General features: G+C 37.5%; 2 long non-coding RNA genes across 2 annotated transcripts; one reads left to right on the plus strand and one right to left on the minus strand.

The window, feature by feature from the left end:
• Positions 1-25,276: 25,276 nt before the first annotated feature.
• On the minus strand, positions 25,277-115,359 carry LOC135314405 (uncharacterized). Its single transcript, XR_010373910.1, has 18 exons — positions 114,908-115,359; positions 110,474-110,598; positions 96,835-98,618; positions 95,108-95,210; positions 93,539-93,627; positions 69,059-69,210; positions 68,486-68,658; positions 56,059-56,169; positions 48,113-48,195; positions 47,104-47,207; positions 37,102-37,178; positions 36,785-36,866; positions 35,520-35,660; positions 33,209-33,303; positions 30,996-31,147; positions 29,369-29,473; positions 27,518-28,491; positions 25,277-26,229 (listed from the first exon to the last, which is right to left on the minus strand). It is a non-coding gene; the product is annotated as an uncharacterized LOC135314405 (long non-coding RNA).
• Positions 115,360-132,342: 16,983 nt separating this feature from the next.
• Positions 132,343-140,042, plus strand: LOC135314406 (uncharacterized). The gene is made up of 3 exons (XR_010373911.1): positions 132,343-132,410; positions 135,470-135,571; positions 137,973-140,042. It is a non-coding gene; the product is annotated as an uncharacterized LOC135314406 (long non-coding RNA).
• Positions 140,043-144,179: the final 4,137 nt, after the last annotated feature.

Raw genomic sequence — 144,179 nt, forward strand, 5'->3', positions numbered from 1 at the left:
GTTGTAAACACATGGGGTTTGCGACACCAGGAGGGGGTGGGTGGAGAAGGGACCTACAGATAGATACATATACCTACAAGCGCTTCCACCAGCACGTGGAACTCAAGTTTAAAACCCCATCTCCAGTTTAACACAGTACAGCAAGGGCTGGTTCAAGGAAAGTTAAGCTCTGAGGCACCCCCTAGAGCAACACTTTGGTTTTACCATTTAACAGCCTGAGGAATCAAAATATGACAAAAAATACCGACTTACTTACACACATACTGCCTAAAGTTTTGAACACACAATTAGTTTTAGATGGGCAGATTTTTCTAATTATAAACACTTGTGTGTGTTTATGAATCTTAGCAGCTTTCTGTAACATGCTGAGTCCAATGACAGCATTTGCCACCTGCATTGCAATTCTCAGAAATTTAATTATAATACTGTGCACATAACCCTGAAGTTTCAGCATCAGTTACTCTCCTATCACATTAATATTATTTATTGTACCTGCTTAACCTTTGTATTTTCTAATAGGTTTTCAAAGTGGTTTTACTTATACTGCTTTGTATACTACAGAGCAGTATGAAATTTAGACAGAAATTTACATAATTCTCCAAGGTGTAAACTTATCTTCCATTCAAAGCCATTAAATATCATCTATCTGTATATCACCGTCTTTCTTCAAAGACTCAATCACATCTATATGCAATTCTTTTTTCAGGAAGCAGAATTTCATATAGTACATTAGAAGTAATTTGTTTCCATCCATTAAAACGTTCATTTACATTTTTAATACCACAGATTTTCCAGAAATGAATGCATTTTAAATATAACATATTTTAGATTAGTATTGTTTAAAAAGAAACACAGGTTGGTTGGGAGACTATTTATACACAACTGTTGTATACGACCAGTCATTTTTTAAATGATCTCAAAATTGTTCTGACGTCTGGTCTGTGTTGCCAGAGTCACAGTGCCACTGCCCCGGAGAGGGCAGGTAGGACACGAAGGTGGACAAGATGCAGGTTGTAGGAGGAGGTGCAATAGCTGTGGATCCGTTATCTCCATAGCAGACGTAGAGCAAAGCCTGCTTCTCGGGCTGCTGCTTTTCCACCAACTTCCCCTTCCCATACTTGCATAGTACGTGTCTTGACCTTTATGTCTGACGTGGAAGCTCATAGCGCTGAGCAGTTTTGTCACAGCTCTGGATCAAAGCACAGGAAATTTGTCTTCTGCTTAAACACAAACTGTGTGATGAAAGGTAGTCCCAGGCAAAATGTTCACCTGAAAAACTGCTGCTGATTCTCTACTGCCATCATAAAAACCCTCAAGTATCAGTCAACAAAAAAAAGTAAGATTTATTTTTTTTCTGGTTCTTTTTAATAAAAGCAGCCGCTATTAAGAACTAGAGAAAAAAGTGTTTATACCTGCTGATTAAAAAATATTCAATTTCACAGGATTGATTTTCCTTGGAAAGCAAAAAGTTTTAGTACTAAATTAAAAAACAGCCACTGTACAAAACAGAATGAGATTATTATTGACATTACCATTTAAGGTAGTTTGGTTAGGGGCAACATAGCTGAACTATCCTGCTGACACTGCTTTTTGCTGTGGGGCCACCAAGGCAAACTCCTGGGTGATCCATACACCGTGAAAGACCTCCAGCCCCCTCCACCTGTTGTTTTGGAAGGCTTATTCCATCAGGTTCAATTTGTTCTGCGTTCACAACCTCAGCAGGAGAGCGGAGGTATTTGTGCAAGAGGTCTTCACCCAGGTCCTATGGTGATGTTGACTTACAAAGGCACTGGACATTCTTCTAGGGTCTAATTTGAAAGTCCACAATGCCTCCCAAAGCCACGTGCCTACAAAGTTCACATCTGCTGCTCCTTCTTTAACATATCTGCTTCAAAAACAATTGCTTTCCAACTGAGTTTCTCAACTACTTTTGGACAGAATTTGAGAAAATTCAAGTAGTACATAAAAAGCACAAAAATTAAATATATCTCATGATTGCCTAGACACTTTATAGTGACTAAATTCAAAACCATAAGCTCTGGTGCATAGAATATAAAGACTTCCATTGACATTTTTATTTATTTGTGCGGTTACTTTTTTCAGAATTTAGCTAAAGCAACATATACTGAATACCCCATACAAAGATCTAGGGTATGGTGCAATGGTATATATCTGGGCACTGACTTTAGGTCTTCTAAAATAACTATGCCTATAGGAATTTCATTAGGTTACAAATAATTTCTGACAAAAAAAAAGAGAAAAAAGAAAAAGATCAAGATCCACAGCTATGAAACTCATTTCACTCTTCAAGCAAGTGGACAGCATTTCCGAAGAGATGCTCATATCCTTTCTTTGACTCAAGAAGCTGCACATTGAAAAAGCTCAATGGCTGGTTGTGGCTAAAAACTGGGGGAGGGGGAGGAAGCAGGAATGAATTTAAGCAGAAAAGAGAAAGACATAAGCAACCAAGATATGCTCCAACCTGCAGCACTTCTGCCTGTCATATCCTCAGACAAAAACAAGCAAAGCTCTTGATATTTCTTGTATTGAGGTGACACCAAAAATAGCTCATGTAAACCTCATATCACACACAGGAGGAAACCAAAGCAGCACATCAAATCTGAGGCTCCTAGAGATATAAAGACATTTCATCCTGTAAAGCAGCCACTGTATCTCCTTTGGCCTGGCACTCACTGGCTTTGAGACAGTTGGAACAAGATTTTGTTTCTGTCAAAGCAATTGCAGAAGGGGTCACCAGTGCTCAAAGGGGTGATGAGACAAAGCTGCTTGAATATGCTGACACTCGTGCAGGAAGGAATGAGACTTGCACATTTGGGACTCAACCCCAGCACAGTCAAAGTCTACATCCCCAGCAGGGTCCACCACATGTGCCACCAATTCAAGGCTAGAATCTGACCCGGCTGACTGCCCCGTGGGAATAAGCATCTGCAAAACTCTGCATATGGTTACGAACGTCTCGCAGCCTCCTCCAAACCATAACGCTTTGCAGTATTTTTTAGATGTTTTTCATGCATGTGAGCAAGAACTACAGTGCTCCAGAAACGGCTGAACTCATGCATTTGCCCTTAATGCCATTTTGACAGGAGAGGGCCAGTGAACACAACATATGCTGACAAAGGAATTGCTAATGATGAGCAGAAAAAGAAATGACATTTAGCTCTGCAAGATTCTTCACTTTAAAACTGCTTCTGACAATACTGGCACATATTTCATATCTTTAACATTCAACCTTGTTTGCCATTATAAAGCAAATATTTGTCAAGTCCCTGTACTCTCTGAAGCTTTCCTGGGCTTACAGCAGAAATTTCTCTGCTGCCTTAGATACTGATGTGTCCGAGGCAGACTGCAGGAATTCAGAGCAGAAAATGGGAGGTCAGCCCTAGGTGGAAAAAGATCTGAAGAGTTTGCAGTGAAGCTGAGTCAAAGGACCAGCTCAAGTCACCAGGTCCATTGCTGTCACATGGTGTGATCAAAGGGAAGGATGTGGAGGTTTCAAGGTGCTTCGCAGGGTGGTTCAGAGCCAGTCCCTTTGGGAGGTCAATTAAAAAAATGACAGAAGCAACAGACTATTCGCTAATTTCTGCTTAGGCATTTCTATCTGGCCACTGATCTGCAAATATCATGATGTATCTTCCCCTAACACCTCTCTGTAGTTCTCCAAAAGCTCAATTCCTCAATAAATCACCTCGTATAACATCACCATAAATGACTCCCATGTTACCAGATGGTCAGTTACTATTCTAAAATATCAAACAACAATTATTTTAATGTATGCCTGTGGCTGAGATTTTCAGGAATGAAACAGAGCAGGACTTTAAAGCTGAATCAAAAATCTGGAAGCTTTCGTCCCACTCATTTTGTTTTCAAAAATATCCAATTGATTTTCAAACACATGTTTTATTGACTTCCAGCGTGCTCCTAAATTACCTTGGCACTTTCTGCCCTGGGCATTGAAATGGCTTAAGACACCTTTGAAGACTCACAGCTGTAACACTGAATACATGTTGGTTCTATTTACATAAAAGTGCTTTGCCATTTTCAGAGCTTCCTCACTTGTTTCCTTACAGTGAGGGCACAGGAGGGGAGCCGGAATATACCAACAAATTTAAGAAACAGGCAAATGAATAAGGAGAGAAAAGATGTAGAAAAATGAAGATTTGTAAGTATCTGGGTGTCAAAGAGTTTTAATGTAGATTTAAGCTACCTTGAAAGCAAAACCATTTATGTCTATAATTACACAAAGGAGAATCTGAAGCTGACTTTCTAGAATAAGATGGTTCTGATTGTTTGCCAATTTTGCCTGTTTTATTCCAATTAGCCATAACTTTGTAATTTGACTTTTTTCTTCACACTAGTCATTCTGAGACAATGTCAGCTTTGAGTCCATAAGCATTTTGAGAATTAATTAAAATGTCATGAAATAGTTCTTTCATTAGCATATATATGGTCATAAAAATAATTATAATTACTTCTTAGACGTGGAGGAGAGTTAAGTTTGATTGATGGAATTAATGAAAACATGGACAGTTCCAACATACTAAATAGCAGAAACTTGGAGTATTAGCTATCTACTATGCAAAGTTATAATTACAGTAAGAGCTAAAAAGATTAGTATTCAAAAAGAATAATGTACCTTAGAGCCTAAAATACCCGTTGCAAATTATGAATGTATTTTCAACTGTTTATATCATTCTCAGAAGAAAAATATCATTTTGATTAACTTCCAAAGTCTGCTAGATTAATAGGTATTTGCAGTCTTACAGAGAGTACAATCAATCCCTCTAATCTTGTTATCAGATGCTAAACAGCTGGGTGACCTGATTTAAGTGTTATGATTTTAAGGAAGTAATAATGTATAATAGTTTCCAAATGCCTGCTAAGAATTTGCAAGCTGTATAACACACCAAAAGATATGCAAATAAATGACATTAAAAGAAACATTATAATTAGCATTGGAATGCATATAAACTGTTTGTGCAGCCATAAGCGACCTAATCTTATTTCAGTTGTGCTGCTTTTCATTTATTCTCACTTTTAAAGACCTGCAACACAGTAATGATATTCTTAGAAGCCCAGGTGAGCCCACTCTGCAAATGGGTAAATTGTTAAGCTGAATAAAAACTTTTCATTCAGTAGTTGAGACTCTCTGAAGCAAACTGACTACAGTTTGCAAGAACGATAAAAGGAGATTAACGTGCAAGGGGTACATTCGCCATATCTATTGTTCTTCTCCAGACACTCATTTAATACAGAAAACAACCTGAGAACAGGGCTGGGTGGCATTAAACGCCCTCTGGGAGGGCCAGGCTGTGAGCAGCCCCCACGCCACGTGGAAGTGGTCAAAGCAAAATGCGGCTCATGCTTGAGCAATCACCTGGTGCTATTTGCAGATGCCTTTGGCCTGGCTGCTCTCCTGTCGCTTGCTGCTCAGGCCCTGGAAGGCATTTTCTGCTTTTCTACAGGATTCTTCAATCTGCTGCTCCTACCTAAGGGTCTGTAACTCAAATCCAGACCAAGGTGCTAACTGCTTGCTCTGTTATTTGATGGCCACACAAGTGAACGGACCAAGCAAAGCTCTGGTTCTTCTGCATTCCAAGGATTACAATGGGCAGCCCCGCTACAGCTCATCTTTATTTTAATCGCTGATTTTTAAAAATAAAGGCAGGACGTGAACCCTTGCTGGTGACAGCATAGCAGAAGACCAACAGAAAGCTTGGGCCAAACCCAGGAGAAGAATCAATCCAGTCCAAAGCCTAAAGTCAGGCAGCTTTATGTCCTGATGAACATTTAAAAAGTTCCTGATGCCTTTTAAAAGATAGGATCATTAAAGACACAGGCAGGAGCCTCAGATGAAGTAAAGAAAGGAAGAAGAAAGGGGAGCAAGAGGAGGAATCTTTTTTAAAGCATAAAATTAACAAAGGCAAAACTGTATTCTACCAAGTAGGAATTTTGAATTACTGACTGTGAATTTTTTGTTTCTAGCTTTGCTTGTAAGGAAAAGCCATACTATCCCCTGCCCTCCCTCTGCTTTCCATCACGGCTGATTGCAGACAGAGGCTGACTGGATTTGCCCCAGGGGCTTGTTTAGCCTCCTTGGAGTTATTCTGTAAAAAGATCAAGGCATAATAACTTATCATGCAGAAATGATCCTTTTTAAAAATTTCATTCCTTTGTCCTTCGCACAGAGCACTACAATGAGACGGCGCTAGCTGAAAAGCATGTCCATGCTACTACCTAGGACAGAGTGCATGAAATTTTGCTCTATGTCTTGAGTCTGTCCCTGCTGGGAATGCTTTGTCTCACATTAGCAGGACAAGGAGGATTCAGCTCTGCTACAGGCTGTCCTCTGCACCTACTGATGCTTGTCTGAATTTGCCCCTGCTCGCAGCAGGTGGGTCTGAGCTTCCTAAAGTGTGCTATTAAAAAAAATTACCTCTATCCCTACCCTAACAGGCAGAGCCTCTCTGTTACCTAGAACACACGTTATGTTTCATGGCAATCTGTCCACAAGTTAAAAAAATGGCGTGCAGGTTCTGCACGTTATCCCAGCTGCAACCAAGCAGAGGCTGACAAGAAGCACAGAAGAGATGCTTTAACTGGTATTAGCCATTCTACCCATGTTTATGTACCACGTTATTGTATGTTATTTCCAGATGGCAGGTTGCTGATTTTTTTTTTAAAAAGCAACTGCCAAGTTTGTGAAGAATTATTTTGCAGAAGCATTAACTGCATTTAAAGGTCTTGCCTTTTTTTATAAGACATTTCTAATCTCACATCCCCCCTCTAATCACACAAACAGTTTAGACTAAAAAAAGCACTACATGGTAGGAAGAAGCAGGAGGGAGTGGGCACACACAGCTGTGCATGCTGCTGCCAGGGAGTTTGTTTTCCATTCTCGTATTGATATAGATGCTCTGACAATTGTTGTGCCAGATTCTCACAAATGCCATGTTTTGCAAACTGCCAAATTAAGAAGTGAAGAACTGATTTTTTTAAGCATTATGTTTTAAAGAATTTTTTTTTCTCCCTAAGAGAGCATGTGGTGGAAGGTGACACATCCAAAATGGTCTTACTGATGGCTGGTACCCAGGAAAGGATTACTCTATAAAGCAGAGTACTTGCTACTTGGTGTAGCCACCTGGCATTATTGATCAATAGGTAGAACCTTCACCAAACAGTAGAAATAACTGGTCTCTCATTGCAAGGGGATATAATTTGCCCTTTTCTATTCTGCTTGAAAAGAAACTACTACCATGGCCTGTCATCCACTGCTAGCAATCTGAGTGACCCTCTCCTTGAGCCATGGTCCTCGTATCGGCGGTTTTAGGGATGAAATTTTGTTTTCTCCCTCTCAGACTTGGTGTATAATCCTGTGTATATAAACCACACTTGCTTCAGTAGGGCTGATTTGTCTTCAGCACTGCAACAGAATAAAAGAAGAATAAAATGAACCTGGAACACAGCACTGCTATTTCTAAATTAAGCAGTGGCAAAAAGACAATCATAGGGTCCTAAGACCTACTGTAGGGTTCATTTTGATTTGAGCATTACTTGATTAAATAAGGAGTCTGTAATCTCAGGGAATGTTTAGTCACTAAATAAGTTTTGCAATATTTGCAAGTTACAAAGGATGATCAGAGAAACCCTCATCATACAAAAGATGCCTTTGCTGCACGTTACCGTCCCTAATCCAGACCTTCACATCAGTCTCATGCCTTGCACTAGGGCAGGACCGCTCTTCAGTGTGGGCTGGCTGACAGCTTCTGTTTCCTGCAGGCTGTCCTTCCCTTCACAGGGGGACTCAGAGAGCTTATATTAATTTATTTCTCTTTCTGCATTTATGTGACCAGTGTTTCAAACCTAAGCTTCTACCCTTCAGACAACTGTACTCCCGTTGTGAGTTGAACATAGGTCTTTCATCAATTATTCACTGTTCTGAAGACATAAGAACTATCTCAGGGCAAATTTGTGTTTCTTGCATTCCTCAGAAGTGAATGTCAGAAAACTTGTGCACCTCAGTAGAGCCATGTATGGGAGCCACGTTCACTTTTAGGGGAAGGAAAAAAAAACCTCCAGCATGCTTTCATTGCATATTTGAATGAGGACCTCCAGTTCAACAGTATTCCAGACTGTTGAATTAAAAAATCCACATTTGGCATTTCCTTCTCTTTGGTTTTCCCTCAACACCATCCTGATTGCAATTGCTAAACCAATAAATTAAAAAAGTTGTCATACGATTTTATTTTCAAATTAAATATTCCTGTCATGGGATGAGGTAAATTACTTGAATATGGCACAGAAAATAATGTGTTCATTAAATAACATGCCATGAGTTGCATTTTTCAAAATCTCTCAACCCTCCTACAATAAGTTTTCCTAACATCACCACTGATAAACCTTTCACTATGTCAAAAAAAAGAATTAGGCTAACTTTAAGCTCTTCTGATAATCCTAACCAATGCTGTGATCCCACTGTTTATCTTTGAAAGCATTTGCCATGAAATAAGAACAGTAAGGCTCAGAAAAACTTGAGCAGAACGATGTTAATTTTTTAAAAATTTTTTTTTTTTACTCTCTCTTAGCCTCTCTCTATCCTACAGAAAACAAACCCAACAACAATAAAAACCTAGAAACGGTCCTTATAAGCATAGCTTATCCTATCGAGAAGATTTCTACATGCACCTTTTTACAGAAAATACAATCATTAAAAACTAACACTAACTAAGAAAAAGTAAAAGTCTAAGAAGATTATGAATAATCTTCTTGTTGCCTTTGTTTTTATCAAGAGACTAGTTTTTTTAACGTGTTTTTATTCTTACCCATATTTTTTCTTAGATTTAGTGTAACCTAAGTTATTTTCCAACTAGTTCTTTTAAACGGGACAAAACCTTATATCTCCTGCTGGTTTAGAAATATGCAGGTGCTTGCATCTTCCAGAGCCTTGTGAATATTGAACAACTTTCAAGTCTAACCTACTTTTCCTTTTTTTTTTTCCTAGAAATATTCTATAGTCCCTTATGAATGTTGCAAAAGATTCACAAACTCTAACTGCTACAAAAAAGGCAAAAATTAACATCTCTGAGAATGTCATTGAGATGTGCAGGGATTTTCCCCCCAACACAGTATGCTAGACTTTGATGAGACAGGCTTTAAAAAAGTAATTTTTAAGCCTCTCAAAACCTATAGGAAAAATAATACAAATTATTAATGTCCTGTGAACAGTTACATGTTCTCCCATGGATCAAAACACTTGGAATATCCTGGAAAATACTGCTTTGGACCCCATGAAGATTATACTCTGCATCCCTGAAGTACAATGTTTCCCAAATGTCAGAGTGTAGGAATTCCCTGGATAACCTCCCCCGCCTCTTTTCCCTCATCCCTGAAACAACCAAGCAAATAAGCCCACAAGGAAAACATACCGTACCTCAGTATGTGGAAATCCAGATTGGGTTTGAAACGCACATAGTAGTTTATAGACTCAAAGCCTGTGATGTTACTGCTGCTAGGAGGTAGTAGCTGCTGCTTCTGATGTCCTGAGGATCAGGGCTGTCCTCCGTTCACACCTTCTAATGCAGCTGAATTAAAAAAGCTTGTAATATGTGATTAAAAAATTGCCTGTAATACATTTCAAGTCTCAAAGGAGAGCACAACAAAATTATATCCCTATTATAGAATTTGATTGGGTGAGTTATGGAGCCACAGAAGAGGAAACTGCTCCTACTGAATTCTGGAGAGGTTTAGCATGTGCCTCTCAATTACATCTGGCCAGTCATAAGAATAATCATTTGAATGGAATGGAATAAATCTGCCGGCAAAATCTGGTCATAAAAATCTACTTTGATTATCAAAACACAACGAACATATCTGTCCAAAGATCTAGTGACAACTGAGAGTGAAAAAAACATTCATAGCCTTAGAGTACATGACATATTTAATTAATAGAGTTGCTGTTCACAGAAGATGTACAGAAATCTGCATCATCTTGGCTGCAGTACACAAGGCTATTATATTATCAAAGATTCATTTCTTAAGTGTATTACACACTTTCAACTGAAAGAAGTCTAAATTATTTCATGATACAATCCATGTATGACAGGTAAATTAGTAGTGTTACTACAGAAAATACACGCTTTTTTTGGCTTTAACAAATATAGCATTACCTGCTCATGACCACTCAGAATGTGACAAATCATCAGCTTCACAGCATTTCCATTGAATTAATATTTCCCCTTCAAAGGCACTTTTTCATCTTTCTTTTAGAAGGTAACCAGTAGGTATGGCCCAGCTCCATACTTTACAGAATAAAATTACTCTACAGAACTTTATAACCTTCCTCCAGTGCTTCCCCCAGATGTGCAATGTGCTCCCCGTACATATCAGCAAGGCTTACTCCATACCAGCCTGTAGACCCTCCTCAGCTACATTTTCTACCACAAAATATGGTACTTTCAGCCCTACGGAGAGTGTAACTCTTTAGGAAATCTTGAAGATAGTGTTATTCTCTGCCCTCTGAAGGAATGAGCGTTTCCCTTTGAGGGTGGGCATAAGGCACAAGTTTCCTCTGCCTTGTTGTTCTGCGCAGCTGCGGGACAGAAGGGCTGGAGAGGACCACCCTGCCTGTCCCACCTTTTGCTGGGTACGTGCTGTGAACACTGTACTGGCCAACTTTGCCATGGCTGAGGCAAGAGTGAAAGAAATAGAAGCCTCTTATCATTTAAAGATGTCTCTATTCTGTGATTCTTTCATTATACAAAGACAAACTAAATAGTAGAATAAAAGCTTAGGAATGAAATATCAAGCTTTTTCCTTTCAAAAGTAAAAAATGCTGCTACATATTTTTCTTTATGGGACAGAGCCACAAAACTTGTTTTCCTAGATGAAAATGTAAGTAGATGGGAGAGCTGCAATTTTATGCTGTAGTGGAAGCGCAGGGCTCTTAATCTTGGCACTTTTATAACTATTGAGAACTTAGATCTAAGTAATAAGCCCTTAAACGTTAGCATTTTGCTAACATCTTGAAACAGAGCGTTGACTCATTTGTTTTGGCTATAATACTCAACTGGTGAAGCAAATATTTTTTCCCCCTCCTTCCATATAAAAAGAAAGGATAAAGTTTTAGTTCCTTAACAGCACTTCTTTGTTACTAACTTGCCCAGATACCCAATTGTTCAATAAAGTGTTGATACATACACGGAAAAAAACCCACAAAACTACAGGATATGACACATACAGTCTAAGCTAAAATATAAGTAGCCTTCTTTTATGGGCCACTGCTCTGGGATATATATTTTTACTCAGCATCTTTGATTATGCTGCCACCAGCAGCTTTCAAGACATAAAAAGGCAAATGACAGGTGCTGTCAGTGACTCGAACAAAAGCCGTGGAAATTCACTGAGCATGTAATACGGTAGATTTTAGCAAAGCTAAAAACCCACGGTAGCTTTGACTAACTTGATCTTTCAGAAAGCTATTTGAGGAAAAGAGTCACAAAATAATGAATCGGATGTAGCATTACATAACGAAGAACTCCCCAGGGTCTTGTCTGCTGCCTTATCTCATAAATTGTAATGATTTTCATGTTAGATCAAAGAACAGCATAAAACAAAAGTGAGATGAAAACAACTATTCATTGCCCTCAAGTGTATAGCTTTTGTTTTAAGACACTCATAAGCAGCACCGTGGAAGGTATTTCTTTCTTTACACAAATCATTGCTCTGTAATCTTTCCTGTGACAGCATGAAGAAGTCCATTGTTGAAAGGATACACCTCACAGGATGGTTTTATCTAACGTTCCTCTCAAGTTACAGATAGCCAGGTGGAGCCGATACTCCCTTTTGTGTTTTGGGTGGGAGGATGGGGGTGGGGAAAGGAGAGAAAGGAAGCTTATCTCCATGATAAAAGCAACAGGAAAAAATACACCTTGGGATTTGAAAGAAGAACATGCAGTAGGTAGAGTTCACAGAAGAAAGAAGGGGCAGGAATCTATTAAATTGCACGCGGGCAGCAAGAGCGATGTTTACTTCCATGACTAGGCTGCGTTACAATGGGCACGCTCTTCTCTACTCGCCAGAAAGGGCCTCGGCTTGGGGAGAGCACCGTGGAACAAGGACACATGGAAAAGGGCATCAGGAGAAAGATATGGAAAGTAGAAAAGTAATTACGATGCAACCTCGGGGGACAGGACGGTTGAGCACCACCATCCATGGCTCAGCAGACCCGGAGTATTCTGGCTCCTATTAGGCTCAGGAAATAGGAATTTCTGAAAACTAATTTTTATATAAGGACTGTTACATCATTAACATGCTATCAATTTCTAAGCAAACATATTTTCAGCAGAGATCAATCCTGACAGACTTCAAATACTGGTAAATTGTTAAGGTCAAAAAGAGCAGCAGTACTTAATTTAACAAGTTGCAGTGAGTAGGAATGGAGATCTCAGCCTTGCTCTATGAACTCCAAGCAGTGTAGAAGACAAGACTGAAATAAAATATATTTAAAAGGAATTTTTTGATGTGCAAAAGTCTAGGATGTTTCTTTTCACTAACACCATAATCATGTATTTGTAACAATGTAACAATTTGATTTAATTTCCACACAGAGATACACTGACATGGAGAGGTGATTTTGAGGAATTATCTACTAAAAGAAATCAGAAATTATTTTTCAAATTCCAAGGCAAGTAATTTTTTCCCTTCTCTCTGCATTATGAATGAATTAATTCCCCGAAATTTCTTAGTACAGAAATACTTTATTGCAGTTCAGGGATAAAAATCTCGTGAAACCTGAAATGAAAATGCTTATTATCAGAAATGGAAAAATAATAATTTGTCAAAGTTAGCTTCATCTTCAGTTCATGAATTATTAATGAGCAGATCTCGAGTCCTCTAAATTTGTTACATGGGCTTATGTGATAGTTGCTCCCTCCAATGTGTTTTGCTTGTTGAGCGTCCATGTTCAGCACTCTGCACCTGCATGGGATCTTTGCTGGTCAGCTGTGATTAATCACATAATGGCATTCATGTAATTTCTCTTCCTTGATTGGATGAATGTCACTCTCCAAAATAGGAGAAGTTGTTGATGTTGTCTCAAAGGCTCTGAAACACTCAGAGAACGCTGGAAGATAAGTGGGTTAGGAAGTGATGGAAAATGCTAAAGCTTTTTCTTCTGGCTCACTGAGGTCTCAGAGTCACAGGTCCCACCAGACTAATGTAAAATTTATTGGGGGGTTACAGAATTTGAATTTAATTTTCTTTTTCCCATGGTCGTACAAGTGTATGCACCGAGATACGAAGAATGGAGGCAGATTTTTTCCACTTGTGTTAGTTGCATAGCTAGGGATCTTAGGACCTGCCCCCCTTGCTGTGGTAAATTATGCACTAACTGTTAAAACATATTTTGTTCTGTTCTTATGAGCTTAAAAATTCATTACGGGTTAACTCTTCCGTATTTAGTGAGTTTCACAGCTAGACTGTAAACCATGAAAGTTTCACAAATGCTCAGTTGTAACCAGGCTTTTTGAACCAACTCAGTCTTATCATAAGCATTTCTCACAGGACAGCTTGATCATACAAATACCTGGGGGAAGCCAACCCACAAAGAAAAAAAGTCACATTAAAAATATTTTATTAATTTTTCCTATTAGTCACCACATGTCTCTTCCTATATTCACCTGTTACGGCCCAAAGCTACTACCAGCTTCTATAAGTTATACTGGAAATATTGCTATTCCAAGTAATTAAAGTTAACTTTCTCCAGAATCGAATACTGTAGTCAGAGTGGTCAGCTATGGGCAAGTCTGACAAAACTAAATAAAAGTATATTCAAGTCACCCTCAGGGGTAAGGTATATATATATGAGAGGAAGGAAAAAGAAATAGTATAAGGTGTTTTCCCTGATATAGGCCCAGAAGGATTAGATTTAAAATTTCTTCAAGAACATTTAATTAAAAATAGGTGTCCCAACAATAAGTCTTACCATCAACACTGGTAGTTTCCAGCTTTGATGAATTATTAGACAGCAGATAAATAAGCCACAGAATAAAAAGAGAGAAAAGGAAGTATTTTTATTAAGGATATAAATAACTCCTTAGCCCAATGTGCATTCTCAATAAATTCAAAGAATGAAAGTCATGTTCAGAGTAAAAGGCTATGACTCAATAGTACAGAAACATCTCCAGCAAATTTGTCCTATTTTCTTTTTCTATCCTTTCTATTCTATTCCCTGTGAATTAAGTTGAGTGTACATGTAGCACTTCTATTCCCCATTCAATACTTGCTTACCACTGAGCATCCTGGCAGTTTTCCCACCACTACTAGACAACGAAGCAGATCTAGATGGGTGGTTAATCCAGCCAGGAGCTGTCTCAGCAACAGGAGCAAACCCAGATAGTTAGTGAGATCCTTAATGATATAATCATTGGGTCATACCCTAGGGAAATTCACTTTGGATGATACATTTGCCTTAAACAGCATTTACCCACAAATAAAGTGTGAGATTTGTATTTAGACTTAACAGGCTATGTGAGCTTGTTCAGCCACTCTGCCCCTTTTTCTTGCCAGTCCGAGTTAATACATTTATATAATGATTTAAATGTTGGCACACTATCTTAATGTTTTTAAATATGTTAGTTGCTAAGATTAGTGCCAAAATTAGGCTAAAATTAGTGCTGGATTTAATCTATATAGGTAAAAAAATTTCCTGAAGTTTGCTTCATGCAAACATTTAACTAAAAACACCACAGAAAAAAAATATAAAAAAATGAAAAGTTCATGCCATTAAAAAACTGTTCAGTCTGGCAATATATCTTTCTTCCATTCCTCTTGAGTGAGGACCAGGTTCATGTATTTTCTTCTTTGAACTGCAAATCAGTGACCAATTTCATTAAATGGTAGAAAAAAACTTTTATCGTGCAATCTAGCATCCTCAAAAGGTCTCTGCTTCCCATTATTTAAGGAGAAGTCCTTTGATTACATAATTGAAGAGGTAACTTCTTGTTCAGGTAAAATAATCCAAAGACTAGGACTTCGGGTTGGGAGATGAAAGCAAACTTTATCTGGGCATATTTGATCATAGACATAACTTCCGTGCTAGGCTACATTAAAATACCATTCTAGCATTTTTTTTTCTCCTATAGCTTGTCAGTTGCAGAAAAGGTTATTCATGCCTTGAAACATTTTAAATTCTGGTATGAACTTGAAGGTTATAACAGGTAAATAGAGTAACTGAAAGCAGATTCTAATCTTAAAGATGAAGGTAGACTGACAGTCTTGTAATATAGCAACATTACTTTAATTCTGCCTCTAAAGTGTGGACAGCACAGAGGAGAGATTTACATTAGCTTTTTGCCATGTGGATTCCTCCTTTTTTCCTCCCTGTTTTGGAGCTCACAATTTCACCAGAAAATGAGTGCGTTTGCTGCTTTGTTGCTTGAAAGCTAGGAAAATATTTCAGTTTCTTAGTGAAATCAGCTGAGGAAGCCCAGTAGAGCCTGTTAGCTGCTAGTTGCATTTTGGGCGTCGCCTGGATCTGGAACTTGAAGCTAAACAAGCGGACATAAACTATGAAACAGTGCAAGAAATGTGAACCATAAAGTTGGCTGCTACTTGCAGAAGGGAAAGGCCGTGGCGCAGTGATGAGTTCTCAGTGGAGTCTATTAAGGCAAACGCATGGAGGTTTTGTTTTGTTTTTCTTTTAGTACATATCAGGTTTGGGACTTTATTCAGCAGATTTTCAGACATCTCTAGTGGTATCTCATGCCAGCAAAACCTCATCTGACAGGTCTTACTGAAATCCTCTGTCTTCAGTTCAGAGGATTAGACTTCAAGCAAATCCACGCAATGCATAAATAAATACTCATCTGCTGTGGCTTGACTGTCTTCCTGTTGCTTCCAGGCTAATTTCAAGCCTACTAAATCACCAGGTTTAAAGTTATCTATTAAGCTTGGCTCCAGAAATGAAGACTTGTGCTTGAAAAATCCTAGAGACCACTCCAAGCACCACAGATGGAATTATTTGATGACCATTTTTTTCCAAAGGTAAGTTAAGAAGTGACTAGGAAAGGAAAGGACACTAAGATATGACTATGTCCTTTGATGTTGCACTCCCATTCTTTGACATAGGTGAAAATTCTGGCTGGGAGTATTTTGGTTGGTAGGTTGTTTCCTCACCCACCCCCCACCCCCCACCCTGAGGTGTTTTAATTCCCTGTATTCATTAGCTACAGTCATGATCTCCAGAGGACAGGGAACACAAAATTCATTGTGTTCTAGAGAACCAAAGACAAGTTGGAAGTCAGAGTTATATTAATTTGTATTTGTGGAAAGCATTAATCAAATCTGAAGTTGCTTTTCCTTCCTTCCCCCTGAATTCTTTACAAAACACATGACAAGCCATCAATGTGTCAAAGCTTGGATAATGTGACCCAAATGAGTTTTCAGTTAAAAAAAAAAAAAAGATCAGGCAGTATCATCTATTATAATTATTCTTTCAGAGCTATCAGTGTGTTGATCATATGTCCAACCAGCAGAGAAAATAAGTGTGAAAAATGAGGGGTCAAAGAGAACGTCCAAAAGATACCAATCTTAAAATAAGACGTCACTGTACAGTATCACTGTACCAATAAAATTAACATTTTAAAAAGGCAAAAAATATTTTACCTTTAACTTTGTAAACAAGCTTTTATTATTGTGAAATGACTGCTTTGTCTCAGACCATTTAGAGGTGGCTTCCCCCCCTCTGCCTTTACAGCGGTGATTATTTCTAAGTGCATTTTGGAAAGCGAATGGAATATTAGGTTTTCAGAGCAATCTGAATTGAGGATATCTGATTCAATAGTCTGGAGATTTAGTCTCGTCATGAAGGCTTCTTAATTGTACTCTCCTCAGATAGACCAGAATTAATTCTTGCCATTCTTCCCCTGAAATGTATCTGGGCTGATACACTGATAATAATTTTCTTATCTCAGAGACAGATAGCTAAGGAAAGAGCCTGGAAAAATAAAGGGAAATGTTGAATGTGATTATCATAATGAGAATATTAATTAGCTCCATTTCAGACACCAATTGTTGTCACATGAATCAGCAAGCAACTTTCCAAGTGTTTTTATAAGATTCCTCTGGTTCTCTTGCTGTCATTACAGTCAGGAGGGGCCTTCTCCATAAGGAAAATAAAAGTTGATTTCAGCAGCTGGAAAAAAAAAGTGCATAGTTGGGAAAGACCCATATAATCTATTCCTTTACTCCTCCAAACGTTTCCTATACATGATCACATGGGTCCTTGGCAATTAATATAGTCAGAGAAGCACAAACATAACATTTCTTCTGTTCAATGACCAGAGGGATGTGGTACATAACCAGGCAATGGCTGTGCACAGTCAGTGCCAGAAATCTGGATTTCAGCCCCTTCTGTAGACTTGTATACAAAGAAAAGCACAGGAAGCAACTTATCTCTTTTTGCATTTTCCAAGAGATTTTTCACACCCTCTTTTCTTCTGAAATCTGCCTTCTCTGGATACCCTCAGAACAACTCCTTTTTTATCTTGTTACACCTAGAAAATACCACTAGATCGAGTTGCAGCTGAGGCTGGTGCTCTAAAGAGAAAAATGTTTTTCTCACTGCTGTCATGTCCTTTGTAAACAGGGCTTTGGGGGTAGTATTGGGATCATGGTTTTAAACTACGTAGCGGATTAGGTGTCTCTGAGCCACACTCTCTGCACTACTGTTCCTCAGGTTTCTGCCACCCATTCAGAACGTGTTGTAAATGATTTATATAAAAAAGGTGTCCTTTTGCGTTTTCTTCCCATGTATCTGATCTCCTTGGCTCTCTTATATTAAGTCCCTGGTTTTGGGCAGGAGTTCTCTAGCTTAATATCAGGCTAGAAATTCAACAAGCTGACATTTACTCCCACTCCCAGATGAGTCATAAAATGCACAAGTTTGAATTCAAACCTGCCACGCCTCATGGGACATCTCCCAGCACAACAGGGTCCAATACAGCCTGCAGCCTCTTTTCAAGAGACAGGTTAACCCTGTGCTAATTTAGGTTATATGTTCCAGTAAATTGTCATGGGATGTATCAAGTGCTGGTTAAACTCTGATAAGTTATACCCACTCGTAACTCTGCCCGCTCATTACTCAGCCAAATAATACAGCTGAATTTATCTAAAAAAAATCTCTACTCCTCATAAGGTCAGCTCTAAATTATTGAAAACTTGATGTCAGTTCCTGTGTTTTGTTTCCTTGAAAATTAGTGGTGTGGTAAAGTAACATAGAGGGATCAGCTTAGCTATACAGACTACCGATAACTGCCCCAGAGAAAGCAAGCAGAAGTTTGAAGCCGTCTTTGTCATAGATATGAAAAAAATATGAAATATACAAAAGAGAAGTCTTGAAGACAGAGGCAAAACTGTATTTTCATTCCCTAGTAGCCTTTCAGAGCCATAAGAAGAATCTGTGCCTTCCCTTGTAGCCCTGTCTCTCCACATAAAACTTGCTTTCCTTTAACCATCTGTTATAACCCCTCAGAGCAGAGGATGCTCTAACCGCTACATCCACATGGTACACCAGCCCCCAACAGCCCTCCTCAGCAACATTTTCTTACCCTCATCCCTCAGCTTTACTTCAGGGCAGCTGCTTGATCAGCTCCACAAAAGCCCTTGACTGGTGTCCCACAACCCACTTTTATAGCCTCCCCAGTGAGAAGCACACCTGGTCCCACAGCTGACCCCAGAGAGGATCTACCAGCCGGCTTGCCAAGTGCCAGGGCATCAGTCCTCGTTTACAGTCTCAGCTTTCCCTGCCTCTGAGGCAAAACTCCTGTGTTTTCTCCTAAGTCTTTCTAAATAACAGCAAATTCTGCACTTTTCTGAAAGTTTTAAAAATTTATGTATGAGAACATATATATTTATTAGTTTATGAATAGAATGCATTTGTTTATTACTTTCATGGCTGGGAATGCATATAGAGTTAAAATTAATAGCACGGATATTTCTGGGCTTTCCCATAACTCTCTTCCCAACAGTAGCATTTGCATAGAAGAACAACTACAATTAAAATATGAGTCAAAAGCAAAAGTCCTTGATTCTTAATACCATTATTCTCCTATTTATTCAATTTGTATGTTACAGCAGCACCTGCAAGCTGCATTGCTAGGCAGTATGTAAACACAGACAACATTTAGGAGATCTATAAATCCATAATGACATGCATTTCTTCTCTATAAAGGGGTGTAAAAAATAGATATCCACCTACCTATATGAGCTGTAGATGCTGACGGATGTTACACCTTCACTAATCTCTTCAACAATGGTACAAAGTGCTCTGTGTCTCTGGGAGTGTTTACATGTTGTATTTAGATGTATGGTGTGTTCTCACAGGACTTGACCCATGCATCAAGACAACCAAAAGTCATGTGGCCATACTAGTATTATGCCAAGGCTAATTATTAGCCCGGCTTGTCATTGTGCTAATGGAGTCATGGAGTATTTGCTCAGTTCAGTGTTGGCACAGCCCAGAATATGATCTTTATCTTCCCACAAGCATAAGGTAAAATACAGGATTTCTATGGTTTTAAAGAACAAGGTTTATAAATTAGAATGCTCTGGGTGGGTTTTTTGTTTATTTCTTTTTGCATACTTCTTAAATTAATGTTTGAAAAAGTATTTACCGTGCTTCATCTAATTTAGGTATCGTTTCATACTCATTCTTACACTTAAGTTTCTTGTGACAGTGGATTAATATTTGCTTACTATTATTCGTAATCACCTATGGCACTCCTCATCAGAGTCAAAAATCCATTGTTGTGCTCTTTGTAACAGAAGGAGACAGGGTCTTTAGGTGAATTGTTTCTGAGTGCAGTCACAAGCTGTTACTCTAACAAGCAGCACACAGACAGGTTTCCTCTCGCTTTTCAGCAATTCCTCGTCAGCTGGAATTACATGTCCCACAAACTACTCTATTTAAACAGCCTATTTATAACTGCATGAGAATGGCTGAGAGCTCAGATCTGTAACATAAATTCACTGTTTTGCTTTGTTTCTTCTATTTCTGATTAAGAAAATGGTATCTCTTAAATATAATTGGTGTCACCCATCACACAATTTTACCAATTTATATGGTTTTCAGACATTGTTCATGGTAATGTTTTACATAATTTCTCATAAGCTCTCCCAATTAGGATAATAAAAGCTTTTCCATTTTTATTTTCTATGAGGTTTTTTGTTTCCAGGATTGATATTTACCCTCCCTTTCTCTGTATTTATTCATGGTCTTGTATTTTTTTGTGTCAGGGAATGAGTTGCCTTGTGGACTAAGTCCCTTCGGGTTACCTGTTCCATTGGGATTTAGCCACTACATTTTTTGCCTTACCCTACAGTTCCCAACTTTGCATGGATCTTGTGATCTGTCTGTGGTCATCACGTTTAACGTGCCATGTCCAATGTAAAAGCACGAGAAGAGTCTGCATTTCTGAAGTTAAATTGCACCTTTCTTAGAAACAAATAAGACATGTAAATGTCACTCTATCAGTCTAGCCATAGGGCCTAGACCATCCTCCTTGAGCTTTCTCTAATTATCCTCTTCCCTATTTCCTTTTTATTTATGTTGCCATTATTAAGATTAACATATAAAGAGTGGATTAAATTTCTCAGTGAAAAGCACAATCTTTAAGGGTTATGAGTAGGAATTCAATGCCATCAGAAAAGTTTCAGTAACCATGTGAGGAAAAATGTGCCAGGCAATGCAAGCAACACATTAGGGAGCAGATGAAACCAACATTTCTTTGCAACTCTCCCAAGCCTACCAGCCTGCGATGCCTTTGCAGCGCTATGCAACGTCGTTAACAGGCCCTGTCCAGTCTCTACAGCCATTCAAAAAAAAAAGAGTGGTTGAAATTATATTATTAGGGGCACCTCTTTCTTCTATATTTTCCAAAGAAGTATTGCCAATGTGGCATTTTCTTATTCTCGGCGTTCAATGCCCATTTGTAACCCTGGCTCTGCTCTCTGCAGGAGGCCATTAGATTCCCCAAACCCCCAAGAAGATGAGCAGAAACTGCTACAGAGTCAGTTGGAAGCCTTGCACTGCAGAAAGATGTAGCATGTTGATGTATTTTCAGAGTAAAATAATGTCCGCTATCGTAACGATACCCAATGTACTTAAATCTCTGACAATCATCTGCAAATAATAGGAAAGTCATGCTATTCCATTTTAGTAATATATTAAGTAGCAAAAAAAGAGCACTGGACTTCATCTTTTTATAAAGCAATTTTACTTTCCAGCTTCTGCTGCTGGAAGTTGAACTGAAGGATGGTTCTCCAGTAATTTGTAATAGCTTGAGAGATATGGCTGCCGCTTCGCCTCAGCTGGGAAGGGCCACAGATGAATCAGCAGCAGCTTCCCCAGATGAAAATAGCTGTATGTCTTTTACATTTTTAATGGAGATTAACACTTTGTCACTGCAGTGCGTCACTCTGTAACATGTTGAATAATGCTCTGTGTTGAATAACAGAGCATAATGGTATGATGGGCTGGAAAGATACAATGACAAATCTCTGACATAATGCATGTCCATGTTTGAACTGGTATTTGCCTTTCCAAAATAAAAACAGACACATTCCCACGATGGAGGACATGGGATGGCTTTCCATTTATTTGTTAGTAGATGTATAAATTCAAAGGAGAAAGTTAATTAGACTCCCTGTGTGCAAGGCAGTGGAGTACACTCTGATTGCTAATTATTTTAATATAGGTAAACAGCTATTGACAGTACAAGTAATTTTCCTCCCTCCACAGTTAAGAGGCTGCCAGGTATCGGTATAACAGCTCAGAGCAAACCTGAGGCAATCTAAATTATGGGTTTTAATCAATATGTAAATTGTTATTGTAAAATACATCAATGATATTTTACCCCATCTGGCCCATCATTCCTCAAATTCCACAGGTGTTAGTTCAGGTCTGGATGTTAGTCACTATTCTTCAGCCTGATGGCCTGTGTTTCTGAGTTGACATTAGACTTTTTCAACTACACATTCTCTGCTTATAGTCTCTCTTACTCTGCATAGTTGCTCAAGCCGTCAGAGCTGAAACCAGCAAGATTCAAAACCCCTCCAACCTCTGTAGCTGGAGAATCCCAGCTGTTAATGCTCAGGTTAATCACAGCCCATAACAACTCCTTTTTGCTCCCCTTGCTCAAGTGTTCTTGATTATGGGTATCAGTAGGGGTAGGGAGTGCTTACCTGTATAATTTCTAAGACTGACGGTCAAAAGCATCTAATTGTATTTGTTTTCTTTGGCATTGTCTCCCAGTGGTAGACTGCTAGTTTTGTAGTTCTATGCTTTTGAAGAGTGTTTTAGCTCCTCTACCTCAGCAGACATCTGGCTCTGTATTCATTTTTTTCAAGGTACCTTTTACTATAAGAATAAAAAAGAAATAATAATAAACTCCCAAACTTATTATGTCGTAATTTCCTATACTACAGTCTTTAAGGCATAATCTAAAAGTTTCCAGTTCTCAATGTTCTGTAATTAATACTTTAAATGTAGCAAGAGGTCGTGTCTCATTTGTCCTTGCAATTGTGCCAAAATACTGTACAATATATTCAGTTTTAGTAAGCATGTTTCTTTTGCATTTCAATTATTGTTTTGTACACTTTCCCTTTGGTGAAATTAGATATAACACTGATTTTTCTTTTTTGTGAATGATAACCAAAGTTCTTTTCTATTTTACTTAATTTTAAATGTTCCTTGGGAGTGCTTGCCATTTCTGATATATTCAGAAGTGTAAAACAGAGAAGTCCTCCAATATTGCTCCTTCCAGCTGGCATCAAACCATATATCTCTAAACCATTACCAGAACTGTATGGTTTGGATCAACTTTGGATTAAGAAAGGCTAAAAAATATGGTTTGCTTGTAGTAATCATTTTTCCTCCTGCTAGAGACCTACAGCAATTGGCACAAAGTAATTGGCCATATTTTTCAGATCCAGAGATGTCCAAATTGCTTGTTAAAGTTAGGGATAAATACCAAACCACTTCAGAAGAGGGTAAGAGGCAATGAAATAAACAAAGAATTAGCCTGAGAAGAAATAATGAAGCCCAGAGGACAGAGGAAGATCCTCTCTGTCAGCCTGAAAACTCCTGATTTATTGAGACGGCTGTTCTGGGGCAGCCGACCACTGATGCTAGAGGCAACAGCAGGGAGGCCTCTGGGTGAATTAACCTCTTGGCATCAGCCATTGACCCTGAACACAGCAAAGTGGCTGGTCAAGGAAACTGTATGAGATACCACTTCGGCTGTGGTTGGCACTGGTGAGATTCATGGCAGGACTGCAGGACTTGGCAGGCCTATGAATTCCCCAATTAACCACTGACCTACTTTTAGTAAATTTGGTAAATTGATACATTTATTACCCAAACACTGACTGTCTCAGCCCATTAAACATTATTTGTGCTGGTTTCTGTTTGGGCCTCCTCTCACCTGCAGCACTGTGGTCACCCACCACTTCTGTTAACCACTGCAGAAGGTGGTGGTGACTCCATGCAGGGTTTGCTTAAAGCCATTATGTCTTCCTTGTTCTTCAGCTCTGGCTGCTGGTTGTGTTTGTGGCATATAGCACGTCTTCTGGGCTTTATAGTGAAAAATTATTTGAAACCATAAAAAAAAATCCCCTTGAAATAAGTTTTCAATAATATTAATGTGCCTTGTGGACCCCTGTCCTTCTGCCACCTTAAAACTGCACCTAAATTCATCGTAGACATAGAAGTTAGCTCTTCCTTACCTCTGAAATACCCAGAATGCTTTGGGCAGAAAAAAAATAAGTAAGAATAACATTGTGAAAAGTTGCTGTTCTTTAGCTTAGTTTAGCGAAGCCTGTTCCGTTGGGGTCTGTGGACAGTTATTTTTATGCATTCATTGCTCATTGACCAGGATAATCAAATAGAATATTCCATTTGCTTCCTGCTGCTTAAGTGCCTAATTCAAAGCTAATTGAAGTCAATGGGCAGATATTCATAGACTTTAATGGACCAGCCATAATCTTATGTCTACCCTCGTTGTGTAAGTTATTTTATTTATCCTAATTATTTTCATCTTATTTATTTTACATGCATAATCATCATCTGTAAGTGGAAGTATTTTAAAGTAGTTATTAAAAGGTATTTCAAGACAGATATTTACATAGACCTGTGTCTATGATAATAGCATATATATAGGTTTTAACATGGTATTACTTTGATATCCAGTATAACAGTTATCACTATTAAAACATATTTAAATCACAAGGGTTTTTGTTCCTTCAGCTACATGGGCAGAACTTAAGCTGTTAATGTGATTATACTAACAACCTATACATATTTATGCCCTAATGGCATAACTTTTCAGCTACTGTAATAAAATATACCCTGAACAAGTGCCAAATTACAAGAGACCTTTTATCTCCTGTAAAAAAAAATCCTTTAAAATATCTCAATAGTATTTCCCGGGGTGGGGGTGGGAATGGGGACGGACCCAAAAAAACAACAAAAACCCCCCACAAACCCACAAAAAACAAGCCACATGTCAAAAACTATATAACTGTTTTTCTGTATATTAAAGTGTTTTCATTTAAAAACTGTTCTTCCTCCCACTTGTATCCACAGGTATTAACTTATTTACATGTCTTGGTTCTAAGGCAACCAGCCTGCTAATTTTTCAGCTTTTAATGAATCTTATCAAACTGAGATAAGGATCGAAATCAGTATATTCTGTTAGGATTGCTGTCTCTGAAGTCGGAAGAGTTCTGTAACCATGATGTGAAATAGGATTACCAATGACATGCACTAATAATTCATATTCCTTTCTGTTTTCTCTGCTACAAATGCTTTTGAGCATTTCTGAAGTCCTTATGGTGCTGCAAATTCTAATGTCGCTTCTTGCAAAGGTCTGAATCTTGTGTGAAAAATTACAACCTGCCTTTCTACCTTTCCCAGAGGTTTTTTCTCCCGTGCTAACATTTTGAGGAACATCTATAAGTGCTATGAAAAGTTACTCTTACCAAATTTGTTGTGGTGTTGTTGCCAAGAATTTGATATTGCATGCCTGACACAAAGCAATCAAAAGACAAACGCTAAATCCATACTGGATGAGGCTCAGTGACACAGCTTTCTCCTGTAATGAAGTACAACACAAAAGTAAATTGAGGATTTTGTTAATGTGACAGCTTTGTATAGTAGCTCGTACCCTGATGGAAGCAACGTGACTGTTCCTTGTGACAAGTTGTAATAGGTGGGACAAAACACAACGCTGGTTAATTCTATTTTTGTCACTGACTTTTGTCGGGGTGAAGACAAGCCAGACCCAAGTGTTTGGAAAAATCTTATTTTTTCTTGCCATATAATCAGTTCAGAATCCAAGCATATAATTACAATTCCATATACACAATATTTGGATACTTAATAATGCATTAAGCAAGTTACATTTAGTGTTTTGCTATAATTTAATCTTGCTATGTGTCAATATTTAGCTCCTAATTAATAGCATATTTACTTCTCTTCCATACATTGGTGTGCCAATTATGAGCTTAAACACCCTTCCCCTGTTCAATACGCGCAGTGGAAATTAAATACACTGAACCGAACTTCTCTATGATGTAACTCCATCGAAGAAAATGAATTTACTTCAAGAATATGTTTGATCCACTGCATAATGCTAATACAATCTGAAGGTATTTATGGATTATATTTTTCTTCTATGATTGTTATTGCTTCAACGGGTATTGTACATACCCAAGAAAGAGAGAAGTGCATTAGATGTACTTTAGTCGTAACCTCTAGTTTGCTATATGTGGATTATTTCCAGTTCATCTACCTTTCAGGTTTATTTTGGTAATAAATTTGCAATTAAAGCAAAGCCATCAAGTACTATAAAAAATTAAATTGTGCCCGACACACTGTTTTTTGTTACAGCATTGATTAACTCAGAAGCTTAGCCATTTTTCATCAATCATTTGAGGAAGAATTTTGACAGACATACATTCAAGTAAAATGTCTTCTGTTTCATTTCACTTTTTTCCATTTGGGTCTAATTCTGTGCAGAATAACTCCGTTATCTAGAGTCTGTAAAGAATTTATAAATATTCCATCCTACTTTTTTCTTGAATCAGGATAATAGAGATTCACTCTTACAGACTTCTGCCTTTTTAGTTTTAATGACATGCCTCTGTATTTTCTTCCTATTTGTAGATATGCAATAATACTTTAAGTACATATTTTTAAAGTAGATTTATAAATAATACTTATACAATTTTTATACAGAATCATGTATTATTATACATTATTATACACCCTTAAATATTATTATTATATTACAATATTATATTATTTTCTAGGAGTTTGAAGTTTCTTCAGGCAAACAAATTATACTGGTAGCGCTCCCTTCCACATTATCCCACTGTTATACTGCTATTGGACTATGATAAACCATAATAGAAATTGTTTAAATGAGGTAAGAAAGAGCTAAGAAAAGAGTTGATATATCTACCAGAGGATGTTAAACACAGCATTCTGCCTCTGGGCTCCCCAGCGCTGCTGGCTGCTGCTGCCCACAACACATTTATCACAAAAAGACTCTCACAGTCCGGTGTATGTGCATGGGGCTTTGTGGATGGCTGGGTCTTAACCCTCCTGCTTTGCTCAGGACGTATTTCTTACAGAAGAACTTGCATTTCACAGCAGTACAAGTACAGCTTTAATGGCCAGTCTGCGCCCTCGCTCCTCTCCTTTCTCCCCACACTTTATCAAATGCTCTGTGAGTCAGGGAACACGCAGGGGAAAAAAGTCACACACCCACGCAGCAAAATTACGGAGCAGATCACGACAGAGATCACGACTGCCCTGCAACGGAGCTGGCACCTCAGAAACTGGGACTCGTGTTCCCCAGTGTTTCTGTTTCTGAAATATTTCCGCAGTTTTACTGACTTTTTCACACACAAGGAAAGTAATGACAGAGTCGACCCAGATAAAGTGATTCACAGCGAAGGAAAAAAATACATGTGATCTTCAGCGACTGAAAAGAAATGATGTAGACAACAGCAGCACGCCTTTTAAAAGGCAACATTTATTTCACAGTGTCTGATAAACATAAGCTGTGTTATCAGGATAGAATTCAGCTGGACATAGGTTGAAGAGAATGCAGCTGAATCCGAGTGAAAGATAAGACCAAAGTATTTTGGCATACAATTTTAAAAGGTTAGTACCTCAAATAAAACATAATATAATGACTCCAGTAACTATTTCTGTTAGGACTGAAGAAAGCTTGACCATAGAAGGAGATGTAAAGGAAGATGTATGATTTAAGCATAACCACACTAGTATAAAGTAAATATTGTCACAGCAGAACCTCACTATTGCTTTTCTAAAATAGTCATGGAAATGTTACTGTGAGGATTGAGTTCATTCTGATTAACTTGGAGGCAGTACTGGCTTTGATAAGACAAAAATGGGTATAGAAGTGCTGCTTACCTTAGTTTCCAGAGATTTCAGTTATTTCTGTTAATTTATGTCACGTTTAAAATGTTTTGCATAAGCAGAAGTAAGATACCACCATCTTTTGTTGCCAGAGATTAAGTCTGTCCAGCAAAAGCGTACTGTTCTGTGCATGTCTGCAGTTCCCGGCAGGTTTCTATATTTGCCCTGGTGGCTCCTCCGTGCTCGGTCAATGTTCCCTTCTTTCAAATAGAAAACAACCTTCTTTATTTTGCATAACAGATGTCTGGTTCTGCTCTAGTTAAGAGGGAAATATTTTCTTCTGAAAAAAACATCTTCCTTATCCACAAAGTCCCATATTTGTTTAATAAACTTTTCTCTATGCTGTCTTCCAACTGATCCCTTTGGAGACATGCAGAAAAAGAAGCATTCAATAAAAGCCTATCACCAAAAATTAACACACCTCAAATGCTAAATATCAAGGATCAGGCATGCAGTTAATTGCTGACAGTTAATCCACAATGGAAAACAACTCACCAAAGTTCAGTCTAATCATGAATACATTCACGGAAATTATAATCTACTCATGATGATTCCATGTTGTGAAACAGACTCTGAACTCACCGAGTGAATTATTCATTGTGGATTGTTTGCAAGTGCCACAGTCATATATATTTGCTGGCATGTTACTGGAAGGAATGCAATTGCATTTCCTTGCAAATGCAAATGTAAATGCAAATGCAATTGCAAAAATGAGATCAGAATTAGCTGTCACTGTCATTAAAGTGCAGTTGATCAGAGTCACTTAAAAATAAACTGCTTGTCTACAGGCTAACATCAGAAAATGTTCAGTAAAACGTCGGCCTGTGGCTAAATGTACATCTTCAATGAAAAAGGTTACCTGAATGGTCAGAAATGCAGCTCAAAACTGCAGCTCTTCGCTGACCTATTAATCACAGAGAAATAGTATCAATGGCTTTTAATTTCTCAGACTTCCCCAGAAGGTTTCCCTGTGATCAAAAAGATGTACTATGTTACCTTTTTTTTTCCTCTCAATCTTTGAACAGTCAACAAGATATTGAATTCCTAGAAAACTACCTATCAATATTAAACCAAATGGGAGTTAATATCTCTTTAGGAAACCCAACTACACCTCTAAGGAAACAAGGCTTATTTTCAGACAAATAGACTCTATTCTTGTGCTTTTAAGTTCTGAAAAAGAAATCCTTCTGAACAAAAACTTCTGGAGGGTTGGAGTAGTTGCTAAATATGTGGACAACCTCAGGGAAGAGTATTCAGGGTATTTTGAAGAAAACTCCTTTTCTGGTACTATTTTCTACCAGGTAAGGATTTCTATCAGGTGCAGTGCCACTGTTTTAGGTGGGACATCAAGGAGAGTTTCTGACCACACATCTCATATGTAGTTTATCCAACAAAAATACATGTCACAGTGAAGTAAATACCCTCAATTTATTATTGATATGCAGCATGCCAGTATATATGTCTCCTGGTTTTTAATCTAGAAAGCACTGAGGAGCACTAGAGAGCTCACAAAATATGTAGAGAAGGAACACTCTCTAGTAGGTCCCATTCTCAGTTTTTTCAGGTGGCTCGGCTGGGGTTAATGCACTGTAGAAGCAGCTTTCTGAAAAAAACAGTGTAATGCCCAGCCATTTCCACTAAGGCTTAAATCGTTGCTTTCCTTATTCCCAGAGGAAAACTAAGCTAATGTGACTTGTATGATGGGAGCCATTTTCCTCCCTGATTATTCATAGGCATGACTTGGGATCAAGAGCTAGTCCAAGGTCCAACGCAAAAAAACCCTCAAAAACCTCAAAACTTGCAGTCACCCGCACTGATTGAACTCAAAGTCCTCAAAATACATACCTGTGAAACATCTTTTCGGTATCTGCTCCTGTTCATTCATTTGTAACTTCTGAACAAAAAGCAATCTTATGTATGGTTTTTCCAAACTATTTTTATTTCCACTACCTGCTTCATTAAGAACATATGGCAACATTAGTCCATTTCTGTAGGTTATTTCTTCTAAAACAACAATATTAACTACAAACATATAAAGTATCTTAATAAGTAATTAAATGGTACGTTTCAATATTTACCCCTATAATTTCTGTTTCTATACCTACCTATGACTGAACAGTGAAGCAGACTTGGGGAAAGGGAGTTTAGTCTTGTGCTTAGTTATAAATAAATTACGGTTTCGTGAAAAATGCAGGATTCCTTTTTTAGTCTGCATGACAAGAGTATTTCCAGACCTTTGAGTTCGGGGTCTGGCACACTACTCACTAACTACTTTTTCAATAAGTTTCTTAGCAAAGCCACTAAGGGCCTTTTCTGTCCTACTTACTCACTTTACGTATTTCTTTGCTCATACGGAAGAGTCCTACTCACTGTAATGTGTTGACTTATAAGAATAGTTGTGAGAGTGGACAATGGAGCAGGGTTAGACCGTTAGTGTTTCCCACCAGCCTCTCACAAAGTATACACTTGAGAATGTGACTAATCTTGGTTTTCCTACTCTAGAATTTTTTAAGGTACTTATAACAGCCTTCCCAGGCAATTTGGTTCTTCAGACAGCTTTTGTCTTCTTCCTAGAATTAAAGTGCTCCAAACCCAGTGTGCTGGTTTTGGCTGGGACAGAGTTAATTTGCTTCCCAGCAGCTGGTATGGGGCTCTGTTTTGGATTTGTGCTGGAAACAGTGTTGTTCTCACAGGGATGTTTTAGTTCCTGTTGAGCAGGGCTTGCACAGAGATAAGGCCAAACTGACCCCAGGGTGTCATGCTCAGCACATAGAGCTGGGGGAAGGAGGAGGAAGGGGGGGACGTTCCAAATGATGGTATTTGTCTTCCCAAGTCACCGTTACTGCTATCCTGGGGATGGCTGAACGCCTGCCTGCCCAGGGGAAGGAATGAATGAATTCCCTGTTTTGCTTTGCTTGTGCACACAGCTTTTGCTCTACCTATTAGACTGCCTTTATCTCAACCCATGAGTTTTCTCACTTTTACTCTTCTGATTCTCTCCCCCATCCCACTGAGGGGGGAGTGAGCGAGCAGCTGGGTGGGGCTGAGTTGCTGACAACAGTCCTTTTGGTGCCCAATGTGGGGCCTAAAGGGTTCGAGATAACAACAGGTTTGGTTGGAGTGTGCCAGATCGCATTTATAGCTGTTATTGCTGTTCAGCTATTAATGGTCAGGCTCCTGTGCTTGCCATGGGACTTGCCTGCCTGACTGTATGTTAGAGCCTAGTGATCGTCAGTGGCTGCTTTTTGCTTTCGCTGCTGTAAGGCTGCACTGCTGATCGTCTGACTCTGCTGTGCCTGGGAACGTTTGGTAACACCAACAGCCGTGCACCTGGGCTGGCAGATGGTCAGGGCATCGCTGACCTTGAGTCAAAGGGACTGTGACCTGGCGATGAGTCCACGTGGGAGTGGGACACCCCAGAGCATCTGGGACCATACATATGTCCATGCAGAGCAGGTACATTGCAAAGCACCTGTGGCCGTGGTTACGTCTGTGCCGCAGCAGGTATGCCTCTGGAGGGATGGAGGCCCAAGGATAAATCCATGCTGGAGAAGGTACACCTCGAAGCATCTGTGGCTGTGGGTAAGTCCGTGCTGCAGCAGGTACACCTGGGACAGTTCATTCCTAGAGAGAGAGTTCAGTGTGGTTGAATTCTATTCAGACCAGTCCTCAGAAGGAAAACAGCTGAGGGGAGCGGGATGTGCCTTAAACTGTGTCTATAGGCCATTTGCCCATGTTAATTATCAGGAGATGAAAGGAAATAGATACTTCCATAGGTACAGTGAGGATCATGTCTCAGCCTTCTTTGGCTTCAACATGGTCTATATTAGATTAAAAGACTCCCATGTCTCCCCAGAATATGGGATGGAGCACTGTAACGATAATTCTGGACACAGGAACTGTTCATGTAGAGAGTCCAATACCATAATATGTTTAGTATTATATACTATGTTATATGCATATTATGTTACAATTTTACATCTTAGTAAATATAATACAATAGTGGATATACTGTAAGCTTAATATCTTATAACAAGTATATATTTTATAATATAATTAATTACATATATATATTAAAGAATAAAAGTATATAAAACTCTGGTTATATATGAAACAACAGCCTGCCATACATTCTTCAGTATCTCTGGCAGCCTTTTATCTAAAAGACTCTATATTTAGACAGACTACATTAAGTACATGAAGTATTTTAAGACAGCAGAAGAAAGCAAATCGGAGACCCTGTTAAAATGAAGACAAAAGGGCTTATGGGCCTATCGTGAAGGGAGAATTTTAATTTCAAAGACAAATGTACCATTCCCACTCTGAAAATTTTCCCCAGAATGTTCAAATTTATAGTTCTATGATAATTTTTTCACAACCCTGCCTTGTTGAAGATGATCAGTAAATGAAGAGTAAAGTAACAAAAGAGAAAGATGGTTTTTCTGTGATTAAGCCATTAGCTAGAGACCGAGACAAGCTACAAAATGCGGACCTCCGATGAGAGGTATCACTCTGGAAATACTCAAGAGGCTGAAAAACATTAATTCTGTACTTAATTTTTGCCTGTTTAGTATCGAAGTTTTTCATTTTCTTTTTTTCCTAGAATGTCTGATTCATTCACCTTATTTTCATTTTGAATAGAGTTAAATGTCATGACTGTTTTCATTTTTTAATTAATTTTCCATTCTGCTTAAGAAAGCAATCTAGATACTTAGAAATTTGAATTAATATAGTTTTGTCTCAATGGGTTGCTTAGTAGGTAACTCCACTACCTATCATCTCTCATTCTCCTGGCTAAGCTAATTACTTCATTTGCTTTACATATATGCTGTTTAATGCTTTTTGCCTTTTTTCATTTCTACAAATACAAATCCGATTACTGTCCTCACCATTTTCCAGTCTCTTTTCCAAATATATTTAATTTAAAATACTTAACTAACCTGCATTTATGCAGCTTTATCCATTTAGGCTAATATTGACTGTAGTTTGAACTTAGACAAGTTTTGTCTTTGAAGTAAAGGACTCTTGTTATTAAAAAAGCGCAATTTCAGTGGCAGCTGGAAGACACCAAAAAAGCATAAATGATCTGAACTTATCTATTGTATTTCATTGCTCTTTTAGGTTAACCTTATCCTTGCAGGATAAATAACGAAACAGTGATAAACTGAGTCATAATGTTGTTTAGTGGATAAAATCCACATGTGATTAAATAGTGACATTAAACTCTTAGGCTTATGTCATGACTCATAATTATTAGTAATCTAGTTAAAACAGTTTTTTAGTCAGAGCTAAAGGGTGAAGCCCAGACTTTTTCTACTGCTTCATGCCTTGATGAGTTTCTTCCTAAATGTGATAAAATTTTAAATGACCTAGAATGTTTATTTTACAATGAATGCATTAAGGCAGTCATGTCAGTTATTGACCATTTTCATATGTCAGAACTTGAAATCAAGTTCATTCTTAAAATGTTTGGTGCATAATGATAAAATTGATAAAAGTGATAAATAGTGATAAAACTGCAGATGTTTTCAAGTTGTATTTAAAATGTTGCCTCTTAAAAGCTGGTACTGAATCTACCAGAAACACAGACAAATTGTGCATCTTGCTTCTTAGTCCTCCGAAACATTTACTTCAAACAAGAAGTTTAAGAAAAAGCAAGAATGAGATTCATTATAAATTTTTTACCTTTAATTTATACAGCTTTTATGCACAATCTTTTCTGTGTAGGCATTTATGTAGTTCTGTTACACTTTCTCAAGCCAGTCCTCTCAGAAATTGTACTGAAAAATAATGCAAGAATAAAGAAAGGATCTGGTTGTGTGTTCTGCTATGGGGTAATCTGAAGGGATTCTGAATTTATACAAAATCACTATCGAAAAATAAAAAAGGAACTTTTGCATGAAACAGAGACAATATCACTTTATTTCATCCAACATTGTTGCTATTAATATTATTAAAACTAGTAATGTTAATCAACTTCAAATTTGCATTAGAATACCAGCATTCATTCTACATTTAATGTTATTCCAAATTTTATTATTACAGCTTGGCGTCATTGAAACCTGCAACACACGCACAGTCTTATGAATCTTCTTTCAAGGTTTATCTGTGAATTCAAATGGTGCCTATGTAAACAAGATTATCATGTTTGGGAAGAAAGGAACTGAAAAAAACCCTTGCTTTTGTTGCTTTCAAATACATCTGAACAGCAAACAGAATTGTCTAAATAGGACTTAAGTAAAACTGGATAAGAAAAGGTATTGCATACTTTATAACGTCAACATACAGGGCTGCCTTTACATTCTGGCTTCGGTCTGCTGCCCTGATGGTGCAAAGAGCCCATAGACTTAATTGAGTAATTAAAGGAAAATAACGGGGCGCTGTTTTGCCTGTTCAGGTCACAGGAGCCAAGCAGTACCAGGTAATCCGGCTTATGGCAACGGCACCTCTCAAAATCTGATAGATGGCACCCACACAAAATAGATTTATCTTCTTCATTATGTACTAAAGATGTCTAGGCCACATAATACTGAAAATGCAAACAGAGTTATGTTGTTCAAAGCTGGATTTCTCTTGTAAATAAAGGAAGGGCCAGGTCTATTTCTCCGTTGGACACACACACCATATTTGTGGTGGGGGACAAAGGGAATGGTGCATTAAAACATCTTTTTGTTGTTGAAAAGACATTTCAACACTTCATTTCAAAGTTCTTTGCAGAAGCTACTTTTATTTTAGCCAGGCACTGAATGCTTTGGAAAATCTGGCTAATTTAAGGAAACATGCAGGAGTGCTAGTTCTGTTATAAATCCTTATCGTAATAAAGATCAAATTGACAGTCCCTTCTATCTAGTTTCTCTCTGTTAGAAACTGCAAAGGGTGCTTGAGCTGCTGCTTCTCACGATTAAATTTGTTTTCTGTCATGCAATTACATTTTAAAAATCCTGTTCAGTAAAATCTCTCTAACTCCATTACAATAAATTTAACCCAGTGTCACACCAACACATGATTCATATTTACAAATGCTGCTGCTGTTGCTGACTGCCTGTTGATTAGCTTTCAGCTGCAAAGGGGAATTGGCTTGACTTCTCTTTTTTTCTCCTTCAGAGTTACATCCATCCCTGCATTGTGGAAATAAAACTGCCATAAAGATACAGGAAATAAAGATATTGTGGTAATCTGCTAAGCCTTGCTCATTCCTGTTATCAGACAACAGATTTGCTCTTTAGCCATCATTGATATGTTTGACACCTGTCACAAAAGTGTAGTGGCCTTTTCCCCTTTCCTCTATTAAAATCTCTGTCACGAGCAGGCACTGCTGACACTCAGGCTGTTATCTCGAAGACCCATTGACTTTTTAAAGATCTCTTAGGCTGCTCTTTTTTTCTTACAAGCTGTTCACACTAGAAACATGCTTCTAGCCATGAGGAGAAGATGAAGAACTGTGGGAAATACCCCAAATATACACAACAAACCACCTGACAAAATCTGCTGGTAGGAGTGAAAAACCAAGAATAATATGACAGTGCCTGAGCACCTGCTCTGTGTGGTTAAGTGACAAGGACCACACACACTCCCCGCCATCGTTTTCTTCTTCTGACACTTTTCTTTGGAGAAGCCAGATGCTCAGTTAGAAAAACAAGGTCTTTTATTAATAATCAAGAGAATGTGTGTCTACTGGTCTGAATTTATATCTACTCTTCCCTCATCTGGTTTAGTCTTTCACACTGTCTGTCAGTATGCTGAAGTTCACTAGTTCTTAATTTTTCTTCATTTAAAATGAAATCAGTTAATCAGAGTAAATGCACCCCACATATAAAGACAGCTGGGGAAAAAAAAAACAAATATCAGGCCATTTATGAACCCAAGCGGTTATCTTCAAAAAAACCTAAGTGAGCGAAAGACAATGGGAAGTAATGTATCACCGAGGGTTTGCAGAAGCACAGCTCTGCGGTTGCTGGGCGGGTGTGGTGTGTGTGTATTAGATTACCCAATGCACCTGGGAAAATAGCCACTACAGGTTGCAGAGTGTCCATCAGAGGCAAAGGCAGCCTTGGATTTCCATATCTTCCCTTCTCATCCGCTGCTACTTCTGTATAGATTTTCTGACCATAGGAAATCTTTTGTGGAAAGTGTTACGCTGCGATGGACCCAGACAAAAGTTATCAGCCCCGCAGGAGCAGGCTGGTATTTCTCATTCATATCTTTCCGCCTTCCGTGAGTCACTGTCATAAGATTATTCCTGAAATTTCTACATTTGTAGATTTTCATCCAAAATGAAACTTCAAAATTTAGATTACTGCTTATAAGTAAACTTTATATAATTTTATGACTACATAGGTGCCATAAAGGAAGTAAATAAAAAAAAAATAACAACCCTAATACTTGATCTCAATCATACAACTTTAGATCAGCAAATATTTTTATCCATAATCTGACTGTCCAGATATTCTATTCCTTTATCATAATAAAAAGAAAGGTAGGTCTTTAATTTCTTTAATGAGATAAAGCTTAGCAGGAAAAAGGAATAAAAGGAATAAAGCAACAGATCTGAATTAAAAATGAAAAAAAAAATCCCTTTTCTCTTAAATCAAACCCTACTGGAAGCACGATTTTTCCTTCTACCCTTGTTAAACTAAGATATATCTGGCAAAATGTGATGTTTCATAAAAGAATTTAGGCCTTTGATATTAAATGAAAAACTGAAAGGTGTTCAATTTTGAAGGAGGGAGTTAGAAACCGTTTTCTCTTTTTACTTCTGCATAAGAATCCACCTACCACTGTTTAAAATGTTTTCAGTTATTCTTGCTGTGTCAAAGCTCATGGAACACAGATGGACAGTGGGCTCTGATACTGGAATGCAAACCAGAGGTGGCATAATTAATATCACCACCTTTTTTTTAAAAAAAGTTATTATCTTGCTCTAAGACTTCTGACAACAACCACATATTCAGCTGATGAGACCTGTATGAGGAACAGATCTCACATATGCCTCCTAATGGCAATTCTATATAAACAACATTCATCTAGAGATGGAGGAAAGCCAACGAGCCCAGAAGTCATTGGTGACCGACAACTTCACATATAACTGATAATTTACAGCAGCATGAATTAGCCTCTACAGTGGTCTGTTACAACACGGCAGTCTTTCACTTCTGCAAATACGTTAACCTTCCTTCTTTCCTTATTCAAACCTGTTTTCTCTCTTGGATGGAAATCCAAAGCATGGTACCAGCTACCTGAGTCAGAAAAGCCCAGTCTTACCAGTCTCCTCTTGAGCATTACAGTTCTGCGCCTCTCCACTCTTTACTGTCACATTCACTTGATTTTTTTCCCTCCTTCCCACCTGCCATAAAAGAGGAGATTGAAAGTGCTAAGGGACATTATGTGCAGCACACATCTTCCAGCCCCAAACAACTCGGCAGGGATTTAAGATGATTTGCCTAGTCATCCCCCAACACTCAGGAAGTTGAAAGTCTTTGTTTTATTGAAGCGTACAAAGACTGAGATAAAGGTCAGTAGGTAAAAATTGCACATACATAATAGAAAGAGGTGAAAAAATGAAAGAAAAAATTTCTTACCGGTGCTGCTGAGATCCTTCATCGTGATCAGCACCACTGTTCCCTCTCCTTGCCATGTGTGTCACCCCATGTCAAAACTTGGATGGGAAAAAAACAAGTCTTAAAGAAAGCAGCCAGGTAAAATGTTTGAAAATGTCAAAAAAAGTTCCAAGTCTTAGGACAAGTAGAGCATAGGAAGTTGGTAAGAGTCCTAGGTAGACTGTATGTTGTAAAATATGCAGTTCTTTGCAAATATAATTTTAATAAAAAATCATTAGCAAAACATCAGATATGGAACATAATACTGTAGGTTCCTGCTACTAGGGATGACTATGATGCCAACAGAAACTGTACTTACTGGTCTAGGGTATAACTTGGCTCTTAACAATTTTTTTTTAATTCAAAATTACCAGGTTCTTTTGACACAATGAGTTGTATTTTCAGTGCATATAATTTCTTCTGAATACCCAAGCACACATGTCAGTGTGGGAAGCAATCTCCTACAGAGACTGTGGGTGATATTCTGTCTTCATTTACTCCCAATCATTCCCACCAGTGTTTAAGAGATATAAATAAAAAAATAATATACACTATTTTTCCATTTAGAGGTTGTGTTGTAGTTTTGGGTTTGTTTTTTTTTCCCCCCAATTATTATTATGGCTGCAGTGGTTAGTCATATGTATTGGTGAGCAGAGATAGAGTGCAGGAACACAATAAGATCCACATGTACTTCAGACTACATAATCACCATTTGCAATAACACTTTTATTCACTATCTACACTAAAAATAACTGCATGCCTAAGGCCACAGGCACTGTTGCAAGTTAAGGCGCTTAGCTTTCAGGCAGCCATTCCTACAAAATGCCCATAGGCTTCTCTGCTCTCGACAGATTCTTACTTCCCGGAGCCAGAGATTGGTTTGTACTCCGCTTCCTTGCTGGTTCTTGCCCAGCCTGACAGTGCACCACAAAAAGGATGCTGAGGTCCACTCTGTACGATGGAGGCTCTCCTTCCCACTGCAATGAGCACTCTTTGCCTTTATCATCTGACCAGATTTAAAATGAACTGGGACTTGCCTTTTTCTAGCTCTAACTTTGAGACTTAACCTGGAATCTGGTCAGGAGACAGGACAGTCATCAGCCCTAAGGGGGATCCTCTACATCACTATAAGCTAACTGTGGTCCCTGCATAATTTGCAACCCTTGACGCCTTGAAGGCAGTTTTCCACTTAGCGTTTATAAACACACTCAAAAGAAAATAATTTTTATCTCAGCTGAAATGTGCTTATGTTTCTGAGTGGGTCGGAGGAGAGGGAAAAATCCCCAGAGCAGTTTGAGATCTGCTCCATGACATCCCTTTTCTCCAAAGACGGTGTACAGTTTGCCCTGCTGGGATGCAGAGTGGTCACGCTGTTTGTGTTGTTCAGTGCCACTCACAGAATGAAATTTCCAGTTTTGTATCCTCATACTATCCTGACAGAATAAGAGGTATGTAGATACCATGAAAACAAAGCACTTACTATCTTCTCTCATGGAAGACAATAGCTAAACTCCATTAACTTAAATGCAGCCAAAATTTCACGCTGTATATACATGTATCACTTTTTGTTATAATCAATTTTACAGTATGCTGATCCTACTGGAACACCTTTTCGGGGTGATGATCCTGACCCTTCAATGACTGGACCAGCTGGTGGAAGTGAGGACCAGAACATCTTCACCTTACTCTGTTGGATGCATTTTCTCTCCACGTGCTTCAGTATGCCAAAAAGACTCCCGTCACCCAGCCAAAATCTCTTCTTCATTGCCGGCCTGTCACTTCAGAGCTGTTCCTCTGCAGTCAGCTGAGATATTCCGTCTTTACTTTGGTGGCACCGAGATGGGAATTTTTCCTACTCATTTTGTGAATTTATGTCCTGTGGTCATGCAAACTAAAGAGTGTGTTGTTTCTAGAACCCCATATACTGACTCCCTCAGGAGTCAAGATGGGCTATGGCAACTGTTTCTGCCTGTTACCTGTGTATTACGTCTCTCATAAAGACCTTTCAGAAGAGTAGAACTTAAAGTTTCATTAGTCAATTATTACTTGCAATATTTGAGTAGTTTCTGTGAGAACAGCATTAGGATCCTTCAAGCATCTGGCCTATTGTTTTAAGTGAATTTGATCAACACTACTACTACTAAAATAGATTTTTTTTTTACTAAAGGCAAGATTACTGAAAGCAGTTATTTTTTATCTTCACAAATTATTTACTCTGTAACCTTAAAATATATTTTAATGATGCTGAATCATAAAAGATCATAGACAGGATGTTTGAAGGAAGAAAGACAGTTCATATCTACACATTAAAGTGTATGTTATGACCTATGATGTTAGGAATTTGATCAATGATAAAGATTATACATAAATGTGAAACTTCTGAAGAAAAAAAATGAAGTGGATAAGAGTAATATATACAATATTAATGAAGCTGTTAACTTTAGGTGAAATTCCATCTTTTTTCTTTCCCAGTATGATGATGTATGACGCAAGTTGTACCTAAATCAATAACACCTAATCAAATTACTGTTCTCCTCACAGCCCAACTCTGATTGTTTGTGATGTACAGAAATTTAAGAGGAAAGATATTATACACACAGATATTTGAATTTAAATAATCAAATGGAGGAAGTCTGGTTTTTAAAGACAAAAACCAAAGCACAGATTTCCACAAAACTTCACACAAGAACTTAGTGACACAGTTGAAAACTCTAAGAATTTCCTTGATACCCACATGTAAATTTGAGAGGACATAGTATTTCCTTTTTTGTGCCATGAAACTTGCTGCAAATCTCTACCAGACCAGTGGTCAGTCAGAGCAGAAGAGAAAGGAGAGCTAAAAATAAATTCATACAAAGACACAAACATATGGACATCTTCAGAAAAGCTTTCCATTATGTGGTGGGTTGAGCCTGGCTGGATGCCAGGTGCCCACCAAAGCTGCTCTATCACTCCCCTCCTCAGCTGGGCAGGGGACAGAAAAGGCTTGTGCGTCCAGATAAGGAGGGGGAGAGATCACTCAGCACTTACCAGTGTGGGCAAAACAGACTCAGCCTGGGGAAATCAGCTTAATTCATTACCCTACTCTGATGCAACTGGTAATGAGTATTAAAACCTATCTTAAAACCCCTTCCCCACACCCCTCCCTTCCCCTCAGGCTCAACTTCACTCCTGATTTTCTCCACCTCCTCCCCTCCAGCAGCACAGGGGGATGGGGAATGGGGGCTGGGGTCAGTTCATCACACCTTGTCTCTGCTGCTCCGTCCTTCTCAGGAGAAGGACTCCTCACACTCTTCCCCTGCTCCAGCGTGGGGTCCCTCCCACAGGACACAGTCCTCTATGAACTGCTCCAACATGGGTCCCACGGGCTGCAGTTCTTCACGAACAGCTCCAGTGTCATCCTTTCCCCGGGGTGCCGCCCGCCAGGAACAGGCTGCTCCAGTGCGGGTCCCCCACAGGGCCACAGGTCCTGCCAGCAAACCTGCTCCAGCGTGGGCTCCTCTCTCCACGGGCCCACAGGCCCTGCCAGGAGCCTGCTCTGGTGTGGGCTTCCCACAGGGTCACAGCCTCCTTCGGGCACCCACCTGCTCTGGTGTGGGGTCCTCCAGGGGCTGCAGGTGGGTATCTGCTCCACCACTAACCTCCAGGGGCTGCAGGTGGGTATCTGCTCCACCGCTAACCTCCACGGGCTGCAGGTGGGTGTCTGCTCCACCACTAACCTCCACGGGCTGCAGGTGGGTGTCTGCTCCACCGCTAACCTCCACGGGCTGCAGGTGGGTATCTGCTCCACCACTAACCTCCAGGGGCTGCAGGTGGGTATCTGCTCCGCCACTAACCTCCACAGGCTGCAGGGGCACAGCCTGCCTCACCATGGTCTTCTGCATGGGCTGCAGGGGAATCTCTGCTCCAGCACCTGGAGCACATCCTCCCCTCCTTCTTCACTGGCCTTGATGTCTTCAGGGTTGTTCCTCTCGCATCTTCTCAATCCTCTCTTCCCTGGCTGCAGTTGCATGTTTTTCCCCCCTTCTTATGTTACCCCAGAGGCGCTACCACCATCGCTGCTGGGCTCATCCTTGGCCAGCAGCAGGTCCATCTTGGAGCTGGCTGGCATTGGCTCAGTCAGACACAGGGGAAGCTTCTGGCAGCTTCTCGTGGAAGCCACCCCTGTAGTCCCCACCCACTAGAAAACCTTGCCATGCAAACCCAATACACATAGACAGTTTCCTCAGTTGTATAATTCATAACTGAACTATCTCAAAAACTTTTCACTTGACAAAATGTGAATAGTCTACCTTCTGAACAATGCCTTTGAACTGCAGATATGTCAAATAATCCCAGTGTGTTTTCCACTGGGAAGAAGGAAGCATGGGCTCTGTTCTGCCCCCACTGAACTAGCAGGAGTTTTGCCCTAGACTTCAATGGAAGGAAGATGAAATTTCATGCCTTTAAAGAGGGAAGACTATCAAAATGGACACCACACAATACACAGATGTACTAGAAAGTAATTATGTATTGTAAAGAGCAAAATATAGGCCACTGTTCTTCTGGCATAATTTTCCATTCCGTTTCATATCTCAGCATCTCCCACTCTCTGTTCCTGCATAATGAGTTGATGAAGCTTAAGTTGCCTCCCTCACTTTGTGATCTGCCATTCCTCATAAGATGTATTATGTATACAAATTATTATACTTAAGAAAGCTTTTGTTCTGAAAAAAATATAATCAAAAGAAAGTACTTTTTAAATTAAATAATTAGCTATGTTATTTAATGTACAAGAAAACACAAATCTGCTTTGGTATAACCACTGCCATTTCTTTAATGCCTGAGGCCTTTTATACACATGGGTTTGGAAAAATTTGGCTTTTAAAGCTTGTGAAGTTGTTAAACTTCATTTTTGAAGGGCCCCCCTCAAGTTAACAGGGTTTTTTCAAGCAAAATAATTGATGAATCTACCTCTTTAAGATATGAACTATCAGAAACTTGGCAGACTGAATGGGGCTGAAAGCAGTCATGCAAGAGTAGAAGAATTTCTGTGGGAATTTAATGGACAAACTACGTACCACCTGGGACCTGAGCAGTCAGGTTTTTGGATGGGGGTCTCCCATTCTTTCCTCAGTAGCATAAATCCCCCAAAGACAATGTACATCCCTAAGAGATTAGAATATTACTCTGCACCATGGGTCTGAATTTGAATCACACCTCAACACAGCCCCATCGCAGGTGATTACGTACACCAATGAACTGCATTCTGGAGACAGAAGTGTTGTGCTCCAGTTTAATGGCCTGATGAGCCAAATAGTGGGCCAGACTAGGGCTAATGCTATCCCTACTTTCCCTTATTTTTGGCATTGTCAGGATAGTTTGCAGTTATTAAACTTCTCCAGGAACCTGAAAAGCTTTTGGATAGTTAGACAACTAACTTTTCAGTAGCTAGTAGATTACTGTTTTCTCTAAATCATCTTGAAGTGTTCTGCAATTCAGTGAGAATGACTTGTGGAGATACAAAAATGGAATAGTATTTCCTGTTGGCTTTCAGATATGAAAAGATCTGCATATTTAATGCATTTGAGCAAGGGTATATCAGTTTAATAATGAAGTATGTTTATTGACTTAATGTATTCATCAGTTTCCAAAGAGCTCATACTTTTGGTGACATCAAAGCAAGAATATTAAAAGTTCTTATGAAGTTCTCAGCACTCCAAGAACTCCTTCTCCACATAAGCCGATAAAACTGTCACCTTTCGGGTGTTTTATTCAGTTTCATTTTCAGAGGAGAAGTCAAACATTCAATCCCAAATGCCCTTGTAGAAAAGAATTTACACACCCTGTTGCTTTGTGATGACCGTGTTGTCAAAATAAATGACTACAGCATTGTGAATGTATTTCAAACACAGAATGAATTCGTTGTGTATAGCTAGTGGCACAGCAACATGAAATCTTCATAGGAAATACATGGAAGAAGTGCAAGTGCACATGTAGCTGTTTCCTGGTTTGGCAGAATGTAATTTTAAGTCATCAATTAAATTTCATTGCAGTACCATTTCTTTAAAGTGCAGTTAAATGTGGTTTTCTGTTTAGTATGTGTAAAGCCAAGAGAAGAATAATGTAACATACCTTGTATGTTCTGCTTATGGCTCAGCAGATGTATTCAGGATGTGTTCGCTGGACGGCACCGAGTTGCCACACAGCAGTGGAAGCTTGCTCAATGCACAAGTCCAGTGTTTGCACAGTCGGGAAAACAATGGAAAAAACCTACAGTCAAGTGTTTGTTAGCATTTTCAATAAATTTTCAGAATTAAGTAAAACTGTAGATAAATAACATCTTCTCTAGTAGCTAAGCATACTAACTGCTGCATTTCTACAAGCCATAAATACAATGTATCCCTTTGCTAGAAATGTAAGCCTATGTTTCTGTATTCAGTGTTACCCACAAGTCATTTCTAACAGTAGCTATATGCTTACTTATTGAGCTTTCACTTTCACTTAGATTTCCCTTGACTTTGTGGTGATTTTCAAAGCAGCTGAATTTACTGTCTCTTAAGTGTCTTTTTGCTTGCCTGTTTGACAGTTCAGAATGGCTTCAGTCATCCTTTCTATACCACCATGGGTAACTTTTGCCTTTCTCCCATGATACTTAGATTTTCTTGATTGTAAAACTGGGGCTTGTTGTTACTGTGAACTTCTGAATGCTGCTTCTGGCTCAGACTAGTCACACGAATGGATTTCAATCCCAAGCTGGTGACTGAGTTGTCAGGCAAGCCAACCGAAACAAATCATGTAATTGTTATTCCTTCCAGTTCGGCAGTGGATATGGAAGGTTTTGAACCTCTTTCCCACCCCACATTAGTTGTTGTTGAAATAAATTGGCCCTGCTCATTATTAACAATTTACCATTATCTCTAGACTTGCAAAATTTATTTTGGTTTCTTTTTCATCCTCTTGAAAGACTTCTCATATCTTTAGTTTCTTTCAGTTAATTTACTCTAATATCCTGTCTTCTAGTTCAAACTGAATAACAGTTGACCTCCAGCTTGCGCAAAATTGTACTAATATCACAGTTAAACAAACAAAACCACAGTCTTCCAAGAGTAACCACATAATTAACAGACTCTGCCCCATTGATCACGACCCTCTGAGCTCTGCTGTTGAGCCAGTTCTCTGTCCACCTCACTGTCCACTCATCCAACCCACACTTCCTTAGCTTGCCTGTGAGGATACTATGGGAGACAGTGTCAAATGCCTTACTGAAGTCAAGATAGACAACATCCACTGCTCTCCCTTCATTGACCCAGCCAGTCATGCCATCATAGAAGGCTGTCAGGTTGGTCAGGCATGATCTTCCCTTGCTGAATCCATGTTGACTGTTTCTGATAACCTTGTCCTCTACATGCCTGGAGATGACCTCCAGGATGACCTGCTCCATCACCTTTCCAGGGACGGCGGTGAGGTCATCTGGCCTATAGTTCCCCAAGCCCTCCTTCTTGCCCTTTTTGAAGATTGGAGTGACATTTTCTGTCCTGCAGTCCTCGGGCACCTCTCCTGTCCTCCGCAACCTTTCAAAGATGATGGAGAGTGGCTCAGCAAGAACATTCTCCAGCTCCCTCAGCACTCACGGGTGCATCCCATAGGGGCCCATGCATTTGTGAGGATCCAGTTTGCATAGGTGATCTCTGACCCAATCCTCCTCAACTGATGGAAACTCTTCCTTTCTCCAGATTTGTCCTCTCTTCTCTCGGGGCTGAGATGCCTGAGGGCCAGCCTTAGCAGTAAAGACTGAAGCAAAGAAGGCATTCAGTAACTCTGCCTTCTCTGCATCCTGCATCGCCAGGGCCCCTTCCTTGTTCAGCAGTGGGCCCACTGTATCGCCAGTCTTCCTTTTACTGCTGATGTATTTAAAGAAGCCCTTCTTGTTATCTTTGACATGCATTGCCAGATTTAATTCCAAGCAGGCCTTGGCCTTCCTCGTTGCATCTCTGCGTACCCTGACAGCATTCACATATTCCTCCCAAATGGCCAGTCCCTTTTTCCACATACTGTGAACCTCCCTCTTCCATTTCAGTTTCTCTAGAACGTTACACTCATCAGTTTTTCTCTTGACCAACATAGTCCTTTAAGCAATGACTTCCTGAGGTCATCAAATACTTACGATATTGTTTTAGATTTGTCACCTCTTCTGGACTATAGTTTCTCCATTCACTCTCCAGGATACATTTTCAAGATTGAATATAAGCATTATGAAAATAGGATTTCTTCAAGTTGACTGTTCAGAGTGGATGCACTGAAACTGGTCATAGGAAGCTTAAGGAGTTAAGACTGAAGATTACAACAGGATGCTGTGCAGTAAGAACTACTGTCAAACAAGGTAGAATGGACCTCTCTCCATCCTTGCACATTTTATTCTATGCTACAGGTAAAACTAATTTTAGTTTATAACATAAAAAAAGAAATTAAAAAAAAAATCAGTCTGCAAAATGATATACTGTGCCTCTCCAGAAAATCCTTATTTTTATTATACCAGCTAACATTTTCTATTATTCAGCATCTTCAGGATGCTTATACAGTTCAAGGAATAGTTTTGCCATAGGAACTGACTGATCTTTACTGTCCTCTTCAGGCTTCTTTTTAAATATTCTCTATATTTTAATGCAATCCTTCCTCTGTGTGATCAAAACCATCTGAAACCAAGGAACACCTTTCTATTATAATCACTGGCTAAAACTACTCATAACATCTTTTGGGGTTTGTAATGTATTTCAGTAGGAGACAAATCAATAAATTGCTTTGGGGACACTTCACTGCTTCATTCGTACAACTTCTCACCAGACTTCAGAATATTATCTTTGGCATAGTACAAAGTGTAGCTTACTGAGTTGATAGCATAGGCTTGTTCCCTCAGCTTTTATCAGTTGTCAGAGTTCAGTCAGGAGTGGTAGGTCTAGGACAACAGAGACCTGAGGAAGATCTGGTAAGCAGGCCTTCACTTCAAAAGTACTGGGCTTCTACAACACATGCACAGCCTTGAACTATAAAAAATAGTATTTGCTATCACAGAAAATACGCACCTTGGAAAGTTTTTTACATTTGTTACAAAGATTTCGTTCAGTTTTTCTGGCAAGTGAACTTACCCAAACGTACGCCAGGAAAAAACAAGTGCAATTATTAACAAATTGCTCTTTCTGCAACATAGAAAGCAGATGTAACATATAGAAGGGATGAATCAAACTTTCCAAAGTGAAGCAGCATAGTTATCGCTGAGCTCATCAGAAAACCTTTTCCTAGTTGAAAACAGCCTAGATTTTCATCATATCAGTCCACTTTCACATTAAGATAATGCTACTGAAGATGGTAGTGTCATATCAGTATAAAGCTCAAATAATAATACGGGATTTCGTGTTTCTCAGAAAGGTGGACAACCTCTGCCTGCGACACAGCAAGACACAAACTTGTCAATACTACAAACCCTTAAGTGAGAGGCTTCAACTGGTTGGAACTACAATTACATGCATGACTGGCTGCTAGAAGAGACAGCTGTCCTTGGGTACTTAAGCAAGAATAAAGAAAGCAGTACAGATGTTATCCACTCATGGGGTCATGTCGCTGCTGGCAGAAGCAACAGCAACTTTGCTCAAGTCATTTCTAAGACTTAAATAATTTATATTAAAAAATCATTACCAACACAGTGTAAATTTAGAGTTAAACCTAGGTACTATATAGAATACACATGCAGAGTGTGAGAATGAAGCTAATTAAAGAAAACTAAAATAAGTAGTTGAAGAAAAAACAACCTTAATTTACAAACTCACAAAGAAAAGATCTGAAACTTAAAAGTGTGAAAGGGTTTAGTACAAGGGACAGGGCAGGCAAAAGACTTTGCCGTCTACTTGTTCCGGCAAGTATGTTTAGCAGCCATAGATAGGTGAATTTGAAATAGACACAGACTTTATTTCCTCTTTAGAAGTATTTAAACTAAATAACCACACTCACATATAGAGGGAGCAGTAGGTGACCGATGCCTCCCAGATGAGCTTCCTCATACACACAACAATTCAGCCCCTTCTAATCACCAGCTTCTGTCCTTGGAGGAGTTACTGCAACATGTGGGAAGAACAAGGAAATCCAAACTTCACGAAGCTACAACTTGCTTTAGGTATGTCTTCTTCAGCTCTTGCAAACATACCTCAGATCTTCTTTTGACTTTTAAGAAGCTCTCTGAACAATCTTTTCTCTAAAACTATCCGTTATTAAAAGGTCAAGAAAACAGCAGTCCTAGAGGGAGAGATCAATTAGGAATGTGTGCTGGCTAGGTGATTAAGTTTTAAAAGTTGTTCATGCTAAAAAAATGTCTTTGAGAGAATGTATGCTATAGCACCCACCAAACTGTTTTAATCCTGTAGTGGTTCTATGAACTTTTCAAAACATTCTTGAAGAAAGAAAGAGTTAAACCCTTCGAATTGGAATAAATTAAAAATCTAATGAAGAAATTAAAATGTAAGAAACCCAGGGTTTTTTATCAGGTTCTCATCAATATTTTCTATGTAGGCATTACGATAATACCAGGATATTACTCTTTGGAATGCTCCAGCTTTAATTTCTTCTCATAGGCCCTTAGGAATTCCTACTATCAACTAAGGCATCAGTTTATTAAGAGGTTAAGCATGTGCCTAATTTATTGATCTGTCAACTTAATAGATGCTCAAATTTTTGAGGAATTGAGATCTATGCTATTATCCAAAATAAACAATGCCACAAACAAATCCAAAACAAAGAAATAAAAAGCCCCACCCCAAACCCAAACACAGTCTGGGTTTTTACTTCCCTTCTTGAATAAAGCTGTGTTCATGGGCTGGATTTCAACCTTGTTGAGAAAAGAATTCCCAGTAGTAGCAACAGGCTTTGTATCTAAACCCTAATCCTTGCCTCTAATTATAACACTGGGTAGGAAAAAGACCAGGAGAGTATAGAAATAGAACAGCAAAGGATTCAATACTCTTACCAATCCAAGCTTGATTTTTCCTCCAGTTGCTACAGCACTCCATAATATTTTCTTTTTTCTAAAATCTTTTTGTACTTTCCCAGCTGAGAATACAGACGGAGGAAATCAATGCAAAAGTAGAGTTTCTGCTGATATTTAATAGGGTAAACAATCTATTCTAAACTATTCTTAACAGACAAGTCCTCCGAGATGTGCTTGGCAGATACATCTCAATCCAGATAAAATATATCCCATTATCATCTTTTTATGTGGTAGTCACTTGGCTCCTCAAAGAATCATATCCCTTATCATTTGGAAATTTCTTATTCTGTAGGGAAATGGCTTTCCTCAAAGAAGCAGGTGCCGAAGAGGAACTCTAACAAAAGGCTTAGAGAATTGACTCAAAGGGAATTAATACCTTCAAGACTTGCGTGAAGAGAGCATGTCAGCTTCTCTGACTCAAAACCTGGGGATCTTATGAAAAGATTTAATAAAGTTTCACATTATGTTTTACGATTCTGCTTCTTTATTGGATAGGACAAATATGTTGCTACCACGTTAGGGAGACTAGGACACCCGAGTCAACTGTGTGAATAAGAAACTTTTTGGGTGAGATAGCTGAATTGAAAAATTTTTAAAAAGGAAGAAAACATGTTGGAAGCTGAGCTTAAACTGTGGCTGGGATCAACCAGAAATATTAGCTGAAAGCGTAGGCAAAGCTTGTTTTTCATGGCATATATACTAATACAATAGCAAGCAGATTGATGAAGAATTTGTTCTGTCCGCCAGTATTCTTTCTTGCAGGGTATTTTCTACTCATCTTTACTTTAAGAAGTTGTGACATATTGGTGATAGAAATTATGACTGACGTACTAGTAGATAAAATGGCAGATTGTTGACAGTTCTCAAGACTGAGATTTATCTAGTTCCATGACCTTAGAAGTTTCTAAATCAGCTTTAACTGATGATATGTGTGAGCAACTCACTAGTTGTATGGCTTTCAGAGGAAGCTTATGTCCAAGGTTAAGCACATGTCCATGTGGCTTTTTGAGAACGCTGATGTTTTCCAGAACTGTTTGCTACAGTACTTAAAATTAGGCATCTGCATCAAGTTACCTACTGGCTGTAACTCTTGCAAGTGTGCAAATGCAGTCCTAGTTAATGCAAAATAGATTATAGATGCCTATCTTAGATATCCAATACTGAAGGCTTGTCCTTGGGGAACTCAGACAAGCATAGAGTCATATTAATAGCTTTCTATCATCTTTTGGAGGTGAAAACTTGAAAAGCATTCCCAGGCAAAAAGGACCTGAAGCATTCAAGAAACACTTTAAAACCAAGATTAGGAATGACAGGTTATTCTCACAATCATCTGTCAGCTCTCTAGGGGATATTCTTTCTTTTGCTTTTCATATTCATAAAAGTTAAAGAATTGTAATTTAAGATTGAGAAGGAGCTTTCCATCCTTGGGCTGTGTAAAGCAGAAGTAACTCCAGTGTACTAGCCTCTCATAAAAACAAGTACTGGGATTTTTCAATTTAACTGTAGAACTAAAATTAGGGCGTTGCTCATTATAACCCATATCCAATACAACCTTATCCATCCAAAGCCTTGGTTAGTCTTGGGATGCTACATGTATCAGAAGTTTAACCCAAACTAGAACTCTTGGTACATTATAGATTACCAAAATACTAAACCACATCCTCCTCAATTTATTCAGTGTCTTAACCTCTGTGTCAAAAGAGGTGCATGTCTCTTGCAGAAGTTCATCAAGCTGTGCAAATTATGAAGATTTTCATATTTTAATATTAGATAATTTCAGAAAATGGAACACCTGTTATTTTGTGTGTGCAAAACTTCAGAAACAATTACCTTTCAGGAGTGGACACTGCTTTTGATTGAGGCTGTCAGAATTGCCTGTATAACCCACTTGCTATAATAGATGCAATATTCATACCCTAATTTCCATAAAAATAGATTTTACAGAGTAACTGTTCTGGGATTTATTAGATTTTCCTGCAAAGGATTATAATTATCTCATACATCAACCATAACTAGTGCTTATTATAAATGCCAGTTGCAATCATTTCCTGATTTTGTTGATGTTCTAAGAACATTGGAGTTACACTTCAGTTTACCCGGAAAAAACTAGCTCATATGATTACATACTGTGCATTTACTTCATTGTATTTAAATTAATGTTAAACTTCAAACTTTTTATCATTTTAAGTTTCACTGTCACAAAAAGTATTGCAGATATTAAATGTATTAACACAAAGGAAAGCTCAGGGTTTTTTCACTGCTCACTGTTGTTATTTCAGAGCTGTTTGTGTAGTACAATGTTGAGTTTGGAAAGAAGATAAAGCAGAACTATCTGAATTTTCCCACTAATATTTAGACTGGGAAGAAAATGTGTACACTAATTATTCTAAGAGTTTGGACTAACTCCTTGGGTCCCTTCCAATCTAAATTATCTTATGACCTCTTTAATGTTCAGTCTTTGCAGGATTACACAAAAATTCAGCTCTAAGAGCCTAGTGCCGTAAATATCCTTATGGTTAAAAAAAAAAGTAGATGCTGTTGTGCAGCCCAGTAGTTTGACAAACAGATGAATATTTAAAACTCATAAACAGGAAGAAACAGCTTAGCTCTGTATAAAAATTTAGGTGTTGCTTCCTAGAGCAGTTCTTTAAAATATCCTGACATTTCAAAATATTTTTCTGTTAGAAGAGAATTAAATGACCAACAGGTTTGGAATACTGGGTTTTGTCATGGAGCAACCAGAAATTCTTGTTCTCAGATGTCACACAATCTCCTATGGAGACTGTCTTTTACCTTGTATCACATTAATGATTTATATAAAGACTTTCTATATGCATGTTATAAATGTTTACATGTTCGTTGCCTTACCCATGTTTTTGTTATGTGGCTATAGAGGGTGGTTATATTAGTGGGTTAAGATGAATATACACCATTACTCTCTGATATTATGTGACTATCTATTTGTTCCACATACACAGTTTCTTTCTAAGTATGGAACAGAAGAAAATTAATTCTGATGGAGACAACTGCAGTTCGGGAGGCCTCGAGCAAGTCAGTCGCAGTCAGGTTTCTGTTTGGCACATTGTCTTTCCTTCTACCCGCTGCATCTTCTACTCGCGACACACATAGTGCCATCACATTTTTATATCTAGTGAGACACTTAGCACCTTCTGAAGTATTTGTGTCACTAGATGTTTCCCTTTCAGAGACTGGATTGTTTTTCTTAGTTTCCAAGCATTCTTCATTCACGACACAAATATTCACAATAACTCTAATAACTGGAGTCTTTTTTTGGCTTATATACTGCATTTTTGCTTTTTGAGTGAGGGTTTTGAGTCCAGAATGATTTCATTACATTTTGGAGAGAGTTTCTCTTATCAGTAATACAGAAATTCTACTTCAACTGCTTTAATATATGATGCTCTCTTGTACACTTAGCTCGGTTCCACATGCTTGTGTCTCCTTGCCTGCTGTCCAGCTAGCCTGACAGAATGATGGGGTTTCCTGCAGAGCCTTATCTTGTATACTTTGATCTTAGTTTTGTTTCTGCCTTGGTAGACTCTTTCTATGAAATGAAAGCTTTTTAAAAGTGCTCTCTCTTGGCCCACGATCCCCTTCTAGTGAAACAGTTTCTCATAACTGGAGCTACTGGTCAGACTTTGCAAGTGTGAACACCACCTCAAAACTGAAATTTGAGGCTTGTCACATAGCTGTTCCACTAAAGGTAATGTTGTTTATAGAAAAGATACTAGCTCCCAAATGAGCTGAATGAAGCTTAGCGCCATATATTTATAACTAGTTTTTTCATTATGCATTTTCATTTTGGTCAAGACATTTGTAAATATCCTTTCTATGGGATGAAAAAGTGCTTGAAGGTACTAGAAAAAAAAAAAGCAATACATTCAAGTACCTGGACCAAAACAAAGATGTAAAACAGCATCTCGTATTTGGCCTCTTACCAAGATCTTTGCACAGAAAGTCCATGCTACCTCAATCGCAGACAGCTATTGAGCAGGTAGATAGGAAAAAATAAAGAAGAGAACTCTTCACTGTCACAGTGACTGAGCGCTGGAATAGGCTGCCCAAAGAAAGCCCTGAGCTCTCTGATCTACCACTGAAGTTTGCCCTACTTGAAGGAGCAGGTTGAACTGCGAGACCTCCAGAGGTCCCTTTCAGCTTCTCCCCCCCACCTTGATTATATGTTCTTTTTGAAATACCTCTGACTTCTAATAGATAATCCAAAGAAATCTCAGATTTAGTCACATCATTGTTGATATTCATCTCACTGGATCCTGGGTGACATCAGGTCTTTGGGAGACTCAGTGTTCATCAGTTACACTTTCTTAGGTTCCCCCCCTGAGATACTCACAACTTGGATATTCTTATTAGTCTTATATCATGAGATAAATATGTTTTTCCAGAAATATTCAGGAGGAAACAGTGATGGTAGTCTCTGATAGAAAGACTGTCAAATGCTGAGATTCACAACATTAGCACTTCTATAAGTATAGAGCAGAAGCAAAGAAAGGTGGAGAGGAGAATAGGCCATAACCTAGTTTGTGCTTCAGCAAAGCCATTTATAAATACTACATTTCTATGAGGAAAGAAAGGAGAGTTTTAGAAAGTCTCAGAGGTAATTAGCCAGACAGTTTTTGGCACTTGATTGATTGCTTTTTGAAAAACATTAAAGCCCCCAGAGCTGCAACAAAGTTAAAAGCTTAGGTCTAGACATGAGGTCATCATTCTTCATTATCACCTTATGTGAAGAAATAAAAAAAGCAATGCACTTGTGATTGAAACCAAAGCACTTATTGATATAGCTCTCCACCATAAACCTCCCTTTTCCCTCTATCTGCTATGTAACAAATTATGCTATTTACCAGACGGCTATTACAGGTGTTTTATAACAGGTTCCCTACTCCAGTCTGAAGCCAAGCAAATTGAGCAAATACAGAATGTGAGCTTAATATACACTTGTTCGCAGAAACAGAGCTGATATATTGTTACAAATTGTATGCTTCCTCAGTGTCCAAATAGTCATGGATTATGAGCAAGCTAGATACGAACCTGACATACAATTATTTGTTACCTGTATCTCACAGAAAGAACAATTTCTGCAATGAAACTTTCCAAGGCTACCAAACCCTTGAAGAAAGTATTAGCAATGATTCATTAGATAACCACCAAGTTAGCTCTGCACCTACGGCCCTGACGGATGCTAGTCGCTCTGCTATATGAAAAGCTCCTATTGGGTTTCAGATAGATGAAAAATATCACCTTTCAGTCATTTTTAAGTAATATATTTTGCAAATCTTGCAGGATTGCAAAAATGAATGCAAATACTGTGGTACTAATGACTATTTGGTGAATAACACAAAACTATATCCTATTTGAATTTGAGCCACAAGTTCACCTTGACTTTAATTTTCATAGGTATCTGTGCAAGCTGTTGGATCCCCCCTTTACTGGAGAATTTTTTCTCCCCCCTTTTTTCTTCTAGTCCTTTCTAGCACACTTTGGTAGGTGACTGTTAGAAGCTTTACTAATTTAAATAATCAGGTGCATTATTCATGGTTATTTTAATTTGTTCCTATATGAAGGCTGTGAGATAGTGATTTAATGTATTTAATGTAACAGGTTCAGAAGAGTGTTTGTACATGGGGAGTTTCAAAAAACAAAAATAAACAAAAAAAACCAAAGCAAAAAAACCCCAAACGGCAACTGTCCATTATTCTAGTAAAAATTAAGCTGTGCTTTGCTGTCTGTAAAGAAATATGTGATTCTGTAGTATTTACAGACAAATGAGTGGTATCAGATGAGTTTTCTTTGTTATCAGTGGCAGAAACCTTTGTATTTGCTAACTCATTGCTGGTAATAAACTCCTTTTTATAAAAAAAAAAGTGTGTCCTCTACGCTGACGATACTGTTAAAAGTATCAGAAATTAAATCCTTCTAATGGAAAACTTTCTCATAACAGAGGACTATAATTAAAGCATATCTTGCAGATAGCATTCCTTTCTTGACTAAACCTTGGGTGGAGATGTCTGCCCTTTGCTTTGAAAAGTGTAGAACACACATGTGTTAGATCATGACATTTTAGGTAATTACAGATTATTTGAAACCTGCCATTTTCACAAAGGCTTCAAAGAGAACATTTCTTTCCCAGCTGCATCTCGAGATAGAGTACAGAAGATGAAGCACTCTTTATGAGGAGTTTTAATCCATCTCTAGGTTATTCATTTCAAGTTTCACAGCAACTTATCAATGCTACTCTCCTGCTTTTTTTTTTGTTTGGTGTGGGGTGAAACAAACATATAGGAAGTGATAGGAAGGGAAGTGATTTTTTTGTCATAAAGATAATATTTTCTGTTCACAAGATGTTTTCCAATGAGCTACAGAATTCCTAGACTTATTATTCCAAAAATAGCTAATCATTTTAGCTGGGATAGTCTTTACCCTTGGTGAAGAGTTCACAAATAAAGATGGAAAGACTTTCTACCTTCAGATGCAAAAGTCACCAGACTTATGTCTAGTCAAATCAGACTTTCAGCATGGGTCTCCTTCTTTACTCGAGTATGTAATGCTGACTGGCAGAAAATACATTTTGAAGCTTCTATTTCAGAGTATTGCAATGCAACCTACATTTCTGAGTATCTTGTATAACTCAGAAACATCAGCTCTTTGAATTAATAAGAGGTTTGTGAAGGTGAGGTCGCTGCTAGGACAATCATAACAGCTGTTTGTTGCACCGCAGGTAAGTGAGGTACCTGAGGAGTCAGCCTCTCCTCTGAAGTGTGCAGAGACCCCAGTGGCAGTATTTAAGGACTTAGAGTCAATAAACGTTCATCAGAAATATGTCAGGAATGCTGATCCTACCTTGGACCAAGAGGGAAAACTCACTGACTTCTTGCACTTTATTGGAGCCCTACAAGTTATCATCAATTTAGTAACAGGTTTAAAATCTCGCTTTTGGTTACGTTTTGCTAGAGGTTATTCTTCTCCAACTTTTTTGGTTTATGCACAAAGTTTAATTTAAAAAAAAACACAACAAACTGTTAATAACGACAGCTGGCTTTGAAAATTATACATGAAAACCTACAAGAAAAACCCTTGAACTGTATCCACTATTTGAATTATAAATGAAAGATATAAACTGAACTTGATGGCTGTTCTTCCAAGCAAAAGAAGCATTCCTGAAAGGACTTATGAAAAGTTTTCTGCCGACTCCTATAAGTAAGGCTTTGGAAAACTGGAATATCTCAGAATGTCAGATGTCATAATTTGCCTTGATATGGCATCGTACAATTTGTTTAATGATATTAATATTAAAACAATAGTACTATGAAATATTCGAAGCACATTCCCAATTGTTTTGTATCAGATTATCTCAGTGCCAAACATGTAATTTTACTGTGGCTTTCTTATATAGTCACAGAAGTTATGGATATGCCAATGAGAGTCAGAGGCGAGCTAATGATAAAACATCCTGATGCATCTTCCACTAACACAAAATTCGTCTTTCACACTTTTAAAGCATTCCAGCTTGTAACTCAAAGCCTGTTGTTGAACACAATCTCACAACGCAGCACTAAATCTCTGCAATAAGGTACAGAGGTACAATTTCGGTTATTTTTCCCTGCTCTGAGAAATATATAGTGGTGGATTTGTACATGATTAGACTATTAAGAAAAAAAAATGCAGCATTTTATCCGTCTAGAGAATTCATTCGTTCTCAAGGGTGCTGTCAGTTGTTTGTTCACTGGATCCACCGCTCCCCCAAAATAACTCAGCTCGCCCTCCCACCCCCCCAAAAAGCCAGCAAACCACCACCACAACAAAACCAACAGAAAACCCCAGCAAAACCCCAAAGGCCATACACATCCGGACATAATAAATCTTACTATAGGTTGTTATTAAACACGTACCTGTTACAAGTTTTCCTTTTACAAGGTTCTTGAAATACTCATGAGTGGAAAAGCAGGACTGCAGCTGGTTATTTTCTACACACTTGTCTAAATAAGCATGGCACAATTCATCTGAAAGGCAGATATACAGCATGTTTGATGGAGAAAGGAAGTAGTCAGCTTTTATTACAAGAAAAAAAGAGTACTAGGGACTAAAAGAGAGAAAAATCTATAATTGTACTTTCTGTGAAAAATTTGAATGACTGTTCCACTTTTAAACGTACTTGCTACACCTATCAAAAGAAAATTAAGAATAAAAGTTACCCAAATACTTCGGGACTAGTAATACTTAATTTCACAGTGAAGCCAGACTGATACTAATTCGTATAAATCACAGCGCAGCTTAGCAGAGAAGCTATTTCCAGGGATTGCTAAGGTATATCTCTTTCAAACTTTTGAAAACAGTATTTCACTCCTCACATAAAAGTGACTGGAGAACCTGACTGAAAGTCCACCAGTTCCTTTGGATGGCTAAATGCCATTAATACGCTGTACCATTTGCTTTGGTGAAAGCAAGACGTTATGTGCTGTAGGCAGGAGGCTGATGGGTCTATGGTTCTTCATATTTCACTTCATCACCTATTTTGTGCAAGTGGTAATAGCCATACTCAAAGTGCATGAGATTTGTTTCTTGATAATATACACCATGAACAATTTCACCTGTTCCCTGGATTTTCTTTTCAACGGCTATCGTAATGTACTGTGCTTGCATTTTCCATAATACCACCTTTTTATTTTTTGGGGGCTACCTTTCTTTCAAATGGCTAGCAATATACTGAGCTCAACTCATAGTATAAATAACACTTCTACCTTAATGTTAGCCTGCTTATCAAATCATAGAAGAAATATAGCTACATGGGATTTAGGATGATTATATATAGCAAAAAGTCCAAGTTAAAGATACATGACAACAGTACTTAGGGTTGACTCTTGTGTTTCGTTAAAGCCTGCTTCCAGCAAAACTTTTAAAAGTCTGTCTAAACTGTGGCCCAATGGATGCTCTGCCCAGGTAGATTTTGTCTCTAAATTTTAACAAAAATTGGACAAGATGTGTCTAACACCTCACACATATTTTTAGTGCCAGCCTGGGGCCTACATATGATTTATTACAGGGAAGGGCTTGTAGAAAAGATAGGATTCTTTTTCATGTTCAAGGTCTATTCAGAGACATATGTATATTTTAAATAGCTTTGTATTTACTAATATGCACCTCAGAGCTGAGAAAAATAAGGAACATCAGCTAGTCAAACTGTATCAAGAGGAAAGGCCGGAGAATGATCATTTCTCCCTATGGTTATTTTACAGATTTGTAATACAACTTTCCCTTTTAAAAGAAACCTTCAACTCCCATATCTCTTATTCAGTCACAGGGTTACTCTTACAGATTTCTCCATGGGTCGCATACTGATGATGAGAGAGAAGGGAGCCTCAGAAATCAGAAGCAGTTTGTCCGGTCACCGCTCAGACTGCATCTCACTGCAGCTGGAGCAGGTCATCGTCCTCCCTGGCTCCCAGCCTGGGGCAGGGCCGCAAAGGGACATCAGAAAAATGCAGGTTATACTCACCTCTCCTCTACTGATAGAAGACATGACCTACCAGCCCACTAAAGCTGTTTCTGGGCTACAGTTTGGCTTAAATCCAAATTCTGCTTATCACCAAGATTAGCTGATTGTTCTCACCTGGTGTAATTATGCAAACTTACTCCTCCCCCACCCCCACCTTTCCTTCATTATGCAATTTTATTTTTGAAGTGCTTTCCTACAGGTGACACCTGCTGTGATAGAACCTGAGAAGATAATACATCTTTACAGTTCTGCCTAGTCTGTCGCAGTAATATATGTAAGCAGTTGTTAAAATTGTCCTCTGAAACGTTTCCGAATGTCCGCAGAAATTTGGATATGCAGAAGCACAAGACAGTTCTTCCAAGGTCACAGTAAGAACCTTTAAATGGCCTTCATCATGTCCCAGAGATGTTGATGCAAGACAGTTTAACTTGATGAGAACAGCACCTCATTATCTTATAATGTGATGACTCCTTCAGCAATAATGCCATGTTAGAAGGTGGTATGACAAACCAGAAAGCTGACTACAAGGGGTCTTCCAAGAGACTTGTCATTAGAGACCGTGATAGTGACAGGCAAGTCTTTTAAAATTATAGTGCAATCTGTTGTAAAACATTATCAAGACATAGACATTTACCCAGTATTATCCTATTGCTCCAGGAGGCCTTTACAATCTCACCAGGATTACATTCAGCGCTCCCAAAATGTACCCACAGTGTAAGGCAATGGGGCTGCTAAGCTATTTCGAGCAGTTTTTTCTTTGGTTTTTTGTTTGTTGTCTTTTTTTTCTTTTGCTTAATCATGCCATAAATATTGTGAGTTCAAATTGTGAACGAGCTTGGTTATTCTACTCAAATTCATTTTGATCAGCTCTGAAAGAAGCATAGAAGGTAAAGAACTAACACAAGAAGAAAAAAAGATTAACTCTTCTGGCAAAGTGGTAAAACTGAGATTTGCTGGGGGAGGGAGGCAAAACCCCAAAAGTATAAAAATTGCATTTAATTTGTAATTCAAAGATGAATTAAAAAAAAATATCCCCAAGTCAAAAAAATGTATTGACATTTGGGGAAAAAATGATAATATTTTTGCAGAAGGAAGATACTTGTTTTGAAAAAAGAAAGATATTCTTTCCTGTAACATATATATTGCCTTCACTCAGGTGGTAATACTCTCTATGGAGGTCATAACAACCTACAAAGTAAAGATGTTTACAAAACCTTTAACTACAAGACTTATTCAATTTAATGTTCTTATATTCTTCTCTTAGTTCTTTGACTAATTCAACTAACATTTCAGCTTTCAAGATATTTTCAAGGTACAACTACTACTTTTAAAAGGTAGAGCATTTAATGGTATACCCTGGTTGCTTTGTGTGTACTGGCTATTGAAAAAAAATGAAAGAAATCCCAGCTTTGATCAAGCAAAGTTTCTGTCACTGCTGGTTTAGATATACACACTACTCCATAACAGGACCCTGCCTATTCACAAAACATGCCCATTTTCAATATTTAACAATAAGGCATTGACTTCTTTTTCACTTTCCTTCATTTCACAGTCTTCTATTATTAAGTACTTCACATTATGCCAGGTCTTTCCCAGCATAGTCAGTCAGATTATTTCTTCCACAAAAAAGCGCAAAAGAACCAAGTAAGTGAATCACATGGATAAAACATGTAGAGAACTGTTCTTTGTATGTTAAACAACCTATTCCTAACACGCAAGATTTGAGCTGAAAACGCGTCGAAATCTGACTTGAAATAGTTGTCAGTCAGAAACATCTGAAACAATTAATGCAAATCTTAATTATATTTAACAGTATCATTACCTAAAGAAGCTATTATTCCTAATTGTTTTATGATTTAGCTATTGTACACTGCTTGTGCTTGATTCTGCTAGCACAAAATTTGAGGTGAGATTATAATTGATTGAATTTTAAATGTCAACTAATTTTATGAAGCAAACGTCTCCTGAATATGAACAAATATTAATAAGAAATTCCTTCCAAAAGGGACAGCTTAGAGCATATTATTTATTTTTATTTAAAATCGGGTGTCTAAGAGGAAATGTTTGAGGCATAAACTATTGGGAAGACATTAAGTGAAGGATGAAGATGGAGCCAGTGGGGTGTAATGCTCCATCAGGACCAGCCTGCTGATCCTGACTCAACATCTTTAAAGGGTCAGCATACAAAGGGAGAAACAGCAAGAAGCTGATTTAATGCCTATCAAAACCAGTAGAAATCCTGGAGAAAAAGATAACAAAATACCAGTGGAAAGACTACTGCAGTATAATTTAGAGCTATTCAGGTCTCCTTTAAGCTACCTAGATGGTGGTGGTAGCAATCTGGAGTTCAGTTCAGGCAAAACTATTCTACTTTAGCAGGAGATTTTGCAGTCTGATCTGAACACACCTGCTTGGATATTGCTGTCCTTATCTTGTTCTCACAGCAATGACAGCACCACAGCTGCGCTCTGTTGTCCGCTTCTGGGGGATAAGGCCCCCCATTTCACATTTGGATAGTGTCTAGGGCTTCCAGAGCAGGAACAATTGCTAGCAAATAATTCAAAGGGCCGATGGACTGTGTCTTCAAGGGCAAGTGGATGAACACTGAAATTAGGCATTGGTCAGAAGAATAGCAAAGATTTAAACTTTCTTCCCTCTCCCAGGTGCACATAGTTACAGATGCACACATCTGTTTTAATAATTTATTATATTACTGCTTTTTGGAAGGAAGAATGATGAATTGACTGCTCTGACAAAAAGTGTTGTCTCACTTATGTCCCAAACTAAATCACCAAGAATTAATGTTTATTAAACAAACCTTCTCCCCCCCCCCCCAAAAAATCCACAACAGTACAAGAAAATAATATGACAATATTACAATGTAGCTCTAGTGAAAATCTGTAAAAATTTAGACATCCCCTATCAAAGCCTTTTAGCCTGTAAGAAATACTTCAAAGGAAATTGTAGAGTTATATGCATAATATGAATGTATTTATTTCATGGTAATAAAAGTATGATTCAAATGGAAAACAAATGTGTGAGAGGATTCTAGAAAGTATCTACAAGGTAATTTTAAAAATATTTTGCCTCAAGGTCTAAGAACTAAGGAAGCTAAAATAAAAGCAGGGTATTGTGGACTTTATCACCCTTTTCCTTTTCAAAGGACTATAAAAAATGAATGCTATTCAAGAATATTGAATTTATATCAAATAACTATAATCTATCATGCAACTGAATTGTTGCATATTCCAGTATAATTATAAACCTGAAACCAGAAATATATTGAGATATCTGAATTAACTGGAGTCACTAACTGATCCTATCAGTGTAATGTCTTTTAAAATTATGACTTCTAATTTAAAAAAATGATTGTAGCTTGCCTAGAAGGTCACTTCCACTATGACTGAAAGGTTTAGAACCCTTCACCTTTTACTGATAGAAAGATCTTTTTTCTTAGATACTGTTTTTCCCCCAACTCTTGCACTTTGAGTTTTTGGAATAATATTGATGAGAGAAGAGGCATAGATTAAAAAGCAAAGGGAAAGGAGCAAGTCTCAAAGAACAGGGAAAGGTAAAGGGAAAATGTAAACAGTTTTGACATCAGTTTGATTTTAAACTAAGATATTTTAGAGGATTTGAGATTCCTTTGTCTAAGTGATTAATTGACAGCAAGAATATTTTAAACACATTTGCTAGAGAATACAACAGCAAGTACTCCAGCATTTTACAGAATAGTTTAAGCCAGGGATTGTATGTTACTTGTTAACCTGCGTAACCCATTACTTGGTCTCTGCATCAGTTAACACTTTGTTGATATCCATCAACTATTTATGAGATATTTTAAAAGTCTTTGAGATGAAAATATTAATTATACTAGGAAATAACCTGAGGTGTCATGAAATAATGCAGATTTTACAGAGCGGATCTGTCTGACAGACTGAATCATCTCTGATGGAAACCAAGGAGTTATAGAAAGTCCTAAAATTATCTTCCATTTCCCTAGCTTGAAATCTTCCATGTGTACTAGCAAAGCAGGACAGAATTCATACTAAAAATGAAATATTTCTTTTAGATTCCTGATTAACACAAACTTCCTTTCACTGGACATGACAATGGTGCCGTGAAATTGTGTCAATTGTGGAGGAGGACAGAAAATTTGGGGCAGGGCAGAAAATATCCCCTGTTTGCACTGATATTCAGCTCCTTCTTGGATTTCTGATGATTCTTTTAGTCACATACTTCTTCATCAGCAAGGAGGACAGTTGTTCCATAGCATCTCAAATTTAAGAGTCAATTACTGCCACAACACAGCAATGCAAAAGGCCTTTATCATAGACCTGTCCAGATGCTAAATGAATCTTCCCTCTCAAAATTCTCCCTGGCATCACAGCATCCTTTTAAATCTCTTCTGGCCATCATAGATCACTGGTAAACCACAGTGACTTCCAAGGACCCTGTTAACAGAGAAAGTGTACAGGTACCTCTTGCTTGGACACCTCCAGTTTATCAGCACCATTAATTCATTGTGGTTCTCCCCCAGTGAACACAATAGTCTAGTTATAATCACAGTAAGGCTGTGGGAATGTGCATTATCACTTTTCTTTCCTCATGAGGAATGCACTCCAAAATAGCTGTGGCATTTTCCCCTAATAGCCTCACATTTCACTTATATTTAATTTGTTACCTGCTGTCTCCCTCAGAACCTTTTCTGCATTGCTGCTCTCTGTCCTGCTCTCCTGTATTTTATTTCTGCTTGTTATTATTTTTTTTCTGCCCCTTGAGAGAAATGCTTTGCATTTATCCACTTTCAGCCACAAATCCCTGGACTTAATCCAATGTTCTGAACCCTCCAGATCTTTCTATACACCCTCCCTTTTTCCACCCTTTGCCAGCAATATGCCTCATGTTAGCTTTTCCAGTACAAAACTTGTTTGGTTTTTCTTTAGTTCAGCTTCTGAACCATTAATTTAACCGATCAGAAGGAAGGACAGGTAGACAATGAATGCATGCCCAGTGGCAGGCATCTGACTGAAAATCAGATAAACTTTCTATTGATTCTGCTTTTATTTTTTGTGGAAGTCTCTGCTCTCTGTTTACCAAGAGTAGTGACAAAGAGGACGACAGGTAGGGACCACTCAAGGGTTTCTGACGGCAGCAGAGCCACGAGAAACACAGAGATTTTTCCTGGCCATTTTCATTCTCTAGCAGCCTTATGAAGGGAGGAGAAATTTTAAGAAGTAAAAATAGGTTTAGATGAAAATGTATACAAGTCGGATCCTATCTTCCCTCTTACATAGTTTGAAAATAAGCTATTGCTCCCTCACTGCCCATCTATAGATTACATTAAAATCAGACTTTCAGAAACCACTGTGAAAGAGCTGCTTATACTGATAAGCACGACAGGTGAGAGAAGAAAGAAATTAACACATTCAGATACTCACTTTATTATTCATTGCTCTCCATGATAATCATGTCAACAAGACCCTTCCCATACAGTTATTAACTGTCAGCTTCACTTTCAACTCTGATACAGACAAAAGAACTACAAACAGGGAATAAAGAGTCTATGATGATATTGGGAAAATTTCCAAACAATACGGAAATAAAAAAGAAAACATTTTAAATTTTTTTAGCAGCATCACGGGGACATTTCAGTAGCAGTCATAGTAGAAATTAACCATCTCTGCAGTGCACAAATGTTTCTTTCTTTACCACCTTACTCAATAGTTTCAAATTACGTATTTGTTACTTACTGACTGTGCTGTATTTTCTTTTGAAGTAAGTGGCATTACCTTTCTTTAAATGACATATTTTCTATTTTACAGATGCAGAAAATAAGATTGTGGACAACTTAACCTCTTATAGGAGAGTCGCCTTCTCTCTGGATGAGTCTACTTAGTTTCGTTGTGTTTCAAAATGAAGGTTTTCCCCCCCCAGCGTTTTCCATTTCTGAAGTAAATTTCAGGACATTTTATTTTTATTTTGATCTCTGAATTTTCATTCTGTTTATTCAGGTATTTTAACTACCTTTGGATGGGGCTTTTAGATATAAAACCCTGCATCTGTCTCCATACAGGGTTGGCTCTGCCACAGCATCCTGCATCCATCTATCTTAATCCCCTGGCGGCAGTGGGAGTTTCCATTAATGCAGTACAAAGAAAGTGAAAAATCCCACAGCAGTGAAAGCATTTTCTTTTCATACTGAAGAACTGTACAGATATACGCCATCTGAGGACATGTGTATAGGAGCCAAACAGTGACGGTACACGAGAGGAAGGGCAGTCTTTGCCATGGGAATCTGGGTGAATCACTCAGTTTTTCTGTCAGTCTAAAATAAGCAACAACAAAGCGTTAGTTCCCTACTTACGGAGTTTGTAAAATGCTTTGATATACTGATATGCACTTCTCTACAATTCCCAATAGCTAAGTACATCTCTGCAAAGAATGAATTACGAGAACAGATACTTGCCTGGGTCTTTTTGCGTGGAAAACACTGCCATTTGTTGAAACTTGCAATAAAGGTGATGCTCTTCAATCAAGAATCTGGGCAGAAGCAACAGCCAATTAAATGTGATTATTATTATAATGCTTATTTCAAAGAAATAAGCAACTTCAGTTAAACAAGAAGAACCCACAAGCTCTCAAAGCTTACATTTTGCTATAAATTTAAACAGAAGGTATATAATTTCCCTAAAAATGTTCCTACTGGAGACAGTAAGGCTAACTTAACAAGGAGGAGAAGTAACCCTCCCTGTCTGAGGCTGCAGAGGTTTATATGCCTTCCTCTGCCTGGATTGTTTTCTTCTGAAGATTTTTCCTACAGAGGGAAAAAATAAGAAAGATGTCTCTGCAGATTGATTAATAATGTTGCTAAGCTCATCTGGCCACATTTTATCCTCTGTAAAAGACAGGTGCCCTTTGCAGAGAAGCAGACCATTCTTTTTTTCCTCTTTCTTCTTTTTTTTTTCTCTTTACAAGCTCTACCATCTGGGGGAAGAGAGTACTTTGTCTTAATGGCAGTGATTGTCTGCTATGGAAAGACCTGGGAAGACAGAAAACCGAAGATGGCTGGCAGAGAAAGCCTAGAAAGAAAACTAGAGAAAGAAGTTTTACTAGTTTTAAAGGGCCTGAAAAAGGGTCCCTGCTATGATGGCATTGATATAAAGGCTGCTAAAGAACCATCACCTTCTGCAAGAGAAATAAGTTCTCTTGCTCTGCACAGCTTTGTAAAAGCATCAGTCCTAGGATGCACGTGGTACCACTGTGATTATGAGTACCGAAACAGGGTAAAGCTGGCAACGTTACTGAAGCCTCCTGCAAATCAATGGGCCAGAGGGCTTCGGCTTAGTTTCAGACAGGGCTTAAAAGTGACTTCTCAACCTTAGGGCTCTGAGCTGCTTATTCTGTTTGTATGAATAGCCCGTCCATCTTCAAGCAAATCTGCAACAAAGCCTCTCCTCTAAAGGAAATTAAATATTCACAATACAAGTGTATAAAATGAGTAGCTGGATTGTCTCAAACAGGCTTTTAACAGCCAGAGCCTTATAAATAAAATTGGTTACTTGGAACAGTTAAAACCCATTCTTCCATAGCCCAAGCAGGGCTTTGAACACAAGTGTATTGATTCAAAACCCAACACAAATATATTTCGTACAGAGCAGGTGAAAGCGATTGCGTTAATACTTCTGTGTGAGCCATTAATATGCACCAACACACGCCGTGCAGTGCAGGCTACTGGCACACTGCTACGGGACCACCTTGGCTTTCTGCAGGCACTGAACTTTGGGGTGCTTTTCAGCGGGAACTCATTAAAACGGTTGGAGCTGGCCCTTATTTAGAAGCTGGTTTCCAAGAAGTTCGTTGATGCACATGAGGCCTGTGACTTATTTGAATCTGTCAGGGTCTCAACTGTCATTGACTCTGCTGAAGTTTCTTTTCAGGGAGTCATAGATTTAGCAAGCGGCTCAAGAAAAAGAAAACAGCTTCTGTTTCCTCCCTTCATTCACCCGTGCACATCATGCTGTTTGTTCTGCAATAAATGAAAAGAATATCAAAATACCTCTCATTAATCTCCCACCTTTCAGAAGTGATTAAATGTTTTATAGGCTAGGGTAGTAATTGCTGATAACATGGTCAGGAATCGGGAAACAGGCTTGCATTTAACAGAGTATTCTTTCAAAAAAAATCGGTAACAAAAACAAGCTAAAGAATAATGACAGCTATCAATATTTTCCTTATTATAGGTTATTATCTATTGTCACTACTCAGGTGCAACGACACTTCTTTAGCGTGGGGCTTCTGGAGAGACACGCACCACGACAGGACCAGTGAATGGTAAAAGCATGGCCCGTGGCTAGGAAAGGAAAAATTAATGCTTTGCTCTTGAGGGCTCATCTCAAGATGGCACAAAAATATTACAGTTCCAGGCAACAATGGTGATTCAAAGAACAAAGAGAAGCAATTAAAAAAACTACAATTGCAAGTCAAGGGGAAGTAATAGAACAGAGGCAACAAATATAAACCATCCTTTTCTTGTACATTCAGCAACTTGTTACTCATTCTTTTCAATGCCTTGACAAGATCTACACCTCTGCTTTAGAGGTGAGAGTCTGAAATTGCCATCTAAACTGTTTCCAACCAAACCTGCGTATGCTGTAGGACATGACAGGGGAAATGATGCATTGGCTTTATCTAACACACTGGTATTTATGGTCTGGTCTTTTGTAGAAGAAATTATTTCAGTGACTTTTTAAAAAGAGAGAGCTGTAGGAGTTGGTAATCTTGCTACTGAACAGTATGAAGTGGCTGGCACTGGAGTCATTCCAGAAGAATCAGCATTTTTCCCTCCTTTAGTGAAGATATTTAAAAAAACCAAAACACCTTACAATACAGCCGACAGCTGTCCCAGCTCTGCAGACTTCTCACACTGCAGTACCTATACCAATCCAGGAATATTCAGAATATGTTCTGGGGATATTTTGGCTCTCTTTTTACTTAAGAGAATACGGTACATTAAAAGTTCTGGTACTGAGATGTATTATTATTTGTATTTTACTGTTAGGTCCTATCCAAGATCTATCACATTAAGCACTGTGATACTCAACTAGGGAATATGGCAGAGACAGTCCTTGATTACCTACGGTCTAAACCGCCTACACAAAGTATTGCTGGAGATTCTGCACTCAAATTTCCATTGTCCAACTCCCTTATACCAGTCACGGACTAAACTGCTTTACTGAGCATAAAGCATGGTCTTCTCTAACATTGAATGCAATGTTTCAACAAGATGAGTCTCTTTACCTTACTCACTAATGTCTTTTCTTTCTTCTATAACATGTCAGAGAAAAGTGATGTACAATTACCGTTTTGCGAGGTGAGTATGCAGTGTTTCTCCAAAGAAATGATAAAAAGCACTCCTTCTTTACCTACTTCTGATTATGGCCAGCTTTTGAGAAAGTAATGAAGCCTATCATAAGCAGTAATTTATTCAGAGAGGACTGAAAGTTAAAAATCACAGCTTAGGTCCTTTCTGAAAGTCCATTTCAGTTACACTGGTCTGCCATAAAGACAAGGAGGCAGTCCTCTCTACATGCCCAAGCACTCTGCCCTATCACCGTTTCTTCTTCAGGAGGACTCTGATCTGTACCTGTGACTTCACCTCTCCTACAGAGGTCAACAGAATCCATAGGGTACGGTCTGTGCATGTGAAAAACCTGTGGTTGAAGTACCATTCTATCCATCACTGCTGCAGATTTTATATTTTTGCATTTAAATCCCTGAATGAGAACAGAATATTTGATAGTAGATCATTATAAATGAAATGAAGAGGTTTAGTCCTACTAATTCTTTTTGCTCCACATTACTAACCTATTATAATAGTAGTCAATGATACCGTAACATACTTTGCCTTCAAAATTATACATCACTTTTCACCAGAGATATCACACAGTACTCCTCAGACAAACTTATTCAGGAGAAAAAAATGGGAAATATCTAAGTTTAATTCCATGCTGTGACACAAGCCAATATATTTTGGAAAATGCAATGGCCATGTTGATCCCATGTCCTTTTTACTACTCTAACCTCAGCCCCCAAAACATTACATATAAACATTCCTTAGGACACTCTGCTTTTACTTGATATTTTTGCAACATTTATGGAGATCTGGGTCAGGTTTAATTTTCTTTATTTTGTATAGGATTTCAGGAAGGGAGGGAAGGAAGGGAGTAAGGGGGTAAGGAGGAAGGAAGGGAGTAAGGAGGAAGGGAGGGAGGGAGGAAGGAAGGGAGGGAGGAAGAAAGGGAGGGAGGGAGGAAGGAAGGGAGGGAGGGAGGGAGGGAGGAAGGGAGGGAGGGAGGGAGGGAGGAAGGAGTAGTGTTTTGGTTAAATGAAAATTCATGGTATATCGTAAATTGTATGTGTTGTCCTCCTACAAGAGTAGGAGGTCTTTAGAGGAGTCCTTTCACTTTCTTCAGTCAATATATAATGTTAGTGTTATAATGTACTGCATACACACCTAAGCATTTTTAAGAGGACTGATTTTCTTAAAAGGCAATGTTGATGTCTTATAGACCAGTTCTAGTCCAGCAATTAAATATATGTTGAAGTATAGTAAAAAAAAACAACAAACAAACCAAACACCTGCACCACTCCCCCCCCAAAGAAAAACCAACCCAAAAAAAACCCCAAACCCACAAGTCCTACAGAGTAAAAGTTTTCTCAGTATTTCCCTGGAGGTAATACACAATCTATATGAATCATGTAAAACAAAGAAACATTTTCAGTGTTTGCATAACTTTGATTAGAGGCAAATTCTAACTCACCGTGCATTTCATAGCGCTAAAGCTCTGTAATCTCACAAGTGCAGACAAGTATCCCATGCCCAGCACTGGCAGCTTTCCAACTATTTCTCTTAAAGGTCCTAAACTGTTTTGAAGGATGTGTGTCAGTGTGTTACTGAACAGTTTTAGCATTTACCCAGGAACCCCTATAATCCCTGGGAAGAGGAAGGAGAGGGAAGAAAGCTTGCTTACAGACACATCGACACAGAACGATTTGTCATTGTGTTTTTCATTCCAGCATATTGACATTATACCACAAACCATAAACTTAATAGAATGTATGTGTCAATATTCTGGGTATAAAGTTTAGCACAAGGGAGATTAATATTATTATCATTGAATTAGTAGGTCCACACAAAGATTTAGTATGATAGAAATAATTCAGTCAACAGAATGGATAAGGACAAAGAAGAATAAAATGTTGAGTATTTAGGGCTTTTCATCCCAAGTAAAGCCTTCACGGGCATTTGTGCCTCTGCTGGATATGATCAAAAAAACAAGTTTAGGGTAAAAGGAGAGGAAAAAAAATGTAGGAGATAATATGAAACATCTTACCAAGAGCTACAGGGTGCCATATAGAATCACAGAAGAATTTAGGTAGGAAGGGACCTCTGCAGGTCATCTGATCCACTCCCTCACTCAAAGTAGGGATAACTTTCAAGTTAAATCAGGCTACTTGTCATCCCATCCAGTAACATTTTGAATATCTGCAAAGACAGAGTTAATCAGCCTCTGCAGGCCACTGTTCCACCACCACCACAACACAGATTTAGTTGTTTGTTCATCCCATTGAATTGCTGGGTTAAGAGTGAAGGACAGCATTCAGGGGGCTGTTGCAAACTTGAAACTCTTAGAAGTTAGACATTTTCCAAATTTCTAGTATCAGAGTGAACAGGTTTAGACTAAGAAACCTGGCAACAGACAAATCTTTTATTATTACATTTAGCAGAAAAATAAGTCAAATTCTGGCCTTACATGTTCAAAGCAAAAAAAAATTGTTTGGCCAAGTAGGATTTTCTTTTCCTAAAAACGCTGCTCATTCACCAGCGTTGCATGAGCATTTATTCAGAAACAGGACTATTATACCATGACCAAAGAAAATAATTTTGTATGTTTAAAAGAAAATCCCTTAAATATATATAGAGCTATGTTGAACAAGCAGCAAAATGCTCTTTTATTAAATGGATTCCCTTTTAGTGGCTAAATTCTTAAAGCTTAGATGGTACAAATAACTGATTTTCAATGACAGCATATATCTTTCTTGTGTCTGATTAGCTGTTGCCATTATTTATAGCTTTGTGCATGTGATAGAAACATAGAGAAGACAACATGAATCTTTCTGCCTCTGTTGACAGGCCAACTAATCCATTACTAAGTCTCCTCCATTCTTATTCCACTTACCTGTAAACCAATAGTGTCAGTGCTGAATTATATTTGATATTGAAACTATTGATGAATTGCAAAGGTTAAAATTAAAGTGTGATTTATGTTGTGATCAGCAGCACGGTGTTAGAGCACCAAGTGATCTGTGCAAAATTATAACCATAAATACACTTCAGGCTTCGCTTTAGAACCTCTGCCAAACAGCTCTACACTTCTTTGTTGTTGTTGTTTCATTCTCTGTCTCTCTTTCCCCTCTCTGATACTGTAGCAAAAGAAATGCAAATAATTTGCTGATAAAGATCATAAGCTCCCTGGTTAGATGACTTTCTGAACAAAAGGGTGTTACTCTATTTTACTGGAGACTAATCTGAAATACTACATCAACCATTGGAGAAAACTTTGAGTGGTACAACGCATACTAAGTTTTTCATTTGCCAGAGGCTACAGTTTACAAAATTGGTGGTATAATTCACTGCAGTTCAGTAACACAGCACACCTCTACCAGTGTAAAAAATACTTAGCAAAGGAAAGAATTATTTCCGCAAACTGCGATAGATAAATAGTGTCCCTATCTGTAAGCCTCTGCTTGCTTCATTTAAGTATGTTTTTCAGAGTATATGGTCAACAAATGAATGGCCCATTTTCTATATATATGTTCTCTACTTTGTAAGGAAGGATTTCTAAAGTAACTTTATGTTCCTCAGAAGAATGTTAGAAATCCTGAATATTATCCTACCAATATCCCCCATTTTTGTATCCTCTTGCACTTCAGGTACAGAAATAACAATGCAAGTCCCAAAATACCACTGAAACAGGCTAATCCTGCATATCTGCCCCTTCAGCCTCAAGGAGGAAAGGTTAATAAAATCTCTTGCCTCAGGAGATCTCCCACTCCATGTTTCATAACAAAAGTGAACTTCAAATGCACTCTTTAGCACATATCTGTGCACATATCTGTAGTCAATTCCTCCGTGGCACATTATTAGAGAGCTGCATGGCCTCGGTTTGCGGTCTACAACTGTTGCAAAAAGAGCCAGAAAAAGGCAAACTACCAATTTCTGTGAACAGCAAGTCCAACCTTATTGTCCCTTTCCTTCCCAAACATGTGCTAGTTAAAACTTGAGCAGAGAGCACAGACTAAAATGTTGTGAGGAAACAATGCAGAACTCACTTGCCTCTTCTCCTGAACGACAAAGGTGTATCAGAATTAGCGTGACCTGAAATCCCAGGCTGTATAACTCCTGAATCTGCTACGAAAGAACACTTTTAATAGTCTAATCCTTGTGATGCTGAAAGTCAGGATTTCCTGTAGTGAAAATCACAGCAAGCAAAAAGCATAGCACCAAGCATGACTTCGAGCGGCTAGGAGAGCAGAATTTCTAACGCTCTAACTAAAATCTTAAAGAAATATTTCTCCTGACACTTTCATGCTTTCATCTTGCTGAAATATATGCTTGACTTTCTTGGAGTAATTTTGTGCGTAATGAATAAAAAAAAGCAACCTCTACTGGAGAGTAACCCAAAGGGATAGATTTGTTAGCATGGTCCTGTTCTAATTGGTTACACAGAGATTTTGTACCTCTAAAGCTCATGTAGGAAAGGTAGAAGCAATGACAAATGAATAAATTCAAACTAAACAAGCATTTGTTTCTCTCTTTACAGTTTCTAGTCACAGAAAATGCTTGTTGTGTCTATTAAGCCTTTCATTCTACATGCCAAGAATGCATTATTTCGTATACTGTTCTTTAAGCAGTGGTCCTCTCCTTCCTGATAACAAAGAAATAATTTTTCTCACTAAAAATGCTGCCTGGTCATCTTTTGAGGTTTAAAGGCCAGTCAATCTACTGTTCTCAGGTTATCTGATTAAAGGGACCAGATGGCTCTTTGTTAGACACAGGACAATGGGAATATATGACAACGTATCTATCTGTCCATTTATCTGTCCCAGTTTAATTGCAGGAAAAAATCACCATACCTGAAAAGTAAGTGTCCAGCAGAAAGAAAGCCTGTGTCACAGGATAGAATGAATTCACTTCCAGTTAAGTACAACTCCAAAAATTTGTGTCTGCTTTTCAGATATTTGCAATTTTTCATCCAAAACCAGATTACTATCTACAATAACACGGAAAAAAATTCAAAGCACTGACCTTCATAAACATTACCAAGAGCTTTGCCTGACTTTAGTTCTAATGAGAAGGTGAAGTGAGAGTCAACTTTTGAGACAAGTTGTGAAGAGACTGCGTGGTTAAGTATCCCAAATCCTTGCAAATCCCTGCTGAAGAGTTGCCTCACCTGTTCTGGGACCGTTATCATCCACTGACATTTGCAGTGCCTAACAGGAGCTCATCATACAAAGGGACATTCAGACACTTATTCTTTGCTGAGATAAAGCTGGGAATCAGGATACTTTCAGTACCTCAAAGATTAGAAAAAACTTAGTGCATTTACAAGAGTGATGATGAGAATTTCCCCGGTACCAAGTTCTTCTGTGTGATCCCCTCAATGCATGAATCCTGATTTCAGCTACATAAGCATAAGAAGGAGGATGGAAGCTTTGTTTTCCTACTGCCTACTAAGCTGATGGTCAGAATGTTTTATAAATATATTTTTTATGTTTAGATTTATAACTTTTTATCTAGAGTTTTATATGTTAAAAATTAACTGGCTGTAATTCTGAATGAACCTAATATTTGTTATTCAAATATGCAATGGCAGGAACTGAAAGACAGCATGTAGACAGAGTAAAAACTGATACCTGAATATTTCAAAGACCCATAAATAGTTTGGTACACGAAGCAGATAATTAAAAACTACTGATAGAAGTTTATACATGTTGGGGGGGGTTGTGGTGGTAGGAAACATTTTTGCAAATGTGGTGCCAAAGGCAGTGATTTTCAGAACAGAAAGAATAATGCTTTTTGGGTTTGGTTTTTTTTTTTTCCAGTGATGGGAAATACTGGTTTAGGTTATATATCTCAGTGTTTTAGAAATAAAATGCACATTTCAGGGAAAAACTGCTGTGAAATTGGGGGGGAGGGGAAAATGTCTGCACAAAATGGTTGAAAACACACAGAATTGTTTCAGCGCCAGGGTTCTTCACAGTAAAATGGCTGTTCTCCTTAGCAGCAATAGACTTTTTCCCATGTCATTGCAGATCAGAATGACAAATATATTTCCATGATACTGAAGCCAAATCTCGTCGTCCTTATTCACAGTGAGCGGTACCTTATTTTGGTAAGCCTGCTTGCTGGATGCAGTTCAAGAACATTTGACAAAGGACGGTGGCATGTCTGTTTTCACATGTGTTGAATGCCTCAACCGATTTCAGAAGAATGCTTGTGGAATAACCCAGTGGTTATGGAAAATTGCCCAAGCGAAGGATTTTCACATCACTTCTCTGAGGAGTGCCGGTGTTTCCCAAGAGAGCACTCCAACAGTTGTCAGTGAACATCTTTGAGACTCCCACTTATATTAATGAAACTGCACAGCATGAGCAAAAAGCTTGTTTAGCCCTATTCAACATTTCTTCCAAGAGACTGAACATATTCTGTTCACTTCGGAGCAGTGTTTCATTGTGGGGATTCATTGGAGACATGATTAATAATTATTATCCTGTCCATATTAAAGAGGCTCTTGTAGGTGAAGAGAAAGATTATATGTACTTCTTAAAGTTACATCTTAATGAATTCAGTTTGATTTAGCAATTGATTTTGTTCCAATTTTCTGGAAATTTTGCAAGCTGCCATTTCGTTGTCATTTGTGTTTGGCTTTTGATTACAGGAGCTGTGAAAACAATAGCTAAAATAAAGATATGGGGAAAACAGTTTTCAAATAGTCATTTTTTAATTGAAATTCCTTCACACTCTAAGAAGACCTAGCTTCTGTTCTCTTTTTCTATAAAGGCAAGATGCTGATCACCAGAATGAAGTAGCATTGCATTACTGAATTTCCATTTCTCTTCTAGATAGTGCAGATTTGTGAGAAGGATTTCCAGTAACTTATACAGAGGATAAGAGATCTCTGTTCCCAGCCTATGGGCAGGTTGAGTCCATTTTATATTTTCTCTACTTCTATCATCACAGAGATTTCCTAGCAAAGAATGTGCATACATTAGCTTTATCTGTTCAATAAAATGTATATCTGAGATGAGACGCAATGGAGGTATCTCTGTGGTATGGTGTTTCTACCAGGAGAGACAGAAGTTAGAAGTAAGAAAAAGAGCAAAATTCCTCTGACTAAAACCTTCTTCAGGTTTAGGATAAACTCATAAACCTAAACTCTATCTCTAGGTTAGAATAAGAAGTATACACAACTAAGAAAAACAAATGGAAAGGTATTTTGTACAAAGAAGGAATTAATCAGTTTCATTCCATTTGTTAATAGCTTATTTTATTTAGGATATGAAACAGCACAACAACATTGGTCTATCTTTTCAGAGCAAGCCCACAGTGTACCAAAAATGGTGGAAGTTTATAGGGAATATAAATGAGTGAAAAATTTCTCTCTTAGCCTAACAAAGATTGTTCCTTGAATTGCACAAGTGACCAGTGTAATTGTAATATTATTTTTATGGACTTCCTAATATGGAAGCCCAGTAAAATGACACAATTAAAAAAGTAAATAGGGTTTTTTTCCTAAGTTGCTTCTTTAACTGCATTGATTAGTAATTCATCATGCTATTTAAAATTCAATATTAACAAAATAGTAATGGATCAGCCTTACTCTGAAATCAATTCCATAGTCATAGCCATGCCCTAATATGAAGTAATGGCAATGCTAATTTTATTCTGCCAAATGTAAATTGACTGATTTATCACGCCATTATACAGTTATACCGCTCCTTCAATTTGCTATTAAAATAAAAGGAAGCAAAAAAAAGAAAGCCCGGTGTTACAACTGCCTATTTTTATTTTAAATAGCACTGAGTTTAGGCAGTCAATCCATGTAAACTGTAACAAAGAATTTTAAGAAAGGAGTCAGAACCATCTGCTCTGCTGCTGTAAGGCACTATGGTCTCTCTGACTTCAGCCTTCCTAATAGCTTCCGAGGCTGGTTGCTTTTTATGTCGAGTGAGAACCTAGTTCTCAACTTCTGTTACATTTCAGGTAGTGATTTAATAATTATAATGCAGGACTGAGAAGAAGAAGGCGTTAGATTCTGTTCCTGATTCAAGACTATCTTTCTGGCATGACCTCAGTTTTTTGCTTTATGGGAAAAGGATATCATATGAAGACATTCCAGGAATTCTTTGAGATTTAATAAAAAAACCTGTAAAGCATCTGCAGATTTCTAAAAAAAGCATGGGTGTTCAGAGAGATTCTCATTACCATCATCTCATTAAAAGTTTTATAGACCAAATATCACTCTTAGCAGTCTCTAGCAACCCAGTCTGGTGCTAAGTTAGCAAACCCAAAGCATCAAAAAAATGGAGTCCAGCTGAATCTATCTGCCAGACTAAGGAAAGAAAAACCACAAAACACTATCACCAAAGCATGCAGTCACATAACTGATTTAAATGGTTAGCAGCCAGCTGGAACCGTGGCATAGATAAGGGCTTGCCTATCAGTTTGCACACAACTGTTTCTAAAACCTGCCAGTTATAAATCCTTTATGCAACACAGATTCCCGCTACTTGAAATATCAGGAAAAGTCCTTTGGCTAGTAACAACCTGTTTCAGCCACTGCCACCAACCACCTGCCACAGACGTGATTCCACCCACAAAATGCAAAACAACATTGGCATTCAGAAATAAAGTACTTTGCCTGAATTAACGTCTAGAAATAAACCATGGTTCTTATGTTTACAAAATACTTTGCCTGTCCCAAGTTTCAGCAATCACTAATTGCTGTTGTGAATATTCTTTTACAGGCCACTTTCATATTCTGTAAATCTGTCTCTTACCCCTACTGATTGCATATCTAATTTACTGTGAACAGAAGAAGCTAATAATATTACATCTGCTAAAGTAGCTGAGATGCATGAAAACGACCAGCCATTAATGTTTTGTATTATTTAGCTTTTAAGGTTTTTGACTGCTGGCATTATGCAAAGTACAGTCATTTTAGTCATCGCTTCGGTAGTTGCTAAATTTTCACAAGGACAAGCTACGTGACCTGGAGCATCTTTAAATAATTATTTAAAAAAATCAAAATAAAAGTATTTGGCTTATAATTATGTAAGACGCACTCTAAGCTAACCTCAAATATAAAATGTATTAAACTTAAATAAGACCCTCTATTCCTGGCAGAAGCCTCAGGGACTCAGGTGATGCTGTGAAAAATAAGCAGAAGGGCAATTACAAACAAGCTACAAGAACTACTTATTTGGTTATAGTGTTGGCCCTGTGTAACTATGTGTTTGTTTTACCTTTTTTTCCCTAATGATTCCTGACAGGAGGTAAGCCCACTCTACTGAAAATATCTGATCCATGTCCCAAAGTCCAGGATGACTTTAGAATAGCTCAGAAAAAGTCCAACTTTGACATCTTTGGAACCACAACTGAGCACAGGAGACTGCAGACATGGAGTAGTTCTTTCTAGAACACTTTTGAAAGTGTATGTGTTCAGTAAAGTTACAAGACCTTTTTAACTGTTAAAACATCAGTTTTAACACTGGAACATTTTTTCCTTGTGGAACCTGAAAATAAGAGACACAATAAAGAAATAGAGTACACCCTTAAAAACATGCAGGAAAGGATAGCAAATAGGAACAAAGAAAAAGTGTCAGGAAAATAATCCAAGAAAAATAAGTAATTGAAAAAAAAAAAAAAACAACAAACCACAAAGAAAGAATGAAGTAAAACAGAGTGGGTTCTGTGTTCTAGTTCAGCACGTAGCCCTGGTACATGCATTTATCTTAGATATCTTCTAAAAACTAGTTTATAGCAAATTTATTAAAAAAACCCAAAACAACAAAAAGCCCTGCATTGGTTTTCCTAGAATGTGTATTAGCAGTGAGACAGAAAGAGGTGATGTGACTCACCGATGGCTACATTGACCATCTGCTCTGTAGGACAGACATATCCTGAAGGTCTCCTTGCCGCCTGCTCCTTACCCTCCTTCCCTCCACAGATATTTGAGTTCTGTTCAAAAAGGACTGACCTTACTGGAGGTTTTAAGAGATAGGAAACCTTTGCACTGTCTGTATTTTCTCTCTGTTTGTATAATGTTCTTGTGATCGAGAGACAATTTAGTTTTAAAAGCACTGAATCCATTATTATCTGCCAACAGTATATGAAACATGGTGGCAGGAGACAACCTGGTGAGCTTTACAGCACGGAAATGAGAAAATTTCCGTGAAGCTGACTCTGTTTCATAATACCTCTAGAATTTATAGCTCATCAGCTAGTATACAGTAATTGTCTAAACGAACACCTCTGTCTCCATGGGGCCCTGCAGGTCAATAGGGTAATTTTTCCTTGGGGCAAAGGGGAGCGCGGCTGGTGCACACACACAGGCGGTTCATGCTCTTACTCACTTCTTTTGTGAGTGGTGACCTTGTGAGTGACACTTTAAGTGCACAGCCATTTGCCTTGTACTTCCAAATAATGCATTCTAATGTTCCAAGGTATTTTATGCAAAAGATATATTGATGTTTGTAATTAAAGGGCCCATTTACATCCATATTCATCTGTTTTGACCTTACTTGAAAAACACTTCATTTAAAAAAAAAAAGATAAAAAGCGCTGTTAATTGTAAAGTGCTCTGAGAAGTAAGATGGAAATATCAAGTTGAAGATAACTTTCCAATTTAGTATGTTTGCTGCCACACCTATCTGTGGTCTCAAAGTGTGGTAAGAGTCTCCAAATTGCCTCCAAAACTTTTGTGATGAGTTTACAGCTCACTGGTGGACTGAACTTGAGCCTTTAAATAGTATCTAGCATCTTTTCATTGACTTTGATGGGTATGGACTAAGTCTATACCACTTATTTCCATCTTATCCCATTCTCATTGTATAAAAAGTAGGCTAAATTACTGAACTATTTTAAAATTCTACCTTTCTGCCAGGCAAAGTGATCATGACTAAATTGTAGGAGGAGAGACTTGCTGTTGATCAGCTTATTTGTCTGTAATAATGATCAAGATGACAAAAAGTCAGTGTGAATAAAACTGATTAACTGAAACAGTTTTGCAATTGAGGCAAAAAGCATGTCGGGAGAACAGAATTTTGTTGCCAAGAAAATAAAATTTCACTGAAGGAAAGGGTGAAGCTGAAGTTACTCCTTTCAGTGCATTCAGATAACCTTTTGAAGGGTTAACCTTAGCTTCCTGTATTTCTGATAATAAAGTTGTTCCAAAGCTGTAAGGCATAACCTACAAAAACACCAGCCCTTAATAATTTACAGTGATATTTCTATAGAGGTTGGAGTCCATCACAAGGCTTGGAACAATGTGCCATAAGCACTCAAGGATCAAAAACTTCAGCTAGGTACACTAGTGCTGCCTCATCTTAAATTAAAAAAAAAAAAAAAAAAAGAAAGAAAGAAAAGAATGAGTTGTGAAACAGAGATGGTATCCAACTAGTAAGCAGTGAACAGACAAAGGAGAACAGAATCTGAGTTGTCTGACATTATTGTGTGAAGATGTTTTCCTCGCAGATCTATAAAGATGGCGTATTCGGAAGAAAATGTCCTAAATGAGTCCCGCAAGCTGTGGCTATCACCTAGAAAGGCTATCATGAGGTTGTAGATTAATATTTTAAACTCAGTCTGGCAGAGAGATTCATAGAAGCAATGTGCAGCAGCTGGCCCTGTGTGTTAGAGCCTCGGTAGCACTCAGACGACACACAAACGATGTGACATGAGAAGCAGAAATCTGAATAGCGCTGTACAGATTATGTGGATGCCATGAGGAGCACTAAGATGACAATCCCAACAAGATTCACTGGCCTGCCAGCTACACCTAAGTTGGGGGGTCTGAAGGAATTTCCCACACAAGTCTGAGTGATAATGCATGTCAGGATAAGCCCAGGAGCAATTATTTTGGGGAAGAAGCCCAAACTACATAGTTCTCTAAGACTGTGGAGTGCATCCTAGAACTCAACCGCTGTGCAGGCTCGACAGTCTCTGGCACTACTGAGTTGAACATGGTGTGAGCACGATCTTTCCCTAACATTAAAAGGAGCCCATAGGCAAGCACAGCTCTGTGAACCAGTCGGTGAAGATTGTTCTGCAGTGCAAGTCCATGGCACCGTGGGAAATTCAGGGTCTGTTATTATGCTGATGTCAGCAGTCCTGTTTGGAGTGTACTGTTTTCTTTTCCACAGGAACTTACCAATATTCAGTAGAATTCCATTTTTCAAAGGGAAAATACTCTAAATGTCATGTAGTGCACCTGTTTTCCTGCTCCAGCAAATATTCCTCCATTCCCTACCATTTCAAATGTTACCAAAAAAGCAAACCATCTATTTCCTACAAGGCATTAGTTACTTATGGAACCACAGTGTTGCTACACTAACTGAGAATGACTAAAGGTACAACTGCCGCATTAATACTTTACCACCAACAAGCTTTGATCCTCAGCGGCTGCGGTTCACCATAACCCTACCCACCTCTCTGGGTGGCTGCTAATTTATTCCAACTGGATCCTTGCCTGTAGGCTAGAAACACCTAAGCACTAGGCTAATGCACGTTCAGTGGTTCCCTTGAGAGCATACCTACCGACAGAAACTAGTTTTAAAGTGACTCATCTCCTGAGAGGAGATCAGGCAGAATGCACCATTTCCCCTCAAGGCTATTTAGCCAGATATTTTAATGACATCTAAGATGGATTTTTAATCAGTCTGGAATGAAGCTACCTTCTGTCGTTGTCATACCACTACATACTTGCATTTTATTTAGAGCTGGTTGAATTATATATAGTTAACTTGAAGTTCTGCTTCTGGACTGCAGAGTATAGTCAAATCTGCTTATGAGCTTTTGAAAATTTGATGGCATATATGTCCAACTTATCTGACAAGCTTGGGGACCTATGGGAAAAACTCTGTGAAAACATCACATACAGTGAAAATTTCTGCTTTCAGTCTTACACATATTTTGTAACCTTCCTCGGGCACAACGGTTGTGATTCACACATTAACTATTAATTCACTGGAATCGGACTGGCAAGTGGGCACACTCTATTTATATTTAATCCACAAACTCCTAAATGTTGATATGTGCCAGGAAATCAAATGTAAATGCAAGGTAATATGTAATCCATGAAAGCTAAGGAGAATTATCAAGTGACACACATTACCATGTGAAATAACTAAATCAAGCACAATTCCTTCCAAATGAAGAGAGATGAGCGCACTGCAGTGAATTTAAAAGGTCTAGCAATTCAAAAAACACTCTGTTAATGAATCAGGAGGCTTATCTGAGGGGATATTGAAATAACGCAGATCAGCAGCCTAGGGTTTATTTGTTTCATTCATTACTTTGTTTACCAGCACTAAACACCACTGCATTGCAAGTTGGCCATGAAGAAAGCAGAGGCTGATGAATGGAGAAAACGAGGGGAAACCATCTTGTCTGATTAACTGGAAGATAAACAGAATTCCTCTTTTTTAACAAACTTCCTTGATTGGAATGAGACTCAGAAATCCTGACTAGCACTGCTCTTGTATTAAACATACTCATCTTGAATCTGGCATCTAATTCTGTGGCAGACATCTTCAAAGGTTATTCTTGTGTTATTTTTACAGCTTTTAATTAGTAGTTACAGAACTCACTTCTCTATCGCTGAAAAGAAGGTAAGAAACATAACCCAGGCACCCTAAAGGCTCCAAAAAAGAGAATTAAAAAAATGCAACATACACTTCAAAAGCCCCACAATCTCAGACATTCTGTGCTGGTTTCATGTAGTGATGGAAGCGTGTGGTGATGCAGCTAGCAGGACAAGGCGTGTCCTATGTACGTACCAATTTGCCAGAAGAGAAATTACTAATGGCCTGTCTTTCGTTTATCAAAATTACTGTCCACAATAATATGTGAGTTTCAAGATTCCTTCAGAAATTAATTTCACAGGCTAAGCAAATGCTGCAGAAAACATAGTTCGATCCCCTTTTGACTTTTTAAACTAGCTGAATGTGCTAGGATTTGGATTCTTCTATCCTGATGTAAATTTAGAACTTCATTTTGCACAAAGCTGTTAGCACTACAAGATTAAGTGTGAAATAAAGTGCTATACTATATCCATTGCCTTTTTATTGAGTGTTTGTAGTTGCAGCACAATCCAATATAATAAAATTTGTGCTCCAGTTTTTATTCCTGTGTTCTTTTTTTGCAAATGAAATGACAACTAGAACCATTCAGTAACTGCATAAACACCAAAATACTTTCCTAATCTCAATTTAGACTTCCTGAAAAGATTTAAAGGGATGTTCAGTTCGTCTGTGGCCAGTATAACTCCACTGAAACAATATAGCTGTATTGGTTTATGGTTTACGTCATCTGAAGATACTGTAAGGAATTTCAATAAATTTTCGCTAATAAACTGATACTGGATATAGTAGTGAAATTTTCAGTAATGCACTTCATGTATGTCTTAGAACCTAATTCCCTCAAAATCTGTGAAAGTTATGGACGTTAGATCCAAATCCAAACCTACTTCAACTTGTGATTTCGCAATAGTAAATCTTTTTCTCATTCTTTATCCCTCGCTGTTTCCATCTGAAATTAACCTGTGCTGTATAAGATAACTGAAGTATACTATAATCAGAAACAGAGTAATAATTACTTTACAAGTCTGACTATAAGGTATTGATTTGGGAAATCTGAAATAGTCTCTCTTAAAATGAGGAGGCTAACTTACTAAGTGGGATAACTTAAACAGGAATGACTGGGATGGATTCACTACTGAATAGCTAAAATTGAGCCACTAAAATCCTCCTATGGGAGGAAAGCTTATGTTCAGTACAGATTTTGAAAGCAGATAAAAAAAAGAAATTACACTCCTTCAGACACACCAGATGAACATTTTTACTCCTGGGGAAGCCAACGGATATTTTCCCCACCTTTTTATGTTTACCTTATCAGTGCCCTGAAAATACCTACTGTATCAGGCCCAAAGAAAGAACAATCAGAAGAAGATCTAATCTGTGAATTAATCCAGAGCATAAACATCAAGAGACTCAGAAATGTCTCAGCTTCGTGATGCATCTGTTCACTGAGAGAAAGAAAAACAGAAGCCATGAGGACTTTAGCAGCAAAACTTGAAAATCCTCAAGACTTTCATTTGCAGTGAGAGTGTCACTGATTTCTGAAAGTTATGTTCAGTTTTTAAACTCTTTGCATGTCCAACCTTTAAGCCACAGGCACTTTTGAATATGCCAACTGGGACAATCTATATGATTAGACCATCTATACTTTTGAGTAAATTGCACTGCCTGATGTAATCAGGGGCTTCACAGAGAAGCTCATCATCTCTGAATCAGCAAAGAGCATGTTAATAATTAATTACTTATAAGACATAATATTTGTGCTCAATAATGCTAATTTGATGGATTCATGAGCAGCTTCTTAAGTAATGTCATTATTTATTGTCAAAAGCGAGGGGAGTTCAAACAAACCAGCTGCATATTTTCTGTTTTTCATGCTGCTTCCAGCAGAGAATACAAAAAATTCAAGAAATGTGGCATAAATCATATCATCAGGATGGGTTTACCAAACACACAGAATTTAATTATACCTATAATTAACTAACAAATTCAATATTTAATATAAAGGCAACCTAAAGGAGATAATTATTTTTGCAATATAACAGAAGATTGTAGCATGCAAAGGTACAAATGGTCCGAAAAATAGTGTTTCCTAACAATGCCTTTCACAAATAGTCCTATGTCTGAGAATAAATTAAACCTTTCTGATTAACTTTGACACATGAAGGGGTTACAAATGATTCAGTTAATTCAAAAATTATTTTCATGGAGATGTGTGTTTCTCTGCCTTAATGAAGTCAGTGTCATGGTACATTTAAAAACAGGAAATCGTGGGCTGGAAGGATCCAGAGAGCATAGTAAGAGTTGTTTTGGGTGGTACCTACGCCATGTCAGTTTGCAGCCTGACCTTGCAAAACTTGCTTGGGATTTGAAAAAAAATTCCAGATAGCACACGAAACGACCTGTCACTTTCTAATGACAGACTATTTTACCTCATGAAAATCAGTTCAAAATAAAGCACCTTCCCTTCTTCCTGTGAATTTCTCTTTTTCTTCTTTAGTGGAAATCTCACTAGCTAGCTATTAAGCTCCAGTTGTGACCATTGCCCTACCTAATGCTTGCTGTCAAGGTTGAATGAGTGCTTGTGTTGTGGACCTCTGGTGTTCTAACCTCTGCTAGTGTGTGTCTTTTTCATGTCTGTTTTTCCTTTTAATTTAAATGGAGTTCATGTGTGATTTGACGTAATAGACTAAGCTGTGAAAAATTTTTAAGATCACATAAATATCACATATTTTTACACAAATTGATTTCTAAGAGGCAATACTCAAAGTGATTCAGAAGGTAGACAACCTAAACATATCTGTACTGAAGGTGTTCTCCAGCCTTCTTTAATCTCAAAAAAAAAAGGTGGATTTTACCAGGTTAAATCGTTTACTCAGCTTGAGGTTTACTGGCTTGTTAAAGCCTTCCTTTTGGTTTGTGGGAGTCTAAAGTGCTGGCCACATTTAATTATAAAAGCTGCCATTGTGGGAATAGGATTGCAAGAAACCTACACTGATTAAATTATAAAAAGCATGGTTCAAAACCTACGGTCTTTGTTCAAAGATATTATCACTGAAATTGTGATCTTAATGACAGTGATTTCATTATTTGACCCCATCCTTCTGTAGGATAGATCTTGCCTGAAGGCACAGTCCTGACTGAAAACGTTAGATTTTTAATCTTGTAGGAGCAGAAACACCTGTTTGAGCAAAACAGAGATGAGAATTGTCCCATGGTCTTTTCTGTCATGTCTGAAGAAAGGCCTGCCACAAGCAGGTTGCAGTGTTAAAATTCCTTCCAAATAGATCGTAGAACTTCTCCCTTAGAACCATATTTTCAACAGGAAGTGTACTCTGATCACAGCTTAATACTTAGCAGCTGTTCTGAAATTAAATTTTACCATCTTATTATTATACATTTTAAGCTATAAAGATGACAAATACCTCGAAGCCTTCATTGCCTATGTTGTATCTTTCCTTATGTTCCTCTGATGCTATAGGCTGGTGCTAGAAAGAGCATATAGATTTCTCAAATAATAACTTAGCATTACATTTCTTAGTATCACATAAAGATAAGCATTAATGTTGCCTGCACATATAATTCTAGCATGTTTCATGGCTATGAATATGCCTAGTCCACCAGACAACTATGAGAGCCTATAGCTCAATAAAGTAGAATGTATTTGAAAAAGGACATATGGCTTCCAAGCAACCATGTGACCTACTATTAAACTGTAACAGTAGATGTTAACTTATTTTAGGTGACTGCATACCTGCAGCCAATGCATTTTTTTAGTATAAACCTCAAGCCAACATCAAAAAACAGTGGACAAAATCTCAGGAACTGCTGAAAAGCCCTAATTCCCACTAAGTCCAATCCTAGTTAAAACCTTACTACGACAGACAGAGAGACAGCTGTGCAGAGGGGTCCAGCTTCCATTCTAGGAGCAATAAAAAATTTAGTTTGAAGTTTCAGGCCTGATGTACATGGTGCCAAGCACCTCTCATGATTTCATTCAGGAATTAAACAAATTCCATTGACAAATGAATAAAAAATTAGTGTCTAGAGAAAATTACAAAAAGTTGGGAAACCTGGTAGGTAACAGTGTTTTTTCATCTTGCAAGTCATGCACAGTCCTATGTGAGTGCCAGCCATGCAGCAGAACTTCTGCAGACCGCAAACGGAGGCCCTTATGGTCTAGGTAGAGGTTTGGTTAGAAAGGTGCAAGAAAGTAAGATGCACTTCCTCATTTAGTTTGGTGCTACCTCCAGACCACCACAGTTCAGTATAATTTAGTACAATTTGGTAACTTCTGCCCAAGAAACATGCTGCAATGAGATTACAGAATTGAAGGTCGGTTCGGAACTGTATCATCAAAAGCAAATGCAATGTCTACTTGCACTATATTTATCTCTAGTAAATGTTGTGCGACAAACAGGATAAAGCTAGAGGTGTGTAGTGGGCAGAGAGATAAAATTGAAAGCAAAATGTTTGCTCATTAGTGTACACGTCAGGGAAAACCTCGCCAGCTTGCATTAGGCAATTCTAGAATGCTGGGACTCGATACAGTCACCATTCTGATGGCTATTGCCTGCACTCTTAAATATTTTTAGAGTGTTTAGAGTAGATTATATTTAGAGGAGAATGAATCATTGCTTTTGAACATGTACGGGAGAAAAATAAACAAAATAAAGCCCCCAACCTTACACAAAAGATACAAGACTTTTAGTAGAAGAAATGATTTTTTAACTAAGGGCTCCACTTCAGCTATCCAGCCAGGCAGGGGGCTTCAGGCCTGTTGTGGGAAGCAGAGTATTCCAAATGCATTAGCAAATGTCTCTGCTCCAAAACAGCTTTCTACCTGGAAATGTAAACTAAATGCTAAATGACCATGGATTTTCTATGTAATCAAACTGTGCTCCTATTAATACTTTTCATGAACACATTTTACATTGAATACCATTGTGATTTACTTATTACTCACTATGAAGCAAGCTACCACTCCTTTTTACAGTTAATTTATCACATAACTCTTCTCCTCTTGCACATTAAGCAGGGAAATATCACTGAGTTATAAATTCCATTTTCATTTCTGTCAGTGCATTACATAAATTATTCAGAACTGCTTTTATAAAGTGGGGGCTTCAGATTCGTTTATAAAAATAAGAAGAAAAGATAGTCTTAAAGCAAAAGAAAAAGGTAAAAAATATACATTTCATGGAACTTCTAATTATCCTTTTCATTAAACTGCAGCAGTTTATAATCTCAAGAAAATGTCCTTTATACAAAAGGTATAAAGGTACAAATAATTTTTTAATACACTTATCATAATAATTAATATTCCTAGTCTCCTAACAACTCTCTCCCCAAAAGAAAAGAGGAAAGAAAACAACAAAGGAAATATTCCCAAGGCACAATATTTCTTTTGTTTTTGAACTCTCAATTTGCATATTCATCTTCAATTAGCAGCATCTACTGACATCGCTACAGCTACCTTTTTACAGCAAAACATCATCTTCCTCTGCAAGCCAGAAGCCGCCACCTTTAACATTGCCAAATGATGTGCTCTAATCAAAGAATTCCAAACTGTGACACATTTCTTAATTGGAAAATATTTCCAGTTCCTATTTTGAAAATAATCAAAGAAGGCTTCTGGCACTTACATCAAAAACACATGCTCCTAAGGGCACAAAGAATTTAATGCAAAGCACCAGGAAAATTTTGTGAGCACTTTAAATTTTATATCAGTAATCATTGGCTGTCGTGCAAACTCAAATACTGTGTTAGCAGCCAATCATTGCCAACCTATTGGCTGTTTGGCAATCCATGAATAATTAGTTGCTCATTTGAATTCACTTTTAAGAGATAGATATCTACAATAAGAAAATAAGAATCACAGGCTTACTTTTTAAATTTCTTTAAATGAAGGATCTACCATTAAGTGAAAATAAAACCAGATACAAAAATGAAGTTGTGATGAATTAGAAAGCATTTTTTTCCCAATTAATAGTAGAAACTACATAATGCAAGCTGCAGTGGCTGCAATTGTTATAGCTATTTTAATAATGCACATATTTATTAACTAATGCAATATTCTGTGCTATACACAATGACGTTCATTGTGGATAGCTGGCTGACACTGCTGTACAGCTGATTATATTTCTATCTTCCCTATGAAAAACGTGACTAAGGATAGTCAGAAAATAAACACTACATTAAAAAAAGATAATATCTTCTATTATTTAGAATTCCTCTATATTAGCGCAAAAGAAATACATACAACACCACAAGAACTGAACAATCTTGATATGGGATGAAATATAAGAAGAAATACTCAAAGCATTTTAAAATATAGTCAAAGCACTCAGTTAGGAGACGTATGAGTCCAGTCTCTGGTTTGTATGATTCAAGAGCAGATAGTCTTTTGGTTTTTCCTATTGGAGTTACACCAAAATTTCGTTATTTGTTCGCAGTCACTAATATTATTAGGTCCAACTGAGGACACAGGATTGTGCATCTTCCTGTCTTGCTCTGGAGACTGGGAAACTTGCAACTTTTGGGAAAGTCACCACAAAATAGTAAATTTGTCAATTCTTAGAAAATGTTTAGGTAAGAGAGGATATAGTGCAGCAAAATCAAGATCATTCGTTCCAAGCAAATGAATGTTAACAATTCAGGAAACTACTAGATAAGAATCTATAGGAAAGACAAATACGTATGCCCTGAAACATACGCCCGTAACAAGAGAAGACAAGACATGTAGGACATATAAAGAATTATATTTTACAGCAGACAAGACGTATCTGAAGGTCTTTTCTACCTCTATTTCCTACTGTTTGATACAAATTATGCTCTTCAACTATAGTTCAGCAACACAGGAAGTGTTACCCACTATAAGACGCACATCTTAAAAATTAAACTGATTTAACTGGTGTCTGTTTACTCACTTAAGGATCACGTTTGTTGGGAGGGATATCCAGATCCATATCAGAGTGTGTGGAAGTGTCTGGTGAGCCAAGGAGACGCTGAGATTCTGGGACAAGGAGGCAGAGCAAAGGTAATTCAGGGCAGACAGACAGCAGAAGGCATTGGAGATGATTATAAAAGGGAATTTGGGAACTAGCTGTATATTTTGGCATGTGCAGGTAGGAAGAGGAAGAACCCACGACCTAACTTTGGCCTCCAGGCCCTCTGAGCTAATGCTCAGGGGTATGTAGCAAGAGAAGGAAAATAAGCAGGACAGGACAGGGTGAAACTTTGGTAGTTGAGAAGTCAGTACACACCCGTCACACATCAGCAGTGTTATTCACATCAGTCACTGGAAGCTAGCATGTTGCTTTGTGAAGATGAGAAAAGGGAGTCAAGAAGTCATAAGCTTCATCTAGGAACATTAAACAATAAAGTGATTGTCTTTAGATAATACTATGTTAAAATCTGAATTATTAATTATGAAGCAGATGACAGTTGGCAGCAGATGTCAATAGTGTATTTAGAAAGGATTTATCTGGTTGAAAACTAAGTGGCTTTATCTCCCAAAATAAAAGACCCAGTTGTACACTTAAAACAGATTCTAATGGTGTTGCAAGGGAATGAGGCAAGCTTAAAAGTCTGCCTGCATATTTAAAAGGTTTTTTTATAAGCTAACATATTAAACTACTAATATATGTTTACCATAATAATAGTAAAAATATGCCTGAATTCTTTTAGTCAACATCACTCAATGCTTCATGGGAATATGACAACAGCTAACAACACAATTATATCAAAAGGTCAGGATTAGTGGTTTATTTTAGCAAACTAATAACAAAGCATCTACTGAACAAGGTCTTGTTCATGATACTTTCTGTCCATTCTTGCTCCCCTTGAGTACTTATCAGTACCATAACAAGTGATGGGTGAACATCCAAATTTATTACTTGCTCTTTGATCCTTTCTCCAGTAAACGTGTTACAGTTTTGTTATTGTTTTTAAAAAAGTTATTTTACTTTGATTTTCACTTATTGATTTGGTTTTAGGGGGATGGATTGTGCTGTTCAATAGCCCAGAGACTGAAATATTTTAAAGTTGTTATTCATTACTCTGAATTTCAAAAACCTGTGGCGCTGCCTTGTCCCTTAAAATATTGGCAGCACTCTGTGATTTTTATTAAAATGTTTGCGATGCTTCTTTTAATTTGTCAAACAAGGGGCAGCACAGGTGGCAATGCACAACAGGAAGATTCATCTGAAACAGAAATAACCTCTGAGGACATTACCCTGCTGTCAATGTTTACTCAAAACTCCTACTGAATTTTGTGAGAATCCTTCACAGCTAATGATGCTGAGTATAGGTCCAGGTTCTCGTCACCTCTTCAGCAGATAAACAAGAATTCTCAGCTACTCTGATAAATTCACTTTATTTTATTTCCACCTTGCTTAGGGATATGTGGAAGAAATAAAAATATCTGCTCAGTTAAAATCTGACTTAATAAAAGGGTACAATCTAAACAACCCTGCAAGTTCAAACAGTATCTTTTCATGTTACCGCCTATAACTACACTCTGCAGCTGTAAAGATACCAGCCAAAGAAGTGAATACAACAGACAGGCCACCTCATAACGACCTAAAACAACAGTCATTTGTTTGGAAAGACCAGCTGAAGAGCTAGAAGAAAGGCAGATTTTTCAGGTAAATAAGCATGTTCATGTTGATTTGGAAGTATATGCAGCTAGAACAGAGAAGAAGTCATCCAAGTTCAAATAAATTAGAGTTCTCAAAATTCAAATAAAGCTTCATCTTGTCTTGCAGCCTGAGAAAAACTAACCAAATAAAATAATTTATTCAAGGAATATCAACTAGAGGACATCATTATGCTGTTTAGGAAATGCTTCAGAGACCAAAGTGCAGTCAGCTGTCATCTTAATTAAGTTAACTTGTATTGCCAGTCAAGCCAAATCATCCCTCTGTTGTCCCCAATACATCCATTTAAAATGTAGTTATGAGTTATATACACTCCTTAAAGATAATTCTGTAATCTAAGCCCATGTCTGCCCTCTGTTAATTTAGTTTTGCCCCACAAAAGTCTGTGTTGCTTTACTAACCAGCATGATTGATAACTGCCAGGTCAAACCTAGCAGTCTTTAATGATGCCTCAACAATTTGATCTTTTTTACAGCGTCTTAATATACATCTGAACTTCAAAGAATTTTTTTAACTTATAAATGAAAATACATTTCCTAAATGCGCAAGATGAAAGGACTTTGTTGAGAATTTGTGAAGTTTATCATGAAATAGAGGAATTCTAGTAAAGACTTTGTCATGATAAGAAAGTCTGAAGGCTTGTTTGATTACACAGTTCATTTTTAATTATTTAGTCTCTTGTATGTACACTTTGGTAACAGAATTTTTAAGTACAGAAATCCCTTGTTATCATCTAGACTATGAATATCAGCATTAGTCTGAGTGTGGATAGACACACAATATTTGTAGTCTATTTACTCTCATCTGGCTTAGTTCTATATACTTGAATGGACATACCACAACTTTTGCCAGATAAAGTTCTCATATCTTTCCATCCGCTTTTTATTCCTTCCTAAAACTTTGTTAAACTGTTTTCCAAGAATTTCCTCTGGGACTTGGTAATTGTGAAATCTGGCAAAAAGAACCGGGAAGATATGAGGAAACCATCACTCATTGGCAGCATGATTTAAAACATTGCACTTCACTAGATGTGTCTAGAAGATGAAGATAATGAAGTTATGCATACTGATGTAACATCATGGAAGAATATAATATTTTATTGAATGTGATGAAAGTAATGTAAGATGTTAAATCTTAAAACTCTTCCATATTCTAATTTGTAAGTCTTTATGGCCAATATTCATGCAAGCCAATTGCTATAATAATTACTTATTTCCTAACTCCACAGAACTACCACCCAACTGCAGGCAGCAGTACAATTTCAGTATTTTAGCAGTTATAGCATACTGCATCTTGTTTAAATCTATATGCATTTTAAACTACCTCTTCTTTCAAAGTTTCTTGTGAACTAATAATAATTATACTACAGATTATTAGTTTTCAACAGCTGCACGTTATATCCTTCCGCATGTTTGTCATTGTCCTAGACATGGAAAGCAACCTAACAGTACTCCTGTCTTATCAGAAGTGCATCAAAAGCTAGGACCTCTTTCTAATGAGGCAGCTAACAGAAGCATCTTAATAATCCTTTGGAAGAAAACAAACACTAATGTTTTATAAGATTCAGATCTGAACCTGTATTTATGTACAGTATACTAGCAGGAACAGAAAAAAAGGGAAGTATGCTAGATAAAAACCAGAAAGGGATAGGCACATATTGCAGTGGTTTTTACCTTGTGTTAGGCTAAAACAGAAAACGAAGGAAAAAATTCAAGGTGATTAATTATCTGGCAATTTCTTCAACAAATGCAATGAAGTTTCTCCCTTTTTATATAAAATTAAAATACTGAGGGACAGTTTTTAATACTGGACACAATGGTACATCACCATAGGAAACATCATATTGGTATCAAGAGAAGTCTGGGGAATTTAGGTGACACGATTGATATCAGACCGTATAAGGACATATTTTCTATCACTTCCATGACATTACTATTAATCTGAATACTGTCAAAGAGGCATCTGCTTTCATCAGCCTTAAAATGTGCGCTCATTGAGAATGACACGAGTAGCTGGCCTCATTTTCAAAGAACAAATGAACCGAATGCTCAAGATTAAGAGGTTTGTAAAATAGGCAATGTGTTAAGGGACTTCTGAAAAGGAAAACATAATGACTGAAATACATTAAAAGGCTATAAAAAAACCCAAACAAATAAACAAACCGAAACCACTAAATATTTCCCAAACCTGCTCAAACCAGTCAGAAATGGCTCTCTCCTAAGACAAGCCAGCTGCATAACCCAGCCTACAAGAAAACAGAGGCACAAAAGAGCTTGAATAGCAACCAGTCCTCTTTTGTGCTCTTTGCTGTTTTTCAATTACTTCCCTTAAGCAGACAAATCATGCAGAAGATGCTACCAGTCAAATTTCTGAGGTTAGTTAGTATCTGCAATAACATTTCAGCAACTGAGTTAATAAGTACTATGTGTTCTGCCGCCCACAGATTTGACCTTTTGCAATAATAATATGCAGTGTTTTAAGTACAGTAATTCAAGTGTAACAGCATCTTGGACAAGTTAGAGGTATCATTTCTCGTAAGACACTTTCCTTTGAAGCTTCATGTGCATAACTTAGGTTGTAGATTTTCTAGTCACTCTATCACAGACAATTTTTTTTCCACTAACTTGAAATGGATGAGATTTAACTCATTAGGATTTAGACTAATTTTCTCAGCATTGTGGCATGAGATGGGACTTGAGAGTTCAAGACCTCCTTTTTCTAGCCTTAGTCATGACAATAAATTGCTAGAAAAGAGCTGGTAAAGGAACCAGTCTCCCAGCTCAAGACTGCCCTGCAACTACAGTAGATTCCATAAACAGTTTTCCAAAATCATAATACAATAAGAACAATCTGCTCTAGTGCCAATCTACTACAACCCCAACGGGAAATCTGTAGAATTTCTGGTTTGGAGAATTTCTGGTTTGGAGAATTTCTGGAAATTTCTTCTCAGCCTCTGTTTAATTATCACAGTCAGCGCACCCTACTGCTTTGTAGCATACTATTTTTATTACTTGCTCCCCATTATATTCTTTGCTAGGTCTATATAGCATCTTCTTTTTCTAATTACCCAGTTACTTGTTTAAACTTTGCTTGATTTTAGACATGTTCCGCTTCCCTGCTTCTATCCAATAGCTCCCAAGTTTTCTGACATTTCATAGTATTTGCCTTAATCCTGCTCTAGGATATTTTCCTCTAACACAGCTATAACCTTACATTTCATGGTAAGAAAGTACCTCCTGATTTCAGGCAGTATCAGATGAAATGCCCCTCAGTCCCTAACCACTGGTCATCAGAGGAGAGGGTTTTTAGTCATAAAGGTGCTCCTATCCAAAAAACCAATCACTCCAAAGTTTCTTGTTTGCTGCACCTATTCAATGGCTTTACTGAAATTGTTACAAGTTGGCATTTTGTATTTTCACAGAAGGCCAACACATTTTTGTACCAGTATTTGAAAGATCGATAATTTTTGTTTGGAATGTGGCTATTAAGTAAAGTACAGAAAAGTATGGCTTGAGACAGAAAGGAAATAATAAAGATAAGACATCTGATTGTGCTAAAAATTTCTTTTTCTGCTCTCAGTTTACAATGTTTGAGACAGGTATGATTGGAATGTTATGTGTGCCAACTATTTCCAGTGTGTTCAAAAAGAGGATGTTGCAAAGTTCAGGAGAGTCAGAGTGAGATTTTTAGCTTTTGAACTGAAAAGCCTTAGGGACGTTATTTGAAACTTGACAAATGAGGTTCTTGTAAAGCAACTTTAATATCAAGCAAGGTTTTCCCCCATTTTCTTTCTGTATATGGTAAGCTTTTTAGACATATCTGTGTTTTGCTATAGTCCATACAGATGTGGAATGAGTGGAGTTTAGAGATGTTTTGAGTTTTTTAAGAGCCTCTGCAAGTCCTTGAGAAGTTCTTTTCTGAGGGGGAAAAAAAAAGAAAAATAAAGCTCCAAGAATGAGCTGGTCAGATGCTAAGTCATCTACCGAAGTTTAAGTAAATAAAAGAAATCATCCTACTAAATATTTCCTTTGGCTGAAATAACCTTCATTTCAGCTGAAAAAGGTTAAACATTGACATAAAATGTACTTTTCTGAAGCAAATTAAAAGAACTGGAAAATCACAAGAAACAAATCACAGAGGTTATTAGGACAGAGCAATTTTCTGGATCTGTCCAGTGTAATACACATTCTTACAACTTGCCACTCTCTGTTCTCCTCCTGTGGGAATTTAACCCTTCACATAGAGATGTCAGCCAAGTTAAAGAGCACCATGAATCTCTACTTTGAGTTCTACCTTCCAAACTCTTCCTAGGCCCTGCAAAGATTTGACTTCTGGATGATTCTCTGTTCTTGTTTTTTGACAGGTTGGCAAGTTGTTCTTTCCTACTAAGACGAAGGAAAGCTGATGGTATCGTGTGTTCTTGACTTAGTAGAAATATCACTAGTAAATGACAAGTTGACAAGGAGTCCAGAATCTCCACCATTAACTCTCAGACTAAACAGAGAAAGCATCATTCTTATGGAGAATGGCAATAAATCAACCTTCAGTGCTGAGAATGCAGTGTATGTGTTGTTTGCTGTTTGCAATTGATTCACATGCGGTTAAACGCCCCTGCGGCACGGTCAGGAAGACTTCACTGAAATTATATGAGGAGCTGCTTTATCTAACCAACTCAAAGTCATTATCAACACTGGAAAAGTCTGTTGCCATTTGTTTGAGTGCCATAAACTTCTGGGGATTCCGTTTCAAATTCCTAAACAAATCTGAGTTGTTAGCTTAAAAAAAAGGGATATTCTTGACTGCTCTGGAAAAAATATTTCTGAGATTTTGGAGGACATGCTGTTGGCTGGTTGTAATATTAAACAATATTGATATAGCATATCTGCTTTCCAGATGATGTCATGAACAATCAGATACAAATATCTGAAGGCATTACCTTGTGAACTAGTTTGGCTGAACTCTAAAGAAAGACAACCTTTTCACTACAATACTGGTACTAAGTGACTACAAATTTAACACATCTTATCTTATTTAAATGGCAGATAGGCAAAGACATCTTAGGTTTCTCCTGGATCCTACAAGAAACAGACTGGTAAACCTACAAGAAAAAATCTAGGCATAATAGAGCAAAACCATTCTGTTTTCACTTGGGATTTGGAAATTTTGATACTTTACTTTCTCAGCTGTCTGAAATTGTACACTAGAATAGGCTTTCTTGTGCATCAAAATAGATAGGTTACTCCAATTGTACCTGTGTGATTTGTAGAAGGCAAAGAGCTTTGACTAATCAAACACATATCCTACACATTACCTGATAAATATTATTTACTTATGACAAGGGCATACTGTTTTCTTATGAATTCACCTTCCACTTAGAATTCAGAAATATTTCTCTTCTCACTGGGATGATAAAAAGCTAGTGTTAGCACTGTTTTAACAAAACTACAGTCTGCCAGAATGAGGAATGGAAAAAGGAACCAGAAATTATGAAGATAAGTTAGATGTTCAGCTTTCTGACATACAGGTGGGGGTGCAAAACACATCCAATTCAGGTTTCTACTTAAAGATAACATTTTTCACCATGGCCAAACATGTCAATTAAATTTTGCAAAAGATACAGAATATAAACTGGTACTAGTGCAGGGGCTGCAAGACTTCTTTTCTGTAAATCTCTGAACAGGAGGTGGCTGTAAGCTAAGACAATATAATGGGGAAAGATCATTACGTGTTTACTCCAGTTTTTTATTTCCTTGGCACCAACTAGGGATAAAACATCAGACTACTCGTACTTTTAGTGTGACCCAATACAGACAGCTATTCTTACAATAGTACATAGCATGCAAGAAAGTATAATGTACGTACCAGGGTGTAGTGGTAGACAGGAGCAGATGGGTAGTCTTCTCTTTTATAGGTTTTCATAGAGGGGTTTGCTCAATGTGGAGAAAAGTAAGAAAAATCAAATGATCTTAATAAAAGAAATGAGAAAGAATACTCACAAAACAATAACACCACAATGTCTGATTATCTTGTATGAATTGCAACATTCAAAACTCTGTCAAACCCAGTATACGAAAATTTTCAAATGTTACACACTGGCTGCAAGTTAACTTCTCCAGTAGCTTCCAATAGCACCTGAACCTATATACCTGTGCTACATTTGTGATAAATTATTCAGACAGGTATTTTACTGACTTTAGTTTATTAACATTCACCAAACCTGATCTGTTACACTTAAGCTGTTCCAAGTACTGGAACTAAAAGCTAAGAGGAGCTAAGAGAAGAAAATGGTTGCATGCTGATATGATTTCTTGAGAGGAGAAACTCAAACATGGTAGCTAATCAAAGAAAGAAAAATGACTGAAAGAGACAAAGACTGACTTTCCATATCTGTATTTTTCCTTTTGCGTGATTAGGGATAAATAATGAAAATAAATGGAGTGATTTGTCTTATGGAGAGAAATTTTATTTGCTTTATTTACACAATAAATCTAATAGAAACAAGGAGAAAAAAATGGATATGGCAAAAGGTTGCATTGAGGTTTTTATTTAGATAGGGTTGAAAACAAAGGAGGAGGACTGGTGAAGGGAAACTTTGCTCTTCTAGTTTATGTTATTTTTAACTGAAGTAGGTTTGCCAATCTTTGTGTGATTATTTCTGTTGCTGTAAAGTAATTTAAATAAGATGGCATTTATAAACTTTTAAATGAGGAGGGATTCATTTGACAGGTTCGGAGAGCTAGATGAGGATGGCTTTATAGGAACGAAGTATTTAAACTTTCACCATAATCTACAGTATTTGAAGTCCCACTTCAGTTGCCCAAACCCTAGCATATCCATCTCCTATGCGTGGGCCTGACAGCTGTAGCACAGGACATCAACACCAATGTCCTATTTAAGCTGCAGATGGTCTCTAGACAGAACACCCAGAGAACCCAAGGGAACAGGTGACACAGCTAAATTAAACTCAAAGTGGGAAGCTAAATTAAAGCCAGTAAAAGCTAACAAGGCCTGGGACAACTCAAGAGGCCAGACGGATCCCTCAACTTCAGGGTGAGCAGGGTATTTCTCCAGACTTCGCTGGCTGTACTTACAAGATGTCCAGGGACCCTTGGGGCAGTTGAGGTATCTCATTCATGTGCTTGGGCACCCAAATTCAGGTGTTTAAAATCTGAAGGTAAATTCCATCCTTTGTATACTGGAGATTGCTAATTATCGTTAATTATCTCAGACAACTTCTAATCTTCAGTGAAGGTAGATACATGCTATTAAGTGAAAGATAGAAACAAGCTCTATGAACATCTTCCTGTCATTAAAACACTTCTACTTACCTCTGTCTCATTAAAGAACGTATTGTATCGCACTCATAAATCCTGAAAGAAGATTAACATCTTTGTTGTATATGGGTGATGTCGCATTTGCAGTCATGTTAAAGCCAATAGAAAACCACATTTTTCCCAGAAAAACACCTTTCATCATTTTCTACAGACTCCTTTTATGTTGTGACCACATATGAATGTGTGTTCCTAGGAACTCAGTAAAGATTATTTCCATCTGAATTTCTTATTACAGATTTGATGGCTTACCCTTACCTTAACTTTATTTGCAGGAAAGCATGGCATCTGAGATTCACTGCGAAATTCCCTTCCACCAAACAAGGGACTCCAGGATAAGTTTGAAGACATTAAGACAAGGCATTAGTGAGGTAATTAGAAATCAGTGCATATCTTATATATTGTCCCACCCAAAATTAAAAATGTGTGTAGATACATATTTTGAAAAATATGCTTCTAATATTACTGCTCAGTCTCTACCTTTATCTTGCCTTTAATATATATCTGGGTCTAGAAATCTAAGGATTAATGAACTAGTGACTTTTTCTTTAATTTGAGTAACATGATATATGTATTTATTTTGCCTCAGCTAGTGCATTCTTTCTCATTCAGTTTGATACACAACATGAAAATTAATATTTATTACTTTTATTTACAGTTAATGTTACCAAATAAATAACACGTATTGTTATAGAGTAAAAATTATGACAGCCTTCAATATAGATTGCCTTTTTAACTCTGAAAATAGAGTCTCTGTTTTTACAATAATATTATAAGCTGTCACTGAGCTTTTTCAGGCAAGGACTCTCTGGAAACAAAAATTAAATTCTAGAGGAAAGTCACTAAAAGTTAAAATTAATTGAGAATGTTGCAGAGTTTTCAGTTCTTGGTGCGAATGATAGCTCTTAAACTATTGCTCTACTCAGTTAACACTGGACTATTTTATACCTCTGTAATATACTTCATTCCTCTTTAGTTATACTGCAAACGTTTCCTAGCAACCTGGTACTGGGAAACTTAAAAGAAAAAGATTAAATTTTCCTGGAATCACTGAAAACTCTCCTAGTGTTTTCCTATGAGTGTTTTAAAGGCAAAGCAGCAAACTGCAGTCTTGGTCTTACTGATGTTGTCCTGTAACAGTATTATCTTGATGATTTGGTATAGACCGTTTGACTTGTACTGATGAATATTTGGAATCAAACTCTCATCGCCACACAGCATTTGTTTGTAAACTATCAGCACTCACTAAACCTCCAGTCTGGAGGATCTGTTGCACCGGTTCTATTCTCAGATTTTCCTGGGTTATCATGGCAGAACTTCAGTACTACACTTTTAGATATGAAAAGATACATACAGCGTTTCCTGTGATCTCTTTGTCTGGTTACTTCTTGCCTGCACCTCAAGCTGCCTTTGGCACTTCTTTTATTTATTAACTGATGCTCCGGCAATTACTTGTTTTGACTCTTGGAAAGTTGTATAACAAACATTAACCTCCCACACGACTGGAAATATACTGGGTACTGTATGAGACTGTCTGTAAGACGGTATTTACCTTAGAGGTGGTTATAAATAAAAAGTCAGTATTCTTTAATTTTTATGATCCATAGACGTATTTAACAGTGTATATTCTCTAGAATAGAAGGTGCCTCTTAACTATAGCTGCTGGCATACAATTTCTTTGACTTTGCTTTACTCAGTCAAAGGACACTACAGGAATCTGACTATTTCACAGCAGACATGCTACTCTAGAGCCTTAACTTGTTTATTATTTTGTTATTCTGTAACTGTGTGAACTTCATTGTAAACTGTGGCTTGTTCTCAGGACTGTGGTAGTAGCAATCCTAGTCCTTTAGGGCCAGAGAAGCGAGAACAGTTTGCAACTGCCAGCAGCAATTGTTCATGCCAGCCAGGAAACTAACCACACACTGTCGCTACCTGCGGTTCCCAGCCTTCAGGGCAGAGGAGGGAGCACGTCTACTTTCAGCTGAGCAACTTCTCATTCCCCAGTCCTGGAGGAACCAAGCCTCTTCTGACAGATGAGCCTAAATGGAGCAGAAGGGAACTGCACCCTCAGGAAAAGATTGAGAAACCCACTCAGTAGTAAAACCAACTAAAGGGTCTTGCTATTCATCATTTCTTTGTATTGTTGGTGTACAATATATCTACTTCAGTCACTCAAAAGTTCATACTGCATAAAGCATGAGACAGGATAAATTGGAGAGGTGAAGCAGAGGTGGTAGCAGAGAAGGTGTCTTCCCAGGGAACCTTTCCAGGGCCACCCTAACTAGGGACCTGCAGCATAAACTCAAAGACTTGATCAGAGGAATTCTTGGGTCACAGGGCTAGGATCCCAAGGGACACACCAAAAGCTTCATTTCTGTTGCAGAGCAGACTTAAGTATAAAGCGTGAATTTTCACAGTAAGCGGCATATTAGAAGTCAAACACTTGACCTAAGTCTGTATACTGGAAAACTATGGCTAGACTTTAATTAGCTCCCCTGACTGCCACAGCTGCAATGTTCACCAAAGTGATTTTAAGCAAGAGTGGCTGTTACTACACTTATAAAGAACCTGAATGATTTATCCTACTTGATTGAACCAGCTACAGTTCAAAGAGAAATGCAGTTGGCTTATGAAAAATGTTGATGGATCAGTAGAAAGAAAGGAAGACTTCTGAAGTTTCTTGAATTAGCCTTTGAAAAAGGAGGCCAATTTTCATCTTGGTTTATCTAGGCAAGTATGGATGACTCCACAGGCAAAAGAAACTTATCTCGGTCTGTTTAGGATATGATATCTGAATGAGCTGAGATATGGTCCTCTCTGGACTCATCAGAAATGAAACCTAACTCACTGCTATATTCTTTGGAAAACTTGTCATATTGGGAAAGCAGATATATTCCAGATGAGCTGTTAAAGATAGTATCCAGAAGTGGTTTTAATCAAATTATGATTCATTAAATAATATTCCTGGAGGTTTGCCTTGTCCTTTTCTGTTTGTCATCAAAATCAGGCACACTGCTGTGTGTATTCGCAGGATTGTCTGGTGATACAAAATGGTTTTTATTACACCAAAGTTCCAATTTTATCAAATAAAATTAACTGAAATAAATTTCTAAAATTCCCTCTATTTACCTCAATGTCACGAGGCAGACTTGCATACCGGGGATTGAAAGTCATATCAAATGAAAGCCACCACCTTGGAAATATGTCACTTTAGGGTCTGCCTGAAGGTGATCTATCCATCGTATGACCTAGGGGCGGTTGTATGAGGGTAGCTACTTATCTTCTGGGTGTTCCATGAAGTTTTACAATAATTTGATTGCATGGTAACCTTCGTGGTATGTGTCTTGCATATTGAAACATATGCTGTGCTGTAAATATATCTAGATCTTAGAGGTAAATATTCAAAACCCTCAAGACTGAGTTAATAAGTTAGAGCAGCCTATTCAAGTGAAAAAGAAAGAACCTGCTTAGGCTGTCAATACAATTCACAAAATGAATTTTTGTGCTGTGTCCAGGGAATGTTGGAGTCAATATTTGTGGCAATAAAATGTCAAGCACTGTAGAAGTACAAAGCTGTGTTTCTTGCATCACTGTTTTTAGAAAGGTGGAAACTCTTCCAGTTTTAAAGTGACAGTAATAGTTTGGAAGTTTTAACAGTTTATTCATGTTGAAGGGCTGGGAAACGTAAGATTTTTTTTTTTCTCCTCCCTATCTTTTTTTAGACCCTGAGCACATTGCCAAAAATGTAAGGGTTTACTGTAGAATTATATGAAAAAGACTGAAACACTGAAACAAGAAATGACCTGAAAATGCAGGATGAATTACCAAAGGTAACAAAGGGCTTAGACTGTATTCTCCTGCTCCTGATTCATGATAACCTAATGGTGGAGGATGGATTATATTGGTATATTAGAAGGACGCTATTGATCTAGAAATCAGACCTTCTTGAAAAAGGTGCATAAGTCTTTGACTCCTAAACATTGTACTTGTCAGAGATAAATGAGAGAGGGAGAGGAATGTTAACTTGGAACAAAAAAAATTCCACAGCTGAAATAGGCTCCTGTCCTTGTATCAAGGCCTTACATTCATTATTTTCTGAGATGACAAAGAGGTGATGACATAGATTAGCTTGCAGACTGGATGGGCAGTTTAACATTGCTGACTCTCCTAAGCCAGGAGCATAATTGCATTCTGTTTGATGTCTATGTCGTCTTAAGAAGGAGCATATATATCTAGGATTTTGCAGTCCACAACCCACTTTAGGAGAAATTTGTGACATCCTGAGTATGATCCAAGTGTGACTTGGATGACATGAGCATCATGGGGAATCTTGGCATGCACTCTAGTGGAAAAAAACTGCCTCCAGTTTCAATGGATAGGAAGAAAAGAGGAGATCTTCCTGCCCTGCACCAAAATCCCCTCCTTTTCAGGAAGCTCCCCCTTAAGCCATAGGGACACTCTGACTCCAGCAGCAAGTGTAACTCGACTAAAGGTCCAGCCGTGAGGGCTCTGGGCATGGACTGAGCTCTGGTGAAGGTTCAGCAAAGAGTAAAATACCCAGTTTACAACTGTGGAAGGTGAACATGAGAAATAAGAACAGAAGAAATTAATACTAAATATGCCCTTATGGTTATTACATATTCCATATTTTCACTTTTATTTTTAGATGGAAACCTTTTGCATTGGCACTGGCAATAAATGTTACTATTTAAAATCTCTATTTACTAGAGTATTTTCATCCTTCGTACATCTGTATTAGAACCTTCCTTTAGCAGTCTTAAGTTCTTTACCCATTGCCAAATAACCAATTAAAAACTCAATGCTTACAGACTCTTTACCAAGACATGCATGTTTTGCAAAACTGATTCTCCAGAGGTCTTCTCTGGGAAGGTGGGTACTCTGATTTTCTTCCCCAAAAGTCTTATAGACAAAGGCAAGCAGTTTAACTCATTTTGTCTTCCTCCTGGAATTGTTCAATCTGTAAATTAAAGAAAAATTACAAAGAGACAGCTGCTGTGGCATGACTTGCAAAAGCTCGGCACAACCAAGGGAGCCAAAGGTGGCATCAATGTGAATTTGATTCCCAGAAACGTTTAAAGGTAATTTAATTGGCAAAATATGCTAAGGTGTTATTTCATCTACCAAAGGTTGTTAATGCAAGGAAACATTCTGGTAGTCCCCTGGATTAAACCTTTCACTCACAGGAGAAGGCTGTAGAACAGGACTTTTTATCATCATTTATGTGAATGTGAAATGCATTATAGCTACAATGCTCATAACTCACACTGAACTTATTAGCTGGAAGAAAAATCCCTCTTCATCAGCAGCATCCAGCTTTCTGTGGATTCTCATGAATATGTACTTATAGGTCCAACCAACCAAAGTCTGTGAGGAATTTTGAAAAGGTTCTTTTAGCTGCAATACATTTTCTTTTGCAAACTTCATTCCAGTTATTAGCAAAAACCAAAGTTATCCTTGTCAGGATATCATGGACTGGCAGACTGCGAATGAGTAAGCATGTGTAAGTAATTTCTACCACAGAAAAAAATATGTCTGTTATAGAGGTCTAAGTTATTTCTTTCCAAGCTGGATACCAACACTTAATGACAGTTACTCCTGAGATAAATGGCAGTTCTTTAGATCTGGATAGCTTAGATGATACAACATTTTCCTTCAAGAAATTCTTGCATATGCATCATGATACAAAGACTTATCCTGTGCTCTGCACGTTCAACACTGTGCTCTTGATTCTGACTAGTACTTCTGAGTGTTACGGAACATCAATATTAAAAGTAGTACTTATCATAACTAAAATTAATCTACACTCACTTTGTATTGTTTTTTCTGCAGAACACTTTCTAGGACTCTGTCATTGTAATTCTTCTTTCTTGGAAATCTGGACTGCAGACTTAGAGGTCTAAACTGTCTCACAGAGTCAGAGATTATCTGAAAGCAAGGTGCAAGCCTCTGTTTTCTCAGAGAGACAGTAAGTTTCCTATATTACTTTCCTGTCTAACACTTTCCCGTTCATTAGATGTGACAAACATTCGTCACATGTTTTGCTTCATTCTTTCCTTTTCTCCTCTTTACAAAAAGATATAAGGGCCAGCCCCACAGACCAGTTATCTGTCTCACTAAATTATACTCTTCGATTAGTTCATTTTGTCCATGTGTGTGCTCATAGTTCACAACAAATGTGAAGTAATTCAGTTTAATTTAAAGCCAGTGACTTTAGGTCACATTGCATTACCTCATATTTGTCTGAAGTTAAGAATATGCACGTGAGCAATTATTGCAGAGTAGCTTGTATATAACAGCTGAGTTGAAGTAACCTGCTGTATGTTAAAAGGCCACAGTGTCTTTTAACGCCTGTCTACACATGATGATAACGCCGCTAACTTTTGCAGAATGTAAGTAATAGAGTCATAGTTTTATCTGTCTTCCTCTGTTATTTTGGGCCAAGGTTTTATACAATGGCTCATTCACTCCTCTCGGCAAATTTTGCCTGGTCATTAAGAGTGATGAACAAGAGAAGGAGATGGATACTTTCATCCTTGCCTGGCCAGGTAGCAAAGGCAGCTACAGTTTTCCCATTTGGATATTAGGCAAGAGAAGGGTATGACTATTTATAAATTGGGCTTAATATATACTTTTTTAACTTGTGAACATTGGCTTAAGATTTTCACGTTTTGGATTCAGGGGAATGAAATAGGAACCAAGCCACTTTCAATCCTTTATCAGCAGTCCTGGCTAACCAGAGAGGTCCCAGTTGACTGGAGGTTAGTAAATGTGATGCCCATCTAAAAGAAGAGCAGAAAGCAGGATCTGGGAAACTACAGGCCTGTCAGCCTGACCCCAGTGCCGGGGAAGGTTATGGAGCAGAACATCTTGAGTGCCATCATGTGGCACGTACAGGACAACGAGGGGATCAGGCTCAGCCAGCATGGGTTCATGAAAGGCAGGTCCTGCTTGACCAGCCTGATCTCCTTTGATAAGGTGATCTGCTTAGTGGGAGAGGGAAAGGCTGTGGAGGGAAAGGCCACACCTCAAATAATGAGTTGAGTTGTGGGCCCCTCACTACAAGAAAGAAATTGAATTCCTGGAGCGTGTCCAGAGAAGGGTGTGGAGAGCAGGTCTGATGAGGAGTAGCTGAGGGAACTGAGGGTGTTTAGTCTGGAGAAGAGGAGGCTGAGGGGAGACGTTATTGCTCTCTACAACTACCTGAAAGGAGGTTGTGGTGAGGTGGGGATTCATCTCTTCTCCCAAGTAACAAGTGATAGGACAAGAGGAAATAGCCTCAAGTCACACCAGAGGAAGTTTAGATTGGATATTAGTAAAAATTACTTCACCAGAAGGGTTGTCAAGCATTAGACCTGGCTGCCCAGGGAAGTGGTTGAGTCAGCATCCCTGGAGTTATTTAAAAGACATTTGGGTGTGGTGCTTAGCGACACGGTTTAGTGGTGGACTTGGCAGTGTTAGGTTAACAGTTGGATTTGATGGTCCTAAAGGTCTTTTCTAACCTAAACGATTCTATGAGTCTATGATTCTATGATTATTCATCCTCACCTTTTTGGGTAGAAGCCTGCTAGGCTATGTTAAATTACTGGTGATCTTAGTTCAGTTCAAAATAGCTTGGTCTCTGTAGTGGCACAAGTACAGGTCTCCATAGGCATAACAGGAAGGCACGGATTTAATTAGCCTGGATGCATTTCATTTTACTTAGGCGACACTTGCCTGTTAGTCAGTGAGGCAGTTGACTGAACCTGGAATATTTTTTGGGCTGGTCTAAATCCCAGAAAGTAAAACAGCCTTAACAGAAGAATTTTTTCTTTAGAATGAATATCATAGTCTTGTGTTTTGGTATTGAAAAAGTCAATGTCAAGTTCCACATTTGTTGAATACAACAGATATGCAATATCTGTTGTGGAGTTGATCAACATTATATTCCCAAATAAATTATTTTCCTTTCATTGCTAAATTCTCCTTTGAGACAGGGCTTCAAACTTTGGCCTGTGTCACTTTGCTTACTATGTAATATTTTATTTTATTCCAATATTTTAATAAATAAATTGTGAAAGTGATCCTTAAAGTACCATATTCTAAGATATGAGGTCTGAAACAAATTAAAACTCTGAGTTTATGAGCCATACTCTGTTTGGTGGGCTGGTACATAGTTTTCATTTTCTGCAAGTCAGTCAGAAATATGGACTTCAGATCCTGCATAAAGGAGAGGCCAGAACTTACCAGTGGGTCAAATAGCAGTAGTTGCCAATAGTAAAAACTAGATTAATATTTTTCCAGCCCCTCCAGGCAAATATCTCTCCTGTGAAGTCTACTTGAATTATACAGAGAAAGAACATGACTATTACAATCTGGAGAAATAGATTAACATAAAACCATGAATATCTGTACTTACCCAAGAGAGGAGGTATTGGCCTTTTGTTAAAAAAAAATGAACTAAGAAGTGCAATTTAATTTTGAAATATTAGACTTACTTCATCTGTTTAAAAAATGAAGAGAAAACTTTCTTTAAACTATTAAATAAGGAATTTTAAAATATTAGACAGAAGATGTAAAATAAATCCATGAAACCAGATAGAAAAAAAAAGAGGGAAAAAACCCCAAACCTCTTGCCTTTAAAAAAAAAAGTATTCTGCTTCTCCACATGAAGATATCCACCAGCTCCTCCTTTCCTGTTCGTTCTCTTCCACCTCCCCTAAATTCTTCACAGTGCTGCCCTACTCATTGCCATCGTGTGACACCTGCCTCCTCCCACTCCATCCACTTCTCTCCCAGATCCTGCTGCTCTCTACGGCAGAACCACATTCACTCTACAGTGCCTAGAAGTCTCTTTTGCTATAATTAATCTGAGTGCTAGAGGAATTGCCTCAAGCAATTAAAACTAGGAAATCAAACAGAACAATTCTCCAGATAACATTTACTAGTCTCCATTGGAGTGAGAATGTCAATATTTCTTGATGGGTTTTCTTTTAGAAAAAAGGAAATGAATTACCAAATCAGAGAAGGCCCATGATTCTACCAGAGCAAAACAATATCTGAACACACAGAGCAGAAGCAAATAAATCATGCAACATGGCCTTTTTAAAGGTCACAAAATAACAAGTAGTTCAAGACTAATTGGTATTGGCACATCTATTGTAAAGAGGGGGAAAAAGTGATCGATGACCAAATGACAGAAAGAAACCTAGAAAATACATACATCATAAAATGATGACAAGGTCGAAGTAGTGACCTCTGATGAGAGTAGATGAATGCAAAAGTGGAGAGTAGTGTCATACTTTTATTTATTATGACTGGGTTTTATAATGAAGATAAAACATTTAAAGAATTTACTTCAGTGGGGAATTAAAGTGTTAGTGAAAAGGAAAATTAAAGTTAAAATTTTAAAAGCCTACAAACCTGAACTGTTGAAAGAAACTTATTTGGCATGCGTGAATAAGGAGGAATCACCACTAAAGAATCATTAGATCATCAATGAAGTCAGAAGCAGGGAGATTATGACAAACATGTAGGAATGATTGTTCAGATTAAACACTCAATAAAGTGCATTTTTGTGGCACTTCAAGAGGTTTATTTCTCTTTTTGGTCATTTTTTCATTTTGCATTTAATGAAGAGCCTTTGCAAAGCCAGTGAATGCTAACACCTTAATGGTTGCTAGTACATCTTTACGGTATTGAAGTCACAGTTGAACAATAAAAAACCACTGTTATCACCTGCGATCCCACATTTGCTCTTCTTGTCCTTTACACAGAATCACAGAACAGTTGATGTTGGAACGGACCTCTGGAGGTCATCTGGTCCAACCACATCATGGGGGGATTTCCTTCCAAATGACACTGTGAAAACTTTTCAGGGCTAAGTTCTGCTCCCAGGTACCTACATCAGTAAAACCAAAACCTGTATGAAACGCATTTTGCTGTGAACAGGGAAATTTGTACTCTAAAGTTCAGCAGGAATTTCTCAAAGGGTGGTCTAATGTTGCTTTCCAGATTACGCTAGAGTAAATTACATCATCCCAGAGCACTCTTAGACAATTCTGTCATTCCTGAATGCACTTTCAGGGATTCCTTATAGATCTTTAACCACCTCTGAGCAACTCTTAAAGCAGCCTGAGTTTTTAATCCCAGTGTTGTAAAACATAGAGCTTAGAAAGTAGGTAGTACTATTAGAATTTTTAAATATCCTAAATATAGAGCTAAGGTAAAACTTAGAACACCTTCATTCACCAGCAAGACTTTGACTAATTAAGTTAGAAATAGACATTCCAGCAAAAACCTGAGAAAAGAATAAAAAAAAAAAGAGAAAACAAAACAAAACAAAAACCCCAGGAAAATATACTTCTGTGGTTTTCCCTCTATACCGAGTGACATATCTAGAAAGCTTAGCCTAAGCTGAAGTTAAAAAGCAAAAATACCTGAGGTGTGAATGACTGAACAGTGCCATGCTTCCACCTTGATCAGTAAGCATCTGTGCAACCTTCGGCGAAATCATTACCTGATTTTGACAGGTTTTTTTAAGGTAAGTTACTTGTACTTTAAGAAAATCTGAAGACATAAACGGAAATATTAAGCTAGGTTTTCCTTACAATACACATAGCTGACTGGGATGCAAATCTTAGGACAAGAATTTACAATTGCTTAAAAACACTGCTCAGATGATCACACACAGCTAGCACATGAATTTATATTCACTGTAGTATTAGTATGCACCTCTGATGCATTTTTCACAGTAGGAATAAAATGAGAGGAGAAGATTGTAACATCTTGCATAGAATATTCCATCTCCCTTTCATACCAGCTACTCACTTTGTCATATATTACACCACTTTTCTTCCCTGTTCATAACAATTCACCTCATCAACATGCGCAGAAAGAGACAGCTCTCCTTTTACCCAATTAATAAAATAAGACAACACTTGTATACTTGCTCTTTATAAGCAAGTATATTGATCCCAAAATATGGCTGTTTCTGTATGAATTCCTGTTCAATTACCACACAACTAACCTGTCTAAAATCCCACCATATGTTATCCCATTTGTTTCTTTCAGCTCCCTTTACATCAGGCAGAAAGCATTTGCTTGCAGTGATCACTGCATACATTGCAGTCCATATTCTTACTACGGACAACAGAAAGCTCTTTATGGAATATAGCATTATTAATCTGAGAAAATAAAGCACCAGTAGTATTTACCTACTATGCATTATCATGGTGATATTTTGATAAAGAACAGTCAAAAGAAGCTTATGAATACAGAAAAGAAAATACAATTAAGTTTATAAAGTTACAGGTCTTATTTCAAGAGCTAAAAATCACTGCACTCACACAGCCTGAGCATCTTCTCGTTTACTGTCTCCTCCATTCGCCACACTGGGAAAAGAGTTAGGTAATACATACGATCTTTTGCACATCTCAGTCAGGAACATATAAACACAGGTTAGAAGCAGTTGTTTGTTTTATGGTTAAAAACTGCTTTACACACTCTAAATCTCAGTGCAAATTCTGCATGGCCCCAGCATGGGCATCACATGCAGCACACAAGCAGGCTAAAGTAGTTGCAGGGTTTATGCAGTTGCTGCTATCTTGTTCACCCAGCTCCTGGGCAGGAGACCTCCCGAAAGCAGTTACAAGAACGTTAACTCCAGAAATAAACTTTTGATAGATGTTCATAGAGTAATGCTATTCTGGTATAATGATTAATAATATATGAATAAGCATTTACATTAGCAATGCTTTTATGGAATAATTTCACTCTTGGTAATAAAGAGTTAATCACTAGCTTTTCTGTACTATATTTCCTTTAGATGACTGATGCCGGAAGAGTCTGAGTAACCTGATAGGAAGTCTGTTTGACATGTATCATAGCACTAGGACTTGTATAAGGATTAAAGATTTTTCCAAGAGAGGGGTGGAGGGGCAAAGCTCAAAGACTAATTTATTTCCAGACAGATACCATAGCAATAAGATTAAGATATCCTCCCTTCCTGCAAGACAAAAATAAACAACCAAGGAGAAAAAGCAATAAAATGATTTTTTTTTTTCCCCCAGCTAGTAAGCTTTATTAGCTCTTCAGGAGGTTTTTTTAAAGGTTTTAAAAATATATTGAGCTAAAAAGTAAACATTTTCCAACTTTATAAACTGAAGTTTCCACTCTCAGCTGAGCACCGAGTGGAAAAAATATGTAGGGATTAGGACTTGATTCAGGAAAATACTCTGGTGCATCTTTACAAGCAATCATGTGTAAGGGCCACTGAATTTAGTTAATCCCATTCCCCCATGTGGTGCACGTGCAGGGGCAATATCAATACAAACAAGAGTATGATTTCAGAGATCTGCCCATCTCAGTTAGTCCAGCTGCCAGCCCTCCCAGTTTTCCTGTTGTTCAAAAGGCCGCAGCGGGAGAACCCAATATCATTCATTGTGTCAGCGTCTCAGCCCACAAATAGTTAAGTCTTTATCCTCTTACAGGACAGAAATATTGGCTGGCTGAAGCATACTCACACCATTTTCCCGGGGGGCAAACAAGCCATTTGCTGTGCATGCAGGCGAGCACTTGTAGGATACTACCGGTACCAGAATCACTTTTCCGGGCTTCACCTTAGCTTCAGGGTTCCTCTTAGTTCAGGGAGAACCTTCGTCTGTAAGTTTAGTGTTGTATAATGTATTTACTCATTGCTTTTCTCTCAGCTTGAACAATAAAATGCCAGAGACACCAGATTCAGTTTTGCTATTGACTTCAGCAACTTTGGCTTATGTTCATGACCATTTTCATGTTGTTGGTGCTGCAGTAGCTGCTTTTAGTTTTATTTTAGTTTTAAATTCACTTAGATTTTCCCCCCTTCAGTTTATGAGAATATCTAGCTGTTATGGTAAGTTTCATAACTTTTTTTTTGTTATTGTTTGGGTTTTTTAGGGTAAATTCTAGGAGAAATTAGAGTTTACAGTATCCCTTTAATTATCCAAATAATACTAACAGGCTGTTGCAGTATTAAAACACATGCAGTAAAATCATACTTGATGGAAGATAATTTTCTTATGCAAATGACTTTGATTATGACGAGATAATTTGTAATCATAAATACTAAATTCAGACAAACAGAGCTTGATCATTCTAACAGTGCAGTGGGAAATGGAAATTGCATATCATTGTGTGTCAGGCTTACCGGAAAAGGTTAGTCCTTTTATTGTCTTTCAGTTGTGTTTGCATACAGACTAAAAGCAATTAAGGAGAATTCAGTGTGTAATAAAGGACATGCTACCATACTCATACTTAACAGGTATTCCAGAATTAAAACATTTTTGAACCACAATTTATTTTTTTAATTTTAACTAAACAAGCACAGTTTTAAAAATAACTGCTCCGCCAGTGACAATCCTAAAATGACTCTGTGTGTAGTAAACGCATATCAAACATGCAGTCTTTCTCCACATGCATCTCAAACAAAAAGTGTTCTTTTTTTTTTTTATTTCACTTCTCACCATATTTTGTTGCATTTACAGAAGGTAGAACTTGGAGTAAAATCTGTTATTTCATCACTTTTCAGATATCATGAGGGACATTATAGCTAGCTGCACTTTCTCTTCAAACTCAGTACATAATTATTCTGTAGGAACTTTACCAGGAGCCATCAAAGCCCTTGTTTGCTGTTAACTGTTCAACTGAAAGTGAGGAGACAAAACATATACTACCTACACACAAAGGCCACTGGGCACTAGTACTGTTGGTATGACCGAGGACAGTGGGATACAAAGAGTACTGTTTATCATTTGGAGTGGTCTTTGCTGTAACTCAGATTATACTCATTTCAAAAGCACTCATCAGCCAAATGGAAAGCAAGAGAAACCATGCATGACCCCTCCTAAATAAATCTTACCTTGCAAGTCTAAGATCGTGCAGGTTTGGCTTTCATTATTTTGATTGCCAGCAGTTTAAACGTCATGGGTAGAACTGGTACATTGTACAAGCTCCAAAAACAGGAATCACAGATCATTTTCGTTTCTAAGGAAGGAAGAACACAAAAGTCATTCATAAGCCACTTTGTCACAGAATCACAGAATGGTTGAGGCTGGAAGGCACCTCTGGATCTCGTCTAGTCCAATCCCCCTACACAAGCAGGGCCACCATTTAACTAAATCTAAAAGGAGCCGCATGTCAATTAAATGTTAAATGTTTTCCTTATTTCTCATCCTTAACGTGGGTTTTGCAAGTTGTTCTTTACATTTATGAAATACAAGTAACATATCTTGAAATAATTTCGCTGCAGAAATGTTGGTTTCTTTTCTTTGGAAGAACAGAAATCACTGTGCAAGAGAAAATAACCAGCTGTCATTCTTATATTTCAGTTTGTTGCTTAAAAATGACGAAGGAAGATTGGCATCATACCTATAGACATGGAACACCCCTGTTCTCTGGTACCCAAGTATTGCTACTATCTTCAGAAACAGCATTGGAGGATGCCAAACATACCTAGACTTATTTTTCTCGTGTTACTGCTGTTGTCTACCACCTCAAACTGAGCAAATCATTTGACCAAATTAATTTAATATGCATCAAACGGCTACAAATACAAAAATTATATTAAACACTGAAGAATACCAACTGATGTTACCAATATTCACCTAATTTGAAGTGGCTCATACAGAGCCTGGAAATTTGTACGAGGGCATTTGTAATGACCGCATATCCATTTCATTTGAAATATGCGTTAGCAGTTCATACAGGTAGCTAATATCCCTCCCTGCTTAGTTTACTGAGACTAAAAGAAAAAAAACTCTGAAAATTAACCACTGCTTCAGATCAACTGAAATCCTCTTGCTTTCTTATGGCTCAAGCGGTAGATAAAAAATGAAAGCATTTACTAAATCTAAAAGAAGCCACAGGGCAATTCATGTAATTGCTTCACGAATCTGCCCTAATTGTTTTTCAGTAGTAAAACTGCATAATTAAATTTGTATTTGGCCTCCAAACAGTATCTCAATCAAAATATTCCAGAAAAAAATGAAAACAAAACCCTGTTTTCCTCCAGTAGAAAACATGTTTCTTTATTCTGGCCAGGCTAGAGGTAAATGAGGAATTTGTTACAGTTTGGGGATTTTGTGAGAAGTTTAATACCAGCTACCACCAATTTTAAGTGTTTTAGAAGCATTTTTTTATTGTATGGATTTAACTGTATCTAAATGGAAATTTAAATAGAAGATGTGAGGGAAAGTTAGAAAATTACTTTCAAAGCCTATGTGTCTGAGTTCTGACTTTGATGTTCATACAACCTTAGGTTTGGGAAGCAAAGAAGACAATGTAAAATATAACTCGAACCTAACATTAAAAAAACCCAGGAAATAATCTGTAAAGGGTTGATAAACAACAATTTAGTCCTTTGGTTATAATAATAAAATTTGCTGAGCCTGTATGAATGTCCAAAAGTATATGTTTACTATTAATAGATATATTGTTGCATGCGCACTGTGCAGCACGAAATAAAATGGAGTCTGTGTGAGAAAGGTCAGGACCAATGTCTAAGTATCAAATATTATACTAAACTTTACCAATAAACTTATTTTCTTTTTCTTGATTCAAGAGACATTTTTGTAATTTCTATTTCAAATGAAAACCACAGATGTTAGGATTAATTCAATGTCAAATCAGAAGAAAGTAAATGTTCCTTAGGATATGGTTTCTCTGCTTTATCTTCATCTTTAAAACAAGAGTGTATTATTTATTGGTTTTACATTTTATACATGTGTATATATGTGTGCGTGCTTTCAGTTTCATTTGTACAAAATAAATACATAAAAATATATTATTTTGTCGTACACATCAGGTGGTATCAGTTGCAAGCCCTAAAAGTTTTTATGAGCATTAGTGCAAGTGCAAATCATGGCACAAATGATCGTGTGACAACTTTAATAAGCCCCTGACAAAGTACACTGTGGTTTTAAAACCCCAACTTCTGCCCTTCAGTCAATGGATCTGGACTGATAATTAGAAAATGAAGGAAAGAAAGGAGATTCCTGCAACTATCAGCAGGCCATTTCAGTGTATACACCATGCCTTTTAGAACCCCAGAATGCCCTGAGTTGGAAGGGTCCCACAAGGACCACCGAGTCCAACTCCTGTCCCTGCACAGGACACCCCAAATTCACACCTCTCGATATGAAGGACAATTTTTATTTTTTTTAAAAAAAGGCACTGTATTGTGGTGACAATTAGAATTTCTTGGGACAGCTCCTCCAGCAATGAAGTGAGATATTTAAGAGGAGTATGTGTAAATGAGCTGTAAAGTCTTTTCGCCCCGGGCATATGAATATCTAGCATATATTTTCACATAAATCAGACAGGAGCAATTGCGTGGCCTGTGGGCATCACTTCTCCCAGTTCAACAGAGTCTGCACTTTTATCTGAGATCAATATCTTTCATCTGCCCCTCAGCAGAACAGATTGCACCAACATTTCCTCCCTTACTGGAAGTGGCTACTATCAGAAGTATAAAAAGACCTTACTGACCAGTCTAGTCTCTGTAGACCCCAAATGGGGCAGAACTGAAAGAGAACAGAATGTATTGTTTAATAAAAGGATAACATTTTGAAAAAAATATATCCTTCATATAATTTTGCTAATACCAGAGGAGAAACATTACAGATTTGACTCAAAGTGTTCAAAAGAAGTGATGTAACAGTTATTTCAACTCACTTTTCACTCAGAGCAGTGTGAGAATTTATTGGGTTGGGTTTTTCACCATTACTACATACCATCAGTATTTACCTCAACTAGGACTATACATAGCTAAAGGCTTTGCTCAGTCCTTGTATAAAGGAATGGCTTCCTCACTGTTTGATTTAGGGGTAGTATCTGTAGAAATTGCGTTTCCCATAATATAAGGTCTGTCCCGATTCCAGTTCCCCAACCGAATCAAGGAGGAATGGCTCATGATGAAAAACCGTAGTCCCTCAGGCCACAGGTAACTGCAAGAGAAAATGGCAGCTGCAGCTTGTAGCGCAGAGCTCTATATATCCAAGATATACACACATCCTCCCTGGGCACTCGGGCACGCAGAACGATTTACAAATAAAGAGAAATAAATCACTCCAAGCAGTGTGTAATTGTCATAAATAATTAATAAATAATGACAAGCCACTGGTTAACTAATTGCTCTATTCATTAATATTTTGCACATATGGACACAACCTTAATACTTTTATTTCCTTTTTTATGCCAGATGTGTGGCTGCTGTTTTGCTTGCAATAAAAACCAGATATGCACAGCACCATGAAAGAGCACAATAAGGGTATTTTTTAGGTGAATGAGATTTCAGATAGAGGTCAAAGCGATCCTTTTCTTTCCTGCATTTTAGGAGCTGTACAAGGCTCAGGCTTGCCGTGGACATTATTATGTAAACATCATGAAAAGAATTGTCTTTTCTAGTAAATACGTTAGTAAAATAAGCTTAACAGTATACATTCATGCATGTTAAAGCCAATAGGTGTCATAGTTCCTCACTTTGCAATTGCCATCCAATATCAGCCACGGTATTTCTTTACATTTGAGTCCAGCCACTGCAAAGACATCTTTCTAAAGAGGTGGACACCTCACTAGCAGCTTTTCCAACACTTAAACTGACATTTTAATTTAGACAAAACTACCTTTATTTCTGTGCTAACTGTGCTTTAATTGATCAGAGTTCAGATCCTTCAAATGTCAATGCAATCCATGAGTACTAACCACCCTAAACATAGGTATCTATGTTAAAGATCCCTTTAGGCACCTGATTTTATGGCGTTCAAGTCTGAAAAGATCAGCTTTATTTCCAAACTAATATACCTCTAACCTGGTCTTTTAAAGGTGACTTATGAGGCAAATTATGGTTTTAAAATGGCATGCACAAAGTGTACCTAATTAATCAATTGTTTTTTCTTTCATAACAGGTTACTTGTGCATTCTGTTGCCTGCAAAATAATTCTAAGGAATTACAGAAATGCACTTGCTAAATCTTACCTTTCAACGGGTGCAGCTATTCATGCTGTGTAGTAAGCAACATTGCCACAAATAAACAAGTATAAACTTTTCTTCCCCTCGTTTTTAACCAACCAAGAATATACAAAACAACACACTCTAGAATGTCTAGGCCACCAATAATTCTCTGTATACTTGTCAAAAAACCTCAGGTGCTTCTGGATTTATTTTGAGTTTGAATGAAAGATCTGGTAGAAGACAAAGGTTAATAAAAAACAAAGTCAGGTAAAGATCTGCTATTGGAATCTCTCCTGAGATTGCACTTGGTTTTGTGGCTATGTATCTCACAGACATAACATACCTTGAAGATAAATTCTTATAATTGTGGTGTTGAGCAGTCTTGCACTGAAGATTGTCAGGTGCAGGATACAAGCCTTCAGAGGAACCTTGCTCCTCGAATAATGTGAAAAAACATTCTCTAAATTGTGAGTTTCTATTTACCAAGTAAGATTTATAGTTCCAATGCTAATAAAATCTCATTTTGAGCTGAAGACTCTTTGGGCCATCTTTGGGAAGCTCACTGTGTGAGCAGATGTGCAGACCCACAGATGCATCCGTGCACCTGCATCTCAAAGCTCTGGCTAACCATGGATCTCATCACACTTCACCCGGCTCATGTGCTCAGAGAAGCAGAGCTACCACATCACTACTATTAAAACAAGCCCACTTGTGCTTCTGCTAAACCTTGCCAAGTTAAGTATTGTCTGGAAGTTTTTAGTCATTAAATCTGATAAAGTTTCCTCCTTCTCTGGCCTAAAGGAGCTTAAATTTTGAATCACGTTTAATGACATGTTTGCCTACAATACCAAAAGACTGATCTGGGGGCAAAGGAAATTCCTTTGAGACCTACGTGACAAATGCTCCCTAAGCACTAATGTTCAATGATAAAATACTTCCCTATCTGTACCCTCGCTGGGATTATCTGTGGGAAAGAGGTTGTCAACAATTCAGGCTAACTTTCAGCAATAAAACCAGACGTTTGTTATTTCCTGCTGGCCTTGTGTCTTTCCTTGCTGGAGCCAACCAGATGTTATGAGTGACGTGAAGGCCTGGAGAGCTAAAAATGAAATAATGGATAAGAAAGCTTACTCCCTGATTAAACACTGATACCCCTTGACCTAAACTCCTGCCCTTCTCTTCCTCCCTGTGCAAATATTTCATCTGTAGCTGTGCTTTGCTGTGGTTGAAATGCTAAGTCTTCACCCTTACCAGAACAAGCAAAATTTGTGCTTCTGAAGCAGTAATTCTATTAGGACCAAAAGCAGGAGGGAAAAGAAGCAGAAAATGGCAAAAGAGATCATTAGAGTAGTGTATGGAAGTGCCTGTAAAGTATGGGTGCCTGCAAGAGCTCATGAGTAATACTGGGGATCTCCTCTGGACCTGTGCCGCTTTGAAGCCTACCTGTTACCCGGACCAGGGCTACAGCACGCTGAGATGGTTGCTTCTCAAAATATTATTCTGTTCCATTAAGGTTAGAGGTTAATCTTCATCCATAAAAAGGCAAAACATTTAAGTTAAAGTAGTCAAGTTAAAGTCAGTTATGGTCACGTTTTCCAACCCAGATAAGCACATGCCTTGGCTGCAAAGTTAAGGCCAAGTAGAGCTGAAGTTGATAAGGAGAATGTAGAAGACTGCAGTGTTTCTCACGAAAAATAAAGCTTCATCTACTATTTCCACTCTAGTTAAGCATCCCACACAGAGTCTGCATAAAATACTCAAATTACAGTTGTCAAATTAGCATAAGAATATGGCTAGAGGTGGATTTAAAAGAAGATTACAGATTCAAGTTAAGGAAGTTAATTTTAGACATAACAGTTACTTTCTACAATGTGGCCATTTGCAAATATGTATTTTTAAAATAGTTTAAAAGTGGAGAGGAAGATATGAACATATATGAACCCAGACCCAAATTTCACAAATCCCTATATATAATAATTAGACTTAGTGTCCTTGATCTCAACAATCTTTAAGTTCAGTCGCAGTCCATTTATAGTCACATTTGTTGTCTTAAACCCATCTTGTTACCATGGTCTTAGGATTTCTGAAAGATTATGCTACAGGATCTCTAGAATTTTTTTAAATGTGAGTTCCGTGAAGAGAAAAAAAGGGAGATTAATTCAATGATCGCCATATAAATAATGCAAAACTCTGGTTTTAATTTGTAGAACTTCATGAACATATGCAATTTTGCTTTCGAGTTCACATTTAACACATTTTCAATCTGATTCATTTTAAAAAAAATAATTAAAGTCAACTGAATAGCCTTAATAGCTGGTAGGTGTAGAGCTGAATTTCTATTAGTATTTTTTTTGGTGCAAACTGAAATATTAAGTCCATCTGTTTTCCTCTTTAGAAATGCCTGAATTTACTTTTTTTTAAATCAATTTTTCTATATGTGATTAAAATTTTAATATAAAAACTGCACACTTCTCGTAATTTAAAAAAACAAAAACCAAACACCGATCAACAGGAAGGAAAGCTGAACATTAATTATTCTTCCACATATAACTGTACCAATCTAAATATAAATTAATGCCTTTACATTCCATAAAAACGCATTTTAGCTGTCCGCAGCCATGGGGCAGCTCCAACGAAGTAAAGTAACACTGCACAAATTTTTATCACTTTGGAAACCCATGTCCTTTCCATGTAGCGCCCTTCATAACTTGCTCCTAATGAGCTGCTGAGACTCTGCATAAATTATCAACTACGGAAACAGTGTGAACAACTCTGGTTTATGGCGTATTCTTTTGAAAGTACCTATAATTATGTCCTGTGTATTTGTGAGTTGATATTTGAGAACCTGTCTGAGGAAGTAATAGATAATTTATTTCACAATAACCAAATATGCTAGATATATAAGATTTTGTATTCCTTTCTACTTAATGACACAGTAAATTAGAATTTGGGTCCTATATCCCTAGAGTTCAATTAAACCAGATGTTTGAAAAACAGAGAGTAAAATAATTTTATTTGAGCAATATTCACGAACATTTTCCAAATAAACCAGAAGGCACTTTATCTAAGACTCTTTGTACTGCACATTAAACTTTTTCTCTTTGTTTAACATTGTTGCCTTGCAAATAGTTTGTATGTGGGATATAATTTCACTATATCAGGTACGGGAATGCCTACAGGTCGCATTCTGTTAATGCTCAGAAGGGAGTAGCCATTTGTAGTTCAATATATCTATTATCTTCACAGTATATGAGGATTTCATCTAATCATGCATGAGCTTTATGGTTTTTATTATGACCATTTGGAATTACCTGAAACTACTGTATATAACATTTATAAGTTTCTTTAAATACTAATGCAGTTAAAGAAACAATTCTGTTCAGAAGACCATAAATAAAAGACATGTCTTCTCTAAATACAAAGTTCAAAACCTTTGGGGTTTTTATCTGTTTTTTTTTTTTTCCCCCCAATATCCTTGCTTCTGGTAACTTAATGTGTGTTTCAGCAGATTCCTGTGGGAATCAATTTGCCACCATTCCTCTGAATTAATAAGCATCTCAATTGCATGTGAAATGCTACACTGCATTAGCATGAAGGTATGATCAATAAATGACCAATTCAGTCAACATTTGGAGAGACCTTGCAGAATGTGAGGTCACGCCTGATGAGAATACAATAGCAAAAGTGTCACCGGGCAATTGCAGTGATTTGACAATAATGAGGATATTGCTTTTACTTGGACACAAATCTTAAACAACTTAGCTGTGCTAGTAAACTTATTTGTCCAATGTAAATACCACAAGTTTGAAAAGTGCTGTTGATCCATCTCTTTCAAATAAAACAAAGTCAAATCTTCTCCAGAAGAATCTAATGACAATTTCATCATTTCTCATTATGCCCACCTCATTCAAGCAGTACGCATTTTTACTTTCACTAATTTGGACAGTCACTGTTTTAGCAATGACGAATATAAATTACATTTTCATTTACAGCATTATAAACCTAAATTATATTCAAAAAGTATACCGCAGAAGAAGCAGAAGTGTACTCTTTTCAAGTCTAACATTCTAGAAGATGAGTGCATTCACTTCTTCTATAATGCTTTTGATATTATGGAAAAACTTAATGAAATTAAGATTCAGCATTTTGTGGAGTCAGCAAGCACAGAAAATGGGAAGTGCAGAGTCCCATGGATTTTTCACACCTCCATCAATATTATAATTTCTGCTCTTTCAGCTGCCTGTTATCAGAAGAGTAAGTAGAAACTCTCACCTGCTTGTCCTGTATTGTCTTACTTCCTCTTTATACCTGCATAAAATCTTGGTTTTGAATGCCCAGCTTCCATAATTTGGTGCTGCTACACCTGAGAAATAAAGCCTCTATCTTGCATCTTTGAAGACCATCCAACACAAGTCTAATTCTCATAGGTAAACATCAGTTTGTACAGAAATAGGCTTCTTTCATCAAAAAAGAAGTCTGTATGTAATTTTGAAAGGACAGTGTTTTGCCCAAGGTGAAATTTTTGTTTAACATCTAACAGGATAATAATCACCACAAGGTCTGAGCAGCAAATCTAGAGTCCAGCAGCCTATTCTTCTTTCAGGAAGTATAATTCAATTATTTAGCAAATCAGATTTTATGCATCCTGATTCTTCACAGACTAGTCACAGACAGCAGGACAAAGCGGCCTTTCTCACACTGGGAAGTACTATACACCACGGCGAGCCGTGGCTTTCCAGGCAAAGACACAACTGCACTTGGATTCACGCATTAAAGTCAGAAGTAAGCACTGCACAGTGTGTCTAGCGTTCGTGATTTATTATATTCTCTGACCAAAGCAAAGCAGGACTGCGACGCGCTTCCCTGTGCTGAGTCATGCAGATGAAGACTCGCTCTCTGAAAGCCACCAGTAACTACAGATCTCATAAAGCTCGCAAGCTGTCTTGTACTTCTCAGAAAGAATGACGTAAATTTATTTAATTACAAAGTACTTTTTTTTTTTATTAGTTGCAATACTGGTGGTAGGAATTTTGTGCACCTTAGAGGCAAAGAAGGGATTCTGCCTGTGAGGTTCGGGGAACTAATCTGAAGGACACCAGTTCCACGCACTTACTTCTCTCTCCTCCCCAGAGTTCAACAACAAATAGTAGAGAAAAAATCTAGCACACCATATCAGTTAGATGTAATTATCTTCCCTTTGTCTATGTCCTCACTTGTATTCTTTGCTGATTGTAATCATGTATCTTTGATCTAACAATATACAAAGAAAATTTTCAAAGTATTTGACTTGTGTTGCCCAGCCGATAGCAATGAGCAAACCTGCATATGTGCATGATGAAAGTATAACGAAAGTATATTCTAGGCTCTGGGCAAGTCGACTTGATGCATCCCACAGTATTTAGAACAAATATTTTCTGCTACTGTAATAAGTGGCTCCTGTTTCAAATGGCCTTGTAAGGAAAGGAGGTGAAATGTGAAAGGCAAAAAGAAATAAATACAGAATTTGTTAATGTTACTTTAGAAAAAAATATTTTCAAAAAGACAGGAAAGAAAAGAAAAATGACATATCAGAGGAAACACGTGACCATACACAGTCAATATTTACTACCTGGAAAATGTGTAAATGGGAATTCAAAGTACACGGAGTGACCTGCAGGGTACCTGAGCAGAAGTTTGGAGGAGACACTGGCAAACTCGTCTGTGGGCACGCAGATAAGTCAGTCTTGTCCTGCAGCTTCAGGTACTTTCTTCATGACAACCTAGTTTTGTCTTAAAAGCCTGCAGTCCCTTAAGAAAAGAAATATTTATAGTGTGTTGCAACTTAAACTAGCAGGATACCTAACTGTGGTGGTAGCAGCAAGTCTTGGCAGACTTGCAGAAGCAGAAGAGCGGAATTTGTTAAGGCAAAAGAGTGGCGAGAAATCCAGGGAACTCACTGGTGACTAGAAATACTGGATTTGCAGACAAATAACTTTTAGCCTGGGATAAAACAAGAACCAAGTGAATAAAACAATCTGATAAATGGAGGGAGACTCATGAACATGAGAAAATGGAAGTAAAATTATCAATTATTGGGGGAAAGGCAGGGGATGGACAAGAAGCGTTGGAGCTGGTACTGCCAGCAATGCATGGAGGGCTGGAGCAGCTGACAGCAGCATTTGCCGAGGACTGTGACCTAGGATGAAGCAGAAGTGTGGCGCAATGCTGGTTTTTCTCCTGAAGCTGGAAGCAGAATAGTGTAGTAAGAGTATATTTAGTTCTAATCTCTTCCCTACAACTCTTCCCTCCTGCTGAAGCAGCCCTCACTACTGAAACAAGAACTAGTAAGTTCAACTCTCAGTAGGACAGAATTTAACAAGTTCCCATGAATGTCACTGCTTGTCATTGCTTTGTTTCGGACTGGCAAGTTCTGCTACAGCAAAGCTCCAGTGTGGAAAGACGGACCTTATTGTAGGAAATCAACATCAAAAACTGAAGACACTGCCTTATAAAAACCCCACTGCTATAGCTATAAAATTGATTAGACTGGAAGCCAAAAGTTTGCTCCTTTTCTTTCTTTTTTGTCCAATGCAAACTTTTGTACAAAACTAAGCAAAACGGCCAAAAGCAAGTTATGACCCAAAAGAAATAGATCAATACGCAATCTAGATATTATTCATATTTAGAAAGCTGCTGCATGAACATAATTGCAACCACAGTAACTCTGTGGCTTCCTGCTATAAACGAAAAAGATAAAAAGTGGCCTTGTTTATTTTACTAGAAGAGGTACTCATCATTGCTTTCATACAGACGCTTTGATTTTTCTCACTGTAGGAAGTGTGGATTTTGGTTCCTAACTCACTCAAACACCTACAGGAAAAGAAAAATAGCTTTTTTATCTTAGGCTTTTCTGCTTGTAGCTAGACTAATTTTAGGGTTTTAGATTTATACAAATTTATTTACAGAATACAAATTCACAAAACAGAGCACACAGTGTGTTAAATGGGGGCCTAAAGGAGTCCAGATCCATTTCCAAAGAAAAGAGAGAACATTCTCTGACCCTCCTGGATCATGGCAGGATAAGTCTCATGGAGCAAGATCACGGTGGTCACCAAAGTTAGTGGCAAGGATGCAGTGGAGTCCTTATGGAGGGCTTGCTGCCAGATGTGCTGTGAGCCCAGTGCTCTCATTAGACATGGGGTTTGGCCCTGCTGACGCCTTCTGCTCCGTGCAGGCTTTGCCCTTGTGAGCGGCCTCAGCACATACTGCAATAAGATTATTCGTAGCCCTCCACCAGTGCATGGTTAGTATTGTAATTACTTCACACTGAAAAAAACCCAGCTGAAACTGTATAATATGGTATATCAAACCCTATTTATAGTTAGTAAGAAAATTTTCTGCTCTCTCAGAAAAATAAAAACAAATATGAACCATAATTCAGTGTTAAAAATCCATTAAAGGAAAATTTTAAACCATCTGGGTCACAGTAATTCAAGCTTAGTTTCAGGAAGAGGAAAACACATTTAAACTTAAAAAGACAATCCTGGTGCAATTAATTCAATTAGACATGAGTACAGTTGCTATAATTTATAAGATTGTTAGTATGAACAAGGTTAAACTACTTTAAAAAAATCAATCGATGATAAAATGAATTTTTTTAGACTTGTAATCTCCAGTCATAGAAAGTCCTGCATGGAAAGAAGGAACATGAATGGAAGAGGAAGCCTTGCATTTCTCCATTGGATGTCTTCTCTCATTGGCATCGGGCCTTGATGTAATTCCACTCTCGTGGTTTGCTGTGCTGTTGCCATTGCAAGCGTGAAAGCCTAGCACCGCTTGCTGTTGTGAATTTTCTTTTAAAATGATACAAGTTCATAGTGGAAATTCATAGTGAAAAGCTGTCAAATTCTCTTGCCCAAAACTAGGAGAAAAATAAATGCCTGCTTCACGTTTTTGTTTTTATTTGGGACATATATCAAGCAAGTTTTGAAGAACTTTATGTAGGAATAGAAGCCATTGTAGGAACGCAAAATAAAGCATCCAGTGCTTCCAGCATACCCTATTTGTACATATTCATTTCAGATTCATTTTCTCTTACAGTGAGATTCTCTAGCTCTTCTTAAACAATATTAACTATGGAGTAATTACAACAGTTTGAGCTAACATATTTAATTCTGCATTTGGAATAAACTTAGAGAATACTGAGACTCAGCTGAGAAACTGTAACTCATTCAATTGTAGTAATATGGACATTTAGAACACTTTGTTTTACTTTAAGCTTTCCCTACAGGTCAATGACGGCAAAATGCAGGAAACAGCACCATGGAAAATGCAGTAGCCTGTTTCTCAGTTACTCCTTCTGCATTTATCTTCCTACTGTCTTTGCCTTTTTCCCTGCCATCTAGCAGTTAATTCTTCCCTCCCTCTCCTCTGGCCCAGATTTTAAAATATTAATCCACTATCCATGTTTTAATTACTGAGTTTAATTAAAATTATTAAACTGCAATGAGAAAATATTTTTTCTTTACATCATCAGAGACCACAGCTTTGAAAAGCGGGTGCCTCACTGAAGAGATTCCTAGTGAGGGTGTTCAGGCAGTAATCTTCTCCCTTTCAGTGCCATAGCTTTCTTCAAACCTGTATTAACATAAATGTATTGTTTGCTTGTTCTTTGTAACTATAATAGTTAATATGGTATGCTACAACAGAGCTAGACCCTGATACAGGGTACCATAATTTAAAATACACTTTTAAATAGGTGTAAATTTTAAAAGACAACCAAGTTTACTTATTTTTAAAGAACTACAGCAATTTCAGAATAAACCAGTAAAAGTTTCTGAAGTTATTCCACATTCCTCCACAGACATTGAAGACAAAAACCTGGAAATGACACAAAGACAATAAAGGAAATATTACTACTTCACTAGTGACAGAGACACTGATTAACCAGACAAAGCCATGTAGAATATTTGTTACACCTTTTCAAAAATGCTGCCAGATAAATGAGAAAACCTAATTATCACCATACTTATCAAAGGATTTCTTTGTGCATAGTATCATTTGCATATGACAGATGGTTTTATCTGTCTATTACCGTGACAAATACAGAAAGTATCAGAAGAATCTAAGCTAAAAGGGGGAAAATGCAGTCTAAAACTATTATAATAATCTATTAATCCATTGTGCATCTAAGAAAATTAAACTCCTTGTAATAACATGGTAAATATTTTCTAGCCTAATTATTTTAAAACAACAGTGCTCAAAAAACTGAGTTATGGCCAAAAAAACATTCTTTTAACAATATAAGTTTTTAACATTTTGAATTTCAGTTATAACATTTCCATGGTATCTTTACACACAGGATGGAAATCCTTTTGCCTTTTTTTAAAAAGAAATATTCAATTCATTTAAAATGCAGTCCCTTCATAATATTTAGACATTTTTTCGTAAACTTAAGATGAAGTGCTAAAAAATAAACACTGAACATAATCCCTGATTTGACTATATGTTCAATTTCTTCTCTAATATATTTTTCAAAACTCTACTTCAAACCCTCTGTATAGTCTTTCAGTCAGTTAAAGGAACTGTATGGTTAACGGTGAAAAGTGAAATTTGCATTCCAACATTTTACAAATGTGTCTGTTTCAAACTTTAATGAATAGTAAAAACACGATTGCATAGTTATTGCTTTGTAGGAATTATGGGAAAAAAAAACCCTAAATTGACACCAAAATATTAACTCTGGTAATAACAAATAATTTTGTATGAAGTGGCATCAGGATATCTTCTAATACACTAGACCATAAAAATAATTAAATCAAGAATTTAGTTGATTGAAACAAATTTAATGAAATACCTGTACCTTGTTGAGATGAAACCTCTGTGGCTTACCACCAGCAGGGACTTCAACCAGCTGTGTACGAAATGAGTAGCCCCTACCCTTACAAATATAGCTCAGATCTTGATTCAGATATATCCTAACTTTAAACAAGTCTGACCAAGTTAGAGGCAACTGTTTGCTTAAGCTTAGGAAGGAGTGAAATAATAATCATGAGTCTTTACTTAAGGAAACCTTTGGAAAAAAACAAAGCCACCACAGACCAATGTTCTCATTTTATGTCTAATTATAACTCTGCTATTTCCTATTAATAGCTTTAAAACTGTGAATGCTTATGATTTCATTAAATCAAATTTAGATACGTCATCTTGTAATTTACCAAGAATCGCACCTCTGTTAATAATAATCCTCCTTTCTTTCCCTTCTATGAATATGTTCCATCCACACCCTGCAAGAAATTAATGACTTGTTCTTCTGTTTTCATGTTTCTTCCATGGCTTGATCCAGTAAGAGCTTGATATAGACAATTCCTGTACTCAGACATGTCACAGCTTTAATTTCACCCTTGCTATTGCAATATTTTATAAAATTTACTTGATATTTTGTCACCTAATAACTGTACTAGGCGTTCTTGAAAAGCTGAAGCTGGATTTTGCACAGACCATATTTGAAAGCCACATGCGGACAGAAGGTCTAAGGCAGAGTGGGGTTATTTTCTCTGTACTTATGAGTCACGAGCTCTGACTGCAATCAGTGTGGCAAGTGTCATTGAAATGTACTCACGCGTGAGAGCCTGTAGGCTTTGGGCAAGTCCTCAGGCACTCTCTGGCTTTCCATCCAGCTTCGCGATAGGATGTGCTAAGAGAACAAATCAAACAATAGCCAGATTCTCTGAGATGTGCTGAATTATCTCTACTCTACTGGCTTCGCTGGATTTATTCCTCTTAGACATGGGCAGCAACTGACCCTAAAGTCTTACTCTGAAATTTATTATTTCAATCCTATCAAATATATTATTATTTTCTGCTGTAAGTTCTCTCACGTTAGTTGATGTATAGGTAAAGCTTGTGACACTATCTGATATATTTTATATTCCCAGGAAATATAGAAACTAAACTAAATATTTATGAGTTCCCAGTGAAAAATGAGAAGGGCCAGGCAGACAGCTCCAGAGCAGTACCAACGATTTTAAACCGATGATAGCAACAGTAACACACATTTTTACTTATATAAGTATTTGTGTTCCAAGTTATGGTCCAAAAATTATTTCCATTATAAATGCCAATCAATATTCAGAGAGTTAATCCTTCTCTAATCAAAGTCCTTGGTACTCATATTTTTATTATCTTAATTTCAGTGGAACAAAAATAGGACCTGTCTCATAGAAATAAAAAAGCTTCTATTCTGAAAATTATTCTGTTGGTTCCTACTTCTAAAACAAAACTTAATTTTCTATTTATAGCGTCAATTACACTTTCTGTGTCTTAGGATAAATTTCTGTAAGCTGGCCTTTGTCTTTCACTGCAAATCATTTTCTCAAAGCTGCTAGAGCTTTAAGGACTAGAGACAACAGTGCACATCAGTGCACAGTGTACATCAAAACATTAAGAAAAATAATCACATTGAATGTTCTGAAAACAAGTGGGTGAAATTGGAAAAAACCAGCCCCCACAAGTATTTACTTACACTGGATTTTAAAAGCAGTATTTAGAAGACAGCTTTTTCAGTGCTGCTCAGCACTGCAAGAGTCTTTCTTAAAAGTGGGTGATCTGTGTTTTAAAGGTGTAATTCAGACAGGTAGGACACGGACTCCGCATCTGTTAAGTCTCAAATCGTCATCAGTAACAGAAGCTCAGGCACCTTATATTTACCCTCTAAGCATCCATACCATATAACTGCTAGAGCTTATTTTTCAGTCCATAATAGTCCAGTAATCGACCACTGAAATGAAAATTCTTCTTTCAAATCATTCTGTTTTAGAGTATTTTCTGAGCAGTGGTCATCTGACAGGACTTAGTTGTTTTTCTTTTTTTTTATAGAACATATATTGAAAGCCAAGAACAACAACAAAAATATAACCTTTTTATGGTTAATTTGCCATTATATTTCAAAATTATGCTTACAAATTGGAAATTCATTTAACAAGTACATTGAATATCAGGTATTTGTTGTATTTCTGTAACAGAACAGAATTAATTCTGTAATTAAACAATCATTAGGACTGCAAATATTGGCAGCAGAGGGTACAAGCAGAGTCTCAAAAAGTTCCAAAGCTAGACTGTAGCAGGCTGAAACTAGAAGTGGGACTGTCACATATATGTTTCATCTAATGCTGAAATTCTGGTTTTCACTCTAAACTGAAATTGGAAAGAAACAAAAAACCAAATTTCTACAAACAGTTGTAAAACAGTTAAATTTTCAAATATATGTCATAAGTACAAACGAAAAGGAAATGTCATAAGTATGAACTAAAAGAAAAAAGAAACTGGAACAAGTGAAAACCAGGTGACTGGCAACTAATTGCCTCGTTTCTGAAGCAGAGGGACTTGCAAATGACGAAATATGATGTTTGATCACAGTAACAATATTCTGATTTCTCAGTATCTAAATGAAGCTGAAATGTGAAAAAGGTTTTCTATCTGAATTAGGCAGGCTGGTGGTACAGTTTACACATTTGGTAGGGCACTTGTTTTGCTTCTGTATTTCATTTTCTCCCCATCATCACCTGTCCTGAAAAAAAGAAATATATGTGAGAAGTTTAACTTCAAGTCTACAAGGAATTGATAAATTATAGCTGAAACTAAGTGATTAAAGATTTAAGAGACATTCATTCTAAACATCTGTTTAACACATGTTTTAGGAAAAAAGATAGGCTGGAGGGGTTTTTTCCCCAGCGAAGTCAAATGCAATGTTACACCATAGAAACTACACACAGGAACTTTCTTTTAACAGGGTAGATTTTCCTTTACTAGAGTAAAAGTTTTAAAGATAACTTTTACCACTTTATAACTATGAGTTTTTACAAATTGTATTAATAAAAGAATGAAACAAAACCTACAAAACTGTCAAATTATTAGTTATATTAGAAAAGAGGAAACTTTTGTTCAAATTTTAGGTGGCAATGGAGGGCTCTCACTCCTAAAATGACCTCTGTTCCATACACAACATTTAAGTTGAAAACTATTTAACTTGTAATTCAAGTAAATAGAACTTTATCTAAAAATAATGCAATTATCATATATATTAACTTATTAATTAGTCCTATATTCATAATGCATGTAGAGAAAGCATAAAAGTTCAATAATGGGAATGTTATTAGTGACAATATTTTACAGGCACCATTGATGATGTCACATAGTAACGTTGAAATCCACACACTTCCCCTGTCAGATAGAGATAAATTTCTTTTCATGGTTTCATAGTATATAAACATTATGTTAAGGAGAGAACTTTCATGGAGAAATTGTATTTTTAAGTAACAGGACACTGATCTGGTCCTATTTTCGTCAGCTAGTTGGAGTCATTTATGCACTCATATAAGTATAGACACATATGTATGTATATACACACACACAAAATCCATACAATTAATATAAGTTTATTGGCAAGGAGAGGTTATGACTTAGTAAGAAATACATTTAGAATTATCTACCTAATATCCAATCTGTACCCTCAGCATAAATGTACTGTAAATAAAAACTAATAAAGACTAATGTAAATAAAATTTGTTTTGACGTAACAGGAATTGCCACATTGCAGGTTTTTGTCTCTTCTAGGAGGTAGGTCAGCCTCTTCTGCATTCACGGCAGCTCTTCCCCTGCCTGCCAACTGCATTAGGTGGCACAGAGATGGAAAACAACTTTACCATCATATGTCACTGCAGAAGACATCCTTCTCTCCTTCATCATCCGGTTCTGAAAGAGCAGGTTATCTCCATCGCTTCTGTCATTCACTGGAAATACAACTATTCTTCTTTTTATTACCTTTGTAAATTTTTTGCTCTACTAAAGGTTTCTGAGGTATTAAATTTTACCGCTGTCTGTAGCCCTCCCTTATCCCTTTGCTCTAGCAACTCATTATACATTCATGTAGATGGCATTTAGGGGATCAACAATAACTGGAAAGTATGCTACGGCGTCAAACAAACAGCACAGATCTCTAGACCATACGTGCACGGAGCCAGGAGTAGCTTCACATTTTAGAATTACAAAAACACCGGTGTCCATCTTGAAGTTCACTACATCAGGATCACACATTTACTCCAGATACTATTACTTGGCTGCATGAACGCCTTTCATATGGACTTCAGTGAGCAGCTCTCCAGGGGGACTGTCTGGAATTCAAAGAGGGAACATGATTCATTTAGCAAATGAATCTCTTTTCAAAAGTGGCCAAGGAAAAGCTTCAGAGAAAAACACAAGTCTCCCATAACATGTAACTGTAATAAGTATAACATAACCCCTTCTAGCTGTGGAGAACATGCCCCACACAGAAATACTTCCCTGACCTTCGTTAGTTATCTGTGTACTTCAGTACTTCCACAATACGAAGCTCAGTGGTCAGGGCTGCGGCCCTTTGGGGTCGCAAAAGGGAACCAAAGGAGTCCCGAGAAAAATGTGTTCTCACTGTTCCTTATCAATCCTGTCCTTGCTAAGAGATGAAAAATCCAGTCTACGGGTTTAGTGTATTGAATTTTCATCACACATACCATGTCTAGACACAAAATTTCTCTTATGCAGACTATGTACTCCCCACCATCCTTCCCAAACACCAATTTGTTGTTATTTATTCATTTTTACCTTTAGAGCAGAAATCCTAGGGCAGAATATGTGTTTTGGCTTAGGACAAACAGTCACCAAACATGGACAAGTTAGCACTGGGTTCTGTCCTGTTTCATTGCCTGATTTAACCAAGTAGTCTGAAAAAAATGAGATCCTATTTATATTTATCGAGTTTTCATGTAACATTGGTACCTCACTGTTTTATTCTTTCTGCATGGTAGTATTGTTTTAAAAATCTGTGAGACTGAGGTGGAGGCATATCTGTAACATTCACACCACAGGGATTTTTAAAATGTATTATGTATTAGTCTTATATCCATGACCATGTTAGTAACGGGATGAAATCCTCCTGTTGCAATGAGCTTTTGTAGTTGTTACATGTACAAGTCATTTGTAGAAACCTAGCCTAGCCTGTTACAGAAGCAACGAAATAAAATGCTTTTCCAAATTAATTATTCTCTAATTCGCTAGTCTAGTTGCACTTTAATTATGAATCTAATGAACTGTAAATGTGACATCAGAATTCTTGTCTAATACCAAGAATTTGGATGTAATTAAAAAATAAAATTACACTAAGCAGATATGTTTAACGATTCTACTGCAATTAAAAAAGGCAATCAAGCTTGCATAAAATACATAATCTTAGGATATATTTACACAATGTTCTCTTTGTTTAACTAGAAACTCTACTAGTTTCTAACACTGAACTGGAAAACTGGCTGAGAAGCTCTCCTAACCGCACCATAGGTAAACTTCTCTATAACAACTCTCTGCTGCGTCACCTTGACTGAAGTTTCCATGAGCAAAACATGCTCCAGTTTGAACTTCTAATTGCATACACTGTGACAGTCTCTTTTTTTTACATTTTACAATATCCTTTCAGCTTTGCCATTTTCACATTTAATATCTCCTGCATAACCTATTGTGAAATGATGGACAGTTCAATTTGGGCTGAATTTACACTATATACAAGGGATGATTTTGTAGCATAATTATTGGGGGAAGAGGGAATAAAGAAATTATTGCCTTGGACCAATTTAAGTAGGTTTTGCATTGGCAAAAAAAGGCAAATTTAGTTGAAATAGAACACTATAGTGGTTCAAGACATACTGTAGGCAAGGAGAATTTAGCATCATTTAATCAGGGTTTGGGTGTTCTTTCTTCACTTCAGCTCTTGGTCAGAAGAGCATTTTCAGACATTTTTATAAAAAAATGCTGAGGCTGCCCTGAAGATGTGAGGGAGGGATCAATAGGTAACATTTTAATGAATAAAAGGTAGCTTTTCACACATATTCTATAGGACTTCATGTAATCTCTAGCAGTGCAAATCACAATTTCCCCTCTACCTTCCCTTTGAATTCCTTGAAAATGGACCTTTTGTAACGTCCGTAGTTCCTCGAAGGATGACCACCACAATCTTCAAAAAAGTAGTCAAGGTCATAACTGTAGGACAGAAAAGCTGATTAAGATATCGAGTCAGCTACCTCAACCAACCTGCAGAAAAAAACTCTTGCATTGGAGCGCACGAGTTTCTTAAAAAAATCCTTTCTGTTTAGGTCAAGCACTTTAGGGTATGAAAAATGTTGGTCATATCTCTAAAGATGCAAACTTAGGTGGAACTCAAATCACCTCTCTTCATAGGAAATTAATTCACGGTTGCCTAGGGTTTGGTAAACTTTACAATACGCAACCAGCTATGGGGGAATCTAAGAAAATGCTACCTCCTACTACCATGCACCATGCATGTTTTAGTCTCTCTTAATTAAAAATATCCCTGCAGCCAAAGGTACGTACATGCATAGCTTTGCATGATGACCTTGAGAACAGTACGGGTTTTTTGTACCACATGCTACCGGGGCACACGTTTTCTTTCCAGAAACATGCACAGGATTGAACCTTGATAAATCAGAGATGCATAAACTTTGCAATACTTTTAACATCCCAATATGTGTGCTAGGGAAAACACAGAAAGTTTAGAATTTGGGGAAACACTTAGAAGAATTCTCTTGAGAATCCCAAGTGACTGGAGAGACATGTCAATTATATTTCTAAAAATTACAAAAAGGGGAAGTTATTTTTGACACACCAGCAAAATTCGCTCATATTTCAAAAGTGTTGCTACAAAACATTAAGCTCAGTGGAACAAACAGTGACTTTTGTGAAGTCACTGAACTATGCACTAATTGGATTAAATGTATTCTGAAAAAGTTAACTGTGTTTATAATATAGCTCTTTAAATGTATGTGCCGTAAGATGCATGTGTGCTTCGGTTCCTTATTCCTTTAGGTAAAACAAGGGATGGTTTCATTTTTCAGAACTGCTGGGTGCCTAAAGAGAGCAAAGATGTGCTCACAAGTGAACTTACACTAGCTTAATTAACACATATGCATAATGACTCCTTTAGAGATACAGTGACTGTTCTACAAGGAAAGAAATGACCAGTGTTTGTGGTACAGCTGTAGCAGTAACTTTCTTAGAAGAAAATGATTTGGGTAGGCAGCACAGCCTAACACAGAAAGGAAAAGGAATCTTGGACTTTATAGCTTTAGTGTTGCTGTAGACACTGAGTGTAAAATGGTAATTTTTTAAAGAGACTAACCACATTCTCAGGCCATGATTTTTCTAGACCTTCTTTACGCAGTCTGTGAAATGTAATTATATTTCAGTTGTTTTGCTGCATGTAATCCACAATTCATTATGGTTTTATTTTTCATTTTGATTACTTTGTATTGTCATAATTGACAGGACATTTATGTGAGTATCTTCATAACGCGGGACACCGGATCTCCTTCATAGAGCGGGAATGACGGTTTTGTACGAAAATGCTCTCTCTAATACAGAAGGTGTCACGGTACTTCATAGGAAGGTCCCTTTGACTGAATCTTTTAAATTCCTCATTTAAGATAAACTTCCAACTTCTGCCTGAACACAGAGGTCTGTGGAGCAGCTAATGCCTTGTCAACACTTTGTCCAGGTCTGATTAAAGCCATGTGTTATTAAGACCGTGCCCCTAAGAAAGGAAGCACCAGCAGTTCTGAACAAGACATTTTTTAGCTGGCATGATAACCCTGTTGATACAAGCACTTTGTTTTGCTGAGGACAGTCGTGTCAGCTACGTTAGCAAATTGCCCTAGGAGGCACTTTAAATTTAAGGGCAATCATTAAAGCCTGCAGCAGCCAGTAGTGCGCCTCAGACAAGGCAGATGAGAGCACAGCGTAGCTGGTCATAGAGAAGCAGAAAGGAGAAAGTAAGTCAGTCCCGCAAATTCTTGAAGAATCAAAGTGAAACAACAATTTAATTGAGAACTAAGCAAATACTCTAAATTTAATTTACTACAGAAGGTATTTTTCCTGCTTTTAACCACACTTTTTGATTATTTTTTTTTTTTTGACAAAGAAAACTGTGATAGTAACAAGAAGAAGATATAAATGTTTAGGTTAGAACAAAATGTAGATTTTTTAAGTCCATTTGAAATTACATTAACCTCAGTTGGATTTTTTTTTTCTTGTTAAGGATTTGATGGGTTGGCTTTCCACTTTGTATTATTGCAGAACACATATGTTCCTTTATAACCTTTTGTTTGTAAAAAATAATAAGTGATATAAATAATTTTATGAAGGTATTTGGGTCAGTCAAAATCTTGATTAAACAGAATAGTAAGCTGACATTTTTCAGTAAGTCTTTAAATAAATATCATAGGTTCAGCTATAAATAGTAGGGGGAGCACTGACCACAGAGTGTGAGCCAATGCAAGACACAGAATTTCATTCCCTGATTCCTATATGGACCATTTCTTCTCTCCAGGACTAAATAGTACATTATTGCATTATTAACTTTCAGTGTTTTAATAAGAAATGAGTTCATAAACACTTAAAATCTGGTCCTTAGACTTCAAAATCATTCAAATGCTTTTAAAGTGTAACTCTCCAGCTGCATTTAAGAAATGTTTTTCATTCCATTCACATTCAACTTCTTTTCTTCTTTCATTTTTATAACAGATTAGAATAATATTAATTTCATATCTGCCATACACTTCTATAAAAAGCCAGATTTGATCTTAGACTCAGGTTTTGGAGATGGCTGCCTTTCTCTACTGATTATTTTATCTGACTGTTTTAGCAATGCAAAGATCAGATTGTGGCAGCTAACGTGATAAATTACATGGAACTAGGAATAGTCAGGCTTATTTGTTAAAAAACATCGGATCAGCTCACCATTTTTTCCACATACGTTCAAAATAATACCTCACAGACTCACATAATTATTATCAGAAGGACTCAGAAAGACAAGTGAAGAAATGTCACATAAACTCCTTAGAAAAGAACCAGCATAAAAGGCATTAATTCATGAATCTACACTCTCTAAATGTAAGTCAGACATAGAAATATCTCTTAACATATTGAATATAATGTGGGAATGTGAGTATGATTAATTTCTTTTTGCTTTTATTGCAATGTTAGCTCTAAGATATTAAAAATAAATGTGATGCAATATAAGATGTGTGATGATTTCCATTTCTTTTTCCTACAACACCTTGGAAAAACCCTTTGTAATCCAGAATAAAATACCATGGAGAATATAATTCTGAGAAGTTTTGTCCAGCTGAAAGGGTAATAAGAACAACAACTTGGCACTTATAAACAAATCTGCAAGGGAAAAAGCCCCATATCTGTAGGTTACAACTGGAGGGAGAAAAAAGTGCATCCCTGGAGTGATTCCCAAAGCCAAGATGGGTGCTCACACAGCGCTCGGGCTACAAGAGGCTCCTCCGGAGTTGCAGCCACCCAAGAGAGGCCATTTTATTCTCTTTTGTCTAACAAGAACAGCAGTTTTCTTTCACGGCTGCCAGTGAAAACAATGAGATGAATCAAAATCAGGAAACGCAAGTGGGTGGGTGAGAAAAAGGAAGATGTAAAATGCCAGTCCTTCTATGTTCAGAGACTAACAGAAGCAAATAAAACAATCCCAAATGTCAAGAAGTTCCATGTCCTCATGGCCTCAATTCTGTCCCTAGACAGAGCTGAATAACCCCACTAATTTCACTAAGTCATCATTGGCACAGCTGAGAGCAAAGTGCACCTCTTTGCCTTTTTTTTTTTTTGCCTTCTAGAGAAAAATTACTTTGATACATAACTAATTAAAGTGCACAGGGCACTTTTTTGGGAGAGTCTTGAACTGGTGGAAGATAACGGGAGACCTGTTCTTTTTGCATGCAGGATAATAGAACTTGCTAGCATTTATTTAAAGCAATAATGAACTCTTCGATCTCATTAATCACATAATCCAGAGAAAATTATTCCTGACCACTCAAAGAACCAAGTTCCAAATGATTAATAGTCAACTGCAAAAGACTTGTTTTAACCTGATTTGCCCTAGAGACACTATGCTTTTAGCTTGGAAATTTTTTTCAACCAAAAAAATTAAATTCATTTTCACTCTAATTTCTTCTATTTCTTTTTCATTAGTTGGTTACTTGATTTTTATAATACTAAAAGTGACTTCGACAGAGCTTTAACTGAAAACTTAAACATCTGGGATCAATTCTTTCAACTGGACTTTAAGCAAATTATGCTCTTTTAATTTTTATATATTTTTATCCAGTCTCCTAAAGCAAGTAATACACCATGTGGACTTGAAGGAAGAGATTTAAAACTGTAATTATGAAACGAGGCTTCAGAAGTGGAGTGCAGTTACCCAGCAGTAGTATTTAGATGGAAACTGTATTTGAGGGATCATAGTCCCCCGGTCTTGCTGCTAACAGAGGGAAATGTCAAAAATATAATGTCTGTTAGAAGCAGCAATGGAAATGGCTAATGCAGAGTGAAAACAGGGAAAAAGACCTTTGGTTGAAGAGTAGCAAGGACAAGTGTTTCCCTTGTCTGTGGCTCAACCCAGACAAAGTTTGCACTGTAAGATCAGTAAGTTACACTGATTGACATATAACGGCTTCATATTTCACATGATTTCTCTAACTCCCACCTTTAGTCAAAAATGACCTTTTAGTACTGTCTGCTTCTGTAGGATGTGGGGGGTGTCTCCTCTTACCAGTCCCTGTAAATACTGAAAACAAAATGGCAATTCCATCTCAGAGTAACTAGGCTTCAGGCTTTTCTTTCGTTCATCACCAAAAGGTAAAGAAACACATAAAAATATATTAATGGAAATATAACTGTATAGAATAGGAATGGATGTTGAAATGGGTACCTTCAGGTGAGTAAAATCAGTCAACAATTTCATGTGCTCTTTGCTTTATATAAGAATAAAAACTAATATGCTTTCCCTCTCTCCCCTTCCAACCCCTCTTAGTATTTTTGAAAGAAGCAGAAAAGAAAAAAACTCAATTAAAAGTGCTGAAGCTTCCTGGACTCATGAAACACAGGCTCCTGTTTTCCGGCATCAAAGCTACAGGTAATTCAATGAGTGCAGTACAAATACTGAAAGACCAGAGCCTCTAAGGTTCTTCTGGGCATGAAAATGAATTCGGTGAAATACATATAATGAAAGGATCTGTTGTAGTGGAGTTAAAAGCATGTCAGGCTGCTAGCCTTGGCACATTGCTGCTAAAGGGTGGATATAACTAATAAAAGTTGCAGAGATTAAGTTAGTCTCACGGCGTGAGCTCAGTGGTCCAAACTACTTGGCTTGGTGAGGGCAAACTCAAAGCTGGGTAACTGAAAGCAGTGCAGCTGCGGAGTAGCAATGAAACAGGGCTGAAATACTGATATGTACTGAAACAGCAGTAAAAGCTCTCCCCCTAATCAGCCAGAGGAGGACCTTGAATCTGGGTCTTCCCCATTCCAGAACTGTACCCTAACATTAGCACGAGTCCATTTTCTCTCACTGATCAAACACGAGCAGACAATACAGACTACATCGCACAGATGGGCCGTTAATTTCTTTTTCCATTGTGCTAGCAATACTCTCCATGATGCGGTAGCAGCTGTGATGAGAATGGTAGATGTCCCCAGTCTATGCTTCATTTAGCTCCTGGATTTCAAAGGCACTATCCTGTGTCGAGAGTGAAAAGTCCTTTTCAGCACTGAAGTGTGGTCTTCTGAAGCACTGTTAAAATTCAGTAATTTTTGGATTTCTGTCTTTTGTATTCTATTTTTCTCTCCCTTCTAACATCAGAATAGGACCTGTTGACTTCTAGAGCTCATAATAAGCTCTATTTGCTGTGACTCTTTTCTTTAAAAAGGAATTTAAGAAAAAATAATTAAAGAAACAGCAGCAGAAAAGTGTCAGGCTGCTAAGATGGCAGAGCATGTATTTCTGCATTAGAACGGTGGCTGGCACAGATGCGACACTGGGAAGAAGATCTGAGCCTAATCTGTGCCTTGCTAGAAGCAGATGTAAAAGCACAAGCGAAGATTGATTCCTCTGAGCATTATCTCACTACTTATTCGTTCCCAAAGAAACCTGCTTGCATAATAAAGGTGTCCAGCTAAATGAAAGGTGGCAGAATTAAACCATGGAAAAAATGCATTAGTTTAAAAGGTGTCATTTATGCGGCTAAATTCTGTGACTACTCCTTTATCTTATTTTATAGGGAAAACTTACTTCATTTATTGTTGCAAAAGGCATTGTCTGCTATTTCTTCTTATCTTAACTAGCCTTGTCTAAGTTTCTGCATAAGTTCTTTGCAAGATATGAGTTACTTGTTTACAAAAAGGAGTAGCATGTTAATAAATGGTCCTTGTCTTAATTGCATTTGGCTTTTGCTCATGAAGTCTGTGCAGATATCAAACTGTGTTTACCATAAAAGAATACTGATAATAATTCTTTTTCTAAGGTGCTGTAAGCCTTTACCAAAATCGAAATACAGAACTGCACATACAACCATTAACTGTATGGCTTCTTACATCTAGGGAATATGTAAATAAAAAGAGTATAGCTTGAACTGGCGAGGGTAAGAAAGTAATGCCCTGGAAGGAAAATGACAGTGTCGTGGTACATAGGTTAGTGACGGCATTTCAGTCGGTTGCCCTGTAGATAGCTCCCTGCGGTCCTGGTTTACACACTAGCAATATATTGCCCTACTTTAAATAGAGAAAGCTATTATCACAGCTGGAAAAAACTTGAAGTGTATTTTCAAATGGAAGCTTAGAAACCACAGATTTTCTATTTGATAGACACTACTAAATTTCAAAAACAATACAAAATTACACAATGACAATACATTTGGTGAGGACAAAGTCTTAAGGCAAAATGAAAATTTATCTTGATTAACATAAAAGGGATTCCAGCTCTAAATCAACAATTTCATAAACAGACCAGTTGAGCTTTTATGTTAATCTAATCTTTATAAATCTAATTTCAGTTTTAGAAAGAATTACCCACTGCTCAACATATTTAAACGAGGTAAGGTGAAAAATTAAAGTCTCATTAAAGAGAAAGGAGCAAGCGTATAGCTCTAGACTCATAAACCTTTGTTTAGGTGTCCAGGAAAGATAGTTCTCCCTTTAACATACTTCTGCCCTAAAGAAACTTTGCCCTAAGTAGGCACGTAAAGAGTAAACAGATTTTTAAAGTACAATGTACCCTAGGTCCTATTAACAGCTTTTGTCAATGAGTGCAGCATCAGGACATGGAGCTCTCCTGACCATGAGGACACGCAAAGGCATCAAACATGACCTAGTTACAAGAATGAATTTCTCTCACTGATACCAAATATTGCGGGGTCTGGAACTCATTTTAGTGCTGAAATGGAATTTGAACTTTTCTGAAAAATCTAAGCCTAGGACTTATTGCTTAAAATTTATGAAATATTGTTCTTGTTTTGTTTTCTTATTTGTGATTTTTTTCTCAGGTTTCTAGAAAATGAAATTTTAAGTGCTGTTGGAGGACATTTCTGAAGCATCTGATTTAAGCTCTACCTTACTTCATTCCACCCCTAGGCTTTAGGAAAATATAATTGAAATCCTGTAGCCACCTGTACAAATCCGTTCTTCTAGAACATACTGACAGATGCTAGATGATGTTAAATCATGGTACCCTTTTTTGGAAAAATATAATGATATTGTTCAAAGTAAAAATGAATATAATAAATAATATATATGGGGAATGCTCGTATGGATTATTACCGTTCAGGCTGTTAGTCACAATACAATGCATGGCTACGTTTGCGTTGGGAATTGGTAAGGCTCTTTTCTTGAAGCGGTTGATCTCAAGCAAGAGTTCTGCCTTAGTTCAGTAAAACTCATTAGCTGTAAACCAAAATATGTTCTGTACAGGCTTAGATCTACTTTAACTAAGGAAATAGGCTTTCTCACCCCTGTAGGTGAAAGTGAAAAAACACTTTAAATTAGATTTAAACCTAGCTTTTTGAACTTCTGTGAGGCAGAATGGTTTTTATGAAAGACCTATATTGGGCATCGAGTACACGGATGGATTCTAACCAGCTGTCACCCTTGCTATCAAATCTCGATATTTTATCATAACTTTCAACACCTTTCAAGACAGCCCCAAAGCCACCATCAGATCTATCAACAGGATCCAGCACTGTTTCCCACATTTTGTCCAGCATCTGTGCCCCTTCTTTCTAAATATCTCGCTAATAATTTAAGCTTTATTTTATCTACACCGAACTCATGTTTCTAAGGCTCTCTCCCGCTCAGCAGTGCTACAAATTTAGTAAGGTAATGACTCATACCTTCACCTTTGTCACAGTCCTTGTCCTCTCACCTTCTTGAACTTTCAGGGCACTTCTAATGGGTTGTGTATGAACCACCAGAAAACTGCATTCGACCAACAGCAACTAGAAAACAAAATATAATTATGGCTATGCACTGATCTTTATTGTCTCCTGCACTCTGAGATCAAAATAACCTGTGTACTGAATATCATTCTGTTACACACTGAATGATGTTTTGGAGCACGGTGTTACCATATAAGTATCATAAATCACATATCACTGTCTGGGGTCATGCCCAGATATTCCCAGGAGACCCTTGTTCTTGTGAGCCAATGTAGCATGTAATGTTGGCCGCTCTGAAACTAAAAGTAATCAGGCAAGAAATCTCCTGAATAAATGTAAGTGTGGTAGCACATTATTCTGCTGAGCAGAAGGTAATACAGGTCCAGTAGTGTCCTTAAACTATATTCCTTCCTAAATGTCATCACGCAGCTATGCACCAGTCTTCACTGTAAGAAGGACTCTGAAATTTTACTTTAATTATTTAATGCTCTCATTGCCTTATCCTGAGGTAAAAGCAAAGTGAAACAGGTATCTAATTTTTTGGCATAGTCAACTCACCAAGAAGTGAAGTCACAAGAGAATTCATGCCTTTTACTGACTTAATATGCGTTCTATAGTATATCTCAACAGTGAAGGGTGATTATTATATTTTTTTCATGAGTATGAAAGTTTCATAACTCATAGGCATCACAAGTGCCTTCAGAGTTTGAGAGTTATTAAGGTCAGTCATGAGAAAAAAATATAATCACTTTTTACTGGTGAAATATTAAATTTACTTTATGAGAAATATTTTTTATTGATTACCATTCCAAGAATAGCAGGCAGCTAATAAAGCACTCAGGAGCTTTTTGTCCATCCTTCCATCTTCCCATGTTGAAAGTAAAAGAATTGCTTGAGGGTGTTTATAAATTAGATAGAAAAGCTTAGAAGTTGTTTAAGAGAATACAGTTTTATTTAAATGCCTAAAATATTTTACTTCTCATATGTTAAAACAAATTTGCCTTTCTTTCTTTCTTCTCTGAATCAGACATAAAGTGTTTTCTCACAGGTTCTAACCATTAGAAATCTTTAGCTGTAATAAGCATTTGGCTTCATAATATATTTAGAACTTTCACCCCTAACAAAATTATTGCAGACCAGGGCTGATTCTAATAAAACTATCTAAAATACAGTGGGCTTCAGCTGCTCTGTTTTAGGTCCTGGTTCAGCAAGGTTTGTAAGTCCATGGGTATCTTTTAAGTGAATAATACACTGTGCTTTGTCTGTTTTGTGCAGATCTATAAGCAATGGATTGAAACTAAAAAATCAGAGCGTTGTTATGTGAAAATTAAAAGAAATCCGTTGGTGTAAAATAAGACATCGCTGATGAAAATAGGCAATTAGATGAGTAGAATTGCAGGGAACGAGTCTACATAAAATGAATGGAGGATGGGGTACTGCCAGACTTTCTGAGATAAACAGGAGGTTGTGGTGGGAGCTGGGGTGCTTATAGGTAATGCATAGGTTTGGAACTTCTATTTCACATTCTGTCTTTAAACAAGGCTACACTCCTGCCTCAGAAATTACAAACACACATCTTAAGCCAAGACTTTCATGGCATGTTTGTATACAAAATTCATTCTACGAGAGTGTGAGATGCTGAAGCTTTACAAGGTGACAGCAGATGAGCAAAGTTCTTGTATTACAAAATTGGATTCCCTGGAAATTAATTGAATTTCTAGATTGAGGATTTAAAACTCTGAGTAATGCATTTTATTAGTACAATCATTGCACACAGTGGATTTAATGTACCACTCCTGTTAACAATAATGTTGCACCTCTAATCTGCAGCGCACTTGTAACTGTTCTGTGGTATGGAAGGCTCTGACTCGGTTAAGAGAGTCAGGGATCTGCAATGCTTGACTTCCTTCCAATATAGTTAAATCAGATGCCAATTAAAGCCCCTCAGAAGAAGGAGCTTCCAGACATGGAGGTATACATAAACTAGAGATGGATTCTGAACAGAGGGTTCAACTTGGTGTGACAAAAAGCATGGGCTGACCATGAATTACCCTGAAATCAGGACAGTAGTAATATTCTGGGCCATGGGAAAGTGAGAGAATTCATATAACATGTTTCTGCCATACTAAGCTATGAAATGGTTCCTTAGAGGAGCCTTAAGTACAAGTTCCATCTCTTTATTTTTATTTATAAGTGAAAATTCTGGTTCAGATTCATAGGAAATTGATCTTATAACTGGAGCTGCATTTAGGGGGAGAGAGTAATTTGAAGCAGAGAAAGAAGATAAACATATTTACTCATTCAGAAAAGGCAAACCTTGATTCACTAGGAATGGGATTTTTGAAAAGCACTCACCTGTTCCCCTGAAAGTTAGACAAAACTCCTACTCAGCTGATCAGACCATTTCTTCCTACACTAACAGCTGTTGATAATTATTGAAGATAACAGAACCTTTTCCCTTCTCATGCTAGTTTTTCCATCTAGTCAGATTTCAACAGAACTACTGCCTGTACCCTGAACGTCTGCCAAAGCAGGAAGTGTATTCAATTCACCTGGAAGCATAAAGCCCTGAACACATTACAGCACATGAAATACAAAATACAAAGTACAGGCTTCCCTCAAAAGTCAGGCTTGGATCTTTGCACCTCAGTCCTCATTAAGTCTTAATTTTTCCTGAATGAGAGTATCCAGACAAGTTTTATTGATGTTCATTAACTTTGACACCTCAGTAAAATTAACGTGAGCTAGCCAAGTGTCTCCAACCAGACAAGCCCTTAGAGACAGGAGCATCAAGTGTCACAGGTAGCAACTATAGACAAGATCTACTCTTCCTGTGAATCCCTAGAGGGAGAAAGCTTTTCAGATTCCTGCTCTCAGTACCAGTGATGGCATTTTAATTCCCATGCTTTTGTTTTGTGTGCTCCTAAAACAAATGCCAACTGGGAGGAGTTATTGCTGCAAGTCTGTGAATACCATATTAAATGTTTGACAAACTTACATACTGGACAAAACCAGTTAGGATCCAGCATAAATTGTATTATGGGTCTTTTATCAAAGGCATGAGGAATTGGCATTGGGACCTCTCAGTAAAATTTTTCAAATACTACAAGACAGTGCATGGAAGGCTTAACTCATGTAAAAAAAAAATCTTCATTAATTAAACTGTCAAACTCATTTTATTAATGAATTTATCCTCTCATTTCCCTTTACTGTGCATTTTACTTTGCAGTATTTCAGCTGACCTCTGTATTTAACAAATTTAACAAATAAAAAATATTTGTGTAAAACAGTTGTGGAAAGTATCTGTAAATGTATGCCTGTATGCATTAAAACATTTCATGGATATTAGATTTTCAGCTGTTTGTGTGCATTTTGTTATTTTAAATGAATGATGAAAGGAAACTTTCTGTTTACATAGATGTTCATTAATTTTAACGCTACACTAAAAGGAACTAAACCAAAGAGAACATTTAATATGGCAAGACTTCCCATGGACAGCTATCAATGATATGACTATTTAGGTCACATTTTTTGTGAAATAAGACAATCAAGAGTCTTCCCCAGTCACAGTCTAATACTGATATTACAAACGTATGAACTCAGGATATGCAACAAAGCCTTTCTATAAAATGCAGGCATAACCCAGAGATGCATTTGAGCTTTTAATAGCTTTAAAAGAATTTAAATAATCATAAGTTACTACAATAACAAAACTGAAAACAAGAAATAAAAACTATTTGGGGAATAATAGTGATCATAAACACTTTCATGGAAGTATTAATGAATTATTTTGTTCAGAGCATCCTTTCATTCTTCATCTGAGTTACTGTTGGTCATTTACAGAAAAAGGGGTTTAGAAGTTTACCTTTTAACTCCTCTTTCAGGACACACTTTTCATCATAGAAGGCTTCCAATTCTATGTCAATGTAACAATTTCTAAAGTTAATACAAATTATTTATATGCTCTGTTCCAAGCTATGGAAAACACTGATATATAAGAGAGTTCTGAACTTCAGTCTTAAGGGTTTTGTATGGTAAACTAAAATTAGGAGTTGCTTAAAAACCTGGGTTACACTCCATTGATTATACTAAATAACAGTTTGTCTCCTGATAACCAGGATGGACATTACAATGAAAAGTTTTGTTAAATGTTCAGTGCTTTTCAAGAGAGAATGTATCATCTGATTTGACCGGGCTCAAGAGAAGTTGAGTATCCTGAGGAAAGAAAACAGAGAAGTTCACTAGTTTCTGTCAAACAATCGTAAAATAAGCATGAATAAAAAGAAGCACCCAAAGAAAATATAACTACCTGGGAGACCAGACACTTCCTATGGTATTTCATGGTGTCATCAGGATTTTTGCACATAAGACAGCCCAACTGTCACTTGCAATAGGCGAAGATGCAACAGAAGATCTCCATCAGGTTTGGCAGCCTTAAAAGACAGATCACAATGTGGCCTTGCTTGGTATGATAATCAGAAGATACTTGCGATGTAGAAAACTCAGGAAAGAGCTAATTTATCTATATTTATCTGTCTACAAAACTGGGAGAAGGTGGTGGAGGAACAAAGCTAAATAAATTTTAAGCATGGAAAGAGAGGTGACTCAACTTGCCAAATAACATGAAGAAATGAGAATACTGAGCATTAGCATGAGAAACAAGCTGACTTTGAAGAACTTCTGTAGACAACTGGTATATACATGGTGGTGCCAATAAATCTACATCATTATAATGTAGTGACCAAGCACCTGTGACAGGATTCACCAAAGATGACAGGAAAAAAGAGAGAGGGATCTTTCCAGAAATATCTGAACTTTCCTAATATGATATTTTTTGACAATACATGAAGCCTGCTCCCTTCATTTGGCAGCAGAACTTATTCTCATCACGTCTGCACGCAGTCACTGCAAAAGAACGGTAATAGATCAGTTTGAACTTCTCTGAATGACATACAGTAACACATACTAGAGACATAATTTGGACCGCTGCTTATTTCTTCTGAAAGCATTAGGTATAAGAGCGGGTTCAGCTACTCATTTTTGTATAAGGAAGTTAACGTTCTCCACTTTCTTAAGAATGAGCCAAGCCTCATTTCCACTTACATTCCTGTCACAGAACAGGCCTTCATTGTCTAGAGGCCAGCCAGGGGTCAGTCTCTTTTCGGACAGAACAGGAGCAGCCATAAGATTTTCAAGTTAGACTGATCTCACAATCTGTGCATACTCTTCTTCAATGATGTGTTCTTAAAGAACTGAAGGGAACTGAGGTATGTAAAATAAAAACTAGAAGCAGCAGCTCTTTAATAACTGACTGGCCTA

This window comes from Phalacrocorax carbo, chromosome 7 (assembly GCF_963921805.1).
Source record: "Phalacrocorax carbo chromosome 7, bPhaCar2.1, whole genome shotgun sequence".
Lineage (NCBI taxonomy): Eukaryota > Metazoa > Chordata > Aves > Suliformes > Phalacrocoracidae > Phalacrocorax > Phalacrocorax carbo.